A 144,179-nucleotide genomic window follows, 5' to 3' on the forward strand; every position below is an offset into this window, starting at 1 on the left:
AGTTGCCTGCACAAGTGGTGCATGTGTGCTCGATTTCAACGTTTAAGAGAAATTTGGATAGGTACATGGATGGTAGGGGTATGGAGGATATGGTCCCAGTGTGGAAGGTTGTCCCTGTGCAGGTCAATGTGAGTAGGCAGTTTAAATGGTTTGGTACATACTAGATGGGCTGAAAAGCCTGTTTCTGTGCTGTACTTTTCTCTGACTATTAGTTCAATGTTTGTAGTATTCCTTTAGTAATATTTCAAACATTCAAGTTTGCTTGTCTGTAGCCAATATCTTAGTTCAGATTCTGGTGCAAGCAATTTCTTAAAACAAGAAGGTTTATTTGCATAGATTAATGACATTAGGTTTAATATAGCAAAAGACTAGAATTAGATACAATGTAGTTTTATGAAAGATAAATGATTCTTTATAATTTAGATTTTTTATAATGTTTTATCCTGTGAGCTCAGTGGATGTGATGGTTTGGACTTCAGGAAAGGCCTTTATTAAGGTGCAGTGTAAAGGATTGTTAAATAAAATTACCACATGATATTGATTGGCAATTGAATAATGGACTATAAATGCCCTGATGCTATTACAGTTTGGGGTGTTGAAGTTCAGAGTTCAATCCTGACGTCCTCAGTAAGAGGTATATCCTCCCTCTGGAATGTGTGGGCTTCCTTCAGTGCTCTGGTTTCCCCTCCACAGTCCAAGGATGTACAGCTTAGTCAGTTAATTGGTTATTGTAAAATGTCCCATGAAGGGCCTATTCCACGCTTTATCTCTAAATAAAGCAGAAGGTCATGTTTAGGGATGCAAAGATTGTATTGTCTTCATTGCAAAAGGATTTGAGACCAGCAGCAAGGATGACTTGCTGCAGTTGTACAAGTGCTTGGTGAGACCCTGCCCAGATACGTTTGCAGTTATGGTCCCCTTATCCGAGGAAGAATGTTTTTGCCATGGAGGGAGTGTTATGAAGTTCTACAAGGTGGATTCCTGAGAGAGTGGGACTGATGTCGCAGAGTAATACAACACAAAATCAGGCCCTTCAACCCAACTCATCCATGCCTACCAAGGCTAGTCCCATTTGGCTTTATTCGACCCATATCTCTCTGAACCTGTTCACATACCTGTCAAACTCTCTTTTTTGATTCTCTCTGCATCTTTTCTCTTTTCATCTTAAACCTGTGCTGTCTGGTTTAAGACTCTCCTACCCTGGAAAAAAAACTATTACCCTATCTATGCATCTAATAATTTTATAAACCCACAAAGGTCATCCCCTCCCTATGCCCATTGATTGCTTGATTGATCTTAAGTTACCCTCAGTATCCTCCAGACTGACTGCAGAATGGTCACAGTTTGCTGTATTCAGCACGCTACAGTAAACTTTGGATTTGCTGAAGGAATGTGAAGAAATCAGATCTTGCTTACATTATCAATGCGATAGTGTAGAAGGTTCTCATACATTACACTGGGACTTTGACAGGGTGCAGAGCTGGGCTGAGAAGCGGCATATGGAGTTCAACTCAGTGAAGTGATTCACTTTGGAAGGTTCAATTTGAAGTCAGAATGTGGGGTTAACGGCAAAATTCTTCGGAGTGTGGAGGAAGAGCAAGATCTTGGGTTCAACATTTGTAGATCCCTCAAAGTTGCTGTGCAAGTGTTTGGGTGGTTAAGAAGGCATATGGTGTGTTGGCCTTCATTTGTCAGGGGATTGAGTACAAACCATGAGGTAATGTTGCAACTCTATTAAAACCTTGGTTAAACCACATTTGGAAAATTGCATTCAGTTGTGGTTGCCTCATTATAGAGGAGATTTACCAGGATGTTATCTGGATTAGAGAGCATGTCTTATGAAGATAGGTTGAATGAGTTAGACTTTCTCTTTGAAGCAGAGGATGAGAGAAAATTTGATAGAGGTGTACAAGATGATAAGAGGCATAGATTGACCATGGGTGTAGAGTAGACCATGGTTGGCATGGACTCAATGGGCCAAAGGGCCCATGCTTTATTTCCTATGACATTCATGTAGGATCTAGATGCGTACTTTAAGAACTGTAACATCCAGGGTGGTGAAACTGTAGAGAGACTACTTAGTGAGCAATGAACACAGTGTACTAAATTGGAAAATTGTGCAATTGAATTACTCTTCGCCTGGAAGGAGCGCTTGGATCCTGGTTATTGGAGAGAGAGAGAAGAGGAAGAAGGCCCATTCTACACTGGAAAAATCAAGTGTAATTTGGATAATGAGTTTGCAGAACATGTCTATTTAGTTTATTAAACTAGTCAATGTAAGTTTAAGGTGCACATAGAAGATAGAACATGGAGCATTACAGCACTGTACAGGCCCTTTGGCCCATGATGTTGTGCTGATCTTTGAACCTACTCTATGATCAATCTCACTCTTACCTCCTAAACAATCTTCTATTTTTCTATTATCCATGTGGCTACCTAAGAGGTTTGTTTTAAATGTCCCTAATGTACCTGCCTGAACCCCTCTGCCTGGCAGTGCTTTCTATAACCCACCACTCTCTGTACAGGACTTACCTTTGACAACCCCCTTTACTCCAATTACTTTTCTCTAATCAACTTAAAATTATACCCTTGTGTATTAGCTATTTCCACCCAGGAAAATGCCTTTGGCTATCCACTCTATCTATGCCTCTTCTCATTTTATACACCTTTATCAAGTCGCCTCTCATCCTCCCTCGCTTCAAAGAGAAAAACCTTAGGTTGCTTAACCTTTCTTCTTAAGGCATGCCCTCTAGTCCAGACAGCATCCTGATGAATCTGAACTGCACCTGCTCTAAAGCTTCTACGTACTTCTTGCCATCTTCTGCCTTCTCTGGGTAAGCCAATTCTGTATCCACACATCCAATTTTACCTGAATCCCATGCCTCCTGACTTTCTGAATAAGCTACAATGGGGAGCCTTGTCAGACGCCTTACTAACATCCATATGCTTCTCGTCCAGTGTTCTGCTTACATCAATGCGTTTTGTCACATCATCAAATAATTCAATCAGGCTCGTGAGACATGACCTGCCCCTCACAAAAGCATACTGACTATTCCTAATCAGATTATTCTTCTGGCTATATCCACCATCCTCTATATGAAAAGTTACCTCTCGTCTCTTTCAAATCTTTCTCCTCTCATCCTAAACGTATGCCCCCTAGATTTAGACTCCTATTTCCTAGGGAAAAGACTGCTACCATGAAACTCATCTATGCCCCTCATGATTCCTCAAACTTCTATGAGGTCACCCCTTAATCTCCTGTGCTCCAAGGAATTAAAATCCAGCCTGGTTTTTTGCTACTAATCAGGCACGTAGTCCAGGTAAGATTCTTGTAAATCTTTTCTGCAGGCTTTCCAGTTAACAAATGAATTGCCTCATACTGCACTGAGATCTATTTGCCTAGGGAAATCTATTTCTCTAACTTGGGTCGGCAACCTTTTTGCCTCTGTGGGCTGGATCACGAATTAATGAGCGGACGGTGGGCCAGATAAATGCCATAAAAATCTTGAAATGTGGCAATTATCCATTTAAATACATCTAGTTATGTATTTCCTCAAGTTAATAACGCATGCAAGAAAATGATTTGTGCTTAAGGTTGTCTACCCCTGCTCTAACTGATCAAGATCCCCTGTAATCTATAACTGTCTTTACTATAAGTAAGACCTCTTAATTTGTATCATCCCACAATTTGCTGATCAAGCCTCGTACTTTCTCATCCAAAATGTTTATATAGATAACAAATTTCAAGGGTTCCAACAATGACCCATGCAACACACCACTAGTCACTGGCCTCCATTCCAAGAAACAACACTCAACCACCACCACCATCTGCTTCCCAACTCTAAGCCAATTTTGTATTCATTTGCTCTCCCTGAATTCCAGGGACCAAACCTTGCAGACTAATCTATCACGTGGGACCTTAGTGAGGGTTTTGCTAAGATCCAAACAGATCACTTCTACTGCCTTAACCTCATCTATATCAAAACACTAAAAGGTTCATCATGATTTTCCACACACGAAGCTTTGCTGACTACTCCTGACTGTCTAACCTGTTACATACCCCGTAACTGGGTGTCTAACCAGCAGAGAAAGAAGAATTTGTTGGAGACTGGTGGTACCAAACTAAAGGTGTTTATTAATAAAAATAAGCAAAAACCGTATCAATAATGAAAATATACATATAAAACAAGTTAGCAGTAATAAACCTAAAAGTGTAGGAATAATAATAATCAATAATAAACAAGCTCTATTGATGTCTAGGGGTAAATGAATTGTCATAGAAAAGTATAAAGTTCAGTTCAGTTCATAAGTGCTGATGTAGTTATGGTTGTTGTATTGTAATCGTTGGGGAGAGAGAGAGGGAGAGCGAGCGAGATGTAACAGTTACAGTCAGGCAAACCTTCCTTTGCTTTCTTAATCCGTCGTATAGGTGTGGTCATTCAGTTATGACCTCTCCATCCTTCTGCTAGACCGTTCTTCTGTGGTGGACTTGTCACTCTGGCATGAGTGGACACACACACACACAAGTCCCCACCGGCCCTGCTTTTACACTGATTGCCTTACTGACCGACCTCCTGGTTCGGTCTCCGAAGCCCCCACCTTTCTTGTAGGTTCCAACACTCAATCAGTGTCCACTGGCATGTCTGAAGGGTGTCTCTCCAGACCTGTCTTTTTATCCCTACTCACGGGGACTCAGCTATCCATCACTCCTGAATGACTGTGTCCATCAAGTAAGGCCACTCCTTCAGTCCACTGAGGAATGTTTATGAGCAAACTATTGTCCTTGCAGCGAAACAGTAAATAATTCAAAAAAGGAGTCACAAAACGGTTAATTAGCAATTTCCCTCTCTCTCTTATCTATCGCCGATGTAATTGCTTATTTTTCCATCTCTCTTTCTCATGGTCAGCATAGCAACAGTAATAGTTCGTGTTTCTCAGGAGGGGAATGGTTAACTCTGTACCCCATTGTCCATCAGGTCTGTTCATCACTCATAACAATCCAAATACTGGAAGAGCTTCTCAGAGTTCCCACCACTAAGGTCAGGCTGACCAGCTTGATCTTGCTACACTTCTTAAATAATGGAACAACATGAGCCACCTTCCAATCTTCACAAGTGGCTAACAATGATGTTAACAATGATACAAGTATCTCCGTAATGGGCTCTGCAATTTCTCCTCTAGCCTCTCACAAATTCTGAGGATGCACTCAGACAGATTTATCCATGTCAATGCATTATAAGGTTGCAAATGCTTTCTCCCTGCTAATGTGAATGTTCTCCAGAATATCTCCACTTATTCCCCTTATCTCTTGAGCAACCATGATTTTCTCTTCATAAACATTGAGGAGAAAATTCAAAATCCCATCCACCTCCTGTGGTTCAAGACATAAGCAGCCCTGCTAGTCTCTAAGGGAACCTACTCTCTCTAGCTACCTTCTAACTCAACATAGCTACGGAACCTCTTAGGATTTACCCTTAACTTTATTTGCCAGATCCATCTCATAACTTCTTTTCCATTCTGATTTCCCTCTTAAATGTATCTTAACCTTTTATTGCCGTCAGTGTATTCACTCATCCCCAACCTCTTAAACACTATGCACTCTTCCTTTTTCTTGACCAGATCCTCAATATCTCTTGTCAAATAAGCTTCCCTGAACTTGCGAGTTTCCCTTCACCCTAACAGGTGTATGCTACTGCTGGTCTCTTGATATCACACTCTTAAACATCTCCCACTTATTATTCATTCCTTTCCCTTCAAACAGGCTCACCTAATTAACCTCTGCAAATCCTACCTAATTCCCCCAAAATTAGCCCTGCTCCAGTTTAGCATCCTAACCTGTGGACCTGCCCTGTCCTTTTCCATCACTATCTTAAAACTAGTAAAATTATGGTCACTGGAGCCAAAGTGCTCCCTGACTGCCAGTTCAGTTACTCCTCTCTTCTTAAAGAGTGGAGTGACATTTGTAATTTTCCAGTCCTCTGGAGCCAAATCTCTGTTTTTCTGGTTTCTAATCCATCTGCTAAAAGAAACAGTTTCTTATCTAGTCCTGACAATGTTCTCATAAGACACATCCCTATTCTTTCCAGTGTAACATGGCGACTAGAACTCTACACCATTCTCAAGCTGTGGTCTAACTAGTGTTTTGCTCAGTTCTATCATTAACCCCCTGCTGTGGTTAGTCAATGAAGTATTCTGCAAAGGATAAGTTGCTGGAGGTACTTGGTGTGTTAGGCAATACCTGAGGAGGCCAAAGGATGGTCAATGTTTTTTTTGATTGAGACCCTTCATGAGAACTGAGAGTGAACACGGGAAGGTATTCAGTATAAAGAGGTGAGAGTGTGGTATGGAGGCAGGAGCTGGCAAGTGATACATGGATCTAGATGAAGAGAGATTGATGGACAGATGAGGTCAGGTGGGGATGGAAGGATGGAGATAGTCACGGAGACTGGGGCGGGGAGATTATAGGTGGGTCCATCAATGGGGTGTAGACAATGGAACCTGTCAAGAAAGGAATGGGGTGAGTAGAATAAGGAAAAAGAGGGATGGTGGGAGATGGATAGCGGGGTAAAGGAAGAGAAGGATTGGAGACCATGTGGATATACTATGTGGGTGACAGGCCTCTTGTCTGGATCCACCTATCTGTAGGAGCCATTTATCTATTTTTTGTCTGTATTTTGCATTGCATATTTATTGTGGATAATGTGTCAAGTGGGTTGGGGCATAGAAATGAATAGATATAGTTATATATTCATGCTTTGCCTAAGTTCAATTTAGTCAGGTTGCAGTTGGAGGGATCCTGCTGATTTTTTTTTGTTGACTGCTCTTAGAACACTATTCTTAGAATGCTAGTGCTACCACTAGATCACTGTTATGTCGTTATTATATTACTTATTTTGTTATATTGCTAGTTCTAGTTTCATTAGTTTTGTCTTTGCTGGATTTGTAATAAGGGATCCAACGTACTTTTTTGAACTTTGTTATTGCGGATATCACGTCATATTGTGTCAATCCTCCATTCTTAGTCTGAGTGGTTTTGATTTGTTTTCAAGTAACTGCCACACTATTGTTTATAAACTTTCTCTCCCTCTTTATATTGGCTGCCTCCTCTTTCCATTCTCAGTCCTGATGCAGGATCATGACTTGAAACATTATCTATCCTCTGCCTCCATAGATGCTGCTCTGCCTGCTGAGTTCCTCCAGCAAACTGCTTTTTGCTCCACATTCCAACATATGCAATTCTGTATTGCTGATTTTGTATTGTATGCTTCTTTTCATCTTCTTGTTATTTTAAGGGTCTTTATTACAAAACTTCTAATCCTTGTAAATATGAACTACTACTGGAATATGAACATCCAGAATAAAATGTGGACAGCTGTTCAAAGATGCATGATCTTTTCACTGTCTGTCTGGTAGTACAGCAGGGATATACATTGTTATTTTCAGTTCAAATACTGCCCTCTTGGAGATGAATGGACGTGCTGCATTCAGGCAGCAGTGACGTGAGGATGGATGGAAAGGGTTAATGTGCCTGCTCACTGTTTGTATCACTGAGCTGCCAGAACTGCAGTCTGCATCTCATCCATGCACAGATGGCTCTGTGTATTTTACCACCCGACATCATCACCATCACATCTGAACAAAAGGCCAGATGATCTGCTTTCAAATAAAGGCGATGTTTCCTTGCATTCTGATGACTTCATTGTTTCCAGAGGTTACAAAAGCTGAAAGAGGATTGTTGATGTACTAAAAGGAGCAAGCTATGGAGGCAGATTACCTTTCCTTTGAAAATCCTCTCTACAGAGAACTGAAATATTTCTACAAGAAGGTGAAAGGCGCCTACATGGATTTAAAGGATGACCTAACTCCTTACAAAGATGATCGGTACTATAGGTAGGAAAGATATTTATATTTAACCATTCTCTTAAAATACCAAGCTGTTGTTTGAAGGTCAATAATCGAGCAGGTCTCTAAATCTGACATTGACATTTATGCCTCAAGGATGAGGTAACTGCAGTATTTTAAACACAAAGTAATCACAAGGCTAAAAAGAAAAAATGAAAATTGTGAATCACAAACAATTTATTAATTGGTGAGTATGTAATATAGATATTTATATATTAGAAGGTACTGAAATGGATGATTAACAAACCTTGGTAGAATCTTGGCAACTGAGGAATGTTGCTATTTCAAATCGTTAACTATATAAATTTCTTTGAGTTTTATACAGGGATGAAAGTATTTTGAAAATTTAATATTCTGTAAAGCAAACTACAGGAAGAAAATCAAAGTGGTTCTGTGAATTGGCCCATATTATTAAGTAAGGTTTTGAACCACTGGGAGTGGGGTGACACGAATTAAGAGTTGGGGTGAAAAAGGAAGGCTGGTTCCAATATACATCAGGAATAGCCAGATGAAAATATTTATAGGCAGGAGAATGGAATTGAGAGGGAAAATATATCAACCATGATTGAATGGTGGAGCAGACTTGATGGGCTGAATGGCCTAATTCTTCTCCTATGTCTTATGATGTTATGAATAATTTTTTTAACACGGCCACTGAGAGTCATAGTGTTATATAGCAATATGGGCTCAGTGCAGCACAGATACAGGCTCTGCAGCCCAACAAGACCATTCCAGCCATCTAGTTCCAATATCCCATGTTCAGCCCATCTCCCTCTAAACCGCACCTCTGCACGTACCTGTCCAAATGCTTCTTAAGTGAAATTATTGTACCTGCCTCAAGTACTTCCTCTGACAGCTCATTGCATATACTTACATCCCCTCTGAAAAAGCTGACCCACAGTCCCTTTCTTCATCTTTCTCCTCTCATCTTAAATCTATGTCCTTGAGTTTTGATCTCCCCTATCCTGGAGAAAGGATTCAGCTTATCTATGCCCTTCATGATTTTATACACATCAATAAAGTCACCCCTCATTCTCCAACAATTGAAGGAATAAAGATCTAACATAGCCAATCTGTCCCTTTAACTCAGGCTCTGTAGTCCTGGCAATATCCTCATAAATCTTTTTCCTGTTTAACCGTCTTTCCTATAACAGGGTAATCAAAGTTGTCACAGTACTCAAGTCCAGCGTCACCAATGACTTACACATTATGTATTAACTCCTATATTCAGTGCCTTATATACAGTGCCTTGATGAAGGACAGTATGCTAAATGCCTTTTTCATCAACTTATCTACCTGTTACACCATTTTCAATGCATTTATATTCCCAAGTCCCTCTGTGACTTTACACTCCCTTGTGCCCCACCATTTATGGTAAGGGTGCTATGTTGGCTTGACTTTCCAAAATGGGGAACAGGTCTTCACTGTGAAAAGAACTCTGGATTCACAAACTGTCCAGGGTGTTCAGCAGTTCCTCATGGACTGGGAACAATTTGGGTCCAAGGAACAGCGCTGGGTTCCTGAAAGGGACACCTTAGACCCGCTCTCATCCATGATTACCATCATCATCTCTCTGAGCAGCCAAGGCTTGCGGGAGTCGGCCATAGGGGTGAGGGTCCTGTTTCGACAAGCACCTGACCTCGCCAGCCTCTAGGGTATAGATGTTCCAGCTCTCCGTAATATGGATAGCTGGCTAGGCCTATTTAAAGATTCAGGCTCATGCCGCTAATTGGAGGCCATATTTTGGCACCAGGATTTTAATATTTGAAGAGCACATGAACTGAAGTTCGCAGCTTGATCATCAGCTCAGCTTTGGATTTTTGTTGGCATCTGGTTTAGAACCCTGTCTTTGTTTCTGTCTTCTATCGTGTCTCGATTCTAGTCTCTGATACTCCAGCACTTGGGACCAAACCATCCTCATCTAGATCTCTCATCACACCTGCAATTTCTCCTCTAGCTTCCCAAGTCCAAGTAGGCAATCAGTCAGAGTGTAGATGTAACTCCCTGGGTCGCCTCAGGCTCGCTCAGCTCGTTCTCGTCTAGGGGGAGCAGCCTTCGGCCCCGCCAAACTGGGTAATCAGCTGGTGTGGATGCTGTGTGATGTCCCCGCCTTGCCCAAAACCAGACAGTACACCATATGCGATTAAATGAGTACAATTTATAAAGGTTACTATAACTAAGTGATTAATAACGATACAGTATATATGAAGAGAAAATTAAAGAAAAGGCGCCAAACTTATCAAAGTCCAAACCACTTCGTGCACAACCGTTGGAGCTCAATTACTGAAGTCTTCTGGCCACCATTCGATCCCCTCCGAACTCCTCGACTCGCAGCTCAGGACCCTCTGAACTCCTCGACTCTCCAAACAGCTCAGGACCCTCCGAGTGGTCAACCAAGCACATCTAGCTTCATCCCCCCCTCCTCGGAGAATCTCCCGGCCTCGGACCCCCCTTTGGGGTCCGATCCTCGCCCAGCTTAGAGCATTGTGTCCTCTCTCTCGACCCCCTCGCGCCGATCTGCCCAAAAGCCCGTCAACAAAAGCTTACAGACTCAGAAGAAAGAACATTAATCCCCATTTGGTTTACAAAGGCATACCATTCTCGTTATCAGTAAATTAGCATTCCTGCTAGTTAACAAAAGGAAACCCTTTCCCAACAACAAAGGAAAAAAGAAACCCCCTTTACATAGAGATTTATCCAGCTTAATGCAGTGTAAGGCTGCAAATGTCTCCTCCCTTGTAATACAAATATTCTCCAAAACATTTCTACTTGTTTCCCTTACCATTTGAGCAAGCATGATTTTCTCCTCAGTAAATATCAAGGAGAACTATTTGTTAAAAACCCCACACTTCTCCTGTGGTCGAAGACATAGGCCGCCCTGTTAATTAAGGGGACTAATTATTGCCTTAGCTACTCTTTTACTCTTAATATATTCAGGGATCCTTTTGAGATTTTCCTTAAATTTACATGCTAGATCCATCTCATACTTTATGCTATCTTGTTTTCCCTCTTCAGAGTATTCTTAATCTTTTTATAGTCATCAAACCCAACCTTCTAAACCCAGTGTATGTTACCTTCTTTTTCTTGACTGGAGCTTCAATGTCTCTTGTCATTCAAGTTTCTCTAAACTTATGAGGGATACTTTTCACCTAACAAGAACACATTGTTCCTGGACTCTTGATGTCACACTTTTAAAAGCCTCCCACCTGCTACATCCAATTGCCTATTTGTTATTCACTTCTACTTACTCCTACATCATAGTTGCTCATTTCATCAGTGTTTTACTTCTGAATTGTCCTGGTGTGGTAATGGGCTCGATGAAACCCATCTACCATGAACCCATGTTAAGTATTTAGAGGCCTGACATAATGTGGAATTTGGAGGAGCTTGAAGTTATTGAAAAGAGAGAGATAATTATGATGAGGGACTCCATATGTACACTATTGGCACTTTGGTTTATAGTGAGTTATTATTCTTAAGAAACAAGCCGACACTAAAAGCAGATCCAGGAGGTCTATTGATGGGCATAGAATTTTGATTCAACGTCTTCTACTGACGTAAGCAATCAGAAAAACTGAGTATAGTTGCATATTCACTCACAAATGCTCTGTGAGTTTTCAACCAATCCCTTCTACGCTGTTTTGACTAGTCAATTGTTTAAGTTATGCTTGATCTGGCTCACTGCTCAGACACCTATTTTTTGGAGCCCTTCTAGTCATGTGGTGAACTGGCTGCCACAAGGTACATGGCCACCTTGACCTTGAGTGGCTGAACCAGAGCACCCAACACTACCCTGGCAGTGTTTTACACTGTTCAATACTGTCAAAGGAGTTTGAACAATTTGTAAATGTTTCTGATGGTAAACAATAATGGATCATATTCAGGCATTTCCTCTATGTCGATGGATTGAACACTAATAAAGGAAGGATTAATGAGCAATACAACTGGAAGTTCTCCCAGAGTTATCAAAAATGTGGGGAGAATGTTCCAGGACATCATCTTCCATGGATGGAATTAGGATGTAGCCCTAGTTGCCCTTAAACTCTGCAGTTCAATGCCAGTACATGCCATGACTGTGTCCTTTTACCCAGGAGAGCCAAAGTATATGCCTCCATTAAATAAGCACTATCACTGCATGCACTGATCTGCACCAAATAGTTTTCAGTAGAATGACAGTAGTGAGTTGCAGCTTGCTGAAGAGAATGATGATGGCGAGAAGAAGAATGAGCTCTTCAGTGAAAACACTCCAGCTTCTCCTCCTTTGCTCTGCCTTTCCCCTTTCTCGCCTTCAGGTGACTAAACCTTTCCTCTAATGCAGACAGTGGAGGGATATGGATCGTGCACAGGCAGGTGAGTTTAGTTTACTGTGCCACCCTGGTCAGCACAGACATTCTGGGCCAAAGCATCTGTTGCTAGACCTGTCTCTGTGGAACACGCTTTGGCAAGGTGTCCCATGAGACCAGAAGAGTGGATTATTTTGCAGATGATGGAATTGTTGGTCGGATCATAAGTCTGAAAATTTCAAGGCAGGTTCTGAAGTTAACATCTAAATTGGGAGAAGGCTGATTACAATAGCATAAGTATTATAATTATAATAGCATAAGTCAATTTCAAGTAGCTAGAGTCATAGAAAGCTACAGCATAGAAACAAGCCTTTCAGCCCATCTAACCTGTTCTGACCTCCCAGTTCCAAAAAATCTGCACCCAGACCACAGTCCTTCTTACCCCTCCCATCCATGTACCTATCCAAACTTGGTTGAAATCAAAATTGCATCCACCACTTATGCGGACAGTTCATTCCACATTCTCACCGCATGTTTCCCTTAAACATGTCACCTTTCACCTTTAACCCATGAACTCTAGTTCTAGTCTCACCTAACCTCAGTGGAAAAAACCTGCTTACATTTACCCTATCTATACCCCTCATAATTTTTTATACCTCAACCAAATCTCTATGGAACAAAGTTCTAACCTTGAGAATAAATGACGGCCGAGAAGTAGAAGTTTTTCAAAAAACAAGTTAATAAGAGTTCAGGTTTAGCAAGTTCCAGGAAGGAATAAAGGTAAAAATGGTATGATTATGGAATCTTGAATGACAAAGGATCTTAAAGGTTTGATAAGAATAAAAAGGAAGTATGACAGTTAGAGTAATTGGAATTAAGGGTGTCTTTAGCAATATAGAGGGTGAGCTCATATTTCAGAAAGAAATTGCTCTTTCATTATGTGCTGTGTCGTATAATGCAGGTGATCATATCTTTCCATGACCAGGATTGCTCTTGGCAAATTTTTCTACACTCATGGGTTGCCATTGCCTTCTTCTGGGTAGTATCTTTTCAAGATGGCGACCCCAGCCATTATCAATACTGTTCAGAGATGGTCTGCCTGGCGTCAGTGGTCACTTAACCAGGATGTGATATGCACCAGCTGCTCATATGACCATCCACACCTGCTTCCTGAAAGGGGGGGGGGGCTAAGCACCTTGGCCGAGGGTGACCTGCAGGCTAGTGGAGAGAAGGAGCGCCTTACACTTCCTTTGGTACAGACGTATCTCCACCTGCCTCCTGGAAAGGAGTAAGAATAGCGAAGAGAGGCAGGAAAAATATCTCTGGTAAATAAGACTAATGAGAATCCCAGGAATGGTATGTCAGGAACATGACAGAAAGAGTGAGACCCTTTCTGAACAAAGGTGTAATCCATATGTGAGGTCCTAAATGAATGCATTCACCAGGGAGAAGGATGCGGAAGATAGCAAGATCAGGTTGTTGTCTGTGAGCAATCTAGGACAGGTCAGTGTTAAGAACTGGGAAGTGTTAGATGTTGTAAGAATTATAAATCCTCAGGGCCAGATGAGATATCCCAAAATGCTACGGGATGCAAGGGTGAGTTAGACAGGGCTCTCTTAGTGATTTTTGCATATGTTGCAGAAGAGGGAGCTAATACTGTTTCTTTATTTAAGAAGAGCATCAGGGGTAAAATCAGGATAACTGCAAAGCAATGAGCCTTACATCAGTGATAGGGAAACAAGAACACAGAACATTACAGTATAAAGAGAAGTCCTCTAGCCCATGATGTGCACAACTAATTAAACGAATAAATAAATGCCTAACTAAACTAATGCTAACTAAAGATATTGGACAAAAATTCAAGGGAAAGGATTTATGTACCTCTGAAAGGGCTGATTTGAGGATAGGTGCAATGCCTTTGTGCAGGGAAATCCTGCCTGACTATTTTGATGGATTTTCTTTAAGGGGATAGGATGATAAAAGTTTTCTGTATGGATCTTATTAAGGTGCTGCATGGTAGGCTAGTATTGAATTTCTGACACTTAGTCCCATAATCCAACCTCACTGTTGCAGCAATCTTTTTCTGAGCCAGTCCGTTCGAGTTACGTTTCACTGGATTCCTCTCTGATTTTGTTGCTTCTGAGATTGGTTGATGTGAGAACTGCAGACCTTTCAACAGATGGAGCAGAGGAGCTACCTTACAGTACTGGCATTAATCCTTCAGGTGGTGTGTTTCTTCTGCCGCATATGCAGGGTTTCTGTATATGCTCTTTATGCATGGATTCAAAGTCCTCAATACCATCTCAAATGCTCCTTCTCCATTTTGAGCAGTCATGGCAAAGGATTCCCAGGTAGAGATGGACAGTTTCAGCCGAGAAACAATATGTCTCATAATTCATCTTGCCTCACACACCCAAGGATTGAGTTACTGCCAAATTTCAGCAATCCCATTAATGCATTCCTCCACTTATTTTCCTGTAACCTATCCTGTCTCACATTGAACCTCACATCTTGTAGAGTCTGGTGACCTCGGTCTCAGCTTCCAAAACCACATGCAATGAAATGAGTGACAGCTCTGGAATAGGGACTGGCAGAAAGCCTGGGAATGCACATATGTCCTCCAGCAGACCAGGCCCAAGTCATTCTATTCTTATAGAAACTTCTGAGAATCCAGTACACTCTGGATAGCATTTTCTCTCTCTCTCTGTGGTGCTGCCAGAACTGCTGAGTGTCTCCTGCAATACATATTTCATCTCCACCACTGTGCCTGCTCGGTGGCCCCCGCACACCCGAGGCACGATTGGCCACACATAAATACTGGAGAAAGACTGCATTCCAGAATCAGAATCAGGTTTAGTATCACTAAACCTAGTATCAGGTTTATATGTCATGAAATTTGTTAACTTTGCTGCAGCACTACAATGCAATACATGATAATAGAGAGCAAAAAGAAGTGAATTACAATTAGTATATATATTAAATAATTAAACTAAATAAATAGTGCAAATAAAAAATATAAATAAAAAATAGTGAGGTAGTTTTCATGGCTTCAATGTCCATTCAGAAATCGAATGGCACAGAGGAAGAAACTGTTCCTGAATTGTTGAGTGTGTGCCTTCAGGCTCCTGTGCCTCCTTTCTGATGGTAACAGTGAGAAAAGAGGAGGTGAGGAGGTTCTCTTTGAGGTACTGCTCCTTTAAGATGACCTGTGTGCTACGGACGCCAAAGCTCAGGCTAATTTTACAACTCTGCAGTTTACTTCGATCTTGTGCTGTGGTCCCCCTTCTCCAATACCAGGCCATTCCTGGAGCGGATGAAGCTTTTCGGCTTGTCCACAGTTCATTCCCTCTACAGATCCCCCAGCATCTTGTCTCTCTGCTCAGGACCCCAGCATCTGTAACCTGCCGAGCGTGTGACATACCTGAGGAGCGACGTCGTGCCGCGTCGTGACGTCACGCGCAGCTGGGGCGGGGCGGAGGAACCTGGAGACATGGAACTGTGAGTGTTGGGTCCCGGGGCTGAGGAGCCGGTGTGTCGGGGGTCGTAGGGCAGGGGGGCTGTGAGTGCTGAGGGCCTGGGCTGGTGGAGGGAGCGTGGGTTTGGCAACCGCAGTTTCACAGTGTGAGAGTCGCCGGCGAGTGGGCGGGTCATTAAACTACTAAGTAGGGCCAGTAAATTCCTGCTCTGCTGATCTGGACGCAGGCCGGCTCCAGTTGTAACATACAACACTGGATAGTTCAGCACAGAAATAGGCCCTTCAGTCCGCTATGTTTGTGCTGAACATTGTGCCTCACCATCACCCCTGGCAGTCCCTTCCAGACACCCACAACTGTCTGTGTTTAAAAAATAATCTGGTCTTGCACATCAGGTGTAATCTTCGTTTCCCCCTCACTTTAAATGCATGCCTCTAGAACTTGACATTTTTACCTTGGAAGTAGACTGTCAGTATTTCCTCTGCGTATACCTGTTAAAATTAAATCAACTTCTGACAGGTCCCCCTTAGCCTCTGATTTTCCACAGAAAACAACCGAAGTTTGTCAAAACTCTCTTCATAGCTCCTTTGCTCTAATACAGGCAGCATCTTGGTGAATATTTTTTAGCACTCTTTTCAAAGCCTCCATATCCTTCCTGTAAACAGGTGCACACGATACTCCCAAGTGTGGCTTAACCACAGTTTTATATTCTAGCGCGAGCTTGTGGTATAGTTACACGGGATAATTTATAATGACCATTTAAAATGGTAAGTCTTTGGGAGGAAACCAATGCGGTCACAGGGAGGACCTCCTTACAGGCAGCAGTGGGAATTGAACCCGGATTGCCTGTACTGTAAAGCATGGTGCTAACCACTACATCACTTGGTTCCTGCCACAAAGGCGTTAGCAGCAAACCAACTTAAAGTGATGTTATTTATCAGTGAACATCAATTCAGTCTCTCCCTGTCTGAATCAGGCCTACTGATGTCCATTATCTAAATCATTTATATACAGCATATAAAGAAGTGGTCCCAACACCGAGCCCTGCAGTACACCACTACTCACTAGCAGCCAACCAGAAAAGGATCCTCTTATCCCCACTCGCTGCCTCCTACCAATGAGCCAATGCTCTAACTGTGTTAGAAACTTTACTGTAATACCATGAGCTGTTAACTTGGTAAGCAGCCTCATGTGTGGCACCTTGTCAGAGGCTTTCTAAAAGTCCAAATATACAACATCCACTGCATCCCCTTTATCTATCCTACTTGTAATCTCCTGAAAGAATTCCAACAGGTTCGTCAGGCAGGATTTTCCCTAAAGGAGACCATGCTGACTTTGTACTATCTTTCAAATCTAGTCACCTTCCAAATGCTTTTACAAATTGTTTACTTCTGTCACTTCCTCTGGCACCTCATTCCAGTTAAACTCTGAACACCCTCTGAATGGGGTAGAAGCCTGCTCTTCAGGTCTCCTTTAAATTTCTTTTCCTCTCAACTCATATCTAGTTCCAAACTCCCCTGCCCTGTTTGTGGGGTGGGGGTGGTGGTGTAAAATTCTGACTCTCTCTGTTTCTTATAATGTTATAAACCTCTGAGGTCACTGCTCAGCCTCCTATGCTCCAGTATGAATAAACTCAACCTCTCCATTCCAGGCACAATCCTGGTAAATCTATTGCTGCCACATCCTTCCTGCAGTGTGCTGATCAGAACTCTACACAATGCTTCAAATAAAGAATAATTAACCCAGCCACCGATGGATAAGTTCAAACTGCTGTGCAGTCATTCCACATCCAAGGATGGTAGTTTATTAAACAGCTTATGGGAGAAGAAGCTCAAGGAACGTAGCTGCCCTTCTAATCTTTGTTGGAGAAGTGTACTAAAGACACAGTTTTACATCCGTTCACCCAGAAGTACTATGTGAATGATTCATCTTAGCTTCCTCCCAAATGTCAGTTCCAAAGCCAGTTTTCAGCCAATCTGAGTCATTCTTCATGGTATCAAACATTTTAGAGCACTGGATGTAGCAGAGGTCATGGGACCAGATATCACCATGGATCTGGTACACTGTGACTGCACTGAAACAACTTTGTTAAATATATAACATATTTCAATGTTGTGTGTTTATCTGAGAGTATTGAAAATTGCACAGGAATTCCTGTTATTAATTGCAAGAGAAGTCCATTTACCACTAAGTCTATTCTCCATTTATAAGGTGCTGGAAGCTGTAATTGGCAGTGCTATCTGGTGATATATGCTTATCATTATCAAAATGACCAATTTGAGTTTTGTCAGGATCACTTGGCCCCAGATCTCATTATACGCGGACTAATCAGAATTCAACTCAGTTTATGCAGGGTAGATCATGACTCTCAAATTTGATTGAGTTTTTTGAGGTAATCAAGTATGGGGAGTTTTCCTGACTGGAAAATAGTAACAGGTGGTGTACTACAGGAATTAGAGCTGGGAGCTTCACTTTTTTATGAAATATATAGTATAAATAAATTCCATGAGGTATGGATAATACCTTCTAAGGGTAGGGAAGTATAAAGCCAGAGAACGTAAATTAAAGGTAAGATGGGAAAGATTTAAAAGGGACATGAGAGGCAACTTTTTCTGTGCAGAGAATGGTGGGTAACTGGAATGACCAGCCAAAGGAAGTGGTAGAGTTGAGTTCAATTACAACACTCAGGACATTTAGACACGTACATGAATTGGAAAGGTTTAGACTTTTTAAATTTGAGATTTATGGAACAAAAGCAGCAAATGGGACAATAGTATCAGGCAACTTAGTCAGCATAAACGATTTCAGCTGAAGAGCCTGTTTTCCATGCCACGTAATTCTATATAACCTATTAGCTCATGTGAATGTGATCAAGGAGATGTTGTCAACAGATGGACAGCTTTCAATTGTTGAGCAGTTGAAAATGGAAAGTGTTGTGAAATTTTCATCAACACATAAATGCAAGAGATCCTGCAGATGCTGGAAATCCAGAGCAACACACACAAAGTGCTGGAGGAACTCAGCAGACCAGGCAGCGTCTGTGGAAAGGAATAAACAGTTAATGCTGATGAAGGTATCAACCCAAAATTTTGATCTTTATTCCTTTCCATAGATGCTGCCTGTCCTGCTGAGTTCCTCCAGCATTTTGTGTGTGGTCACCCTATGAATTATCATCTCCCACCTCTACTCAGTCTGTGCATTTCCATTAATATAAATCCTGTCCCTCAGAATCTTCAGCATCTTCCCTACCACTCATGTAGTGTTTGCTGGCCTGTAGTTTCTAGGCTTATTCCTTCTGTGTCTTTTTTTCTGAACAAAGGGACAACATTAGCTATTCCCCAGCGTTCTGGTATTTTACCATACAAAAATCTCCTTTAGAGTCCCAGCAATCTCTTTCCTTGCTTCTCTTAGTATCCTGGGGTAGATCCTCTCAATTCCTGGGTATTTATCCACTATAACGTGCTCCAACTTTTCTAACAGTTCTTCCATAATGGTATAGACAGGATCCAGAATATTGTGTACTCATGTCTTCATTCTCCAACCTTCACTTCCTTCTCCCTCGTGAATATCAAATGAGAAGTATTCATTTAGAATCTCACTCATCCTCTGGCTCTGCACATAGATTACCCTGAAGGGACTAGTCTTCCTTAGTTATCCTTTTGGTTCTAATGTACTTGTATCTCCTATGAATTTCCAAGCAGGAGGTGTTGGTAGCCTTGATGTGTATTAAGATCAGTTCATCCCCAGGTCCTGGCCAAGTGCACTCTTGGACCTAGTGGGAAGCTAGGAAAGAGATTGCAGAGGCCCTTGCAGAAATATTTGCTTCATCTGTAGCCACAGGTAAAGTTGTGGAAGACTGGAAGATGGTTAATGTTGTACTGTAACTTAAGGACAATCCAGAGAATTACAGACTGGTGAGTCTGACATCAGTGATGGCATTCAGATCTATCATCCCCATGAAACTCATCACTAAGCTCCACGACCTAGGCCTCATTACCTCCCAGTGCAACTGGATTCTCAGTTTCCTCACTTGCAGACCCCTGTCAGTATGAATTGGCAACAACATCTCCTTCACATTCAGACCCCTGCCCTACTCACGTTACACCTATGATTATGTGGTTAAGTACAGCTCCAGTGCCATATTTAAGTTTGCTGGTGGCACCACTGTTGTTTGTGGAATCAAAGGTGGTGCTGAATTGGTGTATAGGAGGGAGTTTGAAAATCTGGTTGAGTGGTGCCACAAAAACAACCTCTCACTCAGTATCAGCAAAAATAAAAGCTGAATATCAGCTACAGGAGGAAGAAGCCAGAGGTCCTTGAGCCAGTCCTCATGAAGGGAACTGAGGTGGTGAAGGTCAGTAGTTTTAAATTCCTTGGGGTAAGCCTAGCAGAGGATTTTTCCTGGGACCAGCATGTAAATACCATCACAAAGAAGGCAAGTTGGCACCTCTACTTTCTTTGTAGTTTCTGTAGATTCGGCATGTCACCTAAAACTTTGCCAAACTTCTATAGATGCGTGGTGGAGACTAACCTAACTGGTTACATCATGACCTGCTATGGAAACACCAATGCTGAGGGATAGGAAAGTCTACAGAAAGTGGTGGATACAGCCCAGTCCACTTAACACCATTGAGTGCATTTACATGGAGTGCTGCTGTGAGAAAGCCACATCCATCGTCAAAACCCCCTACCATCCAAGCCATTCCCTCTTCTCAATACTAACATTGGGCAGGAGTTACAGGAGCCTTGGGTCCCATACTGCTGGGTTCAAGAACAGTTATTACCCTACAGCCATCAGGCTAGGAAACAGCATGGATAACTCCATTCACTTCAACTCTGAACTGAATCTACAACCTTCAGATCAGTTCAAAGTCTGTACAATCCATGTTCTTAGTATTTTTACTTGCACATTGGTTGTTTGTTAGTCTTTGTCAATTTATAGTTTTTTCTGGTAAATTCTATTGTATTTTTTTCTCTAAATGTCTGTAAGACAATGAATTTCAGGGTAGTGTCTGGTAACATAATGCATTTTGATAATAAATTTACTTTGAACTTTCATTTCGTCTGCCTTACCAATTAAACCGCATATATTGAAATAAATGCAGTTTAAAACAGGATATTCTTTTCCGATTCTGATGGGGAAGTTATTGGGAGGGGATTGTGAAGAACAGGATCTTCTAGCATTTGGATAAACATGGGCTAATTGGGGATAATTTGCATGGTGTTGTGCTTGGGAAATAAAGTCTGACAATTTGTTCGTTTTCAAAGAAGTAACTAAGAGGATAGATGAGGGTATGGAGTTGGTTTTATCTCCTTGGTAGTTGGAAAAGCCTTTCACAATGTCCCACATGGTAGGCTGGTCTGGAAGGGGAGATCACATGGGCTATCTGGACAGCTAGCTAACTGGCTGTGCAGTTGGCTCAATGGTAGGACGTACAGGCCGAAGGTGGAAGTGTGTTTTTCAGACTGGAGTTCCAAAACTAGTGACGTGCCGCAGGGGTTGGAACTAGGACCTTTGTTGTTCTTTATTTATATAAACTATTTGAATGAGAGTGTGCATGGCATGGTTAGTAAGTTTGTGAATGAGAAGTGGTATAGATGATGAAAAAGTTATCAAAAATTACCTTAGGATCTTGGGCTGTTAGCTAAGTGGACTGAGGATTGGCAAGTGTCATTTATTCCAGATAAGGGCAAGGTGTTGTCTTTTGGGGAATTCAAACCAGAATAGGGGATGTGCACAGTGATGGATTCTGCTCTTGATGATGATGATAGATGCTTTAAATGCTCATTCTCCCTGATTTCACTGGGTCTCTTTCTGATGCTCTGGTTTACTAGTACATCCCAAATGATGTAGGTTAATTGGCTGTTATAAAATGAGTGGTAAAATTTGGGGCAATTGAAGGGAATGTGGGGAGAATAAAATGAGATTAGTGGGACTGCTTTGTCAGTCACCTCCAATTCATCTGCCTAAAGTAGGATTTCCAGGTTTCCAAACATTTTGATTCCAATTCCCATTCCCATTCCGACATGTTGGTCCATGGCTGCCTCTTATGCCAAGATGAGGTAATCCTCTGGGTGGAGGAACACCCCAACCTGATGGCATGAATGTCGATTTCTCCTGGTTAAAAAAAATTCCCCCCCTCTTCTATTCCCCATTTTGCCTATTACCTCCCCTTGAGTCCTCTCCCCTTTATCCTATGATACATTCTTCTTTCTTATCCGATCCATTCCTCTCCAGCCCTTTATCTTTCCCGCTCACCTGGTTTCACCTATCACCTTCTAGCTTTCCCTCTTCTCGTCCTTTCCAGTATGGAGAAGGCCTTGCCCTGAAAGGTTGACTGTTTATTCTTTTCCATAGATGCTGCCTGACCTGCTGAGTTCCTCCATCATTTTGTGTGTGTTGCTCTGGATTTCCAGCATCTGCAGACTTTCTCATGTTAGTGGAAGTGGTTACTTGAAAATCAGCATGCACATGATGGGCTAAAAGGTCTGCTTCCTGCACTGTGAAACTCTACGCTTGGTCCCTCTGCTTGAAATTAAATATTTGATTTGAATGCTACTGAGCATTTTAATGTAAACCTATGCATTAGCCACGTCAGATATTCATAACAATTCCATGAATCATAATGGGTGTGACCCTTTGCTGAACACATCACAGTGAACAATTTCATGTTGTATAAAGAAGAAATCATACATTATTCTTAGCTAAACAGTGCCTTTCAAATCACCTGCAAGCCATTTTAACCAAATCAGTGTGACATTCTGAGTGGTTGAAAGCATTCATACAAGGTAGGAATTTTACCTTGTAGAATAGGTAACTTGTGGAATGAGTATCTACAATCAAATTAAGGTAACCAGTGTTTCTGGGAAAGGCAGACATATGTGTATGATCCCTTTCTAAACCTAATTCTACACTGTTTTCTTACCCACTGGTTTGTCCTGTTTGTAATGGGTGACAAAATTCTCTTGGGAATGGTTGGAGAATTTTTTTACACACACACAATGCTGGAGGAACTCAGCAGGTCAGGCAGCATCTATGTCAAGGGTCGGCAACAAGCGGCTCCGGAGCCGCATGCGACTCTTTGATCTCTGTACTGCGGCTCCCCGTGGTTTGTTAGTTTTTGAAGTGTAATTCGAAATTTGAAGATTATGGTGATCTTGTACAATCTAAAAACGTTGTGGAGACCCCATTTCCTGGCACATCCGAACCGGCTCACAGTTAGCCACTGTTCCAGCTAAGGGAGATAGCCTACGGGGGTTTGTGAGTACGTGTCTTTTGGAGCATCCGTGCCCTTGGGGACGGGTTGAGGGAGGCTTTAAATCAAGGCAGTTTAGTTCGAATAAAGTTACCTTTGACTGCAGTGTCTTTATTTTAGCGCTGCGTGTAGCGCTACACCGCTACAACGTGTTTTTTATCGCTATTAATATACATCACCACTGCCAATGCCTGACACCCACCAGTGTGCGCTTTCTTTTAATTCTTCGATCCAAGGTAGGCTACCTATGGAGTAACCTTCAACCCAACGTCTTTTTTTCGGAGTTCAAAATGTTTTTGTTGTATGCAGAAATGTAATTTCGTTTTCTCTGCAGGAGTTCATCAATTTCATAAATGCAACACATTATAGTTTGTTTATACATAGCATAAAGGCAAAAAAAAACCGTTGTATGCAGTGTTATTTCATTTTAAATGTCAAACGGGTCTTGTGGCTCCCAGTGTTTTCTTTTCTGTGGGAAATGGGTCCATATTGGCTCTTTCAGTGGTAAACGTTGCCGACCCCTGATCTATGGAAAAGAGTACAGTCGATGTTTCGGGCCGAGACCCTTCAGCAGGACTGGGGAAAATAAAGTGAGGATTCAGCGTTAGAAGGTGGGGGAGGGGAGGAAGAAGCACAAGGTGAAACTGGGAGGAGGGAGGGGTGAAGTAAAGAGCTGGGAATATGATTGGTGAAAGAGATACAGAGCTGGATAAAGGGGAATCTAACAGGAGAGGACAGAAGGCCACTGGAGAAAGAAAAAAGGGGGAGGAGCACCAGAGGGAGGCGAAGGGCAGACAAGCAGGCAAGGTGAGAAGGGAAAGGGGATGGAGATTAGAGAAGGTGGGAGGGAGCATTACTGGAAGTTTGAGAAATCAATGTTCATGCCAACAGTTTGGAGGCAATCCAGAAGGAATATAAGGTGTTGCCTTATGGGAATAACATTGATTTCTCAGACTTCCAGTATTAGCCCCTCTTCTTTATTCCCTATCCCCTTTTCCCTCTCTCACCTCATCTCCTTGCCTGCCCACTGCCTCCCTCTGGTGCTCCTTCCCTTTTTCTTTGTCCAATGGCCTTCTGTCCTCTCTTATTATCCCCTTTCTCCAGCTCCGTATCTCTCTCAACAATCGACTTTCCAGCTCTTTACTTCCCCCCCACCCCAGTTTCACTGATCACCTTGAGTTTATTATTCACCTTCTCTGACTACTCATCTTTTTTCTTCAGTTCTGCTGAGGGACCTCGGTCCAAAAACATTTTCATAGATGCTGCCTGGCCTGCTGAGTTCCTCCAGCATTTTGTGTGTGTTGCTTGGATTTCCAGCATCTGCAGACTTTCTCTTGTTTGTGATTGGAGAAATTTGTTTCTAAGGTTGTTAAATTTCAGTCTAGATCTTCACTCTTTGGTGCTCATGGTGATTTTTTGGCCAGGGAGGTAGCAAAGTGGATGGGTGGTGGGATGGGGATACATTTCTACCAAAGGAGGTGTAAGGTGCTCCTTCCTTCCCTCCACTGGCCTGCAGGACACCCTTGCTCAGCCCCCCCGATCAGAGTCACGTGAAGCCTTTGAAGCAGGTGTTGGATGGTTGTTAGAGATGTTACAAATCCTGGTTATGCGCCAGGCAGACAGTCTTTAAAAAGTATTGATAATGGCTGGGGTCACCTGCCTTATAAAGACACTGCCCAGGTGAAGGCAAAAAACTACTTATGTAGAAAAGTTTGCCAAAAACAATCACGGCCACTAACTCATGATCATCAAATACATGGCTACAATGATGATGATGTCAGTGGCAAAGCTGAACTGTATTGCTGGCTGTGGATAGTCAATGACACTCATGTCAAGGACAGGGTCACGGTTGAGGTGATTGTTAAAGTGTTTTTGTCAGCAGGGACCGACTGCCTCTTTGCTGTTGAGATGTTCACTTGTATTTTCGGTTCTCAGTGGTGAAGGGCCTTGGGTGTTGTGCCTGTGTATGTGCGGCTGGGCCTCTTTCCCCACCTTCAGAGTTTAGAGGAATCAGGAACTCATGAAATCCTAACAGGAATTGAAAGACACAAAATGCACATATTCCCATTGACTGGAGAATCTAGGACAAGCAATCAGTCACAAGACATGGGGTTTGTCAGTTCGTGTGGATATCCTAAGTTTCTTCAGCGAGAGGGAGATGAACTTTTGGAATTCTCCACCATAGAAGACAGTGGAGACCATCCATCCACCTGAACCTACCCTTCGCCCCACTGTCTGCCCAACCCCATTATGATTCCCAAGTACTTACTGTGGCTGGGAATCACAAGGCTCATCATACACTACCGAACTTTCAGCCTTGTCATATTTGGCCCTAAGGTGGCCTTCGGTTCATGTAACTTAATGGTGGCCATCGGTAACCGTACCTATTTACAGGTCAGGATATTTTACAACTTAAATCCTCATAACATTGTTATGATAGCTTTACTATTGCAATTTATCTCTGTCTGGCATTACTGACCTTAGCCTCAGTAAATGAGAGATCAATAAAAAAAGTGCTGCAAGCCCTATTCTTACTTTCACTGGGTCCTGTTCATTTATTTGTTGGAAAGTTTAAAGAATACAGTGAACTTACAGAGAATGGATTTTTAATTGAACTCTGAAATAAAGTAGGTTCCAGCACCTCAGCTGACTGATGTTTATGCTGGACCTCGTAAGCATGGTGCATTTAGGGATGTGGAAGAAGCAAGAATTAAAGATGAGCTGAATCGCAATAGTTTGGATTCAAAAAAGAGAAATGTTTATTGATAGGGATGAAAGCAATATTTCTAGTTGCAACAAATTTTATCTTGAATTATGCATTCTTAAAGTTCAAGGGAATTGTTGAATTTACAAGCTTATAATTATACTCTTTCTTTCTTGAACAGAGATGCAATCCCTTTAATATGTTTTCCATGTTTGTAGTATCTAATGATATGGCTGCACCAATGCAATAAAAAATATGTTTGGACAAGTTTGTGCTAATTTTGAGATGAAGTCTTTCAGGCTTCTCATTTCATTGATAATTTTATTCTTATCTTTGTAGAATAGCACCAATGAGATTATATACTCTCTCCAAGAGACACTTTGTCCTGGTGTTCATGGCCTTCTTCATATGTTTTGGACTAATAGTTTTTATTGGAATAGCTGGTGAGTACAAAATGATGGAGCTTGATAATTGGTATTATTTATTGTAAGTTTAATTAAAAAAACAAATGTATAACCAGGTAGAAAGATTTTACACTTATTGCCAGTTTGCCTTCTAAAATATGTTTAGGAAGTGGGAGACATAGGTGCTGCATAGTCAAACATCAATCCTCAACTGACCAGAGTGAATAGTCTTAATTACATTGCACGGTATGCTGGCAGCTCCTCCTCTCTCTGGGGAGTATCAGTGAGTCATTAGATTTTTACAACATTCTAGCAGCTTCCATGTTTTGCTTTGGTGCCAAGCCATGAATTACCAGATTAATTTATCATCCACAATGAAGTTCACATGTAGTGTGTGTATTTTTTGTTGGAATTCAGAAAGAGTGAGACAGTGTTTGGAATATTGTGTTCAGTTTGGTCAACTTGTAAGAGAAAAGAAGCCATTAAGTTGGAAAGAGTGCAGAGGACATTAACAAGGATGTTGCTGGAACTCCAAGGGCGGTATTAGAGAGAGAAGTTGTGACTTTATTCAGTGGAATGTAGGGTGATAAGGGGTGACCTTATAGAGCAGTATACAACTGAGGGACATAGTCAGGGTAAATGCACAATCTTTTTTCCCAGGGTTGGGAAATCAAGAACCAGAGGGGATAGGTTTAAGGTGAGAGGGAAGATATTTAATAGAAACCCGAGTGGCAACATTTTCAGCTAGAGAGTGTTCAGTATATGGAATGAGCTGCCAGGGTAGTGATTGATCCAACATTTAAAAGGTACTTGGACAGGAAAGATTTAGATCAGAGAGTTCCCAACCTGGGATCCACGGAACTTGGTTAATGGTAGGGGTCCATGGCATAAAAAAAGATGGGAAACCCCTGGGTTACAGGGATATGGGCCAAACGTGATAGATGTGAATCTTGGTCAGTGTGGACCAGTCGGGTTAAAGGGCCTGTTTCTATGCTGTATATCTCTGGCACTAGAAGTAATCTTAGTAATAGACTACTTACAGACTTCCTTTCAAGTTTAAACATGGAACTTCTGAGCAAAAGAAGTGATCTTGTATATGGGACAGTGGTTGACCAGGTCAAAAAATTAGTTAACTGAAAATATAAACAGTTAATTATACATTAAGTGAATAAGACTGAATAAGATTAAAGACTGAAAACTGTGCTTCTTATAGAGTCATAGAGCACTGCAGCATGGAATTAGGCCCTTTTACCTACCTATTCATGCCAAACTATTATTCTACATAGTCCCATTGACCAACACATGGATCATAGCCCTCCATACCTCTTCCATGCATGTGCTTACCCAAATTTCTCTGAAATGTTGAAATTGAACCCACTTCCACACTCTCACCACCCTCTGAGTGAAGAAGTTTATTTATTTATTTAGGGATACAATGTGGAACATGCCCTTCTGGCCCACGTCTAGTCAAAGGACAATTTACAATGACCAATTAACCTACAAACCGGTATGTCTTTGGACTGTGGGAAGAGAGCCACACATTCATGGGGAGGACATTCACTCTGCCCTGAAATTCAGCTCTGAATTCTAACACCCCGATCTGTAATAGCATTGTGCTGATCACTATGTTACCATAGTTACTGCTCATGTTCCCTTAAATATTTCACCTTTCACCCTTAACCCACGGCCTCTAGTTCTGGTCTCACCCAACCTCAGTGGAAAAAGCCTGCTTGCAATTTCCTATCTTTACCCCTCATAATTTTGTATACTTCTGTCAAATCTCTCCTCATTCTCCTACGCCCCATGGAATAAAGTCCAAAACTAACTCAACCTTTCCCTAGAGCTCAGGTCCTCAAGTCCCAGTAACATCCGTGTAAATATCCTCTGTATTCTTTCAATCTTATTGATATCTTTCCTGTGAGTAGATGACTAAGACTGTACACAGTACTCCAAATTAGTCCTCACCAATGTCTTATCAAACTTCAACATAGCCTTCAAACTCCTGCAGTGTTTGCTCTGATTTGTGAAGGCTGAAGTGCCAAAAGCTCCTTTATGACCCTGTCTACCTGTGATGTCAATTTCAAGGGATTATGGATCTATATTTCCAGATCCCTCTGTTCTACCGCATTCCGTACTATCCTACCATTCACTGTATGGTTCCTACCCTGGTTTGTCCTCTCAAAGTGCAAGGCCTCACAGTTGTCAGCATTAAATTCCATCTGCTATTTTTCAGCCCATTTTTTCAGCTGGTCCACAGCCTGCTGCAGGCTTTCCTAGCTTTCCTCTCTATCCACTACACCCCTCCCCTCCCCACCACCACCTTGGTGTCTTCCATAAATTTGCTGTTCAAGTTTATCACATTATCATTTAAAGCATTAGTATAGATGACAAACAACAACAGATCCAGCACAGATTCCTGTGGCAGTCCACTAGTCACAGCCCTCCAGTCAGAGAGTGAACCATCTCCTACCAGTCTCTGGCTTCTCCTGTTAAGTTAATGTCTAAGCAACACACACAAAATGCTGGTGGAATGCAGCAGGCCAGGCAGCATCTATAGGGAGAAGCACTGTCGATGTTTCAGGCCGAGACCCTTCGTCAGGTCTAACTGAAAGAAAAGATAGTAAGAGATTTGAAAGTGGGAGGGGGAGGGGGAAATTCAAGGTGATAGGAGAAGACCTGAGGGGAAGCTGGAAAGTTGATTGACAAAAGGGATACAGAGCTGGAGAAGGGAGAGGCTCATGGGATGGGAGGCCTAGGGAGAAAGAAAGGGGGAGGGGAGCCCCAGAGGGAGATGGAGAACAGGCAAAGAGTGATTGCGAGAGGGGCAGAGAGAGAAAAAAAAGGGGGGGAGAATAAAAAAATAAATAAACAAGGGATGGGATAAGAAGGGGAGGAGGGGCATTAACGGAAGTTAGAGGAATCATTGTTCATGCCATCAGGTTGGAGGCTATCCAGACGGAATATAAGGTGTTATATATTTCGTCTGATAGGATGGTGTTTAACAACACCTTATATTCCGTCTGGGTAACAACAAGGAGATAGTTTGCATCACATTTATTCATTTCAACATGTACAACATGCTGGAGGAACTCAGCAGGTCGGGCAGCATCCGTGGAAACGAGCAGTCAATGTTTCAGGCTGAGACCCTTCGTGAGTCCTGATGAAGGGTCTCATCCCAAAACTTTGACTGGTGGTTTCCATGGATGCTGCCCGACCTGCTGAGTTCCTCCAGCGTGTTGTGCGTGTTGATTTGACCACAGCATCTGCAGTGTACTTTGTGTTTACATTTATTCATTTGTTCTGTGTGACAGAGTTCTTGAGGCTAATCCCATTTCTCAGCTATAATCAAAAGCAAAAATACTGCTGGGGTTGGAAATAAAATGAAAGCACTGGAAAAAATTGGTCAGGCAAGTTAGATTGGGCTGTATGATTATTATTTTCTTTGTAGCTTAACTTGTATTTCATATAACTACTTGTATACAGTATGTTTCATAGTGGTCACAGTACATATATGCAGTTGTTCAGTGTGTCCACTAGTGGTTACATTTGTATGATTCTGGAAACTTCTTTGGTGTCACATTATTTGAATAGGGGTTATCTGATTAGTTGACTCTTATCTACATATTTGAATGGAATGCTTCTTATCCATGGGATATAAGAAGGGTACATCATGTTGACCTGCCATTTTTTTAGTCTTTCTGGTCTTTGCTCTTAGCCACCAGACTTTTGTGACTGCGTTTTTGATTCTCTTTGTTTTAGTACTGCTTTATAAAATGATCATGAAGCAGCAAGTGTTGTGCCACTTCCTTGACTTCTGAAAGAACCTTAGATTAAAAAAACAGAATCCAACAAGCATCATTTGTGCAGATACCAGTAGGCTGTTTCAGGGTGAAGGCTTTTGGTCAGAACTGGGAAAATTTAGAAATGAAACAAGTTTTAAGTTGAGTGCGAGAAGTTGGTGAGAGAACAAAAGGAAGTTGTGTGAACAAGTGTAAAGCAAAGACACAAACGGTGGCATTAAATTGTGTGAAAAGGGCTACTGAAAAACAAAGTACATGTGTCTGGGGAGGGGTAATGAATGGAATGTGAACCTGAAGATCAGAGAAGTATAAAATTGTGAAAATGAGATAGAAGGCAAGAGCACATGTTTACTTCATATGTTGAGTTCGTTGAGGGGATGTGTCTTGGGCTTCATTTGAACATGTAGGAGTGAAGTGGGCATTAGTGACAAGCAATGGAAAGCTCAAGGTCACGTTTTGTTCTTGCCAGAGTGGAGGAGACCAGATCATGAGAACCAAGTGCAGAGGACTAAAACGGAGCAAGTACATGTGAATAGCTGTTCATCCAGGAGGGATGTTTGTGTCTCTGGATGGTGGGGAGAGAGGAGGTAAAAGGGCAGGATTACATCTCGTGGTTATCGAGGCGGTGTGAGGAAAAAAAATAGGGATTGACGGAGACAAAAGAGTGATTGCAGATGAAATAGTCACTTTGGATATGTCTAGTGGTAGCATTAGATTGAAGGCATTCTAAATTATTGAGACCAATGCATTGAATTTGAAGGCTGCTGGTATGACTGCTGAAGGCAGGCAGAGCCCCTCCAGCTTTGTGCTTGAATTTCTTTATTTGATTGTCATTATGCAGTCTTTTTATGGAAGAACAATTGTTCCAACTCATTTTGTTTCTACATGGAAGTTTTTTCCAAATCTTCCTGTAGTATCTCCCAAAGTTGAGACAGTGCATTATACAGAAAGTCAGAGCGAAAGGAATACATGGATTTTCCTCCTCCCTTTCTTCCTTACCTTATAGATATCGGTGAATTGTTTTTACAAACATTTTGTCTGATTACAGGTCCAGAAATTATTACACACACAGCATTACCACCAATTCCATCCACAAAGAAAGGTAATCTGGTAAGTGAATAACACTAAGTGTGAACTGCTTTTTCTGGAAATACTCAGCAAGTCAGAGCATATAGTTAACATTTCAGGTGTGTGAAATTTCTGGTTGAAATCTTAAAGTTATACAGGTAGTCCCCGAGTTACGAACGTCCGACTTACAGACAACTTGTACTTACGAACTGAGGAAGGAGAACGCTGTCCACCATTTTAAGTCGTTGTCGTTGACACTGTGTTGAGTGTTTAACTTTGTATTTGGCTTACACTTTTCTTAGTAAGATTCACCCAGAGCCCCCCCCCCCCCCCCCCGCCGTTCCAGTCAGCTGGTGGCGCAGTGAGATCAGTGCCGGGGTTCCCGAGTTCCATCCAGTGACAGACCGCTCCCGTGCTGGGTTGATGTCGATCCAGTGACTCCCGTACCATCTGTGCTGGGTTGATGTCGAGCTCGCAACTCGACCTCGTAAAAAAAAACATTGCCACCTCCAGTTTAAATTCCCATACAGAATATTGTGGAGGATCAAATACCCAAACCCAGCACAGCCCCCACTTGTCCTATTTAACCTGTCTCAGTGCGGTGGTAGAAGGAAACTGAAAGAAGCCCACAGGGTCACAGGGTGAACATACAGCAGCATACCCTCACAGACAGCAGCATTGATTGAACCTGGGTCCCTGGTACTAACCACTACACTACTGTGCTGCCCTGACCAATGCCTGAGCAGAACTCCCTCCACATCTTGCCTTTATTAGTGATACAGCGCAGAGTAGGGTGCTCAAATGAACATTTGATGTTTCAGGCTGAGTCCCTTCATCAGGACTGGAACGAAAGAGGGAAGAAACCAGAATAAAAGAGTGGGTGGAGGGGAGGAGCACAAGGTTGAATCCTAGTGAGACATGGGGGAAAGGGGAAAAGGGGATGATGTGAGAAGCAGGGAGGTAATAAAAGGAGGAGGTAAACAGCTGAAGGAGGAGTAAGCTGATAGAAGAGGATTGTAGTCCAGGGAATAAAGGGAAGGAGGTAGGGAACCAGAGGGATGAAGGTGTAGATGATAGGCAGATCATGAGAATGGGGAGGGGAAAGAGAAGAGGTAAAGGGGCTAAAGGGAAAAGGAAAGGCAAAGGGGTGGGAACAGAGGGGGGAGGTTACCGGAAGTTAGAAAAATCCATATTGGCGCTGTCAGGTTAGCGATTACCAAACAGGAGCATGAGTTGGAAATGAACATTGCGGCCCGAAGCATTGACTGTTTGTTTCCACAGATGCTGCCTGACCTGCTGAGTTCCTCCAGCTTGTTGTGCACGTTGCCTTGACTCCAGCATCTGCAGAGTATTTTGTGTTTAGGAGTATGAGTTGTTGCTCTTCCAGTATTTATCTATACTCTTTCCCCTTCCCTGCCCTACGCCTTTCTCTCTTATGTTGGTTTTGCTTGACCTCAGTTGTTAACTTTTCTAGTGCAGACAGCAGCTCCAGATACAAAACTTCAAAATCTGAATTCAATTCAGTTATGCATAATCAAAATTAGCCTGAATTATTGATGTCAGATTCTCAGATATGTGAGCTAAATTTTATTGATTTTATTGATCCCTGTCTTCAGTGGTTAAAACTTAACTTTTTATTCCCTCTGCCCAGTCTAGCCCACTGAAACTGCGAACACCAGGGTTATCCACATACAACCAGGAGCTATGGTTAACATGTCGGTTTGAACAAAGTACAGGTAAGAATACCTGAATAAAGAGCAAGCTGTTCTGCCCTACACTTTGTAAATTGTGCACATTCTTTATAACCTTCTGGCCCTGATCAACATCACAGACATAAGGTCAACTGAGAAGTAGAAAGTTGAATTACATCTATCTTAATACAAGAAGTCTCAGATAAAAACAGATGATCTTGGAATGTTGATCAGTACATGGGAATATAAAGTAGTTGCAATCACTGAAAGAAAGGCGGGACTGACAACTTAACATTCAGGGTATACAAGCTTAATATATGATAGTGGAGGAAGTAAAACAGAGAGCATTGCAATGTTGGCAAAGGACACCATTGCAGTAATGATGGAGGATGTCTCTGAAGCCTCTTCAAATGAGGAGTTTAATAAAAAGGAAATTGTGCTATGATTCTGCTATGGGTCTAGCAGCAGTCAGCAGGTGTTAGAGGGGCAGATACCTCAAATCTCAGAAGTCTAAGAGGAATAAGTTTATAGTCTTAGAGAATTTCAAATTCCCTTATATTAGCTGGGATCAAGTTGGTGTGCAAGAATTAGATGAGGCAATTTTATTTTTAAAGAGCTCCAGGAAAGCTGCCTGTGCATAGTTCAAGGGATGGGACAGTGCTAGAACTAATCTTTGGGAATGAAGTGGGCTGGTGGGTGAACTGCCAGTGGATGAGCACATTGGGCCCAGGGACAATATTCCTTAAGTTTCATGAAAAGGATACTCTGAATTTGGAGAAGTTCATTTTCAGTACAATCAGAATAGTACCTGACCAATGTAGACTGTGAGTAACTACTTACAGATAAATCTAAATTCAGTAAGTGGGAAAAGTAATATTGAGTTTGGAGGCAAATTTGTTCAACCACTGAGGATGAAGCATAATGAGATGAATCCTTGATATCAAGGAATTGATAAAGAAAAAATACAACAATCAAGTTTTTAAAGTACTTCCTCTATACATCCAACATTACCAGGACTGTAGGATGTATAGGGAGAGTACTTAAAAAAGAGATAAATTAAGAAGGCAAAGAAATGCTGCAAAACAGCACAGACAAACAATATTAAAGTAAATCCCAAGGCATTTATATGTATATTGAGGGTGAGAGGGTAACCAGGAAAGACCAGGGCCCATTAGGGACCAAAAGGGCACTCTAAGGACACAGGTGTGGTCTTAAATGAGTATTTCTCACTCATGTTCACAGTCTTGATTGGACATGGCATCAAAGGGTATGGGGAGAAGGCTGGGAACTGGGCTTGAGGAGGAGGGAAAAAAAGATCAGCCATGATTGAATGGTGGAGCAGACTCAATCAGCCAGATGGCCTAATTCTGCTCCTGTGTCTTATGGTGATATAGTCAAAGGCATTACTTTTGTGCAGGATGATGGGGATATTCAAAAGCATGTTAATATTTTGAAGGATATATACCTTTGGGAGGAGATGGTAAACAAAGAATTCGGTTTGAGGGTGGGGCAGCTGGTATACAAGTAGATGCAGTGTGCCGTGAGACTGTGAGGAAGGACAGCCAGATGATAGGACAAAATTTCAGTCGGGATGAATGGAAATGTAAATATGGGGGGAATATTGGAAAGGGTGATGAATTCAGGACTAAAGCTGTTATATTTGAATGCACTCTGCATATAAAATGGGGTAGATTATTTTGTTGTGCAGTTAGAGACTGACAGGTATGAAGTTGTGGGCATCAGTGAGTTGTGGCTGAAAGAAGATCATAGTTGTTGACTTAACAGTCAAAGATACAAGATATATCGAAAGGACAGGTAGGTAGGCAGAGGGGGTGGGGTGGCTCTGTTGGTTAAAAAAAGAAATTAATTATTTAGAAAAAGGTTATGTAGGATCAGAGATGTAGAATCCTAGTGGGAAGAGTTAAGAAAATGCAACCGTATAAAACATCTTGATTAGAGCTAAATATAAGCCTCTGAATAGTAGCCATAATATGGGGTATAAATTACAAGAGGAGCAGAGAAAAAGGCATGTAAAAAGTGTAATGTTATCTTGGTCATGGTGTATTTTAATATGCAGGTAGATTGGGAAAATCAGGTTGATGTTGGATCCCAAGGGAAGGAATTTGCATAATGCCTACAAGATAGCTTTTAGAGCAGCTTGTGGTTGAGCCTCTACTAGGGGAAAAAGCACTTTTGGTTTGAGTGTTCTGTAATGAACTGGATTTGATGAGGGAACTTAAGGTAAAGGAGCCCTATTGAGTCAGTGATCATAATATGATAGAATTCACCCTGCAGTTTGAGAGGGAGAAGCTAAAATCAGGTGTATCAATATTATAGTGGAGTTACAGAGGCATGAGAGTGGAGCTGGCTAAAGTTGATTGGACTAGCAGGGATGATGGCAGAAAAGCAATGGTTGGAGTTTCCGGGAGCAATTCAGAAGGTGCAGGATAGATACATCCCAAAAATGAAGAAGTAAAGGGAGAATGAGACAACTGTGGCTGACAAGGGAAGTCAAGGACAGCATAAAAGCAAAAGAGGGGACTCTGCATGGAGTACTATGTTCAGTTCCGGCCACTTCGTTACAGGAATGATGTGGATGCTATAGAGAGAGTGTAGAGGAGATTTACAAGGATGTTGTCTGGCTTGGAGAGCATGCCTTGTGAAAATAGGTTGAGTGAATGTGGCCTTTTCTCCTTGGAGTGACAGAAGATGAGATGTGAAGTGATAGAGATGTATAAGATGATGAGAGGTATTGATCATGTGGATAGTCAGAGGCTTTTTCCCAGGGCTGAAATGGCTAACACAAGGAGGCATAGTTTTAAGGTGCTTGGAAGTAGGTACATGGGTAAGTTTTTTACACACAGACTGGTAGGTGCATGGAATTCACTGCCAGTGAAGGTGGTAGAGGCGGATACAATAGAGTCTTTAAGAGATAGGTACATAGAGCTTAGAATAATAGAGGCTATGTGGTAGGGAGATTCTAGGCAGCTTCAAGAGTAGGTTACATGGTTGGCATAACATTGTGGGCGGAAGGCCTGTAATGTGCTGTAGATTTTCTATGAGAGGACATATAGCAAGTAGTGGGGAAGTAGAGGACCGGTAAGATTTTAAAAAACCAACAGAAGGCAACTAAGAAAGCCATAAAGAGAGAAAAGATGAAATATGAAGGTAAGCTAGCCAATAATATTAAAGAGGATACTGGTTATTGGACTGCTAGAAAACAACACTGGAGAGGTAGTAATGGGAACAAAAAATGGCAGACAAACTTAAATAAGTATTTTGTGTTAGTCTTCCCTGTGGAAGGCACCAGAAATTAGCGAGTGTTGGGGACAGAAGTGAGTGTAGTCTCTATTACAACAGGAAATGTGTTTGGGAAGCTGAAAGGTCTAAAAGCAGCTAAGTCATCTGGACCTGGGTTCTGAAAGAGGTAGCTTTCAAAATTACGAAAGTTAGTTCACCCTTTAAGAAGGGAGCGAGGCAGAAGAAAGGAAATTACAGGCCACTCAGCCTGATTTCAGTGGTTAGGAAGATGTTGGAGTTCATCATTAAGGATGAAGTTTTGGGGTACTTGGAGGCACATGATAAACTAGACAAAATTGGTTCGAATTCTTTGAGGAAGTAACAGGTAGGGTAGACAAAGGAGAGTCAGTGAATGTTGTTTACATGGATTTTCAGAAAGACTTTGATGAAGTCCCACACTTAAAACTGTTTTACAAGATAACAGCCATTGGTATTTCAGGAAAGACTCAAGCATGAATAGAAGATTGGCTGACTGGCAGGAGGCAAAGTATGAGAATAAAGGGAGCCTCTTCTGATTGGCTGCCAGTGACTAATGGGTACTCAGCAGGGGTCATTGGTGTTGGGACCACTTCTTTTCACTTTGTGTGTTCAATGATTTGGATGACGGAATTGATGGCTTTGTAGCCAAGTTTGTGGATGATCCAAAAATAGGTGGAGGGGCCAGTTGTGTTGAGGAAGCACTTCGCCTGCAGAAGGATTTAAAGCCTCAGAATAGATGGATACACAATTAGAACAGAGATGGGGCAGAATTTCTTTAGCCAGAGGTTAAAATACAGGTTAATAGGTTCTTGATTAGTCTGTACATCAAATGTTACAGGGATAGGGAGGAGAATGATGATTAATAAGTCTATCATGATGGAATGCCTCAATGGGCTGAATGGCCTAATTCAGCTCCTATGTCATATGATCTTATATTGGATGTTTTAGTAGATGTAAAGTTGGGTAAATCTATAGGGCTAATGAGTTCTGAATAGTGGGGGGCAGTGGTTGCTAGGGTTAAAATGTTTTTTAAATCTTTCCTGGGCACTTGCTGAGATGCCTGATGACTGACTAAAGGATGACAAATGTAGTAAATTTATTTAAGAAAAGTAGCAGGTGTAAACCTAGTAAATACTGACAAGTCAGTGTACTATCTGGTAGGAAAGGTACTGGAAAGTATCCTGAAGGGCAGGATTTATCTGCACTTGGAAAGACAGTACACTTTTGTTGTGGTAGATTCTCTGACTCACCTTGTTGATAATGGCATTATTTTTAAGTAGTCTGCATGAACTTTAACAAGGCCGATCCAAAAGTTGGAGCCCAGGGATCCAAAGCTTGTTGGCAAATTGGATTCAAAGTTAGCTTGTTACTAAGTTACAAGTAATGGCAGAGGGTTGATTCTGTGATTGGAAGCCTGTGACCAGTGGTGTACCTCTGTGACAGTGGTGGATCAATACTAGGAGCCTTACTGTTTGTTGTACTCAATAGATTCCGGTAATTGGGCCTTCAGTTAATCAGGGTAGCTGCTCATTTGGGACATCCTTTAATAAAAAGTAATTGAGGAAGTTGCCAGGATTCTCTTTGTTGATTTGGGACACTATGCCACCTAATTGGGGCAGGAGACTCTTGCCAAACAGGCTCTGACGAGCATCAGTCCTCGAAAGGTGGTAGAGGCAGGAGCTTATGAAGCATTGACTAAGTTTCCAAATGAGTGCTGGAATCGCCAAGGTTTGCAAGCCTACAGACCAAGAATTGGTTAGTGGGATTACTCTAAATGGGTTACTTGATTGTTGGGATGTATGCTGTGTATAACTTTATGACTCATGACTCCAAATCAGGAAAATGTTTACAGATTATGAGCTAGGTAATTTCTGCAGCAGTTATTCAATTTCATATTGTTCATCTCATGTATGCTGGTGTCATTAAATGCAGTTAAAAGCTATTACTTGCTCTAATTTGAGCCTGCGAATGACCAACTGTGATTTTAATGGTGATGCTTATTTTAGGTTGTACTGTGTACTTGGATAATTAATTTACCTGTAAATGTAGTAAATTATTCATCAGAGGAACTTTAGAGACTTCATGTGGCATTGTGTTAGCTTTGATTAATTTGAAACCACAGATTTGCAGTATCATCTTGGGAATAAAGTAAAAATATTCAGTGCCTATCAAATCTCAATTTTGATTTTCAGAAGTGGAATTCCGGAAAAATGTTTCCATGATGGTTGCAATAAATGGAGTCATACCAGACACCAGTGTGCCAAACATTAGGGTGCAACCTCATAACCATACTCGGTCTCTTCACTGTCCAAATGTAAGTTTCTGCCATAACTATGATGTATTGTGCTTTCAGTTAAACACTGATAATTAAACTGTAGTTCTATTTATATAAATGTAAAATTTAGTGATGACTGGTTCACCTTTGGATCTGGGTGCTGCAGCTGTTGAACGCAAGAACTTTTTTTTTCAGAAAATCCCATCTAGCTGTGATCTACAAATTTCTTACCAGGTCCACTTTTGAACCCTTTATTCTTGTGATTTTATCTCCTTCCAGTCTAATTACCCTGTGAGTGACTTACCCTTCCAAATTTAAAAATAATTTTTTTGTTTCATATATTGGAGAATTGCTTGATGTGATTGCTCTACTTTGAGCTACCTGATGGTGTGACAGGTAGTGCTGCTTCTTTAAAGGTCCAGGGCATCCAGATTTGATCCTGACCTCTTGTGTTCTCTGTATGGGACTTGTACGTTCTTTCTTTGACTGTGTAGGTTTTCTCTGTGTTCTGGTTTCTTCCCACATCACAAAAGACATGCTGCTGGGTTACTTGACTACTGGGTTAACATGACTTGAAGTTGGTCAATAGCAGAATGAACCAGAAGGGTTAATGGTTATATAGAGCAGAGGTATAGAGAAATTAGGTGAAGGTGCATCATATCAGTAAGGTTGCATCCCTTGGTACTGGCATGAATTAATGGCTGAAGTTCCTTCCAGTTTGTTAAAAATATGAATTAAGACCTGGCTCATATTTCACATTTGCCTGCCATCATATAGCATACATAAGGCAGAGATGAATTTCTGCAGTTAGCCATTTTTAAGAAAGCTGCTACATATTTTTGGGTGGCAGAGTGGGGATATCAAGTCAAGTCAAGTCACTTTTTATTGTCATTTGGACCATAAACTGCTGGTACAGTACACAGTAAAAATGAAACAATGTTCCTCCAGGAACCTCGTGCTACATGAAACAACACAAAACTACACTAAACTACAGACCTACACAGGACTACATGAAGTGCATAAAACAGTGCAGTGCAATACAATAGTTAATAAATAAATAATAAACAAGACAATAGGCACAGTCTCTACCAAAGGAGGTATAAGGTGTACTTTTCCTCTGCTAGTTTCTAGGTCATCTTAGGGTAAGGTTTTGAACCTCATTAGCCCCCTGATCATGGTCACATGAAGCCATGGGAGCAGCTAGTGTATATTCCAAGTCCTGGTTATGTGGCCCCTGATGCCAAGCAGACAATTGTGAAGAGTATCGATAATTGTTTCTGTAATTTCAATTATTGGGTTCACTACATATATTTTTGGTAATTCTCTTAATCATTTGACTGTTTTACTTTTTAAAATTTCTTTTCCCCCTTTGCTGCATTTTTTCCCTTTCTATGGCTTTTAATTGTCAATTTGGATTGGTGTTTACATTTTAATACATCCACTTCTGACAATTGTATACCATTCATGAATTAATGTAGTAGTTAGACATTCTTCATTTGGGTTCCTATAGCTGTAAGAAATCTCCTTTGCCTCCGAAAGTTTCCAAAATCATGAAAAACTCAAGAAGCATATTGGGAATCAGTATATAATAGCTGATCTTCCTTTTGCCAACTTATAGACTTCAGTCAAAGCTTTCAGTTCTGTCTATTGTGCAAAGGTATCAGGAGTCCTGCTTCCTGATGCCAGCACTTTAGTTTTAGAAACAGCGGCCCGAACGGCCACTTGAATTCCTCCATCAATTGCTGAGCAGCCATCGGTGTACAAAGTCAGATCTGGGTTCAGTAAACGCGGGTCTTTATAATAATTTGCATCTTCATAACGTGTTAGTATCTTGGCTTAGTAATGGTCATCATAGTCCTCCGTTTCCAATAAGATTTCAGCATATTCATTTCCAAATAGTCATTTCACATATAAGCCACATATAGTTCAATCAAAACAAGTAAAGGCTGTAGGAAAGGGCTTAGTTTTTTTTTGAAATCGACAATACGTCTAAAACATCTGAAATTGCTTATTAAAAACCTTGTCATCAGATCTGGGTCTCCTGACGTGAGGGAGAGGATTGAACTTGTTGTTGAGCTTGTTTCTGTTGTCCATCTTGTTTCCTATGCCAAAACCATCTAGCCCAATTTCCTCTTTTACCACAAGTGGCATTTAGTTGTAGGGCATTGGCCTTAGAGATGTGGCTCAGACTGAGATTGCTGGACTGCACTCAGTGAATTCCAATCCCTGCAGCAACTGTGGATGTTGACCAGTAAACAATGGTCTTTTTTGGAGCAGTTTGTGACATGGCTGCCAATTCTATTATTTCATCACTGTCACCTTCACTTGAGTCACTATAGAGTCTATGTCATGTTCACGCTGTAATTTTTGGGATCTTGGATAACGATTCTGTCTCAGAAGTCTGCCAATGTACAGGATGTTTCCCCAGGAGGGTTGTCACTGGCCCACTTTCCCCTCACGTTCCCCTGAAACTTTTCACCCTTAATCCATGATCTCTAGTTGTAGTTCCACCCAACCTGGGTGGAAAAAAACCTATTTGCATTTATCCTATCTAAACCCCTCATAATCTCTATCAAATCACCTCTTAATCTTCTACGTTCCAAGGAATAAAGTCCTAACCTATTCAATCTTAACATATAACTTGGGTCCTAAAAACTGGCAACATCCCTGTAAATTTTCTCTGTACTCTTTCAACCTTATTTCGATCTTTCCTGTAGGTTGGTGACCAAAACTGCGCACAATACTCCAAATTAGGCCCCATCAATGTCTATATAACTTCAACATAACATCCCATCTCCTGTACTCAATTTATGAAGGCCAGTGTTCCACAAGTTTCTTTACAACTCTATCAACCTGTGACGCCACTTTCAATTAATTATGGACCTGTATGTCCAGATCATTTTGTTCTACCGCACTCCTCAGTGCCCTGCCATTCACTATGTAAGACCTACCCTGGTTGGTCCTACCAAAGTACAACACCTCAAACTTGTCTGCATCAAATTCCATCTGCCATTTTTCAGCCCATTTTTCCAGCTGGTCCAGATCCCACTGAAGCCACAATAGTCTTCTATGATGTTCACTACACCCCCAATCTTAATGTCGTTTGCAAATTTGTTGATCCAATTAACCACATTATCATCCAAATTGTTGATATAAATGATAAACAACAATGAACTCGGCACTGATACCTGTGGAACTCCACTCATCATAGTCCTCCAGTCAGAGAGCCAACCATCTACTACCACTCTCTGGCTTCTCCCACAAAGCCATTGTCTGATCCAATTTACAACCTCAATGTCAAGTGACTGAACCTCCTTGAGCAATCTCCCATATGGGACCTTGTCAAATGCCTTGCTAAGGTCCATGAACACAGCATCCACTGTCTCCCCTTCATCAACTTTCCTGGTAACTTCCTCAAAACCTCTATAAAATCGGTAAAACACGACCTTCCATGCATGAAGCCATGCTGACCATCCTCAATCAGTCCATGCCTATCCAAATACTCATATATCCGGTCCCTTAGAATACCTTCGAATAACTTTCCCACTACTGATGTCAGGCTCACCAGCCTATAATTTCCTGGTTTATTTTTAGAGCCTTTCTTAAAAGGCAGAGCAATATTGTCTATCCTCCAATCTTCCCGCACCTCGCCTGTCGCTAAGGATGATTTAAACATCTCTGTTAGGGCCCCAGCAATTTCTGCACTTGCCTCCCGCGGTGTCTGAGGGAACACCTTGTCAAGCTCGGGGGATTTATCCACCCTAATTTGCCTCAAACAACTCATCCTCAGTAATATGAGCACTGGCTGCTTGCCTTTTGATTGGTTGTTCTTTACCAGAGAGGGAAGAGCCTGCTGCTGTGCCCAGATAGTGTTGCCCAAGTTTTTTCTGCGTTTTGGATGTGGACTTGGACTATAGACTCTTTTTTCAGTCTTATAGTTTTATATACTGTGTTTTTTCGCCAGATGATCTTGTTTTCTTTTGTGTGGGGAGGGGAATTTGGGTGTTGATGTGCCTGATCAGTTATTACTTGTTTTTCTTATGTGAGAAGGAGGATTCGGGGGTCAAGGTGTCTGATCCATTTTGGTTTTTTTGTGCAAGAGGAAGGATTTGAGGGGGGTTTGCTCAGTTTGTGTTTGAGTGGAGAGATTTGGGGCTGCCTGTATTGTTTATTTTTTATTTGCAGGGAGGTGGGATTTGGGGTTGATGATCTTTTCTTTCTTGGTTTCATGGCTGCCTGGAGAATTGAAGAATTTCAGAGTTGTATTCTTTGATAATAAATGAACCTTTGTATAGAGCCTTTGAAGTTGATGCTGTTTTGCCTTACTTCTAAGTAAATATAGATGCAAAAATTCATTTACGATCTCCCCCATCTCTCTTGGCTCCACACAAGGATTAATATTCTGATTTTCCAGAGGACCAATTTTGTCCCTTGCATCCTTTTGCACTGAACATATCTGTAAATCCCTTGGGATTCTCCTTCACCCTGTCTGCTAAGGCAACCTCATGCCTTAATTAAGCCCTCTTGGTTTCTTTCTTAAGTGCTCTCTTGCATTTCTTGTACTCCATAAGTGCCCCATTTCTTCCTGCTTACCTAGACCTATAATACAAATACACTTCCTTGTTCTTCTTAACCAGGGCCTCAATAGCTCTTGAAAATCAAGATTTCCTACACTTGTTATATTTACCTTTCATTCTGACGGCACATACAAACTTTGTACTCGCAAAATTTCATTTTTGAAGGCCTCCTACTCACCAAGTACACCTTTGCCGGAAAACAGCTGGTCACAAACCACACTTTCCAGATCTTTTATGATACCATCAAAATTGGTCTTTCTCCAGTTTAGAGTTTCAACCTGCAGACCTATCTTTTCGCATATTTACTTTGAAACTAATAGCATTGTGATAACCAGATGCAAAGTGTTCACCTACACAAACTTCTGTCATCTGCCCTGTCTTATTCCTTTATAGCAGATCATGTATTGTACACTCTCTTGTTGGTACTTCTATGCACTGATTAAGAAAACGTTTCTGAACATATTTGACAAACTCTATCCCATTGAGTCCTTTGATGTTATGAGAGTCCCAGTCAATATATGGAAAGTTAAAATCACCTACTATAACAACCTTAACATTTCTTGCAACAGGCTGCAATCTCTCTTTACAAATTTGTTTCTCCAAATCCCTTGGACTGTTGAATGATCTGTAATATAGCCTCATTAACATACTCACACCTTTCTTATCTCTCAATTTCACCCACAATGCCTCACTAGACGAATTCTCCAGTCTGTCCTTACTGAGCACTGCCTTGACATTTTCCTTGACTAGTAACACCACCCCTCCTCCTCTAATCCCTACTGCTTAGTTTTGTCCAAAACAACAGAAACCCAGAATACTGAGCTGCCAGTCCTGTCCCTCCTAGAACCAAGCCTCACTGATGGCTACAATATCATAAATCCAGGTGTTGATCCATGCCCTGAGCTCATCTGCCTTTCCTACGATACTTCTTGCATTGAAATATACGCAGCTCAGGACAATAGTTGCACTGTGCTCAACTTCTTGATTCCTGACTTTGTCAAAGGTCTTAATAATGTGTCTCTGTAACCTCTTCACTAACTGATCTGTCTCTGTGATTCTTATCCCTCTGCCACTCTAGTTTAACACCCCTGTACAGTACTGTGGGGCTCTGAAACTCCCATTGCTGTACTGGAAGAGGCTTTAAGCAATGCACCTTCCCAATCATTCTTGAATATTAAAATTAAAAATAAACGAATAAAGATCAGTAAGCACGACAGATAATTTTATAAATAGCAAGCTGGTCTTGTAACTTCTTTGGTAAGACAGTGAATTCAGGGAGTGAAATGTTTCAGAACTCACTCAATTCTAGCAGGCTGTGTGAAGGTTAGTATGATTCCCTTGTTCAAAATGTGGGAAGCGAAGGCAGGGAATTAGAGGCCAGATAATTCACACCACCAGGCTCAGGAACAGTTAGTACCACTCAACCATCAGGCTCTTGAACATTACTCAACTTCATTCAACTTCATTTCATCATTGAAATGTTCCCACAACCTATGGACTCACTTTCAAGGACTCTTTCTCTCATGTTCTTGATATTTATTGCTCATTTATTATTATTATTATTTATATTTGCACAGTTTGTTGTCTTTTGCACACTGATTGAAGGCCCAAGTTGATGTGGTTTTTCATTGATTCTATTATGGATTTATTGAGCATATCCGCATGAAAATAAATCTCAATGTTGTATCTGGTGACATACGTGTATTTTGATAATAAATTTACTTTGAACTTGAACATCTATTTTTGGCAAGATGATTTAGTAAAGCTGAATATAATCAAAGCTATTTAGGATGGTTTTATGCTAAGTAAATCTTGTCTGACAAATTTGAATGAATTCTTTAACAAATGTGATATTCAGATGTCTTAGAATTCTAAAAGGTATTTGACAAGGGGCCACATAAAAGGCTGGTAGATAAATGAAGTTAACAAGGTATTGGAGGAAGTGTGTTAGCATGGGTTGAAAACTGGCAGTCACGCAGAGTTGGGATTTGAACTATACCACCCTGCGGTCCACAACTTTTTTAAAATCCCCAACAGATAATGCTTATCAACACATGCAAAATGTTGGAAGAACTCAGCAGATCAGGCAACATCTATAGAAATGAATAGATATTCAATGTTCACAACCAAGAAAAAATTTGTAGATGCTGGAAATCCAAGCAACACACACAAAGTGCTAGAGGAACTCAGCAGGCCAGGCAGTATCTATCTACCTCTGGTGCTCCTCCCCCCTTTTCTTTCTTCTATGGCCTTCTGTTCTTTCCTATTGGACTTCCCCTTCTCCAGCCCTGTATCTCTTTCACCAACTTTCCAGTTCTTTACTTCATCCCTCCACTTTCAGGTTTCATTTGTCACTCTGTTCCCTCCCCCACCTTTTAAATCTATTCCTCATCTTTTTTCCCTTCAGTCTTACTGAAGTGTCTCGCCCCGAATGTCAGTTGTACCCTTTTCTATAGATGCTGCTTGGCTTGCTGAGATCCTCCAGTATTTTGTGTGTACGGTATTGCTTAAATATTCAATGTTTCAGACCAAAACTCTTCTTCCAGACTTGCAGTTCTAAAAAAGGGTCTCAGCCTGAAATGTTGACTGTTTGTTCATTTCTATAGATGCTGCCTGACCTGCTGAGTTCCTGCAGCATTTTGTGTGTGCTGCTTTGGGGTTTCAGCATTTGCAGACTTTCTCATGTAGATGATGCTTGTCTACTGTTCCCAGCATTTCAGATTTCCACCATTTCAGTTTTCTTAGTCATTCCATTACTGACAAAATTTGTATTTGTATGGATATAAATGTTTACAGCCCAAGCTTCATAAATACAAACATCTTTCGGTATTACATTTAAACATAAATATAGCCAGAAATTGTGACAGGATATGTACATCAAGTGTAATATGTCATGTGCACTGCCCTGAACCTCTTTGAATAATACAGTTGCATCAGTGTTTCAGTTTTTTTGTGAGAACATGACTAATTGGGGTTTTTATTTTATTTTAAAGCGGCTCTGTGATGAAATAATTGTTCTCCATCTTGGTTATCTGAACTACACGGAATATGTTTTTACTGTCACATTTTACAATCTAGTGAACACTGAGTTTTCAATAAAGGATGTGAATTTCACTGTAAGTATGCCATTTATAATTTTTTCAACAATGTTTCTAAAATTAAACCCTTGTCTTTTACAAATAGTTCATGCAAGTACATGTACAAAGATCCTTTAATTACAGTGGCTAAAGCTTTTAAAAAAATACTTTCTGCAGTGTGTCCTGCATATCCAGTTGGTAGTGTCGTTATTTGTGTATTCCATTCATTACACCAACTTTGAGTAATTCTCAAAAGAGATCAGTATTTGATTCAGAGATGTAACTTAGTCTCCAGAATCCCTGTCACTGTAAATTTTTGCTTTGGTGTAACCAATTTCCCCCTCGTTTTTACATACCATGTTTCATATATTGGTGTTGAAGGTCAAGACTGATACTGATTCTTGTGTTTGGTGAAGTGCCTTGTCCAATTCTTGTTGATTTCCAGTCAGATTGTACACTGGCAGCATCCACATGGTCTTAACATGCCTTTCCTGTTCCGACATGTCAGTCCATTGCCTCCTCTTGTGTCAAGATGTGGTCACCCTCAAGGTCACCTTATATTCCATCTGGATAGCCTCCAACCAATTGGCATGATTATCGATTTCTCCTTCAGGTTAAAAAAAGAATTCCCTTCCCTCCCCTCTTCTTTTGTTCCCACTCTTCTCACCTGCCTATCACCTCTCCCTGAGTCTCCTCCTCCTTCCCTTTCTCCTATGGTCCACTCTGCTTTCTTCCATTTCTTCAGATTTCTTCCATTCCAGCCCTTTACCTTTCCTACTCACCTGGCTTCACCTATCACCTTCTTGCTGTCCTCCTGCCCCACACCCTTCCTTTTTATTCTGGTGTCCCCCCCTTTCCTTCCCAGTCCTGTTGAAGAGTCACGGCCCAAAACATTGACTGTTTGTTCATTTCATCGATGTTGTCTGAACTAGCTGATTTCCTCCAGCACTTTGTGTGTGTGTGTTGCTTTGGATTTCCAGCACCTGCAGATGCTCTTGTGTTCATGCTATTTATATATTGTTCCCTTCCTATGCTTTGAACAAGTGCTTGTATGTAGTATAAGCAGCAATAGAGAAGGCAGTTTGTTCATTTTTTAATCGTGCATGTATACTACTTTTTATTAAGTGATTGGATTAGATGAAAGTGGATGTGTTATTTTTCTCTTCATCATATCATTTGGTCAACATAACGTTGTGTGAGCTTACCATACGTTTCCTTTATCATAGCAGTGACTTTATAGAGTCAAACAGCTTAGAATCAGGCCCTTTGGCCCAACTCAGCCACGCCGACTGAGTTACCCAGTAAAACAAGTCCCATCTGCCTGCATTTCACCCCTAGCTCTCTACATCTGTCCTTTCCTTGTACTTATTGAGATAGCTTTTAAATGATGCTAATGAGTCTGCCCGGACCACTATTTTTAGCAGCTCATTCCAAATGTACATCATCCTCTGTGTGAAAAAACTGCCCCTGATATTCCTCTTAAGTCTCTCGCCTCCCTCCCTGGAGAAATGATTATGTGCTTTTACCCTGTCTATACTCTTCATGATTTTATATGCCCCGATCAGGCCACCCTCAATCTCCTGTCTTCCAGGGAATAAGGTCCTAATCTATGCAACCTTTCCTTGTAAGTCAGGCCCCCACCTCCCCCAGGTCCAAGCAACATCCTGGTAGATCTTTCCTGCACTCTTTCTAGTTTAATATCAGGATGCCAAAAACTACACGTTACTCCAAGTGTGGCCTCACCAACATAACTTCCCAACTCCTGTACTCAGTGGCCTAACTAATGAATGCCAATGTGCCAAATCACAAACAAGAGAAAATTTGTAGATGCTGGAAATCCAAGCAACACACACAAAATGCTGGAGGAAGTCAGCAGGCCAGACAGCATCTATGGAAAAGAGCACAGACGATGTTTCGGGCTGAGACCCTTTGGTAGGACTGGAGAAAAAAAGATGAGTAGATTTAAAAGGTGGAGGAGTGGAAATGCAGGTGGTTGGTGAAACTGGGAGGGGAGGGATGAAGTAAAGAGCTGGGAAGTTGATTGGTGAAAGAGATACAGGGCTGGAGAAAGGGGAATCCAGAAGTAGAGAACGGAAGGCTGTGGAAGAAAGAAAAGAGGGAAGGAACAGGGGAGGAGCACCAGAGGAAGGCGTTGGGCAGGCAACGAGATAAGGTGAAGGAGAGTTGGAGGGACTATTACCGGAAGTTCGAAAAATCAATGTTCGTGCCATCAGGTTGGAGGCTACCCAGATGGAATACAAGGTGTTGTTCCTCCAACCTGAGTGTAGCCTCATCGTGAAAGTGGAGGAGGCCATGGACTGACATATCGGAATGGGAATGTAGTGGAATTAAAATGGGTGGCAGCTGTTTTCACAATCCTATCTAGTCATGCTGCTGCTTTCAGCAAGCAATGCCCACATAGCTCAGTCCCTCTGTTCCACAATACTCCTCATTCACTGTACAAGTCCTACCATGGTCTCATCTCATAAAAACACAATACCTCACATTTATCTGGATTGAGAACCAATTGCCAATCCTCAGCCCACATACCTTGGCTCAAAGACATCTTCTATCCTGCTGTTATCTACCACACTGCATTTTATTCTTCACTTTGTTATTGTTTCACCTTGTTCAGTATTGCACAAAGTACTTAAGCACATTTTTATGGCTAGGGCACCTAAGACTTTTGCACAATAATGTACTACCTAGAAGAGCCGAATGGCCTACTCCTGCACCTATTGTCTATTGTTGTCTACCTCAATGTACTGCTGCAATGAAATAAACTGTTTGGATGGAATGCAAGACAAGTTTCTTACTGTACCTCAGCAATCGTGAGAATAAAATAAGTATCAATTTAGTTGATTAATTACCCTATAATTTTTCACAATCTTCTATGTTATCTGTAATGCCACTTATTTTAGTATCATTTACATTTATCCATGGCTTGAAAATTAATATCTGTATCATTTATGTACCAGCATTCGGTATTGTGGCAAGCAAGTTTGTAGGTTCCTGCAATTGTTTAGACACAGTCATATAGCCCACTATGTCCGTACCAGCAATTACTTACCTACTTACAGTAATTCCATTACCAAGCACTAAGTCACACTAAGCACCATGTTATGAGCGTGCCTTCCTTCGTAACCTCAGGTAGTGTGTTACATATTACAGCCACTCCCTACCTGAAATCTTTTTCCTCATCAGCTTCCTCTGCTCCAGAGAAAATAAACCTATAACATCAAATTATTCAGCATGTGAAATTTTCTAGGAAACATCCTAGTGAGTCTTCTCTGTACCCTCTCCTTGGCAATCTCATCTTTCCTATAGTGGGGTGACCAGAAATCCACACAATACTCCAGAAGTGGCCAAACTAATATTTATAAAGCAGTAACATAACCTCTCTGCATTTGTATTTTGTGTTAAGTATTTTGTATGCCACCTTCGCCACCTTAGCTACCTATTTCTGCCACCTTCAAGGTCCTTCAGTAAATTCTCCCTAGGGCCATGCTGTTTGTTGTGTGTGCATCACCTCAGACATAACATGATTAAGTTATGTTTTCCATTGTTCTATCCACTTCAGTTAACTGATCAAGGTATCCCGTGGTCCAAGGCAATCCTCCTAACTATCAATAATATCACTACCTTTTGTATCATGTGCAAACTTACTATTATAATCCCTACATTCATTTTCAAATCATTAGTCAATATCACAAATGATAAGTGTCACCATACCAATTCCTGTGGTACACCACTGGTCACAGGTGTATAATCACAAAAAGAACAATCCTCCACCATCAGCCTTTGCCTTCTTTTACCAAGCTAATGTTGGATCCAGTCCAGGTAAACTGTTCCTCCTCTGTCCCTTTCTCTCTCCTCATGATCTATCCAGTTCCTCCTACACCACACTCACGGCCCCAATATAATTTTTTCTATCCTTTCTTCCCCCTCCTTCACCCACTCCATCTGCCAATCACTCACACGTTGTCCCGACTGAGTTCTCTCTGTTCCCATCTGACCTCCCCACCTCTGCCTTCCTTTCCCATCAGAAGCATATGCAGCCATTTTTCCCTCCATCTATCACCTTGAAAAATCTGTTGTTTATTCCACTCTTCTCTCCGTCACTTGCATATCACCTCTTCTCAACCGGAGCCATCTATCACCTTCCAGCTCTTGCCCTACCTCCTCCCCTTACCTCTTTATACTGGCTCTCTTCCCTCTACTGTTAAGTCCAGATGAAAGATTTTGACCTGAAATGTCCACTGTCCATTTCCCTTCACAGATGTTGCTGACCTGTTCCTCCTCCTGCTTTTTGTGTGTTGCTCCAGGTTCCAGCATCTGCAGTCTCTTTCATTTGGATCCATTTTCCCAAATTGACTTGGATCCCTTGAACCTTAACCTTTTGGATGAACCTACCACGTGAGATCTTGTCAGGGAGTTTACTGAATTCCATGTAGGGCACCTTTTTTACGCCATGGACCCCTATCGTTAACCGAGGGGTTCGTGGACCCCAGGTTGGGAATCCCTGATGTTGGGTTTATCGTTACATTTTGATCCATCTAAGTACAATCAAATGTGCTCTTTTAATAAAACCATGCTATTTTGCCTTTCCAAAAGTTAAGTTAATTACGCTCCTCGGGATTTTTCCAGTAGCTTCTTGTTGAGGACAGCAAGCCTGGAATTACTAGCCTTCTTGTACCACATACAGTTGCAAGAAAAAGTTTGTGAACCCTTTGCATTTACCTGGTTTTCTGTATTAATTACTCATATAATGTGGTCTGATCTTCATCTAAGTCACAATAATAGACAAACACAATCTGCCCAAACTAATAACACACAAACAATTGTACTTCTTTTCATCAATACTGAGTTGACAGTTTTAAACAATCACAGTCTAGGTTCAAACAAGTATGTGAACCTCTGCAAAAGCTACTTGGAGTCAGGTGTTCCAATCAATGAGATGAGATTGGAGGTGTGGGTTCTAGAGGTTCCCTCCCCATATATAAAAAAATACACACACAGTCAGATTATTGACCCAGCCTGCTCTCCCCAAGAAAGATCTGTTTATGTGCACCATGCCTCAATGAAAGCTACTTTCGCAGGACCTTAGAAGAAAGGAAGTCAGAGATGGCATAGCATTAAAAGAAAAGGAAGTATGACAGAGCTAAGGTGAGTGGGAGGACAGATGATTGGGAAATTTTTAAGGAACAACAGAACTTAACTAAAAAGGCAATACGGGGAGAGAAAATGAGGTACGAATGCAAGCTAGCCAGGAATATAAAGGAGGATAGCAAAAGCTTTTTTAGGTATGTGAAGAGTAAGAAGATAGTTAAGAACAATGTTGGGCCCTTGAAGAATGAATTGGGTGAAATTGTTATGGGAAACAGAGAAATGGCAGAAGAATTTAATAAGTACTTTAGATCTGTCTTCACTAAGGAAGACACAAGCAATCTCCCAGATGTATGGATGGGCCAAGGACATAGGGTAACAGAGAAAATGAAACAGATTGACATTAGGAAGGAAACAGTGATGAGTAGACTGATGGGACTGAAGGCTGACAAATCCCCAGGTCCAGATGGTCTGCACCCTAGGGTACTAAAGGAGGTGGCCCTGGAAATTGCGGATGCATTGGTAATCATTTTCCAATGTTCCTTAGATTCAGGATCAGTTCCCGAGGATTGGAGAATGGCTAATGTTATCCCACTTTTTAAGAAAGGAGGGAGGGAAAAAACAGAGAACTATCGACCTGTCAGCCTAACATCAGTAGTGGGGAAGATGCTAGAGTCCATTATTAAAGATGAAATAGTGGCATATCTAGATAGCAGTGATAGGATTGGGCCGAGCCAGCATGGATTTACCAAGGGTAAATCATGCTTGACTAATCTATTGGAGTTTTTCGAGGATGTAACCAAGAAGTTAGACAAGGGAGATCCAGTGGATGTAGTGTACCTCGATTTTCAGAAGGCATTTGATAAGGTCCCACATAGGAGATTGGTGGGTAAAATCAAAGCTTGTGGCATCGGGGGGAAGACATTGACATGGATAGAAAAGTGGTTGGCAGATAGAAAGCAAAGGGTAGCGGTGAATGGGTGTTTCTCGGATTGGCAGGTGGTGACTAGTGGGGTGCCACAGGGCTTGGTATTGGGACCACAGCTGTTTACGATTTACGTCAATGATTTAGATGAAGGCATTGAGAATAACATCAGCAAGTTTGCTGATGATACTAAGCTGGGTGGCAGTGTGACATGTGATGAGGAAGTTAGGAGAATTCAGGGTGACTTGGATAGGCTGGGTGAGTGGGCAGATACTTGGCAGATGACGTTTAATGTGAATAAGTGTGAGGTTATCCATTTTGGGAGTAAGAACAGGAAGGCAGATTATTATCTGAACGGTGTAAAGTTAGGTAAGGGAGAAATACAAAGAGATCTAGGAGTCCTTGTTCATCAGTCACTGAAGGTGAATGAGCAAGTGCAGCAGGCAGTGAAGAAGGCCAATGGAATGTTGGCCTTTATTACACAGGGAATTGAGTACAAGAGCAAGGAAATCCTCTTGCATTTGTACAGGGCCCTGGTGAGACCACACCTGGAGTATTGTGTACAGTTTTGGTCTCCAGGGTTAAGGAAGGACATCCTGGCTGTAGAGGAAGTGCAGCGTAGATTCACAAGGTTAATTTCTTACGCAGAGAGGTTAGAGAGACTGGGCTTGTACACGCTGGAATTAAGGAGATTGAGAGGGGATCTGATTGAAACATATAAGATTATTAAGGAATTGGACAAGATAGAGGCAGGAAATATGTTCCAGATGCTGGGAGAGTCCAGTACCAGAGGGCATGGTTTGAGAATAAGGGGTAGGTCATTTAGGACAGAGTTAAGGAAAAACTTCTTCTCCCAGAGAGTTGTGGGGGTCTGGAATGCACTGCCTTGGAAGGCAGTGGAGGCCAATTCTCTGGAGGCTTTCAAGAAGGAGCTAGATAGGTATCTTATGGATAGGGGAATCAAGGGATATGGGGACAAGGCAGGAACCGGGTATTGATAGTAGATGATCAGCCATGATCTCAAAATGGCAGTGCAGGCTTGAAGGGCCGAATGGTCTACTTCTGCACCTATTGTCTATAAGAATTATAGAGATGCATGAAGCTCGAATAGGCTACAAAAGCATTTCTAAAGACCTGAACATTCATCAGTTCACAGTAAGAGAAATTGTTTACAAATAGAAGAACTTCAGTACTGTTGCTATTCTCCCTAGGAGTGGGCATCCTGCAAAGATCACACCAAGAGCACAACGTGCAGTGCTGAAAGAGGTGGAAGCAAACACAAGGGTAACAGCAAAAGACCTGCAGAAATCTTTAGAACTTATTAAAGTCTCTGTTCATGAGTCCACTGTAGGAGAACACTGAACAAGAATGGTGTTCATGGGAGGACACCACAGAGGAAACCATTGCTCTCCAAAAGAAACATTGCTGTACTTTTCAAGTTTACAGAAGACCACCTGGATGTTCCACAACACTCTGGGGCAATGTTCTATGGACAGATGAGACAAAAGTTGAACCTTCTGTTAGAAATGCACACCGCTGTGTTTGGAGGAAAAAGGGAACTGCACACCAACACCAAAACCTCATCTCATCTGTGAAGCGTGGCAGAAGGAGCATCATGGTTTGGGGCTGCTTTACTGCCTCAGGGCCTTGACAGCTTGCAATCGTTGAGGGTACAATGAATTCAAAATTGTACCAAGACATTTGACAGGAGAATGTCGGGGTAGCAGTCTGTCATCTGAAGCTTAGAAGTTAGATGATACAACAAGACAATGATCCAAAACACACGAGTGGTTTAAAAAGAAAGTTTGTGTTGTGGAATAACCAAGTCAAAGTCCAGACTTTAACCTAATTACGATAGTGTGGCATGACCTGAAGAGGGCTGTTCATGCGAAGTATCTCAGAAATATTGATGAACTGAAACAGCTCTGTATGGAGGAATGGCCTAAAATTTCTCCTTGCCATTGTGCAAGTCTGATCAGCAGCATCAGGAAACATTTGGTGGAGGCTATTGATGCTAAAGGAGGTTCTACCAGGGTTCACATACTTTGTCTAGCCTGGACTGTGAATGTTTAAACAATGTATTCAATAGAGACATGAAAGTACAATTGTTTGTGTGTTATCAGTTTAGGCAGATTGTGCTTGTCTGTGATTGTGACTTGGATGACGATCAGACCACATAGGACTTAATGCAGAAAACCAGGTAACTGCAAAGGGTTCACAAACTTTTTCTTCCAACTGTATGTTGCCTCCTGCAACGTCTGGGAGGGCTCCATTGATCTCATTCCTCATCTCCCAGTGAAGCCTGCAATAAATCTAATAAAACACCTGGCAATTATTCACCCTTCAGCCCACCAACACACACTTAATTCCTTTTTTAATGCTAATGTGTTCAAGAATTTTATTGCCCACTCGAATTAATTCTCCAGGTACAATGATGTTCTTTTTGGTAAATACAAATGAGAAGTATTTATTTAACAACTCCATGTCCGTTTACTTGTTGCTATTTTGTCCCCTTTGAGGCCCTACTCTTTCCCTGGTTATACTTTGTCCTTACTTTGCTTACTAAAAACCTTTTGTAATTTCCATATATTCTTATTTTTTCTTTAAATCTCTTTTTTTTAGAATATCTTTGTCTCCTCTCCTCCCCATTCTTTATGTCCGTCATATATCTTTGCATTTTCTTTATCCTGTTCTCAATTGATTCACTTGACAACCAGGATTTCTAGGATCTGATGTCATTTCCTTTCACCCTTATGGGAACACATTTACCATGAACTCTTCACACAAAATACTGGTAGAACACAGCAGGCCAGGCAGCATCGATAGGGAGAAGCGCTGTCGACGTTTCGGGCCAAGACCCTTCGTCAGGACTAACCAAAAGGAAAGATAGTTAGAGATTTGAAAGTAGTGGGGGGAGAGGGAAATGCAAAATGATAGGAGAAGACCGGAGGGGGTGGGATGAAGCTAAGAACTGGAAAAGTGATTGACGAAAGTGATACAGAGCTGGAGAAGGGAAAGGATCATAGGAAGGGAGGCCTCAGGAGAAAGAAAGGGGGGGGGAAGCACCAGAGGGAGATGGAGAACAGGCAAACAACTAAATATGTCAGGGATGGGGTAAGAAGTGGAGGAGGGGCATTAACAGAAGTTAGAGAAGTCAATGTTCATGCCATCAGGTTGGAGGCTACCCAGTCGGTATATAAGGTGTTGTTCCTCCAACCTGAGTTTGGATTCATTTTGACAATAGAGGAGGCCATGGATAGACATATCAGAATGGGAATGGGACGTGGAATTAAAATGTGTGGACACTGGGAGATCCTGCTTTTTCTGGCCGACTGAGCGTAGGTGTTCAGCGAAACGGTCTCCCAGTCTGCGTCGGGTCTCACCAATATATAGAAGGCCTCACCGGGAGCACCAGACGCAGTATACCACACTAGCTGACTCTCAGGTGAAGTGTCGCCTCACCTGGAAGGACTGTCTGGGGCCCTGAATGGTGGTGAGGTAGGAAGTGTAAGGGCAGGTGTAGCACTTGTTCCGTTTACAAGGATAAGTGCCAGGAGGGAGATCGGTGGGAAGGGATGAACGAGTGGACAAGGGAGTCGCGTAGGGAGCGATCCCTGCAGAAAGCAGAAAGGGGGGGAGGGGAAGGAAAAATGTGTTTGGTAGTGGGATCCCATTGGAGGTGGCAGAAGTTACGGAGAATTATACGTTGGACCTGGAGGCTGGTGGGGTGGTAGGTAAGGACAAGGGGAACCCTATCCCGAGTGGGGTGGCAGGTGGATGGGGTGAGGGCAGATGTGTGGGAAATGGGAGAGATGCATTTGAGAGCAGAGTTGATGGTGGACGAAGGGAAACCCCTTCATCCAGGACGAAGGAGATACCTTCCTTTTTTAAACAAAGGGGCTTCCCAGTCTGGGGTTCACTGGCCCTTTGCTTAATGGTATTGGTCCGTGACATGAAAAAGGTTGAGAACCCCTTTTCTATACCCTGGAAAGTTGACTTGTCAAGCCTGTCTTACCTCCAACTATGGCAGAGATAGTTAGGGTATAATCTTGTTCCCGTAAGTGTAAGCTATGAAGTAGGTAGCTTAATAATCTTTTGGGTTGAATTTTAATCACATACTGATTTGAATCTGGAATGTGCTGTGTGAGGAGGTGGCAGAGGAAAGTGCTTGTCACATTTAAGAAACACCTAAATAAACATTTAAATTGTCAAGTGGTAAAAGACTATATCTATTGCCAGTAAATGGGACTACTGTAGGTAAGTACAAGGTCAGGCATGGAGATAATGAACCATGATAACTGGCTCTTTATCCTCCCTTTCTTAGCGTGTCCTGCAGCAGCTTGGAGATATTTTTGACCCTGGCCCAAAGGAAACCCATGCCTTCCAGCAGTCTTTACTTGAAGCCACAGAAATTCCTGTCTACTCTCCTCATAAGCAAATCCCCTATCTCGCTCCCCTACTGTAATATCTACATTTCCATCTTTGAAGGCATAAACCGTGTTTGATATTGAAATAAATTGAATGCTACTGTGGAGACTGTTTGCCTTGCTTATTTAAAGCTGGTGTTATTCTTCTGTTTACAGCTGAAGATGTATAATGCCTCATTTTCACAAGTGGAGATCTGGTTCCGGTTTATCTTTGTAGTTTTCACCTTCATGGTCACAGTAAGTACAATATGTGCCGGGAGCAATTAGTATTTTGAAGGTTGACTATATTTTGAATAATACTGGAACCATAGAACATTACAGCACAGAAACAGGCCTTTTGGATACTACTTGCATACCTTCACGGTTTTAGAAATGGGAAGGCTTTAGAATTATTTAGCACAGGTGCAACTGGCCTGTCTGCATTGAATACCTATCTATTGGCAAAATGATCAAGTGTGTTTTTTTTCGGGGAGGAGGGAATCAAGTGTATGGTTTCCAAGTTAGGCCATTACGCAAAAATATGTGGGAGGTCTTCACATTATGTTGTAATGAGGATGTGATGGTCCTGCCACAGGATATCGATCAGAAGTCAGCATGGTTTTGTGCCGAGGATCTAGTTGTGCAACTGCATGAGTTTTGAATTAGAGCAGTACAACAGAGCAGTGGGCCTTTCAGCCCACAGTGTGGTGCTGAACTAATTAAATTAAACTAATCCCTTCTGCTGACACAGTTCATGTACCTCCATTTTCTGCACATTCACGTGCCAATTCAGGAGCCTCTTAAACAACTCTTTCATATTTGCCTGCACCATTTATCCCTGTCAATGGATTGTAGGCACTCGCCACCCTCTGTGTAGAAAACAAAATCTGCTCCACATGTCTCCTTTGAACTTGGCTCATCTCATCTTAAATGAAAGTATTGGACATTTTGACTATGATAATAAGATATCTATGTCTCTCATAATCTTATAATCTTCTAACAGGTTTCCGTAAGACATAGGAGCAGAATTAGGCCATTTGGCACACTAAGTCTGCTTCGACATTTAATCATGGCTGATCCTTTTTTTTAAACCCTCCTGAGCCCCACTTCCCAGCCTTCTTCCCATAACCTTTGTCCTGTGTCCAATCAAGAACCTACCAAACTCTGCCTTAAATACCCCAGTGATCTGGCCTCCACAGCTGCCTGTGATAATAAATTCCATAAATTCGCCACCTTTTGGCTAAAGAAAATTTCTTCACATCTGGACACCTTTTTATCCTGAGGCTGCTCCCTAGACTCCCCCACCATGGGAAACATCCTTTCCACATTTACTCTGTCTAGGTCTTTCAACATTTGAAATGTTTCAGTGATTTCCCCCCCCCCCCCCCCCCCCCACCACCACCATCCTTCTGAATTCCAGCGAGTACAGACCCAGGGCCATCAAACGTTCTTAGTAAGGTAACCCTTTCATTCCTGGAATCATCCTTGTGTACCTCTTCTGGACCCTCTTCAATGCCAGCACATCTTTTCTAAGATGAGGGGTCCAAAACTGTTCACAATACTCAAGGAGAGGCCTCACCATAGCCTTGTAAAGCCTCAGCATCACATCCTTGCTCTTGTATTCTAGACCTTTTGAAATGAATGCTAACATTATTTTTGCTTTCCTCACCACCAATTCTACCTGCAAGTTAACCTTTAGGGTATTCTGCACAAGGACTCCCAAGTCCATTTGCACTTGGATTTTCTCCCTGTTTAGAAAATAGTCTGCACATTTACTTCTTCCACCAAAGTGTATGACCATGCATTTTCCAACATTGTATTTCATTTGCCACTCTCTTGCCCATTCTCCTAAACTGTCTGAAGTCCTTCTGCAGCTCACCTGTTTCCTTAACAGTACTTGTCCCTCCACCAATCTTCGTATCATCTGCAAACTTGACAAGAAAGCCATCTATTCCATCATCTAAATCATTAATATACAGCATTAAAAGAAGCACCATTAGTCATTGGCAGCCAACCAGAAAAGGATCCTTTTATTCCTACTCGCAGCCTTCTACCAATCAACTAATGCTCTAACCATGCCAGTAACTTTCCTATAATAGTTTTAATTTGATAAACAGCCTCACGTGTGGCACCTTGTCAAAGGCTTTCTGAAAGTCCAATATACAACAACTGCATCCCCTTTATCTATTCTATGTGTAATCTCCTCAAAGAATTCCAACAGGTTCTTCAGGCCAGATATTCCCTTCAGGAAACCATGCTGACTTTGTCCTCTCTTGTCCTGTGTCACCAAGTACTCCATAACCTCATCCTTAACAATTGACTCCAACATCTTCCCAACCACTGAGTCAGGTTGACGGGTCTATAATTTCCTTTCTGCTGCCTTCCTCCTTTCTTAAAGAGTAGAGTGACCTTTGTAATTTTCCAGTCCTTTGGCACCATGCCAGAGTCCAATGATGTTTGAATGATCATTATCAGTGCCTCCACAATCTCTACCGCTACCTCTTTCAGAACCCTTGGGTGTGGTTCATCTGGTCCGGGTGACTCATGTACCCATTAGGTCTTTCAGCTTTTTGGGCACCTTCTCCCTTGTAATAGTAACTGCACTCAATTCTCTTCCCTCACACCCTTCAACATCTGATATACTGCTAGTGTCTTCCACAGTGAAGACTGCAAAATATTCATTTAGTTCATCTGCCATCTCCTTGTCACCTGTTATTATTTCTCCAGACTCATTTTCTGGCACTCTCATATCTTGTTTACTTTTTACATATTTGAGCAAGTTTTTACTACCCACTTTGATGTTGTCTGCTAGCTTACTTTCATATTTCATCTTTTCCTTCCTAATGATTCTTTTAGTTGTAGGTTTTTAAAAGCTTCCCAATTCTGTCTTCCCACTAATTTTTGCTTTGTTGTATGCCCTCTCTTTTGCTTTTACGTGAGCTTTGACTTGCCTTGTTGTACTGCTCTGCCATTGGAGTATTTCTTTGTTTTTGAAATACATCGATCTTGCACCTTCCTCATTTTTCCCAGAAACTCATGCCATTGCTGCCCTGCTGTCATCCTTGCCAGCATCTCCTCCCAACTTACTTTGACCAACTCCTATCACACCACTGTAATTTCCTCTACTTCACTGAAACACTGCTACGTTCGAATTTGCTTTCTCCCTGTCAAATTTCAAGTTGAACTCAATCATATTGTGATCACTGCTTCCTAAAGGCTCTTTTACTTTAAGCTTCCTAATCACCTCTGGTTCATTCCATAACACCCAATCCAGTATAGCTGATCCTCTAGTAGGCTTAACGTCAAACTACACTGAAAAGCCACCTCATAGGCATTCAACAAACTCAATTTCTTGGGATGCATTTCCAACCTGATTTTTCAATCGACCTGCATGTTGAAATTTCTCGTGATTATCATAGCATTGCCCTTTTGACATACCTTTTCTATTACTTGTTGCAATCTGTGGTCCACATCGCAGCTACTGTTGGGGAATCTGTATTTAACTGTCATCGGGGAACTTTTACCTTTGCAGTTTCTTAACTCAGCCCACAGGGATTCAACATCTTCTGATCCTATGTCACATCTTTCTACTGATTTGATGCCATTCTTTACCAACAGAGCCACGCCATCTCGTCTGCCAACCTTCCTACCCCTCCCAAGCAACGTGTAACCTTGGATATTCAGCTCCCAACTACAGCCATCCTTCAGCCATGATTCAGTGATGGCTGCATCATACCCAACAATCTGTAAAAGTGCAACAAGATCATCCAGCTTATTTCATATACCCCGTTCATTGAGATGTCACACTTTTTGAGTGCTGCATTTACTACCTTCCTTGATTCTGCATCCGTAATTCACTGATACTCACCCTGCTGGCTGCAATTATGTCCTATCATCAGCCTGCCCTTCCTGACTGTCTGACTGCACACTATCTTTGTCTTTTTACCATCCACCCTATCCTGAGCCCCTTCACTCCGATTCCCACCCCCTTGCCAAATTAATTTAAACCCTCCCCAACAGCTCTAACAAACCTGCCTGTGAGAATATTGGCTCCCTCCAGGATCAGATGCAACCTGTCACTTTTGAACAGGTCATTCCTCCCCCAGAACATATCCCAATGATTCAAGAAACTGAAGCCCTGCCCCCTGCACCAGCTTCTCAGCCACGCATTAATTTGCCAAATTTTCTACCCACACTGGTGCGTGGCCCAGACAGCCATCTGGAAATTACTGCCTGGGAGGACATGCTTCTCAGCTTTCTACCCAGCTCTCTAAATTCTCTTTTCAGGACCTCTTTTCCTTCCTATGTCATTGGTACCAATGTGTACCAAGACATCTGGCTGCTATCCCTCCCTCTCTAAAATGTTGTAGACGTGATCCGAGTTGTCCCTGACTCTGGCACCTGGCAGGCAACATGCCATCTGGGTGTCCCATTCAAGCGCCCATCCAGGTATCCCGTTCACAGATCCCCTGATGCTTCAAAGAAAATGATCCAAGTTTGTCAAACCACACAAAAACCACAAAAACTGCTTCAATAAAGTCAGTATCTTGGTAAATCTCCTCTCCACCCTGTCTAAAGCCTGCACATCCTTCCTATAATTTGGCAATCAGATATGAAAGCAATAGTCCAGATGCAGCCTAACCAGAGTTATATAAAGCTGCAACATAATCTTTGACTTTTGCACTCAGTGCCTCGACAAATAAAGGCAAGTATGCCATATGTGTCCATAACAGCATAAAAATATGGTAGCAGAATCAGGCCATTCAGTCCATCAAATCTGCTCTGCCATTCTATCATGGCTGATTTATCATCCCTCTCAACCTCCTCCTCCTGCCTTCTCCCTGTAACCTTTGACACTTTTTCTAATCAAAAACTTATCAACCTCCTCTTTAAATATACCCAATGATTTGGCCTCCATAGGCACCTGTGGCAACAAATTCCAAAGAATCACTAACCTCTGGCAAAAGAAATTCCTCCTCATCTCTGTTCTAAATGGATGTCCCTTTATTCTGAGGCTGTGACCCCTGGTCCTAGACTCTTCCACCATAGGAAACATCATCTTCACATCCAATCTGTCTAGGTCGTTCAGTATTCTACTGGTTTCAAATATATCCCCATTTATTCTAATAAAATCCAGTGATGACAGGCTCAGAGTTATCAAATGCTCCTCATACATTATTCTTTCATTCCTGGAATCATTTTTGTGAACCTCCTCTGGACTCTCTCCAAAGCCAACACATCTTTTCTTAGATAAAGGGCCCAAACCTGCTCACAATACTGCAAGTACTGTCTGACCAATGCCATATAAAGCCTCAGTATTATATCTTTGCTTTTATATTCTAGGCTGTTATTGTATTTTCCTTCCTCACCGCCAACTTAATCTGCAAGTTAATCTTTAGGGAATTCTGTACGAGGGCTACAAAGACCCTTTATACTTTGTTTTCTTAATTTGCTCCCCATTTAGAAAATAATCTACATCATTATTCCTTCTACCAAAGTACATGACCATAAGCTGCTCTAAATTGTATTCCATCTGTCACTTCTTTGCCCAAACTCCTAATCTGTCTAAGTCCTTCTACAGGCTTACTACCTTTTCAACCCTTACCTGCCCCTCCACCTAACACACAGAAAGTACTAAGTGAACTGAGCAGGTCAGGCAGCTTCTATGGAGAGAAATAAAGAGCTGACGTTTCAGGGCCAATGCCCTTCATCAGGGTCTTTACCATCCTTCAGGCAGTTTAGAGAGCTATTAACTTGGACCCCAAGATCGCCCTATACATCAACAGTGTTACAGGTCCTAGACCTTTACGTTCAATCTCCTAAGGTGCAACACCTCAAACTTGTCAGGATTAAGGTCTATCTGCCATTTCTCTGCCCATATCTACAACAGATATCTGCCCATTGCATACTGGTTGGTTGGTAAGTTGATGGAGAAGATCCTGAGAGGCAGGATTTATGAACATTTAGAGAGGCATAATATGATTAGGAATACTCAGCATGACTTTTTCAAAGGCAGGTTGTGCCTTACGAGCCTGATTGAGGTCTTTGAGGATGTGACTAAACACTTTGATGAAGGTAGAACAGTAGATGTAGTGTATATGCAATTCAGCAAGGCATTTGATAAGGTACCCCATGCAAGGTTTATTGAGAAAATAAGGAGGCATGGGATCCAAGCGGACCTTGTTTTGTAGATCCAGAATTGGCTTGCCCACAGAAGGCAAAGAATGATTGTAGATGGATTATATTCTGCATGGAAGACGGTGACCAGTGGTGTGCCTCAGGGATCTGTTCTGGGACTCCTTCTCTTCGTGATTTTTATAAGTGACCTGGATGAGGAAGTGGAAGAATGGGCTAGTAAATTTACTGATGACACAAAGGTTGGGGGTGTTGTGGATAGTTTGGAGGGCTGTCAGAAGTTACAGCGGGACATTGATAGGATGCAAAACTGGGCTGAGAAGTTGGCAGATGGAGTTCAACCCAGATAAGTGTGAGGTGGTTCATTTTGGTAGGTCAAATATGATGGCAGCGTATAGAGTTAATGGTAAGACTCTTGGCAGTGTGGAGGATCAGAGGGATCTTGGGGTCTGAGTGCATAGGACAGTCAAAGCAGCTGTGCAGGTTGACTGTGTGGTTAAGAAAACACAGAGTGCATTGACCTTCATCAGTGGGATTGAGTTTAAGAGCCGGGAGGTAATGTTGAGCTTTGTAGGACCCTGGTCAGACCCCATTTGGAGCTCTGTGCTCAGTTCTGGTCACCTCACTACAGGAAGGATGTGGAAACTATAGAAAGGGTGCAGAGGAGATTTACAAGGATATTGCCTGGATTAGGGAACATGCCCTATGAGGAAAGGTTGAGGGAACTTGGTCTTTTCTCCTTGGAACGACGGAGGATGACAGGTGACCTGATAGAGGTGTATAAGATGATGAGAGGCATTGATTGTGTGGATAGTCAGAGGCTTTTTTTCCAGAGCTGAAATGGCTAGCACAAGAGGGCACAGTTTTAAGGTGCTTGAAAGTAGGTACAGAGGGGATGTCAGGGGCAAGTCTTTTACACAGAGGCTGGTGAGTGTGTGGAATGGGCTGCCGGCAACAGTGGTGGAGGTGGATTCGATAGGGTCTTTTAAGAAACTCCTGGATAGGTACATAGAGCTTACAAAAATAGAGGGCTTTAGTTAACCCTAGGTAATTTCTAAAATAGGTGCATGTTTGGCACAGCATTGTGGGCTGAAGGACCTGTATTGTGCTGTAGGTTTTCTATGTTTCTACCTATACTTCGGCAATCTTCTACAGTATTCACAAGCCTTTGTATTGTCTGCAATCTTTCTAAGTTCCACATATCACAACATTCTGCCTTCAGTGGGCAAGCCAATTCTTAATTGAGTTGGCCAACTTACTCTAGATCTCATTCTTCTTAGTCTTCTGACTGAGCTTCCCAAGAGGAACCATGTTGAATCACTTTCTAAAATCCATACTGACAATGTCCGCAGTTGGACCTTCATCAATTACCTTCAAAATCTCCTCAAAATACTCAATCAAGTTTGTAAGAAATTACTTACCACACACAAAGCCATGCTGATGGTCACTAATTAGTTCATGGTTTACCAAATACTCATAAATTCTATCCTTAATGGACCACTCATTTAGCTTCCCTGCTACTGACATGACTCATCAGTCTGTAGTTTCCAAGATTATCCTTTTTTCCCTTTTTGAACAAAGAAATACCATTAGCTACTCATCACTCCTCCAGGACCTCACTTATAGCTAGAGAGGACACAAATATCTTGGTCAATATCCCAGCAATCTCATGACTTGCCTCTTCTATAACCTGTGGGATATAACCACCTTAATGTTCTTCAAGAGACCAAGCAGTACCTCTTTCTTCTTCTCAACATGCTCTAGCTTATTAGTGCACTCCACATTTATCTCACTATGCTCCACGTCCTTCTGCTCGGTGAATCCCTACATGAATACCTATGCAGTGTGCACATTTAGGACTAATGTATTTCCGCTGCCTCAAAGCAAGTGTTTTTTATTCCTGGTCCTACCCACTCTCCAGTAATCCTCTCTCTCAACGTGTATAGAGAATACCTCAGAGTTCTCTTTAATCCTACTTGCCATAGACTTTTCATGGCCCCTCCTGGCTTTCCCAACTCCATTGTTAAATTTTTGACTAGCTTCTTTATAATCCTCATGACTCCAGTGGATGTTAGCTTCTTGTATATGTTTCACCTTTCTGACTAAATTTACCACCCCCTTTGACATTCCAGGTTCCGTTACCTTACTGATTCTCCAATGGTAGATGTTTCAAATAGTCTCTGACAACCAAGTTAGCTCCTGGCTATCGCTACTAAGCCTTGTGGAACCATTTCTACTGATGGGAAGGGGCAAAGGAGATTTACTATTGTCTTAAAACCAGTTGCTTTGAGCAGATAGGGCTCTTCAGTCATGGTAGGTAGTTCATCTAGGACAAGGAACTTCAACTTCTGCTGCCTGGCAGCTTTACCGATTTATGGGGAAACCTGAGGAAACATCCAGACTTAGGGATGTGTTGCTTTACAGTTAGTGATAATGTCAACTGAAGTGTTTTCATTCCTGAGATGGCCATCTCTGAAGAGCTTTATGTTCATTTCGCAGTGCCTGTTCGCTCACTCTTTGAGGAAGTTTTCAATGCGAGATTGGGCGATTGAACAGAAATGGATGTCCATCTTATTGCCGTTGTTACTGCTTTATAATGGTATGTATCATTGATGAACATTGGAAACTGAGGAATCCATGCCTGCAGTCAATCCCATTTGGAGATTACGAATCCCAATTTATGGTCTGCTCTGAAAATCTCAGGAATTCCATTTTATGTATAGCATGTTCCATTGGGGGATCTCCAGCCAGACTGGAGGAATGTTTCACTAGGTGATTGGGAATCCTTGCCCGCAGACTGCCTCACAGGGAGCTCATGCTGTGACCTACGCATGGTCCCATAAGGAAATAAAGAAAGAACTTGTGTGTGCGATCTCGTGGAGGAGTTAGGAAACAGAGAAAGAGACTGTTTTTCTTTATTTATTTTAAATTGTTCCCTGTGCATTGCTGCAGTTCACAGTTTGTTTTACGTGAAAGTGAAGGATGGAATGAACCTTACACATCCTGAAATAATTTATTAACCTTGATCTATAACTCTAGTGCTTCTGGCCTTTCCTCATGCACATTCACCCAGAATTTGAGAAGCATCTGTGGCTAAAATAGGGCACAATTTGTGTGACTGTTAATGACAGCGTGATATTTTGCTGTACAAGTTGTGATAGCATCAACAAATAGAGTCTTGATGCTGTACTGTATGGAGAAAGAACCTTTGGCTCATATTTGTCCATTCCAGCCAAAGTGTACGTTCAAATCATTTATACTGAAAACAAATTCCAGAGAACATTGCAGCACAGTGCAGGTTCTCGGAGCCAACCTTTTAACCGACTCTAAAATCAAACTAACCTTTCTGTCCTAACGTGATCCTCCATTTTTCTAACATCCATGTGCATATCTAAGAGTTTTGTAAATGCCCTTGAAGTATCTGCCTCTACTACTGAACCTGGCAGGACGTCCCATGTACCCACCATTCTCTGTGTAAAGAACTTACCTCTGACATTCCCCGTTTACTCCAATTACTATAAAATTATGCCCCCTTGTATTAGCCATTTCCACCTTGGGAAAAGTCACTGGCTATCAACTCTATCTCTGCCTTTTATCATCTTGTGCAGTTTCCCTCTCATCTTCCTTCACTGCAAAAGAAAAAGCCCTAGCTCGCTCAACCTATCTTTATAAGACATGCAGCCAGACAATATCCTGGTAAATCTCCTCTGCACCTTCTCCCAAGCTTCAATATCCTTCTTATAATGAGGCAACCAGAACTGAACACAATATTGCAAGTGTGGTCTAGTCAGGGTTTTATTGAGCTGCACTGTTACATCATAGCTCTTGAACATAATCCCCTGAGTAATGAAGGGCCAACACACCACTATTAACTTGCATGGCAACTTTGAGGGATCAATGGATGTGGACCCCAAGATCCCTCTGTTTCTGCACACTGTCAGGAATCCTGCGATTGACCCTGTATTCTGCCTTCATATTCAACCATCCAAAATGAATAACTTCACACAAGATACACAACATGTGTACAAGATAATGAGAGGCATTAATCGTGTGGGTAGTCAGAGGCTTTTTCCCAGGGCTGAAATGGCTAGCACGAGAGGGTACAGTTTTAAGGTGCTTGGAGGTAGGTACAGAGGAGATAGACAATAGGTGCAGAAGTAGACCATTCGGCCCCTCGAGTCTGCACCGCCATTCTGAGATCATGGCTGATCATTCACTATCAATACTCAGTCCCTGCCTTGTCCCCATATCCCTTGATTCCCCTATCCATCAGATATCTATCTAGCTCCTTCTTGAAAGCATCCAGAGAATTGGCTTCCACCATCTTCCGAGGCAGTGCATTCCACACCTCCACAACTCTCTGGGAGAAGAAGCTCTTCCTCAACTCTGTTTTAAATAACTGACCTCTTATTCTCAATCCATGCCCTCTGGTACTGGACTCTCCCAACATCTGGAACATATTTCCTGCCTCAATCCTATCAAATCCTTTAATTATCTTAAACGTTTCAATCAGATCCCCTCTCAATCTCCTCAATTCCAGCGTGTACAAGCCCAATCTCTCCAATCTCTCTGCGTAAGACAGCCCTGCCATCCCAGGAATGAACCTAGTGAATCTACGCTGCACTTCCTCAATTGCCAGAATGTCCTTCCTTAAACCTAGAGACCAAAACTGTACACAATATTCCAGGTGTGGTCTCACCAGGGCCCTGTACAAATGCAAAAGGACATCCTTGCTCTTGTACTCAATTCCCCTTGTAACAAAGGCCAACATTCCATTTGCCCTCTTCACTGCCTGTTGCACTTGCTCATTCACCTTCATTGACTGGTGAACTAGGACTCCTAGGTCTCTTTGCATTTCTCCCTTACCTAACTCTACACCGTTCAGACAATACTCTGCCCTCTTGTTCCTGCTTCCAAAGTGGATAACTGTCAGTTAAGTTTTTTTACACAGATAGTGGTGAGTGTGTGGAATGGGCTGCCATCAATGGTGGTGGAGGTAGATACAATAGGGTCTTTTAAGAGACTCCTGGATGGGTACACGGAGCTCAGAAAAACAGAGGGCTATGGGTAAGCCTAGGTAGTTCTGAGCTAAGGACATGTTCGGCACAGCTTTGTGGGCCAAAGAATCTGTATTGTGCCATAGGTTTTCTGTGTTTCTATGTTTACTTGGACATGAGAATATTAGCAGATGCTGGAAATCCAAGCAACACCCACAAAATGCTGCAGGAACTCAGCAGGCCAGGCAGTAGCTATGGAAGAGGGCCCTGATAAAGGATCTCAGCCCAAAACGCTGACTGTTTACTCTTTTTTATTGATGTTGCCTCCAGCGTTTTGTGTGTATCACTTCACACTTCTTCAGGTTGAACTTCATTTGCCTTCTCTCAGCCCAGCCCTGCATCCTGCCGATGTCCCATTGCAATCTACAACAATCCTCCACCCTGTCCACAGCTCCACCAACCTTCATGTCAACTGCAGACTTACTAACCCGCCCTTCCAGTTCCTCATCCAAGTCATTTCTGTAAAATAACAAAGCAGGGGTTCCAGAACACACTTGTCACTGCCCTCCATGGTCCATGTAGTAGATACCCTCCATCTACTACACCCTCTGGCTTCTATGGGCAAGCCAATTCTGAATCCACACAGTCAGGTTTCCCTGGATCCCATGACTGTTGATCTTCTGAATGAGCTTACCACGGAAAACCTTAACAAATACTTTACTAAAATCTATGTACACCACAACCACTGCTCTACTTTTATCAGCTGCCCGCAACTGAGCCGAGCCAAGCCACCACCTTTTTGTTGACCAGAGTTCCAATATCCCTTGACATCCAGATTTACCAACTCCCTACAGCCTCGCGCTTTACTTCAACAGGAACACAGTTTTGCTTCCATTCCTGTGAAAGATTTTCAGTGAAGCATTTTCATTCCTGAGCTGGTAATTTCTGAAGAACTTTATGTTGATCCAACAGTCTTTAAGCTCAGTCTTTGAGAAAGTTTTTAATGAGAGATTGGGTAATTCAGTAGAGAGACTTATCTGTTCATTTATGGGTATGTATTTTATAAAGTAAGGAGTGAGGAATATACTGCGAACCATTTGAACTTATTGAAAGCTGAACAATCTTGAAACCTCAAAATAGCAAACTGGGACTTTGCTTTAGAAAGAATATTTTGTTGTAGGTGTTTAGGTTTTCTAAAATATTGGACGGTGATATTATTTTGTTTTATTTTCAGACCCATTCTTCCCACTGTCATTTCTTATAAACAGTTGGTTTCCAGGAATGCTGGATGATCTTTTCCAAGCGATCTTCCTCTGTGCTTTGCTGCTGTTTTGGCTCTGTGTTTACCATGGATTCCGTGTGCAGGTACACTGGAACTTAGCAGAATGACTTTATCAACCTTTACCCTACCAGCCCTTTGTGTTACCCTACCTCCCACCTCCACTTCATGCTCAGTACCACTCCATTCCCCCTTTCATCAGTGCAGCCTGTTGATTTTATTGATTTATGATGTCTAATCATCGTTGCATACTTTTGTTTTTCTTTCAGGGAGAGAGGAAGTTCTTAACATTTTATTTGCCTAAACTATTAATTGTTGGTCTCCTCTGGCTGGCTGCTGTGACACTGGGAATATGGCAGACGTGAGTAAGGGCATCACTTTAAACATTTGTCTTTTATGTAGCACTTAACTGAAAACTTTTTGTTTCCGATTCCCAGCATCCACAATTTTTTGTTTTTTTTTAAAAACTGGGAATTATTGAAGTTTAACTGTCGCCTGTATCATTTGGGGAATATTTTGTGGGTCTTGAAGAGCAACAATCAGTAATTATATCTTTGATAAATGAAGTCTTGCATTCATTTAGTACATTTATAGCTTCAGATTTAATATGGCTTTGAAGTCATTGATGAAAATTTTAGTATCTTGTCAATATTTACATACAAGGTTGAGCAAACAAAAGATGATCTTTGCATTGTTGTTGCAGGTTGGGGCTTCTGTATATAGTATTAAGGTAGGGCTGTTTTGTCCACCCACATTATTACTTAGCTATAGCACAATACAACAGCTTTTATGACTTCAACAATGCAAGGTATTTCAGAATGTTATGTGGGAGTATTATCAAATGAGCTTAATGCATGTTTTGAACAGAAGTGAACAGTTATGTCATCACCCAACCTGACAGTCTCCAGTGTACCTGAATGTACACTCACTGTCGCAGACGTGAGATCGATCTTCTAGAGGGTGAACCTACAGAAAGCATCAGGCTGTGTCCTTAGAACCCATGCAGATCAGGTAGCAGTGGTATTTGCAGACATTTTTAAACTCTCTCTGCTTTAGGCTGCAATTCCCTCCTGCTTTATGAAGACCACTATAATCCCGGTGCCCAAGAAAACAAGGTAGCATGTGTTAATGATTATCACCCAGTAGCTTTGCTATCTCCCAGCATGAAGCTCTTTGGGAGGCTAGTCATGGCATGCATCAACTCCAGCTGTCTAGACAACTGCAACCCTCAGCAATTTGCCCACTGCCGAGAAAGGTCTACAGCAGATGACATCCCAAGAGCATCTGGACTGTAAAAACACCGACATCAAACTACTGTTAATGGACTACAGTTATGTCCTCAATATTATTCTTCCAAGCAAACACTTCACCAAGCTCCATTTCCTGGGAGTCAATGTCGCACTTTCTAACTGGGTCCTTGACTTTCTCACCAACAGCTACAATCTATCAGGATAGACAGCAACACCTCCACCACAATAATTCTAAACACTGGTGCTCCACAAGATTGTGTCCTCAGCCCCCTACTCTACTCTCTGTAAACTCATGACCGCATGGCCAGATTCTGCTCTAACTCCACCTACAAGTTTGCAGATGATACCGATGTAGTGAGCTGAATCTCAAATAAAGATGAGGCCATAGTACAAGAAGGAGATAGAGAGCTTAGTGGCATACTGTTGTGGTAACAACCTTCCCTTCAAAGTCAGCAAAACAAAAGAGCTCCACTAATTTATCCCCTGCTGAAGTAAGACTTGCTATCTTTAATTCCTAGGTTTATCACTACTCATCTTCTTACAAAAGGAATAACATTTGTCACCCTCCATTCATCTGATACTAATCCTATGGCTAGTCAGTACATAAAGATCATCACCAAATGCACAGCAATCTCTTCCCTTGCTTCTCGTAGCAACCAGGGGTATATCCTGCCCGACCCCAGGGACTTATCAGTCCTAACGTTTTTCAGAAGTTCCAGCACATTCTCTTTCTTAATGTCGACTCTTTTATGCTGTCTTCGTAAAAATCATAGTCCCTCTCACTGATGAATTCTGAAGCAAAGTATTCATTAAGACCATTCCCTACCTTTTCCAAATCCAGGCATGTTTCCTCTTCTATTCCTGATTGGTCCTAGCCTCACTCTAGTCATCCTCCTGTTCTTCACGTATGTGCAGAGCACCTATATGTTTTCCGTAGTCTAACTTGGCAAGGCTTTGTCATGTCCCTTTCTAGCTGTCCTAAATCCATTCTCCAGCTCCTACCTGGCTACCTTGTAGCTCTCTGGAGCCTGTCTGGTCCTTGCTTAAGTAAGCTTCTTTCTCCTTCTTGACTTGTTTCACATCTCTTGTCAACCATGGTTCCTATACCCTCCCGTCCTTCCCTTGTCTCAGTGGGACAAATTTATACAGAACATCCTGCAAGTGCTCCCCGAACAATGTCCACATTTCCACTGTGCATTTCCTGGAGTCCATGTCTTCCTAGTTTACACTCCCAAGTTCCTGCCTAGCAGCATCATAATTCCTCCTCCCCCAATTAATCACTTTCCCATACCATCTGTTCTATCCCTCTCCAAGCTATCATAAAGGTTAGTGACTTGTGGTCACTGTCTCTGAAATGCTCATCCACCAAGAGATCTGACACTTGACCTGGTTCATTGCCTAATACCAGATCCGGAATTGCCTCTCCTCTAGTCAGGCAGTTCTACATATTGGGTGAGGCATGCTTTCTGGACGCACCTAACAAATTCCACCCCATCTCAACCTTTTGCACTGAGCAAGTGCCAATCAATAGGGAGGTTGAAGACCTCCATGACAACAACCATGTTAAATCTGCTTACCAATCTGTCCCTCAATGTCTCTCTTGTTATTGGGGACTGTATAGAATGCTGCCAACAGAGTGATTATTCCCTTCCTGTTTTTGATACTTGAGGTCCTGTTTTTCAGCTTCCTACCCAGCTCCCTGTATTCTCCCTTCAGGACCTCATCCCTTTTCTTACCCATGTCATTCATACCAGTAGATATCACAAATCTGGCTGTTCATTCTGTCCTTTAGAATGCTGTGTAATTGATCCAGATGTCCCTGACCCTGGCATCTGCGAGACAACGTACCGTACCATCTGGGCATCTCTTTCACAACTACAGAATCTCCTGTTTGCTCCTCTAACTATGGAGTCCCCTAGTACTACTGCACCCATCTTCTTCCCCTTCCCCTTTGAGCCACAGGGTCACACTTAGTGCCAGACACCCAGTCACTGTAGCTTGTCCCCACCAACAGTATCCAAAACCATATATCTTTTATTGAGGGGAATGGCCACAGGAGTACTCTGCACTTTCTGCCTATTCCCTTTTGCTCTCCTGACAGTCACCCAGTTACCTGTCTTCTGCACCTATCTTATCTATCAGCTCCTCACATTTGAGCTGGTGGTCATTCAGCTGCAACTCCAGCCGCCATCTCTTTGTACAGAATCCTCTTGAGCCAAAGCCTCAATTTCTCCACTCTAACACTGGCCCCTCCAACTTTGGTCACTCTGCTTAAGCCTACCTTCTTTTATAGGGCTATGTTCGGTGTTTAAGAAATCACAGTATCTTAAACCATCCTATCTACTTGTGTTACCACTTTTGGTGAACCATGGTCTTGGACCCCAAGATCCACCTGGTCATGCTGTAAAAAGTCCTGCCATACTCTTCACCCCAAAAAGTACAACACCTCGCACTTTCTTGGATTTAATTCCCTTTGCCATTACTCTGCCCATGTCTAAAACAAATCTTTGTTCTGCTATATCCTTTTCAGTCCACTACACTGTTCACAACTATTAATCTTTGGAGATAGGTGGGTTATTTTTCAGTTCAATGGTCCAATGTTTCCATTTAATATCAGAGAATGTACAATGCCTATAAAAAGTATTCACCCCCCTTTGAAGTTTTCATGTTTTACAACATTAAATCACAGTGACTTGGCTTTTTTGACACTGATCAACAGGAAAGATTTTTTTGTGTTCAAAGTGAAGACAAATTGGTCTAAATTTATTACAATTATTAAACACAAAATAATTGATTGCATAAATACTCAGCCCTTCAAGTCAGTATTTAGTAGATGCACCTTTGGCAGCAATTACAGGCTTGAGTCTGGGTGGATTGGTCTCTATCAGCTTTGAACATCTGGACACTGCAATTTTTCCCCATTCTTCTTTACAAAACTGCTCAATTTCTGTCAGATTGCATGGGGATCTTTTCAAGTCCTGCTGTAAATTCTCAGTTGGATTGAGGTGTATGCAGACTTGGCCTCTCTAAGACATTAACTTTGTTGTTTTTAAGCCATTCCTGTGTAGCTTTGGCTTTATGCTTGGTGTCATTGTCTTGCTGGAAAACAATTCTTCTCCCAAGTTACAGTTCTCTTGCAGACTGCATCAGGTTTTCTTCCAGGATTCCCCTGTATTTTTGCTGCTTTCATTGTACTATCTTCACATAACGTTTAGTCTGATGGCCAAAAAGCTCTATTTTGGTTTAATCAGACCATAGAACTTTCTTCCACCTGGCTTGTGGGTTTCCCACATGCCGTCTGGCAAATTCTAGCCTAGATTTCATCGAAGTTTTTTTCAACAGTGGCTTTCTCTTTGCGACTCTTCTATAAAGCTGTGACTGGTGAACCACCCAGGCAACAGTTTTTGTATGCACACTCTCTCCCATCTCAGCCACCGAAGCTTGTATTTCCTCCAGAGCTGTCATAGGTCTCTTGGTGACTGCCCTCATTACTCCCCTTCTTGCATGGTAACTCAGTTTTTGAGGACAGCCTGCTCTAGACAGATTTCCAGCTGCGCCATACTCTTTCCATTTTTCAATGACTGATTTAACTGTACTCCACGGAAGATTCAGTGACTTGGAAACTTTCTTGTATCCATCTTCTGACTTGTGCTTTTCAATAACCTTCTTGCGAATTTGCTTGGGGTGTTCTTTTGCCTTCCTGGTGTAGTTTTTGCCAGGATACTGACTCACCAGCAGTTGGACCTTCCAGACACAGGAATCAATTTACTACAATCAATTGAAACACCTTAACTGCACACAGGTCTCCATTTAACTAATTATGTGACTTCTAAAACCAAACGGCTACTCCAGTGATGATTTTGTTTGTCATATTAAAGGAATGGATAGTTATGCAATCAATTATTTTGTGTTTTATATTTGTAATTAAATTGTGTCACTTTGTAGAGTTCTGTTTTCACTTCAAAACAGAAGTGTCTTTTTCTGTTGATCAGTGTCAAAATTGCCAAATTAAATCCACTGTGATTCAGTGTTGTAGAACAATAAAACATAAAAAATTCCAAGAGGGGTGAATACTTTTTCTAGGCACTGTATACAGTATACAACCAGAAATTCTTGCTCTTCACAGACATCCACGAAACAGAAGAAAAACCCCAAAGAATGAATGACAGAAAAACATCAGAACCCCAAAGCTTCCCTCCCTCTTTCCAAGTCATCAATGCTCACCGTCCCTTTCCCCACACTTATTCTAACAGAACACAGCAACCTCCCCTTCATCCACCATGCAATCAATAGCAAAGCTCCCAAGACTCCATCAAAAACCACTGTTCATTCCAACAGTTTGGCATCCCTCTCCCTCTCCCCCTAATGTGGGAGAGATCTCACTCCTACACGAGAGGGGAAGCCAACATCTTGCTGTTTCTACGTTACCATTTGCAGAGTTGCTTTAGAGATTGCCTGACTTAAGAATCAGCAATAAACTCACTCTCATCATAGAGAGAGAGTAATCGCTGGAATGCAGAGGCCTCTGCCAGCTGCTGTTCGGATCTCGCATGGTGCTTTAGTTGGTGACATGGGTGAGGAATCACAGTGAGAGGCATACAGTAGAAAGCTAGAGAGAAAATGGAATTGTAGACCAACACACACAAAATGCTGGAGGGATTCAGCAGGTCAGGATGCATGTATGGAAATTAATAATAAGTAAATGTTTTGGGCCAAGACCCTTCATCAGGACTGGAAAGGAAGTGAAAAGAAACCGGATTAAGAAAATGAAGGTGAGGGAGAGGAAGGGGTATTATCTAGAAGGTGATAGTTGATGCCAGGTGGGTGGGGGAGAGAGGATGAAGTAAGAATCTAGGAGATGATAGGTGGAAAAGGTAAAGGGCTGGAGAAGAAGGAATTTGTTAGGCATGGACAGTAGACCATGGGAAGAGGGGCACCAGGGGGAGGTGATAGGCAGGTCAGGAGGAGAAGAGGGAATCCAGAATGAAAAATTGAGAAGAAGGGATGAAAGGGGAAAAATTAGTAGTTGCAGAAATTGATGTTCATGCCATCAGGTTGGAGGCAGAAGATGAAATGTTGCTCCTCCTACCTGAGAGTGGCCTCATCATAGCAGTAGAGGAGGCCACAGGGCAACATGTCAGAATGAGGATAAGGAATTGTAGACCAGATACTCTGACACTGGTTGTGGGGAAAATGGTGGAGTCCATTATCAATGATGGAGAAGGCAGACAGGATTGGACTGAGTCAACATGCACATGTAAAACAGAAATTACATTTGACAAATCTACTGTTCCTTTTTGTGGATGTAACGAGCAGAATAGATAAGGGAGAACTACTGGTTGTGATGTATTTGGACTTCCAGAAAACTTTCAATAAGATACAATGAAAGAGATTGCCATGATAAAACACAGCAGGTGAATGAAGATGACAAAGACACATTTGCAAAGTGTTTGGAGGTTAGAGTGGTGAAGGTCTGGAAAATACTGCACAGCTTTGGCTCTCACCTCAAACAGGGTCCAGTAGCACTGAGGGTACTCCAAAGGAGATTCTCCAGGTTAATTCCTGGGATGAGAGGGTTCTCCTGTCAAGAGAGTTACAGATTCATACAGCATGGAAACAGGCCTTTTTGTCCATCTCATCTATGCCAACTGTGTTTGGCCCATAGCCCTCTAAACCTTTCCGATCCAGATGTCTTTTCAGTGTTGCTGATGTGCCCCCTTCAAGCATTATTTCTGGTAGCTCATTCCAAATGCACACTACCCTTCAGGTGAAGAAGCTGCTCCTGAAATTCCTCTTAAATCTCTTTCCTCCGCTCTTAGCCCTACACCCTAACAGCATTAATGGCAGTGATGTTTCACTTCCCAACAAGCACAATGCCTTTTTAAGCATGTTTTCAAAGGGAGGATAACACTACACTTGTTTAAATGTGTATAGCATCCAGTGACGCTGTGACCTTTGATGCAAAGGCCAATGTCAGCACATATTTCGAGAGGGCGAATCCTTGTAAGGTGTCAGATGTTAGCGATGTACCTGGCTGGGTACTGAAAACCTGTACAGATCAGTTGACTGAAGTGTTCAAAGATATCTTCAACCTTTCACTGCTGTGGTTGATGTTCCCACCTGTTTCTAAAGGGCAGCAAACAAATGTGGGGTGAGTTGCTTCAAAGGCTATCTCCTGGTCAGACTCTCATCTACTGTCATGAAGTGCCTTGAAAGATTGGTAAATGCTACAATTAATTCCTGCATGAGCAAGGACCTGAACCTGCAATTCACCTACCACCGCAGCAAGTCTACAGCAGATGCAAGATCTGTTTTGGAGCACATAGACAATTGCAAAGCATACATCAATTACAGTTCAGTATTAAATGCCCCAATTAACAAGTTTAAAAACCTGCGTGTTTTTTTTTAATCTTCTACTACAACTAGATTCTTGAATTCCTTATCGGGGACCATAGTCAGTGCAGATTGGTAATAACATCTCCTTGCTGATTATTAACACAGGTGTACCTCAAGGATGTGTGCTTAGCCCACTGTTCTAGTCTCTTTACACTCATAACAGAGCGGCTAAGCACAGTTCAAACATCATTTATAAATTCTCCAATTACACCATTGTGTAATAATAATAAACCTGATTCTGATTGTTGGTAAAATCTTAAATGGCAATGAGGAAGCATAGATCAGCTGGATGAGTGGTGGTGCAACAACAGCCTTGCACTGAACGTCAGCAAGACCAAGGAATTAATTGTGGACTTCAGGAAGGAGAAGATTGGAAAACATACATCAGTGGTGGATAGGGAGAGCAGCTTCTAGTTCATGAGTGTAAACAACTTGGGTATCAATCTTGGGTCAGATATGTTGATGCCATTATGAGGAAAGCACACCAGCAGCTCTACTTCATTTGGAGTTTGAGAAGATTCAGCATATCATTGAAGACTTACAAATTTCTACAATGCATGGTGGAGAGCATTCACAGTTGTAAGGTATAGAGACTCCAGAGGCTGCTGACTCAGCCAGCTCCATCATGGATGCATCTGTCCGCACCATCAAGGTCAACAATAAGGCAGAATCCAATACCAAGGAGCTTCTCCATCTGGGACATGCCCTTTTCCAGTTGCTACCATCAAGAGGGAGTACAAAAGCCTGAAAATTAACCCTCAATTCATAAGTAGCTTCCACTCTCTACCATCAGATGTCTGAATGGTCCATGAACACAACTTCATTATTCCTTTTTTTAATCAAATATTTATTTTAGTATTTTGTGGTTATTTTATGTCTTTGCACTGTGCTACCACAGAACAACAGATTTGATATCATCTACAGTACAGTGCAAAAGTCTTAGGCACCCTAGCTATGGTATATATATGTGCTTAAGACTTTTCAACAGTCCTGTATTTGTCAGCATGGCATGGAGAGCGAGTTTGTAAATCTGGCGGGACCAAAAGATGTTGGGAATGGCGAGAGTGGGGCACCACAGGAGCGGAATGGGACAGGTGACAGAGAAGGAGTGCCGGGGCGGTGAGAGGTGCTTGAGACACCGGGCAAGGTTATCTGATTCCAAACAATAGGGTAATTGATCATTACAGAATGTCACTCTGGTGCTTCCTGCTCACTTCCTCTTTTCCCAACCATGATTGCTCTCTTCCTGTGTCCTTCCCAATCTCAGTCAATCACTCTCATGTGTCATGAAATGTGTTTTTCTGGTGGTAGCAGTACAGTGCAATACATAAAATTCTTACAGTGGTGTGCCAAAGTCTTATGCACCCTAGAAATATATAAGTGCCTAAGAATTCTGCACAGTGCTGATTCTGACTGTTTGAAGACTGTGCTTTTACCTTGCATATGTCCATCATGATTGCTTGTACCTCATATCATCCCTCACTTCCTACATTCCAGAGAGGAAGTCCTAGTCTACATATCTCCTTGATAGATGTGAGGTATTGTACTATACATTCCAGAGAGTAAAATCCTAGTCTACACATCTTGATAAATGCAAGGTATTGTACTATAAGGGTCCAACTAGACCAACTTGTACTGAGAATGGTAGAGTTCTGATTAAACATTCTCGAACAGTGCGTGCAGGTCACTAAAAGTGGCATCACAGGTACACTGGGTGGTGGTGAAGGTATTTGGCATGCTGGCTTTCATCAGTCCGAGTGTTAAATGTAGCAGTTAGGAAATTATGTTGCATTTATATATGATGTTGGTGAGGCCATACATGGAGTATTGTGTACAGTTTTGGTCACAATATTATCGAAAATATTAAACTAATGGGGTGGTGCTTGACTTACAAGGAGTGATTGCATAGACCAAGACATTATTTAGTTGTGTTTGTAGTCCTTGAAATTTAGAAGAATGAGCAGTGACCTTATTCAAGCATATATGATCATGGGATTAGAAAGGATAGATGTTGAGACATTTTTAAAAGTAGGGAAGTCGTGGACAAAGGGACATAGATATTAAATAAAGGGCTGGTCATTTCAGAATGAGGTAGGTAGAAACTTCTCTGAGGGTGGTGAATTTTTAGAATTCTCTGTACTAATAGGTGGTGAATCTCTGTCGCTCTATGCCCCAGAAGGTTGTAAAAGCCACATCATTAGATGTATTTAAAATGGAAGTAGATAAATAATTGAAAGGATGAGGATTTGTGGGTTGTTAGGAATGGGCAGTCAAGAGGAGTTAAGATCAGTTATGTTTGCAGATGGTTCGTAGCCTACTCCAGCTCCTATTTTCTTCGTGTTGTTGCATTATAAAGGTAAGCATTCCATCAGTCTTCTTCAATATTGTTTTCATCTGTGTTGTCATTTTCAGGGAGCTGTGAACTTGGACTTAAGGTGTCTCTGTTAATCAGCACTCCTCATTGCCATACTGTTTACTGCAGGTGCCACACCCTGATCTGGCTTCCCAAACTGCAGATCCAAGTGGACTAAAGCTTGACTGAGAGAAGGTACTAGGAAGGCTGACTGCACTTTTAGGGGATAAGTTACCTGGTTGCTGAGGGAAGTGAGAGAAAAAAATGGAAGAAATTGTGGAGGTCCTGCCCATAATCTATTAAATAGCTAAAGATTCATGGGCACTATTATGGATGTGATTTTTTTACATAACCACCTTGTGTTGAAATGTACACAGAACAGAATAAACAGTTCAGAGTTGGGCTTCCAAGGAACACTGTAGATCAACAAGATTCTGCTGAGGGTGGCAGTAGGCTTATCTAAAAAAAAAGGTATCACCCTGATGAAGTTACAGATTTTACAGATCGAAGTACATGTGTGTTTAATGCCAAAATTAACATAGTAGCCCCAACTGATCCCACAACTAACAGATCAAATTAAAGCTTTACACTGCTATCATATCTAGTAGTGAGTGATGAACAACTGTGAGGAGGAGGCAGAGGCTCCATGGTAATTGCTGTCCTCGAGGATGACAAAAGGACAAATGAGAAACCTTAGGCAGAACGTTAGCCGGAACAGCAGACCACAGGCCAAGGGGTACTGATAGTATACTGGGTGGAATATTGAAGGCAACTCCAGAGCGTGACACATCTCTCTGGAAAAACTGTTTTGGTGAGCTCCATCACAGTAAATGGACAAATTCAGTCTGGCAAATCACTGCCCCACCCCATCTACTCTTAATCATCAACTGATAGCAAGTGTCATTAAGAGAAGTGGATTGTTTTCTGCTCCTGGAAGATTGAATTTTTGGAAGCTTGATCACCCTACAAAGAATTTCCATGTAGATTTTGTTTTAACATTTGGAGCTTCCCTGTGAAACATACATCAATTTTCTCATTAACATGAAGCCTTCCTGCACCGCATGTATTCGGATAAAGTGTTAGATACTTGCATTGTAGTGGTTCAATGTAAGGGGAAAGGATTCAGAGTCCAAACGATTTGAGTCCAGGAGTACACAGCACTTATGGCTTGAACTGTACATGAAGGACCATACCTCATGCTAGTCTCATATGCAGTTTCTCTGCCTGTCCACCTGCTAATGTCCCACAACACTGAACTTGTGCTGTCACAGACCTTTTCACTGTAAATGTAACTGATGAAATACGTCAATTTTTAAATCAATTCAAATTAATTTATTAACACTAATAAATTTAACTAAAATTTTCATTTTAATAAAATATTTTTAAAAAATTACTTGTGTTTGCTTGCCTTTTTACTGAAAGTTGGTGACCCCACTTGGGTGAATTGGGCCATGCCAAACACACCTGCTGTTGTAAAACTGAGGGGGGCAAGTGTAAAGGGTTTCCAATGCATTAGCTCAGTGCTACCAGGAACTACTCATGGGATCTCTGCTGATTCCAGAGTTGGATGGGCTGGGGTCCACTGTATTGGGTACTTGCATGCTGCAGTGCATTGGTGCAAGTATCCTGAGAATGCATTTCAGCTGGTTGGTAGTTCTCTCTGGAGCCTCCACTGTCAGGTAACTCGGAGTAAATTAATGCAGCCTTATCTTTACAACTTGACTTAATTATTTTCCACAGTTGCTGCTCTCCCTTTCAATTTTAACCTTTCTTTGGATCCTTTTCAGAGTTAATGAGTTACGTGACCCAACATACCAATATCGAGTGGACACAAGCAACTTCCAGGTGAGAAGTTCTTAACTCATGAAAGTTAAATAGATTAGTATAAGCACCTTGTGTTGGATTGTGTCATCCAGCAAAATAATTCATAGGAATGTGCTAAGCTTTAGTAAACGTGAGAATTGTTATACTTCCCTGCAATAACAGAATTTACAAATTTAAAAGCACCACCACATTGCACATACTGAAATGGTCTTCATATTTTAACAATCTGTTTCCTAACACAGTTAAAAAAAAAATATAATAGCATGTGGAGTTTGTTGCAATTGTGAGTATTAATATTGCTTGGGACTGAAACCTGTAGCCATATTTTAAAATATTTATCATGGACAAGCCTACATTGCAGTAATAACATTTCAGTACTATTGTAAATATATTGTTTGATAAAGCATTTTTTGTTGTTTACGGAATTAATAATGGGTTATATGTAAAAGTGCATCAATGGCATCCTTCATTATGCCACCACGTCATATTTGAGTGCCTCACTAAAATAAAACTAAATGGACCTATTTCCCAGCTCCTATGTTTTTCTTTCACTGATTTCTGGAGTTACAAATCATTGGTGACGTGGAAGTTTTAAAATGGATCAGAATCAGGTTTATTATCACCAGCATGTGATGTGAAATTTGTTAACTTAGCAGCAGCAGTTCAATGCAATACATAATCTAGCACAGAGAAAAAAAATAAAAATAATAATAAGCAAACAAGTAAATCAACTACATATATTGAATAGATTAACAAAAAATGTGCAAAAACAGAAATACTGTATATTAATACAAAAGCGAGGTAGTGTCCAAAGATTCAATGTCTATTTAGGAATCGGATGGCAAAGGGGCAGAAGCTGTTACTGAATCGTTGAGTGTGTGCCTTCAGGCTTCTGTATCTCCTACCTGATGGTAACAGTGAGAAAAAGACACGCCCTGGATGCTGGAGGTTCTTAATAATAGATGTTGCCTTTATGAGACACCGCTCCCTAAAGATCTCCTGAAGATGACTATCTACCCATCGAAGTGCAGCAAATTTTTTTTTCCTCACAAAGAGGAGAAAGACATTTGAGTTTAAAAAAAAGGTGCAGCAAATATTTCTTTGCAAAGTGGTCAAGTTAAAGCAACAGGCAGAAAGTGGATGAAATTCACAGGTTCAAAAGCACAGAGTACCAGATGATCATAATGATACATTTTTAAAAAGCAGAAATGGATGTCTACATTGGAAAGATTGACACATTTGATTGCACAACTGATAAAATTAATAATAAAAGTAATATATACTGAACAAACTGAGCAGTATTTTGAAGCAAATTAAATAGCCAGTGACAAGGAAGTGCCAGTTTTGCTGAGTGTAATAGGTGGAAAAGCACTGTTTGCTTAGAAGTTCCAACCAAACCAACCAGAATAAACTTTGCTGATATTGTGAAAGTAATGCAGTAGACTCAAAACCATTATTGATTGCAGAATTCATATGCAAAATTAAAATGAAGGGGAGTCCAGATCTGCATACGTGACTGAATTGAAGAAATTGAGCATTGTCAGTTCAGTAATGGATTTAATAATGCACTTAGAGATAATTTCATTTGTGAAATCTTACAAGAAAGCATTCAAAAATAGCTCCTAAATGAAGCACAACTCACATTTAAAAGAATGGTTGAAATCACTATCAATAGGAACAGCAGCCAGAAATGCAATTGAGTTGCAGTCAAGAATGAAAGTGAACGTGAACAAAATTGCAATGTCTGAACAGAAAACTGCCTGGCCAAAACAAGTTATGTTACCATTGTGGCAGGGACTCACATATACCAGGCCAATGCAAGTTTAAAGGCAAAACTTGCAGAAAATGCAACACATACAAAGAGGATGTCAGGCAGACAAAAATAAATGGATTGCACTGGGAGGAGATTATGATAAAAAGTTTCAAAAGAGCACAACTCTGCATTTTGTTGACAAAAAAAATCTGATAGTGATGAGAGTGACACAGTACTGGGTAGACTTGAGATTCGTTATATGAAAATTAACAGGAGGCAAGCAATATGGCCTATACCAGGAGTGAACAGAAAATTAATTAAAATGGAATTGGACAATGGCTCAGCTGTTTCAGTCGTACCACAAAATGAATTTGAATGGCATTTCAAAGATACTGAACTGAAGTATTCAGATATCTAACTAAGAACTTAAGCTGGAGAAAAAATAACTCCTATGGGAAAGACATTTGTAGCAGTGAAATAGAAGAACCATCAAGCCAGATTGGGCTTTTATCTGTTAAAGATAGGAGGGCTAGCATTGTGGGGTTGTGATTGGCTGAGACAGCTATAACTATCATGACAAATTTCATGACGCATGCTGGTGATAATAAACCTGATTCTGATTCTAAACTTGATTGCAGAATTGCAGATCCATCTACCATTTTCATACCACATCCCTTGCAATAGAGTCAAGGCAAGTTAAGAAAGGGACTGGATGATGCCACAACAGTGTTCAAGGATGTCATTGGAAAACTCAAACATATCAAGGGTAAAATAGTGTTAAATGAAAATGCCATGCCCAAGTTTTACAAAGCCCATGCAGTTTTTTATGCCATTTGTGATAAAGTAGCTAGTGAGTTAGATCACATGGAGGCTGAATGAATACTTTCCAAGGTTGAGAGGAGCCAATGGGTAATGCCAGTGGTCTCAGTGGCTAAGAAGAATAGGTCTGTCAGATCTGTGGTAATTTTAAGGTCACCATCAACACAGTACCCTCTGCCCAGGGTTGAGGATATCTTTGCAAACTTCTTTAGAAGGAAACGCTTCAGCAAAGTCAACTTAGCTGAAGCTCACTTACCGATGGAGATGGAAGATGAGTTCAAAATGTTTCTCACCATAAATACTCACCAAGGGCTTTATTGCTATAATTAGGCTTATTTTTGGAGAAGTATCTGCACTTGCATTCTGGCAAAAATCTATGGACCAGGTGCTGCAAAGCTACCCAGGCACTCAGTATTACCTGGATGACTTTATTGGTACTGGTAAGGGTGACAAGGGATATCTCCAAAATCTCAAGACAGTGTTAAAAAGATTAGAAGATTATGTGTTCAGAGCATGATGCACCAGTGTGAATTCTTTAAACTAAGCATTGCTTACTGTGGTCACATCATTGATGCACAAGGATAACACAAGTGTGCTGAGAAAAAGACTTAAGGCTAAAGGACACGTCACAGTTGTCCTTTTTAGGATTTGTGAACTATAATAACAGGTTCCTGCCAAACCTGTCTACTGTGCTCCACCCCTTGAACTCATTACTGCAGATAAGGAAGAAATGGCAATGGACAAAACAGTGTGAAGTGGTTTTCCAAAGGACAAAGGAAATGGTGACACCAGACATTGTACTCACACATTATGATTCATATCGTCCAGTGAAGCTTGTCTGCAACACTTCACCTTATGGCACAGGTGTAGTCATATCAACTGTTTATACGTGATGGAAGTGAATGTCCCATAGCCTTTGCGTCACATTCCCTTATTGCTGCAGAGAAAAATTACACATAGCTTGACAGAGAGGCCTTGAGTTTTGCTTAGGATGTAAAATGTTTCACCCAGTATCAGTATGGGAGAGAGGTTACCCTCGCTACTGACCAACAACCACCAGTGTCCATTTTCAATCCACAGAAGATGTTCCACTAACACCAGCGGCATGAATAGAGAGTTGGGCTCTGTTTCTTGGAGGACACAATTACAAGGTCGAATTCAGTAAGATGATTAATCATGGAAATGCTGATGGTTTGTCCTATTTACCATTGGAAAGAAAAATAGCTGAAAAATTTGCAAAAGAGGACATTCCGTTCAGCGTGTTCACTCTAATGCAAATTGAAGTTCTCCCTATTATTGGCAGAGATGATCCAAACAGAAAGCAGGAAAGAACCCACAGTGTCTCAAAATGGCTGGAATATGAATTATAAATTCCAGCTCCCCCATTTTTACCAGGACTGAGATGAACTTGCCCTTGATGGTTGCGTTATGTGGGCATTGAGAGTTGTACTGTCCAAGCTGAGAGCTAAAGTGTTGGAGGAAGTACATTCTGGTCATTTAGGTGTGGAAAAATGAAAACGTTAGCTTGAAGCTTTGACTGGTGGCCTGGGACAGATCAACAGATTGACCAACTTGCCATGCACTGTTTGGGGTGCCAACATGCCCAGAAGATGCCAAAATCCCTTGGAATGGCCTGCATTGCCCTGGCAGAGGATTCATGTGGATTGCAAATTTCTTGGTAGTAGTGATATAGCTACAAAGTGGCCAGAAGTGTTCCCAACAGCCTCGCACACTGTTGATGTGTTGAGAAGCCTCTTCTCAATGACTGGTGTTCCAGGACACCTAGTTAGTGATAATGGACCAGAGTTTGTAGCAGAACAGTTTCAGTCATTCCTGAAAATGAATGGAATTAAATATGACATCAGCACCGTACTACCCAGCTATAAATGGCTTGGCGAAAAGGTTTGTCCAGAATCTAAAGAACATACTGTGAGCTATGTCAGCAGAACACACTGCATGTACACTGAACCAGAAGCTTGCCAAATTCCTCCTTGCCCGTCACAGTTCAGCACACTCCATGACGAACAACTTACCAGCTATTTGCTGTTCCTAGGTCGTCTCATGCTCACACTTGGATCACCTTACACCCAATCTCTGAAGGAGTTTGCAGGACAAAAAGCTGAGACAAACTGAGGCTCCTCAAACAAGGAGGTTTGATGTTTCACTTCTGGACAAGCAATCCTGTCGAGGGACCACAGAGTTGGTTAAGGAAAGGTTAAGGGCAGAACTGGACCACTGTCCTACACAGTGGAGATTGCTTCTAATGTCATCTGGAGAAGACACATCGATCAGTTGGGAAGAGAAGAGTCAATTGAAAGGTGTCTGGAACTGTCAGAACCACTTATTGTAATCCTGGAGTCAACCCCTACAACCACCTCAGATAAGGCCCCAAGACCTGAGATTGTTTCACAGCCTTAAGTCTCTCCTGCCAAGCAGAGTAACCCTTATTCTGTCAGGAAAAACAGTATGTTATCCCACAAGAGTAAGAGATCTCCATGGTGATTAAATCTCTAGGCCTGAAAGGGACAATTTAAAATTTACTGTGCTGTGAATGTCTATACAGTAGTTGTATTATATAGTATACTATGTATATAAGATGGCTAGAGAGCAATACATTACATATTTGACTTAAAATACACTCCCAGTTAGGAGTTTACAACAGGGAGGAATGTAGTGTATTTATTATTTCAGTAATATTTGAGTAATATTGTCAATATATTGTTTGATTAAGTATTCTTTGTTGTTTACATAATTCCTTATGTTTTAGATGTGAAAGTACATGAATGCCGTATGTCATTATACCACCACATCATATTTGAGCACCTCACTAAAGGAAAAATAAGTTGGACAGTACCACACAGGAACAGGCCTTTGACTTACCATGTCACTTGCTTCTGATTGATTAAATTGTAATAAATGTTGCTGTAGTCCCTTTGTGGCTCGGTTACCTTTCTCCTCTATCTGGATTTCATGTCTAACCTTGGCTAAGCTGCATTTCCAGAATTACTGTACAATGAAGCGGTACAACCATTTTGAAAAGTGCAGAAAGAAGGCAGATTTAGAAGAAGGCTCTCAGCACAAATCATTGATTACACATTTCCATCCATTGATGCTGCCTTACCCACTGAGTTCCTCCAATGATGAGTTCAAATTAACTCTGTAATATGGTGACAGAACCATTGGTTATCAGAAGCATTGCAAACATCCTGTTGTCAATAATCAGTGCTATAAAATGCTACTTTTTTTTCTACTATCATGCCATTTTAGTATTCTTTTGTAAGTGAAACCTCCTTACACTGGGCGTCTCTGGAAAACTGGGTGTGCACCAAATCCATGAGGATGTCTCACCCACCCAGCCCCTGTGTGAATGCTGTGTGAGTTACTGCCCTGGCAAGAATTACCAGATCATACACTGCATACAATTAAAAGGAAGTATATTTAAGACTTAAATTAAGCAAACAGTTATTAAGTGAAAGAAAGGAAAAATACAAAAAGGGCCCTTTACTCTTAAGCAGTGAAATGTGCACTGAAATGGGAGTTCATCTTGAACTTGTCTGTCACTCACACATCAGACCCTCAGTCTGCGTGAAAGCACACACCACCTTCCGAACGTTGCCCGTGATCCATCTTGAACAAACGGGTTTCCCACGGGAGTACTGCTTTTTCCTTCTTGAAGCCATTCATCTGCATCAAGCAACTCGTGCAACAGGGATGGTGTCCTCAGCCATCTCTTCCCCGTCTTCTTCCAGCTCCCGCCAACCAAGACCTTCAGCCCCATGCTGTTCAGAACCTTCTCCCAATTCCACCATCCTGATTGGCTGAAAGCACATTCTAAGGAGAATAACAAGCCTGTTATCATAGCTCAAACCCAGCAAGCTGGAAGCAGAACAGATTGCTCTTACAGAACTGCTGAAATTAAATACCTACAGCATAGCAGTAAAAAGTCTTAACCCAGGCATTGCATAAGGATTCCTTCTTTCATTGTTAACGTTTTTCCTTTTTTTTTCCCCTCTGGTAGGGAATGAAGATTTTCTTTTTCTCAGTGGGTTCCCTGTATGTACTCTATCTGGTTTTCCTGATTCTGAGGGCTTGCTCGGAACTGAAAAATATGCCATACTTCGGTGAGTGAAATTTATTGTTGCATGAATCTGACTGGGATTCGACCCATTTGCATGTGTACCATGGAGCTCAGTTGTGCACAAACGAGTCATTTGGCAGCCAACTTTCAAACATACAATATGCTTGACAGGGTTCATAGAATCATAGAGGCATAGAGCACTACAACTCTGAAACAGGCCCTTTGGCCCATCTAGCTGGGCTGAATGGTAATCTGCCTTCCATACCCCTCCCATCAGTGTATCTTCCAAACTTCCCTTAGATGTTGCAATAAAGCCCACATCCATCACTTCCACTGGCAGCTCGTTCCACACACACACAACACTCTGAGCGAAGAAATTCCCTTTCAGGATCCCCTTAAATATTTAATTTTTCACCCTTAAAGCACAGCCTCTAGTTGTTGTCTCACACAACCTCAGTGGGGGGGAAAAAACCTGCTTGCACTTACCTTATCAATACTCCACATAATTTTATATACCTCGATCAAATCTCCCCTCATTCTCTGGTGTTCCAGGGAATAAGATCTTAACTTATTCAATTGTTGTTCCTTTTTGCGCCTTGTGGTTATTGTTTTCCGAGGCTTGATGCTTAATCCAGCATGGATGGAAAGCATCCCAGCCGGATTCGAACCTGGGACCATTTGCCTCGAAGTCCAGTGCTGATGGCACTATACCACCAGCCTGCTAACCTCTTCAATCTTTCCCTATAATTCAGTTCTCAAGACCTGGCAACATCCTTGTAAATTTTCTCTGTACTCTTTCAATCTTACTGATATCTTTCCTGTTGATAGGTGACCAGAACTGAACACAATAATAGTCCTCACCAATGTCATTAACAAGTTCAACATAAAATCAAAACTCCTGTTCTCAAAACTAAGACTATAAGGATTATAAAGACATAAAGAGCAGAATTAGGCCATTCAGCCCATTGAGTCTGCTCCACAGTTCCATCATAGCTTAATTATTATCCCTCTTAACCCCATTATCCTGCCTTCTCCTCATATCCTTTGATGGCCTGACCAGTCATGAACCAATCAACCCCCACTTTAAATATACCCAATGACTTGGCCTCCACAACCATCTGTGGCAATGAATTCCACAGATTCACTACACTATAGCTAAAGAAATTCCTCATCTCCATTCTAAATGGGTGTCCTTTTTTCTGAGGCTGTGCCCTCTGGTCCTAGACTCCCCCCACTATAGGAAATACCCTCTCCACATCTATTCTATCTCGGCCTTTAGTATTCAATAGGTTTCAATGAGATCTCCCTCTTTCTTCTAAACTCCAGCAGTTACAGGCCCAGAGCCATCAAATGTTAACCCTTTCATTCCCAGAATCACTCTCATGAACATCCAATGGACCTTCTCCAATGCCAGCACATCCTTTCTTATATAAGGAGCCCAAACTGCTCACAGTACTTCAAGTGCTATATGACCAATGTCTAATAAAGCCTTAGCATTACATCCTTGTTTGTATATTCAAGTCCTCTTGAAATGAATACTAATAACATATTTGCCATCCTTTTCACCGACTCAACCTGTAAGTTAACCTTGAGGAAATCTTGCACAAGGACCCCCAAGTTTCTTTGCACCTGATTTTTGAATTACCTCTTTGTTTAGAAAATAGTTTACTTGTTTATTTCTTCTACCAAAGTGCATGAACATACACATCCCTACACTGTATTCCATCAGCCCCTTCTCTGCCCATTCTCCCAATCAGTCTTAAGTCCTTCGGCAGATTCCCTACTTCCTTAAAAAAAGTTGCCCGTAGACCTATCTTTGTATTGTTCGCAAACCTGGCCACAAAGTCATCAATTCCATTATCCAATTCATTGACATATAGCATGAAAAGAAGTGGTCTTAATACTGACCCCTGTAGAATACCACTAGTCACAGACAGCCAACCAGAAAAGGCCCCCTTTATTCCCACTCTTTGCCTTCTGCCAGTCAGCAAATTTCTATCCATGCTATATCTTTCATGTAGTACCATGGTCTGTTAATCTTGTTAAGCAGCCTCATGTGCGGCACCTTGTCAAAGGCCTTCTGGAAGACGAAGCATCCACTTACTCTGTCTATCCTGTTTGTTATTTCCTTAAAGAATTCCAACAGATTTGTCAGGCAAGATTTCCCCTTAAGGAAATCATGCTTACCTTAGCCTACTTCATAATATGTCTCCAAGTACCTCAAAACCTCATTTTTAATAATGGACTTCAACATCTTCCCAACCACTGAAGTCAGGCTGACTGGCCTATAATTGCCCTTTTTCTGCCTCCATCCCTTCTAAAAGCATGGAGTGACATTGCAATTGTATAGTCCTCTGGAACTGTTCCAGAACATAGTGATTCTTGAAAGATCATTACTAATGCCCCCACAATCTCTTCAGCCACCTCTTTCAGAACCCTGGGGTGTACACCATCTGGTCCAGGTGACTTATCTACCTTCAGACCTTTCAGCTTCCAAAGCACCTTCTCCATTATAATAGCAACTGCTCTCACTTCTGCTCCCTGAGACCTGAACTTATTGTTGGTGTCTAACACCAACACAAAATTGTTGGTGACTAACACAAAATACTTATTCAGTTTGTCCACTATTTTTTGTCCCACATTAGTACCTCTCCAACATCATTTTCCAGCAATCCAAAATCCACTTTTGCCTCTCTTATGTTCTTGATATATCTGAAAAATCTTTTGGTATCTTCTTTTATATTATTAGCTAGCTTACATTCATTTTTCATCTTTTGTCTCTGTGATTTATTTAGTTGCCTTCTGTTGATTTTTAAAGGCATCCTAATCCTTTAACTTCCCTCTAATTGTTGCTATATTATATTTCTTTTTTGCTTTTATGTTGACTTTGACTTCCCTTGTCAGCCATGGCTGCCTCATCTTTCCTTTAGAATACTTGTTCTTTGGAAATGTATCTACCCTGCACCTTCAGAATTGATCCCAAAACTCCAGGAATTGTTGTTCTGCTGTCATCCCTACTCGTGTTCCTTTCCAATCAACTTTGGCCAGACCTTTTTATGAAGGCCAGTGTGCTAAGTGCTCTCTTTATGAACTATATACCTGTGATACCACTTTCAAACAATTATGGATCTGTGGCGACCCATTTCCTGGCACATCCGAACCGACTCACAATTAGATAGCCTACGGGGGTTTGTGAGCACAGAGCTTTGGAGCCTCTGCGCCATGGGGGGCAGGTTGAGGGAGGCTTAAAAGTGAGGCTGAAGATTTCGAATAAAGTTTTTTCCTTCGACTGCAGTTACCGACTCCGTGTCGTAATTTTAGCGCTGCGTGTAGCACACCGCCACAATTGGTGACCCCGACAGTCCAAACGATTTTTGGACCAGCAATGACCGACGCCGCCTCTGTTCATGCGGTTTCGTTGAAACTGCCGGGTTTCTGGACACAGCGCCCGAACCTATGGTTCCAGCAAGCCGAAGCCCAATTCCACATTCGCCAGATCACCTCAGAAGACACTACTACGTGGTGAGCTCCCTCGACCAGGACGCAGCGGCCCAGGTCGCGGAGTTCATACAGTCGCCCCCGGCAGACGGCAAGTACACAGAATTCAAAGCCCTGCTCCTCAGGACTTTTGGACTCTCACGGCGCGAGTGGGCTGCCCGTTTACTGCACCTGGATGGCTTGGGCGACAGACCTCCATCGGCTTTAATGAATGAGATGTTGTCTCTCGCCGACGGACACACACCCTGCCTCATGTTTGAGCAGGCATTCCTGGAGCAGCTGCCCGAGGACATACGCCTGCTGCTGTCCGACGCGGATTTCAGTGACCCCCGGAAGGTGGCAGCCCGGGCGAACTTGCTGTGGATCGCCAAAAAGGTGAGCGGGGCATCCATCGCACAGATCTCCCAGCCACGCTCCCGGCAGCAAACCAGTCCAGGCCCGGCCGCAGAGCCCGCCAACCCCCGGCCCAATAAACACTGGTGCTTCTACCACCAGCGGTGGGGCGCAGAAGCCCGCCGTTGTCGCCCGCCCTGCAAGTTCCCGGGAAACGCCAGGGCCAGCCGCCGCTGATGGCTACGGCGGCTGGCCATCGGGATAGTCTCCTGTATGTGTGGGATAGAAGGTCGGGACGCCGGTTTTTGGTTGATACTGGGGCTGAGATCAGCGTTTTACCTCCGATGAGTTACGACACCCGCAGCAGGGCACCGGGTCCCCCCCTGAGGGCCGTGAATGGCAGCACAGTAAGGACCTATGGCACCCGTCAGGTGCAGCTACAGTTCGGCTCCAGCCAGTTCACGTGGGACTTCACACTGGCCGCCGTAGCCCAACCGCTTCTGGGTGCGGATTTTTTGCGGGCTCACAGCCTACGGGTCGACCTGCCCAGGAAGAGACTGGTCCACGCCGAGACCTTTCAGATGTTCTCCCTGGGTGCAGCCCAGTTGCCAGCCCCTCACCTCAGCTTCATCACGCTGTCCGACAACGACTTCACCAGGGTCCTGGCAGATTTCCCATCGGTTCTGGCACCGCAGTTCACAGCGGCCATGCCCAGGCACAGCGTACAGCACCACATCCCGACCCAGGGACCGCCCCTCCACGCCCGCGCTCGGCGGCTTCCCCCGGACAAGCCGACTGGCGAAGGAGGAGTTCCAGAGGATGGAGGAATTGGAGATCATCTGGCGGTCCGACAGCCCATGGGCCTCCCCCCTGCACATGGTGCCCAAAGCGACGGGGGGCTGGAGACCGTGCGGCGACTACCGCAGGCTGAACGAGGCTACCACACCGGACCGCTACCCTGTGCCGCACATTCAGGACTTTGCAGCAAACCTGCACGGCGCACGGATCTTCTCCAAGGTAGACCTCGTCCGAGGGTACCATCAAATCCCGATGCATCCTGACGACGTCCCCAAAACGGCTCTCATCACCCCGTTTGGCCTTTTCGAGTTCCTCCGCATGCCATTCGGCCTGAAGAATGCCGCACAGACGTTCCAGCGGTTAATGGACGCGGTGGGACGGGACCTGGACTTCGCGTTCATCTATTTGGATGACATCCTCATAGCCAGCAGCAGTCATCAGGAGCATCTGTCCCACCTCCGTCAACTCTGCGCCCGACTGAGTGAGTACGGTCTTACAATCAACCCCGCCAAATGCCAGTTCGGACTCGATACCATTGACTTCCTGGGCCACAGGATTACTAAAGACGGGGCATCCCCTCTGTCCGCTAAGGTAGATGCGGTCCGCCTCTTTCCCTGACCCACCACGATCAAAGGCCTTCAGGAATTCGTAGGTATGGTCAATTTCTACCGCCGCTTCCGCCCTTCAGCTGCCCGGATCATGCGCCCTGATGTCGGGTCCGAGCAAGGACATTACCTGGGACGAGGAGTCCGCCGCCGCTTTCGTTCAAGCGAAGGAAGCTTTGGCGAACGCCGCAATGCTAGTACATCCCAGAATGGACGCCCCTACCGCCCTACAGTGGACGCATCAAACACGGCAGTCAGTGGGGTGCTGGAGCAACTCATCGCAGGTCGCTGGCAACCCCTGGCGTTTTTCAGCAAACACCTGCGACCACCCGAGCTCAAATACAGTGCTTTCGACCGGGAACTGTTGGCGCTCTACCTGGCAATCCGGCATTTCAGGTACTTCCTAGAAGGTCGGCCCTTCACCGCGTTCACGGACCACAAACCGCTTACCTTTGCGTTTACGAAAGCGTCTGACCCCTGGTCGTCCCGCCAGCAACGCCACCTGTCCTACATCTCTGAATACACGACGGATGTCCGGCACGTCTTGGGTAAGGACTCTGTCGTGGCGGATGCGCTCTCTCGCCCTACCGTTCATGCCCTTTCCCAAGGGTTAGACTTTGAGGCACTGGCAGAGGCACAGCAGGCGGATGAGGAGATTCCGAGTTACAGAACCGCAGACTCCGGTTTGCAGCTCCAGGACCTCCCCGTGGGCCCGGGTGAGAGGACCCTACTCTGTGACGTCACCACCGGCCAGCGTCGTCCCGACAGCCTGGCGGCACCGTGTTTTCGACTCCATTCATAACTTGGCGTATCCCTCCACCCGGACAACTGTCCGGATGGTTTCCAGCAGGTTCGTTTGGCACGGACTCCACAAACAGGTCAGTGAATGGGCCAAAACGTGCATGCACTGCCAGACGGCCAAGGTGCAGCGGCACACCAAAGCCCCACCGCAGCAGTTCCATCCCGCCCACCAGCGTTTCGACCACATTCATGTGGATATTGTGGGCCCCCTGCCAGTGTCGCGCGGAGTGCGGCACCTCCTGACTATTGTGGACCGGTTCACAAGATGGCCAGAGGCGGTCCCGCTCACCGACACCACCTCCGAATCTTGCGCCCGAGCCCTGATCGCCACCTGGATATCTCGCTTTGGTGTACCAGCCCACATTACCTCTGACAGAGGCGCCCAGTTCACCTCCAGCCTGTGGTCAGCTATGGCCAGCCTTTTGGGGACTCAGCTGCACCACACCACTGCCTACCGTCCACAGTCGAACGGGCTAGTGGAGCGTTTCCACCGTCACCTGAAGTCGGCCCTCATGGCCCGCCTGCGAGGAGCCAACTGGGCGGACGAGCTTCCCTGGGTCCTACTCGGCATCCGCACAGCGCCCAAGGACGACCTGCACGCCTCGTCGGCCGAGTTGGTATATGGCGTGCCCCTGGTCGTCCCCGGGGAGTTCCTACCAGCCCCAAGGGGGCAAGAGGAAGATCCCGCAGCAGTCCTGGGCAGACTACGCGAGAAGCTCGGTAACCTGGCCCCCATACCCACTTCACAGCACGGGCGGCACCCGACCTGCGTACCCACAGACCTACAGAACTGTAAGTTTGTGTTTGTACGAAGAGGCGGGCATCGGCCGCCGCTGTAGCGGCCATACGAGGGGCCGTTTATGGTGCTCTGGAACAACGGGTCCACGTTCGTGCTGGACATTGGGGGGAAAGAGGAGGTTTTCACGGTGGACCGCCTCAAACCGGCCCATGTGGACCTGGCGCAACCGGCCGAGTTTCCGGCACCTCGGCGCAGAGGCCGACCTCCCAAGCAGGTTCTGGCCCAGACTGTGGACATTGGGGGGTGTATCGCCGGTTCTGGGGGGGGGGGGGGGGGGGGTTATGTGGCGACCCATTTCCTGGCACATCCGAACCGACTCACAATTAGATAGCCTACGGGGGTTTGCGAGCACAGAGCTTTGGAGTCTCTGTGCCATGGGGGGCAGGTTGAGGGAGGCTTAAAAGTGAGGCTGAAGATTTCGAATAAAGTTTTTTCCTTCGACTGCAGTTACCGACTCCGTGTCGTAATTTTAGCGCTGCGTGCAGCACACCGCTACAGATCTATATTATCTCTGTTCTACAATCTCTGTGCTCTACCATTCATTGTGTCAGTCCTATCCTGGTTTGTCCTCCCAAAATGCTGTATATCACACTTGGCTGCATTACATTCCATCTGCCAACTTTTAGCCCATTTTTCCAGTAGTTCCTGAGCACTTTACATCAGAACTTAAGAAATAGGAGCAGGAGGAGGCCATCTGGCCCTTTGGCTCTGCTCCAGCATTCAATAAGATCATGGCTGATCTGGCCATGGACTCATCTCCACCCACCAGCCTTTTCCCATTACCTTTAATTCCCCTACTATGCAAAAATCTATCGAACCTTGTCTTACGTTTATTTATTGAGGTAGCCTTCACTGCTTCATTAGGCAGAGAATTCCACAGATTCGCCACCCTCTGGGAAAAGCAATTCCTCCTCATCACCATCCTAAATCTACTCCCCAGAATCTTGAGGCTGTGTCCCCTAGATCTAGTCTCATCTACCAAATTTTGCAAATTTTGATAGCCTTCCTTGTTTTCCACTGTGCCACCAGTCATGGTGTCATCCAAAAATTTGCTGATCCACTTTACCACATTATCATTCAGATCATTGTGTTACGAACCCCGTAACTGGGTATCTTACCAGCAAAGATAGGAGTATCCGTTGAAGTCTGATGATATTATTTTTAACAGTATTTATTAGTAAAAATACACAAAAATAATATCATTGCAAGTATACAGATAATATACATCATCAGCACTAAACCTAAAAGTGCGGGTATAATAATAATCAATAAGAAATAAGCTCTATCGTTGTCTAGGGGATAATGAATTGTCTGATGAAAATATAAAGTTCAGTTCAGTTCATGTAGGATGCAGTAGTTGTTGATTGCTGTGTTGCAATTGTTGGAGAGAGAGAGTAACAGAGAAAGCAGTAACACCTATTGACTTGCCGACTTTCCTTTTACGATCTTGATCCGTCGATGCGTTGTTGTTGTGGCCATTCACGTATGACCCCTCTGTCCTTTAGTTAGACCGTTCCATGGAGGACTCGTCACCCAGGCAAGGGTGGACACACACACAAGCCCCCACCGGTCTCGTAGAGTCTCTCCTGGTGCGTCTGAAGGGTGTTTCCCCAGACCCTACGTTTATCCCCACTCCCGGGGTCTCAGGTGTTAATCAGGTTGGGATGATGCAACCCATCAACCAGACCACTCTGGTTGCCCCCTGAGGGGTTTCAATGAATAGAACAGTACTCAATACACAATCCTTCTCCAAGAGACAATAGCAGTAATCAGTGGTTCTGTTCCACTTTTGTTAGGAGGAGACATTCCACTTTTGTGTATCTCTGCGTTGTGTTTCTCGCATTACTGACATGAGCTGTTTATCTCTCTCATTTCCCTAGTATCAGACCCGAAATAATAGCGATTTTGCGATCCTCAAAGGGGGGGGGGGAACTACTTTGCACCCTTCTGCCCATCAGAGTTGCTCCTCATTCGTAACAATTGATATAGATAACACACAGTAATGGACCCAACAGTGATCCCTGCACCACACGGATTTCAGGTCTCTACTTAGAAAGGCAAGCATCTACCACCACTCTCTGGTTTCTACTAAGACGATGTTGAATCCAATTTATTACCTCATCCTGTAAACCAAGCGACCAAACCTTCTAGACCATCCTCCCAAGTAGGACTTCGTCAAAGGCCTTGACAATCCCTTCTTAGGTTCTGCCTATCCAAGTGCTCATATACAGCATCCTGTTCCTTAGAATGCTTTTCAGTAATTTACTCACTACTGACATCAGGCTCACCGGCCTAAATTTCATGGCTTATTCTTAGAGCCTTTCTTGAACAACAGAACATTAGCTCTGCTCCAGTCCTGTGGCACCTCGCACATGGTAAGAATGTTCTAAATATCTCTACCAAGGGGTCCTGTTACTTCTGCACTTGCCTCCCATGAAGTCTGAGGGTACATCTCAGAGGAGTAAGGTCCTCGTGACTTACCCATCCTAATTTGCCTCAAATAAGCAAGCACCTCCTCTCCCATAATCTATATTACAGCCCATAACCTCACTACTGTTTTGCCATAGTTCTCTTTACATTGTGTACATCTTAGAAAATACAGATGCAAAAAGTCCATTTAAGATCGCTTTCCTCTCTTTCAGCTCCATGCATTGATGACCACACTGATCTTGAAGTGGACCAATTTTGTCCTTTGCTCTTATTCTATCTGTAGAATCTCTTGGGATTCTTCTTCACCTTGTCTGCCAGAGCAACCTTGTGTTTTCTTTCAGCCCTCCTAATTTCCCTCTTAAGAGTTCTCTTGTGCTTTTTATACTCCGCAAGTGCTTTATTTGTTCCTTGTTGCCTGTAGCTCTGTACCTGATATGCACCTCCTCCTGCTCCTTAACCAGGGCCTCAGTACCCTCGAAATTAAAGTCACCTAAGCCTGTTATCTTTGCCTTTTATTCTGACAGGAACACGCAACCTCTTGCTATCTCAGTATTTTACTTTTGAAGGTTTCCGACTTAACCAAGCGTCGCTTTACCAGTAAGCAACCTGTCCCAGTCCACACCTGCCAGATCCTTTCTGATGCCATCTAAACTGACATTTCTCCAATGTAGAATCTAGTCCTATCATTCTTCATAATTAACTTGAAACTAATGGAAGTATGATTACTGGATCCAAGGTATTCCTCTACTCACACTTATGTCAACAGTTGAATTCTCTGCTACTCCTCTTCCAGGAATATCAGCCCTGAAATTCTCTGCTTAACAACAGCATTTCTGTCTGTTCTTTCCATCAAAGATATCCCTTTAACATTATGCATTTCTGGCACCACCTATTGTACTGTTTAAATTTCCCTTTCATCTCCTTCCCAGTTCACAGAAATGTTGTCTGCTTTTCTTTCCACAGATGCTGTATGATCTGCTAAGAATTTCCCATGATTTCTTAATTTATTTCATATTTTCAACAAATGCATTTTCACAGATTCTTATTCCTACATTCCTCAGTCCTCGCTTTTGTTTCTGCAGTGTCAGTCCTGAGCAAGCTGGGCAGAACGCAGAACCTGGCTGCCAGTGGGAGAGGCTATTGACTTCATAGTTGCAGAAATATATCTAGAGCACAGATATTAAGGTGCAGTCACCAGGAAACTGGACGTAGTGCCTTTTAGGCAGGATGTTTACCATTCCAACATTACAGTTGTCCTAATGTTCAGTGAAGGGTGGGCATGAAGTCATTCAGCAACTTCAGCATACTGTACTTCAATTCCATTTAAGTAAAGAAAATATATATGAAAGTTAATCTTATTGCTTGTGAACTTGATTGAAGGTCTTTGTATCCCCACTAGTAACTGGGAAGGTCCCAGAGTGCTGAAGAGTAAATATGAATAATTCAGGAAATGATAGGCTGATGAGCCTCATGAGATTGGTAGGGAAGCCTTGGGAGACTATTTTTAGGGATAGGATTCACATGAAAGACATGGCCTGATAAGGGACAAGCTTTGTGTGGGGCAGGTCATGTCTTACTAACTTGCTTGCATTTTTTGAGGATGTGATGAAAGTGATTAATGAGGGCTGAGCAAGTGGATGCCATCTACATGGATTTTAGTAAGGCATTTACTAGGGCCCTTCATGGTGGGCTGAGCAAGTGGATGCCATCTACATGGATTTTAGTAAGGCATTTACTAGGGCCCTTCATGGTGGGCTGAGCAAGTGGATGCCATCTACATGGATTTTAGTAAGGCATTCACTAGGGCCCTTCATGGTGGGCTGAGTAAGTGGATGCCATCTACATGGATTTTAGTAAGGCATTCACTAGGGCCCTTCATGGTGGGCTGATCCGGATGCATGGAATCTGCGGTGAGTTGGTGGTTTGGATTCAGATTTGGCTGGCCTTTAGAAGATGTGATTCTGGCTGGAGGTACATGACCAGTGGTGTTGTGCAGAGATCAGTGCTGTTGTGTGATATTTAAATTACTTAGATGAAAACATAGATGGATTGGTTAGTAAGCGTGTAAATGACACAAGGATTGGTGGGGACAGTGAAGTATAGCAACATACAAATTTGGGCAGAGAAATCGCAAATGGAGTTTAATCTAAGCCAGTGTGTGGTATAAGGGGTTAGGGTTAGGGTTAATTACAATTAATGTACCCTTAAGGCAAGCTCTATCTGCAATTAATGGCAGAATCCTTAACGGCAGTGAAGTGCAGAGGGATTTTATGGTCCAAGTCCTTAGCTCTCAGAAGTGGCCATGCAAGTAGATAGAGGAGAGCTTGCCTTCATTGACTGTGGCATTGAGAATATAAGAGTCAGGAAGTTATTTTGCAGCTGCATAAAACTTTGGTTAGGCTGCACTTTGAAGTATTATGTGCAGGTCTGACTGCCCATTACATGAAGGATGTGCAGAAGAGGTTTATCAGGATGCCACCTAGATTAGAGGGTGTAAAGAGAGATTGGACAAACTTGTATTATTTTCTCTAGAGCATTAGAGGCTGAGGGAGACAATAGAAATTTACAAAATTATAAGAGGCATTGGTTGGATAGACAGTCAGATCTTTTTCTCAGGATAAAAATGCCATGTACGAGAGAACATGCTTTTTAGGTGAGGGTGGGATTTAAGGAGATGTGCAAGGCAAGTTTTTTTTACACAGAGTGGTAGGTTCGTTGAATAGGTTCCTGCAGAGTGGTGGATACAGAGATAATAAGGATGTTAAAGAAGCTGTTAGATACATGAATATGCAGGGTGAAGGGATATGGATCAAGTACAAGCAAAAGAGAACCAGTGCTTTGTTATGTTTGACAAAGACATTGTGAGTTGAAGAGTTTATTTCTGTGCCGTATTCTTTTATGTTCTTTTATCTATGTTAGTTATTGAATCAGTTCTACTTCATCCATTCCAATGGTGTACAGATCTCGTGCTTGTACATGTTGTGTTTCTATTTTTGTTTCAGATCTCCGACTGAAATTTTTGACTGGGTTAACATTTATTGTGTTGATAATTAGGTAAGTGGCAACTCCCATCTATATCTCTGTCAAATAACAATGCAACAAGTGAAATGTTCATGTCTGACTTGCTCACACAAGTGTGCTAGCCATCACCTTGACTTAAAGATTTTTGTTTATATCTATAACTGGCGGCAGTTTAAGACTTCTCCTAAGCTTTGCCCAGCTGAACAAGATATATAACTTTGATTCCTTCTTAAGCTTATTTAAGGTTTAGGAAGCAAGGATCAGACAGGGTGCTGGAAAGTTACAAGGTAGCCAGGAAGGAGCTGAAAAATGGATTTAGGAGAGCTGGCAGGGGACATGAGAAGGCTTTGGTGAGTGAGATTTTAAAAAACCTCATCGTGTTCTATACGTATGTGAAGAACAAGAGGAAGACTAGAGTGAGATCAGTAGAAGAGGAAGTCAGAGGAGGAAGGGGTGCTCCTTAATGAATACTTTGCTTCAGTATACACCAGTGAGAGGGATCTTGACATTTATGGGGACACTGTAAAACGGGGTGAAATGCTAGAACATATCAACGTTAAGAAAGAGAATGCGCTGAAATATTACAAAAATGTGATATTTTTACAACAGATCAAGTTTTGATATAGTTTTGTATTCTTTTTCAGCATTATCATATTGTATCTGAGGTTTGGAGCAAACATCCTGCAAGATAACTTTGTGGCAGAGCTTTCAACGCATTATCAGAACTATATCCTTTCATTGTACTACATCTTTATCTCCAATAACATTGGACAAAAGGAAATGTGCTTTGTTCTACTTGCATTAGAGCCAGTATAAATTCTGGCAGGTAATTTTCAGGAGAAGTACAATGGGAAGGGGACGTATCGATAATCAGAAGTCTGAAGTATATGAAAGTAAGTGAAAGATGAAATTGTTCGGAAGTGTGGAGACTGGGAAGTTGTTCAGAAAAGTCTAGAAAGGCTTTCATAGTGCAAGATTATGGATCTTATGCCAGATTACTTCAAGCAAATGGGTTACTGTCAGAGAATAATGTATACATAGGAAATTCTGTGCATTTGGTTGTCTTCCTTTACAAGTGTTACCAGCTGAGTTTCTATCCTTCTATGGCCTACTGAACTTCTACCTGTATACACTGGCATATGTGTATTCCCCCTCGAAGAATGCTGTGTATGGTATGTGTAATTTAAAACAATGTTCGGGTAGCCTTTGTATGAACATCACAATGCTAAGTTTCCAAATGAAACACAAAGCCACCCTTCTGTAGTTGAATGAATAGAACTTAGTCAGCATGCTAATAGGATCTTGGGGTTTTACCGCTTGGTACAGGTCCTTTGGCCCAACTTGTCTATGATGAGCTTAATTCCATCTGCCAGAATTTGGCCCATATCCATCTGAAGCTTCCCATCCACGTACTTTTTTAAATGTGTCTTAGGTATTTTAAATGCCCCTGTATCTGCTAATTTTTCTGGCAGTTAGTTCCACATACCCTCCACTCTGTGTGGAAAAAGCTACCCCACAGTACCACTTTTAAATATTTTCCTTCTTGCCTTAAACCTGTAGTACTTAAATCTTTGGTTCCCCTTGTTTTAGAACAACCTCCCCGCCCACCCTGTGAAAAAGACTGTAACCATCCACTTATCTGTGCCTCTTATAATTTTATGATCCTCTACAAGGTCACCCCTCAGCCTCCTTCACTCTTGGATAACAAGTCCCAGCCTACTCAGTCTCTCCCTGTAGTTCAAGCTCTCTGGTCCTGACAACATCATTGTGAATCCTTTCTGCATCCTTACCAGCTAATCACATCCTTCCTATAGCTAGGTGACCAGAACTGCATAGAACCATAAGTAATGATTTGAGTGATTTGATTTTATTTGGGAGTGGTTATTCTTTGGCCACATACAAAGAAAGCTTGTTTTTTTACAAAAACGTTGTTAGAAGGTGCATCAGTGACATTTGGGTGACTTTAGAGTATGTTCTCTGTTCCAAGTTATATGAAACTAGCAGCCTACAGCAAGCCCCATCAGCAGCAGCAATCTGTACTGTGAGTGTTTTCAGAGTCACACCGCATGGAAACAGATTCTTTGGCTCAACCTGTCCGTGCCCAGCAAGATACTAATATAAAATAGCCACATTTGCTTATGTTCAGTCTGTATCCTTCTAAACCTTTCCTATCCATATCCCTAGGCCTGAGTCGACGTAGTAGTATGTAGGCATTGTAAATGTTGTCATTGTACCATCTCAACCCATCTTTCACCTCTCAGTTTGAACATAACTCTATTTTCTGATTCCCTTTCTCTTGGGGGAAGAATAGGCTCTATCTATCTATCTATCTATCTACTCAGAGCTACAACACGGAACAGGCCACTCCGGTCCAATGAGCCTCACCACCCAGCAACGTACCTAGTTCGTACTAGCTTAATCACAATGACCAATTCACCTACTAACCAGTTTGTCCTTGGAATATTGGAGAAAACCTGATGGAAACCCACATAGCTCACGGAGAAAGTACAAACTCCTTACAGATGTTTCCGGAAATTTTAGAATGCCCTGAACTGTAATAGTGTTGCACTAACCACATAGATAGGATGAGTACTGTGTATTCACCCTATCTAAATCCCTTGTGATTTTGTACACATCTATAATGTCACCCCTAAGTCCCCTAAGGAATAAAGTCTCCTACATGCCTGTCCAACATTTCTCTAGTTCAGTCCTCAAGTTCTGGCAACGTTTCTGTAAATCTTCTTGGAACTTTTTCCTATAACAGGTTGACCAAGCCTGTACAGTCTACCTGTGATGCTGCTTTCAGCAAACTGTATTGCAAGGTCTCTGTTCCACAAGACTTCCCAGGGCCGTACCATTCACCGTATCAGTTCTATACTGCTTTGGATTCCAAAAATGCAACACTTACCTACACTGAATGTCATTTGCCCACTTACCAAACAAAGCAAACCCCTTACCCTGTGATTTTTGATAAATTTCTTCACTAATTACAGTACCACTTATTTTAGTATCATCTGCAGACTCACTAACCAAGTGTTATATACTCTTGTCCAAATTGTCTGTACGAACAGCAAACATATTGAAGGCAAAAGGCTAACCATGGAAAGGGTAGGGCCCATTAGTGACATGTAGCAATCTGTCTGAAGCCAGAGAACATGGGTGAGGTTATGGTCACACAGCACAGAATCAGGTCTCACCCTCACACCAATCATTATACCCATTTACTACAGATGACAAACACGGACCCAGCAATGATCCCTGCGGCACTCTGCTTGCCATAGGCCTTTAATCAGGGAGGCAACCCTCTACTACCACTGTCTAGCTTTTTCCACAAAGCCAATGTCTAATCCAATTTACTACCTCATCTTGAAAGCCGAGAGACCAACTTGATCAACCTTTCATGCGGAACCTTCTCAGATACCACATAAACAACATCTACTGCCTTACCTTCATCTGTTTTCCTGGTAAATTCCTCAAAATACTCTTTAGAGATAGACATAATTTGCCATGATGAAGCCATGTTGAATATCCTTAATCAGTTTATGACTATCTAAATACTTGTACATCTGGTCCCTCGGAATACCTTCCAATAACTTTCCCACTGCTGATGTCAGGCTCATGGGCGTATAATTTTGCTTTATTTTTAGAGTCTATCTTGAACAACAGAAAATCCTCTGGTAACTCAACTGTCACTAAGGATGATTTAAATAACCTTATTTAAAGGATTATTTATTTAAATAAAGTTCTCAGGGAAATGTACGGCTGAAATATGGCAGATGTTCAGGGGATATTTGCATGGCGTTCTGCATAGGTACGTTCCAATGAGACAGGGAAAGGATGGTAGGGTACAGGAAACCTGGTGTTCTAAGGCTGATGAAAATCTAGTCAAGAAGAAGAGAAAACCTTATGAAAAGTTCAAAAAAACTGGGTAATGACAGAGATCTAGAAGATTATAAGGCTAGCAGGAAGGAGCTTAAGAATGAAATTAGGAGAGCCAGAAGGGGCCATGAGAAGGCTTCAGTGGGCAGGATTAAGGAAAACCCCAAGGCATTTTACAAGTATGTGAAGAGCAAGAGGATAAGATGTGTGAGAATAAGACCAATCAAGTGTGACAGTGGAAAAGTGTGTATGGAACCGGAGGAGATAGCAGAGGTACTTAATGTATACTTTACTTCAATATTCACTACAGAAAAGGACCTTGGCAATTGTAGGGATGACTTAGAGCAGACTGAAAAATTTAAGCATACAGATATTAAGTAAACATAGAAACATAGAAAATAGGTGCAGGAGTAGGCCATTCGGCCCTTTGAGCCTACACCGCCATTCAGTATGATCATGGCTGATCATCCAACTCAGAACCCTGTACCTGCTTTCTCTCCTTAGCCCCTGATCCCTTTAGCCACAAGGGCCATATCTAACTTCCTCTTAAGTATAGCCAATGAACCGGCCTCAGCTGTTTCCTGTGGCAGAGAATTCCACAGATTCACCACTCTCTGTGTGAAGAAGTTTTTCCTCATCTCGGTCCTAAAAAGCTTCCCCTTTATCCTTAAACTGTGACCCCTCGTTCCGGACTTCCCCAACATCGGAAACAATCTTCCTGCATCTAGCCTGTCCAATCCCTTTAGAATTTTATACGTTTCAATAAGATCCCCCCTCAATCTTATAAATTCCAGTGAGTATAAGCCTAGTCGATCTGGTCTTTCTTCATATGGAAGTCCTGCCATCCCAAGAATCAATCTGGTGAACCTTCTTTGTACTCCCTCTATGGCAAGAATGTCTTTCCTCAGATTAGGGGACCAAAACTGCACACGATATTCTAGGTGCAGTCTCACCAAGGCCTTGTACAGCTGCAAGTAAGAGGATGTGCTGAAGCTTTTCGAAAGCATCAAGTTGGTTAAGTAACTGGGACTGGATGAGGTGTACCTTAGGCTACTGTGGGAGGCGAAGGAGGAGATTGCTGAGCCTCTGGCAATGATTTTTGCATCATCAATGGGGACGGGAAAGGTTCTGGAGTATTGGAGGGCTGCAGATGTTCCTTTATTCAAGAAAGGGAGTAGGGATAGCCCAGGAAATGATAGACCAGTGAGTCTTACTTCAGTGGTTGGTAAGTTGATGGAAAAAATCCGGAGAGGCAGGATTTATGAACATTTGGAGAGGCACAATATGATTAGGAATAGTCAGCATGGCTTTGTCAAGGGCAGGTCGTGCCTTATGAGCCTGATTGAATTTTTGTGAGGATGTGACTATAGACATTGATGAAGATAGAGCAACGGATGTAGTGTACATGGATTTTAGCAAGGCATTTGATAAAGTACCCCATGCAAGGCTTACTGAGAAAGTAAGAAGGCATGGGATCCAAGGGGACATTACTTTGTGAATCGAGAACTGGCTTGCCCACAGAAGGCAAAGAGTGGTTGTAGATCGGTCATATTGTGCATGGAGATCAGTGACCAGTGGAGTGCCTCAGGGATCTGTTCTGGGACACCCTTCGCTTCGTGATTTTTATAAATGTCCTGGATGAGGAAGTGGAGGAATGGGTTAGGAAATTTGCTGATGACGCAAAGGTCAGGGGCATTGTGGTTAGTGTGGAGGGCTATCGGAGGTTACAGTGGTATATCGATGGGATGCAAGATTGGACTGAGAAGTGGCAGATGGAGGTCAACCCAGATAAGTATGAGGTTGTTCATTTTAGTAGGTCAAATATGGCAGAATATAGTACTAGTGGTAAGTCTCTTGGTGGTGTGGAGGATGAGAGGGATCTTGGGGTCCGTGTCCATAGGACACTCAAAGCTGCTATGCAGGTTGACTCTGTGGTTAAGAAGGCATATGATATATTAACCTTCATCAACCATAGGATTGAGTTTAGGAGCTGAGAGGTAATGTTGCAGCTATATAGGACCCTGGTCAAACCCCACTTGGAGTACTGTGCTCAGTTCTGGTCAACTTACTACAGGAAGGATGTGGAAACCATATAAAGGGTGCAGAGGAGATTTACAAGGATGTTGCCTGGATTGGGATCATGCCCTATGAGAATAGGTTGTGTGAACTCAGCTTTTTCTCCTTGGAGCAACGGAGGATGAGAGGTGACTTGATAGAGGTGTATAAGATGATGAAAGGCATTGATTGTGTGGATAGTCAGAGGGTTTTTCCCAGGGCTGAAATGGCTCACACGAGAGGGCATGGCTTTAAGGTGCTTGGAAGTAGGTACAGAGGAGAAGTCAGGGATAAGTGTTCTATGCAGAGAGTGGTGAGTGCGTGGAATGGGCTGCTGGCAACGGTGGTGGAGTGGATACGATAGGGTCTTTTAAGAGACTCCAGGATAGGTACATGGAGGTCAGAAAAATAGAGGGCTATGGGTAACCCTAGGTAATTTCTAAAGTAAGTACATGTTCAGCACAACATTCTGGGCTGAAGGGCCTGTAGGTTTTCTATGTTTCTTTGTTTCTAAATATCTCTGCTAGGGCCTCAGCAATTTCTGCACTTGCCTCCTGCAGGGTCCAAGGGAACACCTTGTCAGGTCCCCAGGATTTGTCCACCCTAATTTGCCTCAAGACAGCAAACAACTCCTCCTCTAATCTCTACAGGGTCCATGAAGTTGTTGGCACTATGCCTCACTTTTATAGACTGTGTCTGTTTCCCGAGTAAATACAGATGCAAAAAAATTATTTGAGATCTCTCCTTTCTGTTTTGGCTCCACACATGGAGTAGCATTCTGATCTTCCAGAGGTCCAATTTTATCCCTTGCGATCCTTTTGCTATTAACGTATCTGTAGAATCCCTTAGGATTCTCCTTCACCTTGTTTGCTAGGTCAACCTCTTGCTTTCTTTTAGCCCTCCTGTTTCTCATGTGTTCTTTTGCATTACCTACACTCCATAAGCACCCCATTTGTTCGTACCTGCCTATACCTGCTGTGCTTCTGCTTTTTTTTATTAACCAGGATTTCAATAGCTCTTGAAAACGCAGGTTCCTTACGCCAGGTATCTGTACTTTTTATTCTGACAGGCGTACACTCATAATTTTGCTTTTGACGGCATTCCACTTACCAAGTGCACTTCTGTCAGAAAACAGCCTGTCCCAGTACACACTTGCCAGATCCTTTCTGATACCATCACAATTGGCCGTCCTCCAATTTAGAATCTCAACCTGCGGTCACACTTACCTTTTAGCATACTTATTTTGAAACTAATGACATTGTGGTCACTAACCGCAAGTTGTTCTCCAGCACAAACCTATTACCTGCCCTGTCTCATTTTCTATTATCAGATCAAATATTGCGCACTCTTTGACAACTTTCCTGAACAGATTTGACAACTCTCTCTCACCTAGCCCTTTTACAGCATACTGAATCTCATATTCCCAGCCCTCATCTCATCTGCCTTTCCTGCATTGAATATACGCTGCTCGGGACATTAGTTGCACCATGCTCAATCTTTTGACTCCTGACCATGTCTGAGGACTAAACAGCATCTGCCTGCACAGCTTATCCACATTATTCTGGCACTGTGGTTCCCATCCCTTGCAACTCTAGTTTAAACCCTCCCCCATGCAGCACTCGCAAACCTTCCCGCTAGGATATACGTTCCCTTCCAGTTCAGGTGCAAACCATCTGTTCAGTACAGGTCCCACCTTCCCTGGAAAAGAGCCCGATGATTCAAAAATCTTATGCCCTTCCTCATACACCAACTCCTTAGCCAGGTTTTAAACTGTATAATTTCTGGACTCACCAGCACATGACATGGGTAGCAATCCTGAGATCACAATCCTGAAGGTCCTGGCCTTTAACTTAGTACTTAACTCCCTGAACTCACTTTGCAGAATATCGTCACTTTTCCTACCAATGTCATTGGTACCTACATGGACTAATGTAGGTGTCACTTTGGGGGAAGGATGTGATTGTCCTGGAGATTCATCAGAATGCTGCCTGGGAGGAGCGTTTCAGTAATGAGAAGAGATTGGGTAGTCTGGGTGTGGTTTCCGTGGAGCAGAAGAGGCTGAGGGTCTTGACAGAGATGTACAAAATAATGGGAGGCATAGGGTGTAGTAAGAAACCTTGCCCAATTGAAAAGAGAATTTAAAATGAGTGGATACAAGGCAAGTGCTAAAAGGTTTAGAGAGGATCTGAGGAAGAATCTTCTCATCTAGAAGGTGGTTAAAGTCTGGAATGCACTGCTTTACTGTGTGGCACAGGCAAGGTGACAAAAGATATGGAAAATAAGGATAACTGAGGATTGATATTGCTATAACAATTGCAGTGTATGTAAGGTGGGGAATCAAGAGTCTAATCATAGAGCAGAATTGAAGAGAGGACGAGAGTGAATACTAAAATCAGTCAAAAAGGATTACTGTGTTAATGGGATTATATTATAGACCACCCAATAGTCAGTAGGACATAGAGGAGCAAATTTGTAGAGAGTTGGCAGACAGTTGTGAGAAACATAAGGTTGTGATAGTAGATGATTTTAAGTTTCCACATTTTGACTGGGACTCTCATTCTGTAATAGGGCTGGATGGGGTAAAGTTTGTCTAATGTGTTCAGGAAAGTTTCCTTAATCAATATATAGAAGTCCCAACTAGAGAGAGTGCAATAGTGGATATGCAAATAGGAAATGAAACAGGAGAGGTGACAAGTTTATGTAGGTGAGCACTTTGATTCTTGTGATCACCATGGCATTAGTTTCAAGATAATTATGGACAAAGATAGGTCTGGTCATTGGCTTGAGATTCTAATTTGGAGAAAGGCCAATTTTGATGGTATTTAAAATGATCTAACAAGTGTGGATTGGGACAGGTTGTTTTCTGGCCAAGGTTTGCTTGGTACGTGGGAGGCCTTCAAAAGTGAAATTTTGAGAGTACAGTTTGTGTGTTCCTGCCAGAATAAAAGACAATGATAGCAAATTTAGGGTGTCTTGGTTTTCAAGAAATACTGAGGCCCTATAAAAGGAGGTGCATATTAGAAACAAGCAGCATGTAACAAATGAGATACTTGAGGAGTATAAGAAGTGCAAGTGAGCACTGAAGAAAGAAATGAGGAGAGCTTAAAATAGGGGGGAGTTGCTCTCCATAGAATCCTAATGGCTTCTACAGATAAATGAAGAGCTAAATGATACCAAGGGATAAAATTGGTCCTCTTGAAGATCAGAGTGGTAATCTATGCATGGAGCCAAAAGAGATGGAAGAGATCTTAACTGGATCTTTTGCATCTGTATTTGCTTGGGAGACAGAAACAGAGTCGATAGACCTGAGGCAAACAGCAGTGAGGTCATGGACTGTATACAAGTTACAGAGGATGAGGTGTTTGCTGACTTGTAACCTTGTGGGAGGCTGGTGCAGAAACTGCAGCTGTCCTAATAGAGATATTTAAAACATCCTTAGCAATGGATGGAGTTCTGGAGGATTGGGGAATTGCTGATGTTGTTCGATTTTTTAATAAAGACTCTTAAGAATAAGCTGCAAAATTATAGGGTGGTCAGTCATGGGTAAGTCATTGGAAGGTATTTTAAGGGACCGGATATAGAAGTGTGTGGCTAGACGTGGACTGATTAGGGATAGTCAACATGGCTTTGTGCATGGGTAGATAGTCTCTAACCAACCTTATAGAGTTGTTCAAGGAAGCTACCAGGAAAGTCAATGATGGCAAGGCAGTGGATGTTGTCTACATGGACTTTAGCAAGGCATTTGACAAGGTCCACATGGGAGGTTGGTTGAGAAGGTTTAGTTGCTTAGCGTTCAAAATGGATTAGATATTGCATTCACAGGAGAAGCCAGAGAGTGGTAGTAGATGGTTACCTCTCTGACTGGAGGCCTGTGACTAGTGGAGTGCCACAAGGATCAGTGCTGGGTCATATAACCATATAACAATTACAGCACGGAAACAGGCCATTTTGGCCCTTCTAGTCTATGCCGAACTTTGTTTGTCGTCTGTATAAATGATGGTGATAATGTGGTAAACTGGATCTGCAAATTTGTGGATGACACCACAACTAGGGATGCAGTGGACAGTAAGGAAGGCTATCAAAGATTGCAGCAGGAGCTGGACCACCTGAAAAAATGGACTGAAAAATGTCAGATGGAATTTAATGTAGACAAGAGTGAGAAGTTGCATTTTGGGTGGACAAACCAGGGTAGGGCTTACACGGTGAGTGGTCGGGAGCTGAGAAGTGTGGTAGAACAGAAGGATCTGGGAGTACAGATCCAAAATTCTATGGAAGGACATCACAGGTAGATAGAGTGATAAAGAATGTTTCTGGTACATCGGCCTTCATAAATCAAAAGTATTGAGCACCGGAATTGTGATATTATTTTGAATTTCTACAAGAAATTGGTGAGGCTTAATTTGGAGTACTGTAGGCAGTTCTGGTCACCTACATACAGGAAGTATATCAATAAGATTGGAAGATTGCAGAGAAAATTTACAAGGATGTTGCCAGGATTTGAGGATCTGCATTAACGCGAAAGATTGAATAGCTTAGGACTTTATTCCCCAGAGAGTAGGAGAAAAAGGAGAAATTTGATAGAGGTATACAAAATTATGAGGGACATAGATAGGGAAATGCATCAGGTTTTTCCCACTGATGTTGGGGGGAGATCAGAATTAGAGATCATGAAAGGTGTAAAGCTTAAGGGGAACGTGAGGGGAACTTTTTCACTTAGAGGGTGGTGAGAGTGTGGAATGAGCTGTTAGTGGAAGTAATGAATGCAGATTCAATTTCAACATTTAAGAGAAGTTTGGATAGGTACGTGGATGGGAGGGGTATGGAGGGCTATGATGCAGCTGCAGGTCGATGGGCGTAGGCAGATTAATAGTCCGGCATGGACTAGATGTGTTGAAGGAAATATTTCTGTGCTCTGACTCTATGAAATTGGCACCACAATACTGTAGTGATTTGTGTAACTATTATAATACCAGCGACTCAGGTTAAATTTGTGCCACTTTCTGTAGGGAGTTTATAAGTTCTCCCTGTGACCGTGCGGGCTTCCTGCAGGTGTCCTGGTTTCCTCCCAAATTCCTAAGGCGTACAGGTTAGTGGTTAATTGATCACGTAAGTGTAAATGGGTAGTGCGGGCTCGTTGAGCTGAAGGACCTGTTACCATGCTGTATCTCTAAATAAATAACATAAAACCACATTCCCCTGGTTCCAGAATGGATTATGGAGTGTCAGTGGATGCATGTGTTTTCATCTTAAATTCCTTGGGCTCTAGAAGATTGAATAAAGGGAATCTCACCTTGTTCGTGGAGGATTGATTGAATAGCTTGTAAAACCTTTTGCTTATCCAACTTGGAGTATCTCATTCAGTCATTTTCTAATAGCATTGCTGAGAAATTTATCTTCTTCTTCCTTAGAATCCCAGCTAAAGGATAACCCAGCCTTTTCCATGTTAAATGATTCTGATGATGATGTGATTTATGGGTGAGTTAAGTACTATTCATGGTTTAAGGTCATAACTAGTTTAAATATTGCACTTTATTTTTAAATTAAATTTATTTTGCTGTTGTGTTCCAAGAAAATCTCATCTTGGAACAATTGTTTTTATTACGGTAGCTCCCTCCTAAATCCATGGTAGGAAAGTTGATAATTTCCAATTCGGCCTCTTTGGAAAAGTACTTAAAAGTTGTGCAGTTGCATTCTTGTCTTGCCTTTTATTTTGCCACTTTTCTTATGATATCCCTGAGCAGTGCCCCAGCTTGTAGGGTAAGTAAGTGAATGCCTGCAAGTGTGTCACTTGATCTGAGGTAATGATTAATATAAAGGTTCACAACTGTGGAGTCCATAGCTGTAGGTTACACATGACCATGACCGGTGATGAAATTGTGAGTATGTATGTATTTACTATGTGCAAGGGGCGAGGGTGGAGTGTGCTTGGGAGAATGACAGTGGATGGTTGGGATGATGGTCTGTATCATTCATGGTGTTAAATAAGTCAGCCTTTGACAAGAGGGATCAGAAGTTTATATGGGGCTTTTGCTGCAGTTTTAACAATTAATGCCAAGGGTTTAAAACCATGGTATGGATTTGGATCAGAAGGTTGGATTTTCCTAAGATCCAGCTTAGTGGTCAAAATTGGTTTATCAGTCCTCAATTGGAGAATGCGTCTGGCATGTAATCTCTGCATCGAAACATAGAAAACCTACAACACAATACAGGGCCTTCAGCCCACAAAGCTGTGCCGAACATGTCTCTACCTTAGAACTACCTAGGCTTTACCCATAGCCCTCTATATTTCGAAGCTCCATGTAGCCATCCAGGAGTCCCTTAAAGGAGCCTATCATACCCACCTCCACCACCGCCACCAGCAGCCCATTCCACCCACTCACCACTCTCTGCATAAAAAACTTAACCCTGACATCTTCTCTGTACCGACTCCCAAGCACCTTAAAACTATGCCCTCTCATGCTAGCCATTTCAGACGTGGGAAAAAGCCTCTGACTATCTACATGATCAATGCCTGTCATTATCTTGTACATGTTTATCAGGTCACCTCTCATCCTCAGTCGCTCCAAGGAGAAAAGGCCGAGTTCACTCAACCTATTCTCATAAGGCATGCTCTCCAATCCAGGCAACACCCTTGTAAATCTCCTTTGCACCCTTTCTATGGTTTCCATGTCCTTCCTGTAGTGAGGTGACCAGAACTGAGCACAGTACTCCAAGTGGGGTTGACCAGGGTCCTATATAGCTGCAACATTACCTCTTGGCTCTTAAACTCAATCCTACGATTGATGAAGGCCAATGCACCTTTTGCCTTCTTAACCATAGAGTCAACCTGCGCGGCAGTTTTGAGTGTCCAATGGACCCGGATCCCCAAATCCCTCTGATCCTCCACACTGCCAAGAGTCTTACCATTAATGCTATATTCTGCCATCATATTTGACCTACCAAAATTGAACCACCTCACACTTATCTGCCACTTCTCAGCCCAGTTTTGCATCCTATCGATGTCCCGCTGTAATCTCTGACAGCCCTCCACACTATCTGCAACACCTCCAACCTTTGTGTCATCAGCAAATTTTCTAACCCATCCCTCCACTTCTTCATCCAGGTCATTTATAAAAATCACAAAGAGAAGGGGTCCCAGAACAGATCCCTGAGGCATACCACTGGTCACTGACCTCTGTGCAGAATATGACCCATCTACAACTACTCTTTGCCTTCTGTAAGCAGGCCAGTTCTGGATCCACAAAGCAATATCCCCTCGGATCCCATGCGTCCTTACTTTCTCAATAAGCCTTGCATCAAAAGCCTTGCTGAAATCCATATACACTACATCTACTACTCTTCCGTCATCAATGTGGTTAGTCACATCCTCAAAAAATTAAATCAGGCTCATAAGGCATGACCAGCCTTTGACAAAGCCATGCTGACTATTCCTAATCATATAATGCCTCTCCAAATGCTCATAAGTCCTGCCTCTCAGGATCTTTTCCACCAACTTACCAACCACTGAAGTAAGACTCACTGGTCTATCATTTCCTGGGGTTTTCCCTACTCCCTTTCTTGAATAAGGGAACAACATCTGCAACTCTCCAATCCTCTGGAACCTTTCCCATCTTCTGATGATACAAAAATCATTGTCAGAGGCTCAGCAATCCCCTCCCACGGTTCCCATGGTAGCCTGAGGTACATCCCATCCAGACTCAGTGTCTTATCCAACTTGATGCTTTCCAAAGCTCTAGCACATCTTCTTCCTTAATATCTACACACTCAAGCTTTTCAGTCCACTGCAAGTCATCCCTACAATCGCCAAGTTCCTTTTCCATAGTGAATACTGAAGCAAAGTACTCATTAGGTACCCCCACTATTTCCTCCAGATCCGTACATGCTTTCCCACTGTCACACTTGATAGGTCCTATTCTTTCATGTTCATGTTCCTATTCCTCTTGCTCTTCACATACTTGTAGAATGCCTTGGGGTCTTCCTTAATCCTGTCAGCCAAGGCCTTCTCATGGCCTCTTCCTAAACTCCTTCCTGCTAGCCTTATAATCTTCTAGATTCCTATCATTACCTAGTTTTTTGAACCTTTCATAAGCTCTTCTTTTCTTTTACAACAGCCTTTATACACCACCATCCCTACCCTTTATACCCTACCATCCTTTCCATGTCTCATTGGAATGTACCTACTCAAACCCACGCAAGTATCCCTTGAACATTTGCCATATTTCTTCCATACGTTTCCCTGATAACATCTGATTCCAATTTATGCTTCCAATTTCCTACCTGATAGACTCATATTTCCCCTTACTCCAATTAAATGTTTCCCTAAATTGTCTGTTCCTATCCCTCTCTAATGCTATTGTGATTACTATCTCCAAAATACTCTCCCACTGAGAGACCTGACACCTGACCAGGTTCATTTCCCAATACCAGATCAAATACAGCCTCTCCTCTTGTAGGTTTATCTACATATTGTGTCAAGAAACCTTCCTGAACACACCAAACAAACTCTATCCCATCTAAATCCCTCACTCTAGGGAGATGCTAGTCAATATTTGGGAAATTGAAATCTCCCACCACAACAACCCTGTTATTATTACTCCTTTCAGAATCTGTCTCCCTATCTGCTCCTCAATGTTCCTGTTAGTATTGGGTGGTCTATATTAAAACAACACCCAGTAGAGTTATTGGCCCCTTCCTATTCCTAACTTCCATCCACAGAGACTCCGTAGACAACCCCTCCATGACTTCCCCCTTTTCTGCAGCCGTGACACTATCTCTGATGAACAGTGCCACGCCCCCACCTCTTTTGCCTTCCTCCCTATCCTTTCTGAAACATCTAAAGTAGTTGTCGCCAACCCGTTGATCGCAATCGACTTTCCTGTAGTCTGTTTTCAGGGCCTCCACCCTTTTCCTACCTATGTTGTTGGTACCCATATGTAGCACGACCTCTGGCTGTTCTCCTTCCCACTTCAAGATATCGTGGACCCGATCAGAAACATCCCAGACCATGGCAACTGGGAGGCAAACTACCATCCACGTTTCTTTCCTGTGTCTACAGTATCGCCTATCTGACCCCCTAACTACAGAGTCCCCTATCACTGCTGCCATCCTCTTCCTTTCCCTACCCTTCTGAGCCACAGGGCCAGACTCTGTGCCAGAGGCGTGGCCACTGTTGCTTCCCCCAGGTAGGTTGCCCCCCCCCAACAGTACTCAAGCAGGAATACTTATTGTTAAGGGGAGTAGCCACTGGGTACTCTCTATTACCTGCTTCTTGCCCTTCCCTCTCCTGACTGTTACCAACAGCATGTGGCTGGGATCAGTTGAGTGCAAACTGTGTATGACAAATATGCCACTGCATCTCTCTTTGCAGGTGTAGCTTGAGATCTGAATTACTAAAATAATGCTTGTTGGTATTTCAAAAGTTTGGTTGAAATGGTGAAAACTATACTGTTAAATCTAATTTAATTGTTTGAGAACTTTTATAAGTTGTATTTTTGTTCAGTGACATTTGAATTTTCTTTATTAGGAGTGATTATGAAGAGATGCCTTTACAAAATGGCCGTGCCAATAAGTCAAAGTACCAGGATGAGTCCGATAGTGATTGAAGTACTTCTTCAGAGGGTTAATTGTTTTCCCTTGTTAATTTCTGAAAATGGATGGTGAAGCCAAATTTTCTTTCAACTCTTTTCCATGTCAGCATCCTCTAGCTGAATTGTCCCACTGGTAACTTAACCTGTAAATATTTAACCATCTCATTCTCTGATCACCTCATCTGGTTGTCCTGCCCTTAACGGTACCTTCTGATTGTGAGCAGAGGGAGGAGCAGATTACCGTGCTGAAGACGAGCATTTCCTGTTCTTTGTGGATAAAGGGAGTGTGCAGTTTTATCTGAAACTAAATCATGCAGCTTCTCAAGGTGTTTCTACCTAATGAACAATTATAATGCCATGAATGTTCTGTTGTGAGCTCACTTTTAGACTAGATGCCATATACAGCGCGTTCAAAACCCTGAATGGAGTAATGTGTAACTTTTTAAAGCAGAACTTTGGATGCTGCTTGTGAATGCATTTGATGCTGTTTTAAAATTCAAAATGTCTGAGAAATGAATCAAGCTGTGGACCAGAGATTGAAATTCCAAGTCCAACTGTTAGTAGTATTATAACATTACTTTATAACGTTAAAACTATTTTCTAAACAAAATAAAGGATTGGAATTTCAAGCTCATGCTTTTATTTGTGTTACTTTTAAAATATGATACAATGTTAAATACTTTTGACAAGTAATATTTACTACTTCAATTTGAGAGCCAGTGTCAGAGAGAAGAAAAAAAACAGTTAATTTGCTCTGACGATACCACTACACATTATTGTTTACAGGTGCTTATTCTAGAACAGTTAGCTGACTATACATGAACACCTCTGGAAGTTTCTCTCATTGTGATAGCATATTTAATCCAATGTTCAGATTTATTATTGCCACAATAAATCTGAAGTCCTGCCTGAAGTAAGGAAAATGGCCATTTGTAAATAATCTCTCCTCCTGTTGCTAGTTCTCTTTGTCCTAATCATATACTATTTTTCCATACTTTTATCTCCTGGAAGTACTTAAACGTTGATTGAAAATCAGTGTTTTTCATGTTCGGTTGTTTCTATCTTAAATAAACTATTAGCAAAGCAGAAAAATCTATTTTAGAAACACTAAAAAGAATTCCAAGTGGATGAACAGCTAAATTGTTCCTTGCTGCTACAAGTTATATGGAGAATAGGGCAGAATGTCTCATCTAGGATAATTGATGTTGGGCAGGAATAGAATGGAATTTGCAACTCCATTGAGGTAGTATAACAAGGTGTTTGTCCAGGGAAATTGTAACGTACACTCAGGAAGACTTAAGGTCCAGTTCTGATGTGGGTTTCCTGTACTTTGATTTAAAATTTCAATTGTTGAAAAATGAGATGGGTAAAGTGGGGTGGGGACTAACACAAGAGACCTAAGATCTGGTTGTGGTATTCAATTTGAGGTTGTTTGACCGACACCCATTTCCCTGAGGCACGGCAAACCAACTCTCCCATACCGACTCGCCTTTCCTAGAAGATTTGTTTTATGTTTGATATGGAAAATGCAATGTTACTTTTCATCAGGATATTTGATCTTTAAGGCAGCAATAAAATCAAATGTTTTAATTGGGGTAATATTAACTTGATTGGGCATTAGTAATACACCCTGCCTCAAACTATATCCCACCAATTACTGGAAGTGATCCTGATTTCCCTACCTGTCATCATCTTGTACATCGTCAGTTTATGTTCTAACAATCAGACATCTCAGGTTCCTCATCTAAGTTGATCCCAGGAGAAAACAAGCAAGTTGTCTTTACCTGTCTGAACCAAGCAAGCTGTCTCTAGCTTTTTAAACTTTAAAAGTTGTCTTTAGTATTTTAACTGTTCAAAGACGAGAGAGAGTGAAGTTTTAGTGCACAGCAGGATGCGAGTGACTGCTCAGGTGGGCAGGGAAGTGGCAGATGGGGCTAAATTGTGAGGATATGCATTTAGTGATATACATGGTATAGGTAGTGAGGGGTGGGAGGCTAGCACTTACCAATGGATCCTTAAAGGTAGAGGACTGGTATGGAAGGAAGTTGAAAAAGCACATGGGATGCCTTCATTTATTAGGCATAACAGAGAATAAAATGTGAGAGAGATAGGTAGATGCTTTTCTTTGAAACAGAGAAGGATGAGGAGAGTTTCATTCATCCAGTATTAAATGTGACCTTGAGCTCACTGACCATCCAGAGCTCCATTAGATTGACACCATTATTCTCCCCACATGCAATCAACTGCACCCCCCCCCCCCCCCCACCCACTGACCTGCACACCACATGCAATTTACAGTGGCTAATTAATCATCTGAGCCACATGTTGGATTTGGGAGGAAATCAGGACCCCACACACATAGGACTGGGTCAAACCTAGGTCACTGCGGCAATGACTGTGCTACTCTGCTAACTTCACCAACCTGCTGTTTAACTGAGGTGTATAAAAATATGCATGGTCTCCGAAGAATAGTGGTTTAGAGGGATGGTGGTATATTACAGGGTCCAGAACCAACCTGCAGGAAAACAGACCCACTGCTGAAAGGTGAGATTGGGCTGAGGTGTTTTAACTTAGCCAACACAGCACAATGGGCAGATGGCTTCCTCCTGTGTTGTCTAATTTTTGTGACTCACCAGGAAGAAGATATATAAGAACATAGGAGATAGGAGCAGGAGTAGGCCAATCGGACCCTCAAGCCTGCTCCGCCATTCAACAAGATCATGGCTGATCCAATCTTAACTCTAGTTTTCACCGAATCCCACAAGGCAACAGTGCCAACCAACAGGGCACCATGCTGCCCATTTTATTTTATTATTCATCCCGCCCAAACCCATGTGATCACCCGGGAGAAAAAGAAACGATTTGCCAATTGAGGAGAAAAATCTGGAAAATTCCTCTCCGACCCATCCAGACTATCGAAAACTGGCCCAGGAGATCACATGGCTGATCTAAACCTAGCCTCATGTCCACTTACCTGCTCGCTCACCGTATCCCCTAATGCCATTTTTATCCAGGAAAATGTCTATCTCCGTTTTGAATTTATTGAGTGTAGTAGCTTCCACAGTTCTCTGGGGCAGTAAATTCCACAGCCCCACTACCCTCTGAGTGAAGAAATTTCTCCTCATCTCAGTCCTGGAACGGCATCCCCTTATTTTAAGATTATGCCCCCTAGTCCTAGTTTCACCCATCATTGGGAACATTCTCCCCGCATCCACCGGATCACAATCTTATATGTTTCAATAAGATCGCCTCTCATTCTTCGGAACTCCAATGAGTAGAGTCCCAATCTACTCAACCTCTCATCATACATCAACCCACCCATCCCCGGAATTAACCTAGTGAACCTTCTCTGCACTGCCTCAAGAACCAGTATGTCCTTTCTTAAATATGGACACCAGAACTGCACGCAGTACTCCAGGTGTGGTCTCACCAATACCCGGTACAACTGCAGTAAGACCTCCCTGTTCTTACACTCCATCCCCCTCGCAATAAAAGCCAGCATTCCATTGGCCTTCTTGACCACCTGCTGCACTTGCATACTAACTTTTTGTGTTTCCTGCACCAGGACCCCCAGATTCCTTTGCACAGAAGCACTTTCCAGTTTCTCTCCATTTAGATAATAACTTGCTCTATTATTTTTCCTGCCAAAGTGCAAGACCTCACACTTGTCAGTATTATATTTCATCTGCCAAATGTCTGCCCAATCACTCAGCCTATCTATGTCCCCCTGCAGGGTTTCAATGTCCTCATTACACTCCCTCCCATCTTTGTGCCATCAGCAAACTTCGATATGTTGCACTTAGTCCCTTTCTCCAAATCAATAATATAGATTGTAAAGAGTTGGGGTCCCAACACTGACCCCTGCGGAACACCACTAGTCACCAACTGCCAGTCTGAGAATAAACCATTTATCCTAACTCTCTGTTTTCTGTTAGAAAGCCAATCCTCCACCCATGCCAGAATATTATCCCCAATCCCATGATTTTTTACTTTAAGTAATAATCTTTGGTGTGGCACCGTGTCAAATGCCTTTTGGAAGTCCAAATACACCACATCCACTGGTTCCCCTTTATCTACCCTATATGTTATGTCCTCAAAGAACTCCAACAAATTTGTCAAACATGACTTCCCTTTTGTAAAAGATCTTTGGAAGGTCTGTTGTTATTGTGTGTGTAGGTCACCATTTAAATGCAACCTTAGCCAGATTTTATGGAATGGGCTGCAGAATTTTCCATTGCCCCTTCAGCCTAAATTATTTTAAAAATGCGTATGTAAAAATAATGCCAAATTTGAAGCCTTTCCTCCACAAATCAATCAATTCATCCAGCTAATAAAGGACTGAAACATTCACCACATTTAAATGGTACTCTGATAGCCCATCACTGAGGAGACACAGTGTTCCCTCTTCTAAGTCAATTCTTGGCACCATACTCCAGGAGAGAGATCAGAGGGTTCAGAGGTTTGCTCAAATGATTTTGGAGGTAAGGGCTTTTGTTCTGTGGATAGGTTGGACAAGCTGAGGGTGTTCTCCTTGGAACAGAGGAGAGAGCCGAGGATCTAATAAAGATGTTTAAAATTATGAAAGGTCAACACTCAGTGAGACTGGTGCGTAAATAGAAACATCCCTTTGGAGGAAGGTTCAAGAACTGAGGACACAGAATGAAGAGAATTGGTGAAAGAACCAGAAGATATATCAGGAATGTTTTTTGAGCATTGGTGATTGAGAACGCACTGCCAAAGAGGGTAATGGGGCAGAGTCGATTGTAGAGTCCAAAGAAATCTCTGAGTATCCTACAGGATAGAATTTAGGGAGATGATGGGAAAGTGATGCCAGCTCTTTCTAAAATTAGTAACATTTCTAAATGATGCAGAACTCCTCCGATTATACTTTAATGGCTATAAGGTGATGGTTAACTGAGGTGAGGGTGCTGCCATTTGGTGAATTGTAGTTTAAGTTGAAATGGTACAATGAAAATCAATATAATCATTGACAAAGTACAGGTCTACGTAGAGAGGGTCAATTCTGATTGAGACAGGAGTAACAATAACAATATCCTGGGAGCCTGTTAAACGTGCTGAGTCCTCCATTCACAATGACAGTCCTGGGTATTCATCTTGCCCCTGAGTCACTTTGTAGTGACAGCCATAAGTTTTTTTATGTGATCATTTTAAAATTAAAAATGGAACATTTTTCACAGTCCACAGAACATTTGATAATGCCCAACTAGAATTTTTTAAAAGCTCTCCATAGATTTTAGTGCTGTTTTCAACAAATTAATTCTGCTTTACTGTTTAATCTCATTGTTGCATGGTTGAAAAATTACTGAAGTTGATATTTATAATGTATCATAATACCAATGTACATCAGCTGGATCTGTAAGTATTTTGATGTCAATGTACAAATCTGTGGAGATGCCCTAACTAGAATAAAATAACTCATTTTAAAACTAAGCATGATTTTGTTGATTTAATGGTCAGTTATGAAAAATTGTTATGAATTAAATGAAATTATAAATGATTTTTGTACTTTTGTTTTTGCAGTATTAACTGATGATGACTGAGTTCTTGCAATGATCAAACCAGACATGTTCTGCTGCATTCTACTATGCTGAGCATCGGCGGTGTGAACCATAAATTAGGAAGCAGTTTTAGGCGTCTCTGAAGAAAAGAGGGGAGGCTGTGGAGAGAGTAGGCCTCCTGAGAGATCAGTAGGCTGCCAATGTGTTGAGCTGCAGGAGAGATGGATGAGATTTTTAATGAATATTTTTTTCCACAGTGTTTTCTGAGGAGAAAATCATGGCTCCTCAAGAGATGAGGGAAACAAATGGAGATTTTTGGAAGACATTTGTATCAGCAAGGAGATACTTGCAGCCTTACACAGCATATTAAGGTGGAGAACTCCCCAATTCTGACTGATTGTATCCTAGGACTTTGTGGGAGACTAGAGAAGAAATTGTGAAGTCCATTATCATTAGCCATTAGCGAAGACTGCAAAGTGACTAATTTTACTGTCTTATTTATGAACAGTAGCAAGGACAAGCCAGGGAACTACAGCCCAGTCAGCCTGACAACAGTAATGGGAAAGTTACTGGAGGAGATTTTAAACCACAGGATCTACTAGCATGTGGACAGGGAGTCTGATTTCTAGAAACTTTTAAATGTACAGTGGCATGCAAAAGTTTGGGCACCTTGGTCAAAATTTCTGTTACTGTGAATAACTAAGTGAGTAAAAGATGACCTGATTTCTAAAGGGCATTAAGTTAAAGATGACACATTTCTTTAATATTTTAAGCAAGATTACTTTTTTATTTCCATCTTTTACAGTTTCAAAATAACAAAAATGGAGAAGGGCCCGAAGCAAAAGTTTGGGTGCCCTGCACAGTGTACTTAGTAACACCCCCTTTGGCAAGTATCACAGCTTATAAACGCTTTCTGTAGCCAGCTAAGAGTCTTTCAATTCTTGTTTGGGGGATTTTCGCCCATTCTTCCTTGCAAAAGGCTTCTAGTTCTGTGAGATTCTTGGACCGTCTTCTTTTGAGGTCTATCCACAGATTTTCGTTGATGTTTAGGTCGGGGGACTGTGAGGGCCATGGCAAAACCTTCAGCTTGCACCTCTTGATGTAGTCCATTGTGGATTTTGAGGTGTGTTTAGGATCATTATCCTGTTGTAGAAGCCATCCTCTTTTCATCTTCAAATTTTTTACAGATAGTGTGATGTTTGCTTCCAGAATTTGCTGGTATTTAATTTAATTAATTCTTCCCTCTACCAGTGAAATGTTCCCCGTGCCACTGGCTGCAAAACAAGCACAAAACATGATCGATCCACCCCTTGCTTGACAGTTGGAGAGGTGTTCTTTTCATGAAATTCTGCACCCTTTTTTCTCCAAACATACCTTTGCTCATTGTGACCAGAAAGTTCCATTTTAACTTAATCAGACCACAGGACTTATTTCCAAAATGCATGTCTTGTTTAGATGTTCCTTTGTAAACTTCTGACACTGAATTTTGTGGTGAGGAGGCAGGAAAGGTTTTCTTCTGATGACTCTTCCATGAAGGTCATATTTGTGCAGGTGTCACTGCACAGTAGAACAGTGCACCACCACTCCAGAGTCTGCTAAATCTTCCTGAAGGTCTTTTGCAGTCAAACGGGGGTTTTGATTTGCCTTTCTAGCAATCCTATGAGCAGTTCTCTCGGAAAGTTTTCTTGGTCTTCCAGATCTCAACTTGACCTCTACCGTTCCTCTTAACTGTCATTTCTTAATTACATTATGAACTGAGGACAGGGCTACCTGACAACACTTTGCCATCTTCTTATAGCCTTCTCCTGCTTTGTGGGCATCATTTATTTTAATTTTCAGAGTGCTAGGCAGCTGCTTAGAGGAGCCCACGGCTGCTGATTGTGGGACAAGGTTTGAGGAGTCAGGGTATTTATAAAACTTTGAAATTTACGTCACCTGGCCTTTCCAAACGATGACTGTGAACAAGCCATAGCCCTAACAAGCTAATTAAGGTCTAGACCTTGGTAAAAGTTATCTGAGAGCTCAAATCTCTTAGGGTGCCCAAACTTTTGCATAGTGCTCCTTTCCTTTTTCTACAAAATTGTACAAAACAAAAATAATACACTAATCTTGCTTAAAATGTTGAAAATAATGTTTCATCTTCAACTTTATGACTTTTGGAGATCAGTTCATCTTCTACTCACTTAACTATTCACAGTAACAGAAATTTTGATCAGGGGTTTCCAGACTTTTGCATGCCACTGTAGATCATCTGAACGCTTGCTACAATCTGCAGCCTGCAATTTCCTTTAAAGGAATGTACTTTTGAATCTTCTACCAAATTAATGATTTAATAATCTTCTGAAGGACTCTGCAGGCTTGACTCTCAGGAATGCAAGTATAGCACCTTTGAGCAAACAAAGGTACATTGCCGACACCGGATGAGAGGGAGGAGAAGAGGACTTCAAGTCAGATTAAGGCATTAAGGTTGAAAACTTCCTCTACTCAGCATCTTGTTATTAAATGTACAGTCACTGGAGAACAAGATAGAGAACCCAAGGACAAGATTGTTGTATCAGAGGGAAATGAGGGATGGGTGCTTTCTCTGTTCCATGGAGGCATGATTCAATCTGGAAATGCTGGATACGGTGCTGCAGAGGGTTTCTCAGTCACGGGATGGACCGATTCAGAAAAGGCATGAGGTGGGTCTGTGTTTCATGATAAACTCTTCATGGATGTAGTGATCTTGTCATATGCACTCTTGTTCACCTGACTTGGAACATGTAATGATTAAGTGCCAATGGTTGTACTGACCAAGAGAGTTCTTCTCTGTGATCCTGACCACAGTTTACATACTGCCAAAGGCAGATGTTAAGCAAGCACTGGATGTATTGAGTGCCGTAATTAGCAAACAAGAAACAACCTATCCTGATGCCTTTCAAATTAAAGAAGTCCTGGCTTGCTAGAAGAAATCTGTCCAATTATCATGAATATATTTCCTGCAGCACCAGGGCCCTACACACTAGACCACTGTTATACTATGGTTCCATCCCCAGACTGCATTTCAGGAAATCTGATAAACTGGCTATCCTCCTCCTACCTATATATAGGCAGAGGCTAAGGCTAAGGCTCCAGAGGTAAGAACAACAGTGAGGTGGTGATGAGAGGCAGAGGAGTGGTTACATGATTGCTTCGAGTCAATGGATTGGGCTGTGTTCAAGACTATCAGAATGATCTTGTTCCTTAGATTCAGGATCAGTTCCTGAGGATTGGAGAATGGCTAATGTTATCCCACTTTTCAAGAAAGGAGGGAGGGAGAAAACAGAGAACTATCATCCTGTCAACCTAACATCAGTAGTGGGGAAGATGCCAGAGTCCATTATTAAAGATGAAATAGTGGCATATCTAGATAGCAGTGATAGGATTGGGTTGAGCCAGCATGGATTTACCAAGGGCAAATCAAGCTTGACTAATCTATTGGAGTTTTTCGAGGATGTAACCAGGAAGTTAGACAAGGGAGATCCAGTGGATGTAGCGTACCTCGATTTTCAGAAGGCATTTGATAAGGTCCCACATAGGAGATTGGTGGGTAAAATCAGGCATTGGGGGGGGGGGGAAGATATTGACATGGATAGAAAAGTGGTTGGCAGATAGAAAGCAAAGGGTAATGGTGAATGGGTGTTTCTCGGACTGGCAGGTGGTGACTAGTGGGGTGCCACAAGGCTCGGTATTGGGACTACAGCTGTTTACGATTTACATCAATGATTTAGATGAAGGCATTGAGAATAACATTAGCAAGTTTGCTGATGATACTAAGCTGGGTGTCAGTGTGACATGTGATGAGGATATTAGGAGAATTCAGGGTGACTTGGATAGGCTGGGTGAGTGGGCAGATACTTGGCAGATGACTTTTAATGTGAATAAGTGTGAGGTTATCCACTTTGGGAGTAAGAACAGGTAGGCAGATTATTATCTGAACAGTGTAGAGTTAAGTAAGGGAGAAATACAAAGAGATCTAGGAGTCCTTGTTCATCAGTCACTGAAGGTGAATGAGCAAGTGCAGCAGGCAGTGAAGAAGGCTAATGGAATGTTGGCCTTTATTACACAGGGAATTGAGTACAAGAGCAAGGAAATCCTCTTGCATTTGTACAGAGCCCTGGTGAGCCCACACCTGGAGTATTGTGTAAAGTTTTGGTCTCCAGGGTTAAGGAAGGACATCCTGGCTGTAGAGGAAGTGCAGCATAGATTCACATTACGCAGAGAGGTTAGAGAGACTGGGCTTGTACACACTGAAATTAAGGAGATTGAGAGGGGATCTGATTGAAACATATAAGATTATTAAGGGATTGGACAAGATAGAGGCAGGAAATATGTTCCAGATGCTGGGAGAGTCCAGTACCAGAGGGCATGGTTTGAGTATAAGGGGTAGGTCATTTAGGACAGAGTTAAGGAAAAACTTCTTCTCCCAGAGAGTTGTGGGGGTCTGGAATGCACTGCCTCGGAAGGCAGTGGAGGCCAATTCTCTGAATGCTTTCAAGAAGGAGCTAGATAGGTACCTTATGGATAGGGGAATCAAGGGATATGGGGACAAGGCAGGAACCAGGTATTGATAGTAGATGATCAGCCATGATCTCAGAATGGTGGTGCAGGGTCAAAGGGCCGAACGATCTACTTCTGCACCTATTGTCTATTGAAGATGCTATGGTTGTCACGGACTCATCAACAAGTGTGTCCCCACAGAATCATTTGGTCTTCCCCAACCAAGAGATCTGCAGTCTGCTGAGAGCCAGATTAGTGGCATTCCATTCAGATACAAGAGGTCCTGGTACGACCTCCAGAAAGCCATCTCACATGCAAAGTGCAAATTCCTGACCTAACTAGAATTACAGAAGGATGCTGGATAGCTGTGGCAGGTCTGAATTCTATCACTTCCTACAAAGTAAAAAAAAAATGGCATATGTCACAACAAGGTTTCACTCCCAGATGAGCTCAATGCCTTTTATGCTCACTTTGGCTGATAAAACATGGAGGCACCTTCACAAGCTCCAACACCCCTGTGATTTGTCTCTGAGGCCAACGTGAGCATCCTTAAGGAGGATGAACCCACGGAAAGCATCTAGTCTAGATGGTGTACCAGGCCGAGACCTATGCTAGCTGGAGTGCTTTCTGATATCTAACTTGTTGCTTTGATTGTCTAAGGTACCCACAGACTTCAATCATACCAGTGCCCTAGAAGATGGCGGTAAACTCCCTCAATTTCTATCGTACAATAGCACTTAGATCCACTGTGATCAGGTGCTCTGAGAGGTTAATGATGTAACATATCAACTCCTGCCTGATCCACTCCAGTTTGTCTATCATCATAACAAGTCAACAGCAGGTGCCATTTCATTAGCTCTTCACTCAACCCTGGAACATCTATACAATAAAGATTTATACATCAACATGCTCTTCATTGCTTACAGCTCTGAATTCAACACTACCATCCCCTCAAAACTAATCAATAAGCTCTAAGGCCTTATCCTCAATACATCCTTGTGCAACTGGATCCTCGATTTCCTCACTTGCAGGCTCTCATCAGTTCGGATTGGAAGCATCATCTCCTCCACAATCATCATCAGAACAGTTGCACCACAAGGCTGTGTGCTTAGCCCCCTACTCAACTCACTTTACACTTATGACTGTGAGGCTAAGTACAGACTCATTGCCGTATTTAAGTTTGCTGATGAGACCACTGTTGACTGAATCAAAGGTGGTGATGAATCAATGTATAGGAGGGTGATTGGCAATCTGACTGGTACAACAGCAACACCAAAGAGATGATTATTGACTACAGGAGGAGGAAGCTGGAGGTCCATGAGCCAGTCCTCATCAGGGAATCAGAAGCGGTGATGTTTAGTAATTTTAAATTCCTTGGTGTTGCCATTTTCATAGTTTCTGTCCAGGATCCAGTTTGCAGGTGCCTTTACAAAGAAGGCAAGGTAACACATCTACTTTTTTTTTAGAACCTTGCAAAGATTCAGTATATCATCTAAAACTTTGACAAAATTCCATAAATGCACGGTGACCCCGTCCTCAATACAGACCGTCACAAGTAAATCTCTCCCCACCATTGAACGCACCTACAAGAAGTGCTCTTGCAGGAAAGCAGCATTCACCACCTGGGCCATGCTCTCCTGGATGCTGCCATCAGGAAGGAGCTTCGGGTCCCACACCAGGAGGTTTGGAAACAATTATCAACCATCAGACTCCTGAACCAACGTGGGTAGCTTCACTCACCTCAACACTGAACTGATTCCACAGCCTATGATTTCACTGTCAAGGACGACAGCTCATGTTCTCAATATTTGTTATTAATTAATTATTAATATTATTTATTTAGCGATACAGAGCAAAATATCATTCCAATCACAGGACAACTTAAAGTGGCCAAATGCCAACCAACTGGTATTTCTTAGGACTGTGAGAACCCAGAGGAAACTCACGCAGTCATGGGGGGAGAATGTACAAGCTCCTTAGTTTTGGTGCCAGAATTTCTACCATGCTGCTCTGCTTTTTTTGTGTATTTAACCAACTTGTTGATTTTCGCACTCTGGTTGTTTGCCCATCTTTGTTGTGTGGAGTTTTTCACTAATTCTATTGTTTCTTTGTATTTGCTGTGAATGCTTGCGAGGTGACATATACATACTTTAATAATAAATTTACTTTGAACTTTGGAGGTGTTAGTGTGTGGAAAGTTGTGCTTGATGAATATTTAAAAGTTTTGATGAGTTAAGCAGAAGTAGGTGAGGGTGGGTTTGTGGATGCTTGTCTGTTTAGACTTCAACAAGGCCTTTAATAAGGAAATGCTCCGTAGACTGATCTGGAGGTTAGGTCCTCTGGAATCCAGGGTGATCGAGTTAAATGGATTCAAAATTGGTTTAGAGGTTAGAAGCAGAGGATGGTAAGCATAGAAACATAGAAAACCTACAGCACAATACAGGGTCTTCGGCCCACAATGCAATGCCGAACATGCCCCTACCTTAGAACTACCTAGGCTTACCCGTAGCCCTCTATTTTTCTAAGCTCCATGTACCCATCCAGGAGTCTCTTAAAAGACCCTATCATTTCCACCTCCACCACCGCGGACGACAGCTTATTCCATGCTCTCGCCACTCTCTGTGTAAAAAAACTTACCCCTGACGTCTCCTCTGTACGTACTTCCAAGCACCTTAAAACTATGCCCTCTCATGTTAGCCATTTCAGCCCTGGGAAAAAGCCTCTGACTATCCACACAATGAATGCCTCTCATTATCTTATACATCTCTATCAGGTCACCTCTCATCCTCCGTCACTCCAAGGAGAAAAGGCCGTGTTTAGTCAACCTTTTCTCATAAGGCATGCTCTCCAATCCAGGCAACATCCTTGTAAATCTCCTCTGCACCCTTTCTATGTTTTTTACATCCTTCCTGTAGTGAGGCGACCAGAACTGAGGCCAGTTCTCCAAGTTGAGTCTGACCAGGGTCCTATATAGCTGCAACATTACCTCTCGACTCTTAAACTCAATCCCACAGTTGATGAAGGCCAACACACTGTACACCTTCTTAACCACAGAGTCAACCTGCATAGCAGCTTTGACTGTCCTATGGACTTTGACCTCAAGATCAATCTGATCCTCCACACTGCCAAGAGTCTTACCATTAATGCTATATTCTGCCATCATATTTGACCTACTAAAATGAGCCTCCTCACACTTAACTGGGTTGAACCCCATTCCTCCACTTCCTCATCCAGGTCAATTATAAAAAGCACAGGAGCAGGGGTCCCAGAACAGATCTCTGAGGCACACCATTAGTCACCGACCTCCATGCAGAATATGACCCGTCTACAACCACTCATTGCCTTCTGTGTTCTGGATCCACCAAGCAATGTCCCCTTGGATCCCATGCCTCCTTACTTTCTCAATAAGCCTTGCATGGGGTACCTTATTGAATGCCTTGCTGAAGTCCATATACACTACATCTACAGCTCTAGCTTCATCAATGTGTTTATTCATGTCCTCAAAAAATTCAATCAGTCTCGTAAGGTACGACCTGCCTTTGAAAAAGCCATGCTGACTATTCCTAATCACATTGAGCCTCTCCAAATGTTCATAAATAACCTGCCTCTCAGGATCTTTTCCATCAACTTACCAACCACTGAAGTAAGACACACTGGTCTCTAATTTCCTGGGGTATCTCTACTTCCTTTCTTGAATAAGGGAACAACACCCGCAACCCTCCAATCATCTGGAACTTCTCCAGTCCTCATTGATGATGCAAAAATCATTGCCAGAGGCTCAGCAATCTCCTCCCTTGCTCCCACAGTAGCCTTGGCTACATCCTGTCCAGTCCTGGTGACTTATCCAACCTGATGCTTTCCAAAGCTCCAGCACATCCTCTTCCTTAATATCTACATGCTCAAGCATTTCAGTCCACTGAAAGTCATCCCTATAATTGCTAAGATCTTTTTCTGTAGTAAACACTGAAGCAAAATATTCATTAAGTACCTCTGCCATCTCCTCCGGTTCCATACACATTTTTCCACTGTCACACTTGATTGGTCCTATTCTCTCGTGTCTTATCCTCTTGCTCTTCACATACTTGTAGAATGCCTTGGGGTTTTCCTTAATTCTGTTCACTAAGGCCATCTCATGGCCCCTTCTGGCTCTCCTAATTTTATTCTTAAGCTCCTTCCTGCTAGCCTTATAATCTTCTAGATCTCTATCATTACCTAGTTTTTTTTTTAAACTTTCATAAGGTTTTCTCATCTTCTTGACTGGATTTACAACAGCCTTTGTATATCACAGTTCCTGTACCCTACCATCCTTTCCCTATCTCATTGGAACATACCTATGCAGAACCCCACACAAGTACCCCTGAACATTTGCCACATTTCTTCTGTACGTTTCCCTGTGAACATCTGTTTGCAATTTATGCTTCCAAGTTCCTGCCTGATAGCCTCATATTTCCTCTTACTCCAATTAAACACTTTCCTAACTTGTCTGTTCCTAACCCTCTCCAATGCTATGGTAAAGGATATAGAATTGTGATCATTATCTCCAAAATGCTCTCCCACTGAGAGACCTGACACCTGACCAGGTTCATTTCCCAATACCAGATCAAGTACAGCCCTCTCCTCTTCTAGGCTTATCTCCATATTGCGACAAGAATCCTTCCTGAACCCACCTAACAAACTCTACCCCATCTAAATCCCACACTCTAGGAAGATGCCAATCAGTACTTGAGAAATTAAACTCCATCACCACAACAACCCTGTTATTATTACACCTTTCCAGGATTTGTCTCCTTACCTGCTCCTCAATTTCCCTGTTACTACTGGGTGGTCTAAAAAAAACACCCAGTAGAGTTATTCACCCCGTTACGTACCCCGTAATGGGTTAAAAAGAACCAGCAGAAATGGACACAACTGGAGTCTGAGTGTTTCCATTATAAACACTATTTTATTGGTAACTACATGATAAAGTAATATAAAACAAGATACGGCAAAACAGGTTAGCAGAGTTTATGCATATATAAATGAGTAAATAAAGTTCCCAAGCTTCTCCAAGCTCAAGTTATTAGATGATATAGTCTTACAGTGGTATGGTAAGTAATCAGGTCAGTTCTGGAATTTGAATTGGGTAGAGTTGGAGAGAGAGAGATTTTGTTTTCCTAGTGCCGATGCCGCCGAATCTTCCACATTGTCCTCCTGCACCCGAAACTTAAAGTCACTGACTTGTGACCACAAAAGGAGGATACCATTTTCACGTGGTACCGCTATCAACCCAGGGAAGGGTTAAACACACTGATAGCTTTCCACCAGTCATCCTTTTGTCCTCACTGTGAGCAAAAAAACCCACCTTTGTCGTGGGCACACAAAGCTCAACCAGTGTCTTCCTTGGTATCTGGCATGTCTGATTACAAAGTCAACTGACCTAGTATATATTCCACAACTGCTGAACACTAGATGTCCATCATATAGTTCCGCCTTTCAGTTTCAAAGCAACAGACTTTCTGTTGCTCTCTCTTCCTGAAATAGCACACATGCTGTCCGCTCCCTCTCTTTAAAGGAAGAGTCCACTTAGAATCATCCTACAGGTCTCATCACAACTCCCTCCTTTTAAGAAAAATTTGGATGAAGCAGCAAAATCTTTGTCTTAACTATCGATTATGCAGCATAAAGCAATACATGTGTAATTATCAGGTAACAGGAAAGCAATGCAGGCAGTCCCTGGGTTACGTATGAGTTCCGTTCCTGAGTCCGTCTTTAAGTCGGATTTATACAGAAGTCAAAACAAGTACATCTGGTATTATTTAGCGTCAGTTAGTCAAACGTTTGTCTTAGTATATAGTATATATTTTACCTTTCTATGCATATAAAATACTTAAGAAACGTATGTATTCCAATAATTAAACCACTGTATTGCTTAGTAATAATTGTAGCTTTCATTGGGGCAGGGCCTTTCACATGCTCCATTATTCTCACTTTATCCATTATCCTTTAAAATTGTTCCGATTGTTGACCGACTGTAGCCTAATGCTTTTCCATGATCGATGACATTTCACCTCTTTCTTTCCAAACGCTTTATTATTTCCACTTTATTTTCGATCGCGATTGCTTCCCATCAATGGAACAGAAACACTGCGGGCGGTGGGTCCCGAGCTGCGTCAACTCCCGAGGTCCGCTGAGTCCTAAGGACTACTGCACTGAGACAGGTTAAATGGGACAAGTGGGGGCTGTGCTGGGTTTGGGTATTTGATCCTTCACAATATTCCGCATGGGAATTTAAACTGGAGCTGGCAGTGTTTTTTTTACGAGGTCGAGTTGCGAGCTTGACATCAACCTGGCATGGATGGTACGGGAGTCACTGAATCGACATCAACCTGGCACGGGAGCAGTCTGTCACTAAATCGAACTCGGGAACCTCTGTTCTCTAGCCTGGTGCTGATCTGACTGCGCCACCAGCCGAGCAGAACAGAGGGGCGGGGTCAGAGTGAATAAGAATATTTTAAGCCAAATACAAAGTTAAACATTTAACACAGTGTCAACGGCAACAACATAAAATGGCGGACAGCATCGCGATCCGACTTAAAATGGCGGATGATGTTCTCCTTCCTCGGTTCATAAGTACAAGTTGTCCATAAGTCGGACGTACCTAACTCGGGGACTACCTGTACAATCTCAGACTTGACATCTAGACGAACAGTCTGCTATAATAATGTCAGTACCTTTCATATGTTTTATTTCCATGTCATACTCTAGCAAAATCAGACTTTAGTTAAGTAACCTTCGATTCTTATCCTTCATTTTTCTCAGAAACACTAATGGATTATGGTCGGTGTAAACCACGTGGTTTCTGAGCAGGACATATGTAGACATCAAAATGTTGCAATGCTAAAATGAGTGCTAGCAGCTCTTTTCCAACAGTAGAGTAATTCTTCTGATGCACATTAAATTTCTTTGAGAAATAAGCCACTGGATATTCAATTTCATCATCATCCTTTTGCAACAATACTGCCTCGGCAGCTTCATCACTAGCGTCTACTGCGATTGAAAATGGTTTAGTGAAATCAGGTGCTTTGAGCACAGGGTGATGATACAGAATGGTTTTTAGGTGGTCAAATGCCTCTTGGCAAAGGTCAGTCCACACAAATCTTTCACTCTTTCCCAGGAGTTTCATTAAGGGGAGAGCGATGTCTGCAAAATTCTTACAAAATTTATGGCAATACCCAACCACTCCTAAAAACCTGAACGCTTTCTTGCCTGTCGGAATGGAAAACTCAGCAATAGCCTGAACTTTGGCCTGCACAGGAGCCAGTGCCTACTACATAGCCAAGATACGTGCCAGTGGCGTGGCCAAATTCACTTTTAGTAAGGTTTACAGTGAGACTTGCCTTGGACAGCCTTTCAAACAGCTTCTCTACTGCTGAGATACGCTCTTCCCAGGTGTCATTGCATACAACCAAGTCATCAATATAAGCCCTTGTATTTTCTAAACCTTGAATCACTGAATTTGGAACGTCCCTGGAGCATCCTGAAGGGTAAAACATTGTACTCATACAGTCCAGATGGTGTCACAAATGCAGATATTTCCTTAGCCCTGTCTGTCAAAGGAACATACCAGTATCCTTTTAACAGGTTAATCTTTGTAAGGTATTCAGCCTTCCCCACTCTATCAATACAGTCATCCACTCTTGGGATAGAATAAGCATCTGTCTTGGTTATTGCATTAACTTTCCTGTAGTCAGTACAGAATCAAATGCTCCTGTCCGGCTTAGGGACAATCACACAAGGTGACACCCAGTCTGAGGTAGATGGCCTAATAATGCCGCTGTTAGCACTTATTCAATTTCTTGTTCAACCTTGGAATGTTCTCGAAGTAAAGTTACTACACTGGTCAGATTGGATCTCTTTAGGTAGACCTCCCAGTGTGAAAAATTTAATAAGTGCTTTTACCACAGTCTTGGCCCTGATGTTTCTGAGAGGTATCGCTTCAGGGAACCTAGACACAGCACACATGATTGTTAACAGATATTCATAGCCAGCTGCAGTCTTTGGCAATGGGCCAACACATTCCACTTGGCCCTGGAAAAAGGTTCACCAAAAGCAGTTATTAGTTTAAGTGGTGCTACTTGAATCACCTGGTTAGGTTTTCCCACAACCTGACAGGTATGGCAAGTCTTGCAAAAATTCACAACATCCTTTCTTAAATTAGGTCAGTGGAATTCCTTCATAATCCTGTTCACTGTCTTTCTCACTCCAAAGTGTCCTTCTAAAGGTATACTTTCAGCCATGTTTAAAATCTCAGCCCTGTGAACTTTCAGGACCACAACTTGATGTTCAATGGCCCACTCCTCACTTGCAGGAACAGTAGGTGATCTCCACTTCCTCATTAACACCCCATTCTTAAGATAATATCCCACTGACTCTCTCTGAACCTCCTCTTCTGTGAGAGCTGTCTCCTTTAACACAGCAATTTCAGAATATCAACTTTGTTCTGCTATAAATTCATCCCTGGACAAGGACAAACCTTTCTCATCCCCCTTACTACCCAAATCCTGATGTAACATGGAAGGTAGAAAAGTCTCTGACAAATTCTTGTAAGTTGAACCCCTGTCTTTGTTATATGCGTCAGCAGCCTTTTTAGACAAGCTTCTGGTCACTGCGCATCCAGGGTACACATCAGTATCCATGCGTGGGTTGTCAGCAACAGTCTTGCTCATTAGCTGCACTGCTGAATAAACATCCCCACCTGCAAGGTCATTACCCAGCAAGACATCAACATTGCCTGTTGACAACTCAGATTGTAACCCAATCTTAACAGGCCCTGATACCAATTTGCATTTCAAAATTACCTTATGCAAAGGCACAGACTCAGCCCCCTTTCCAATTCCCTTAATAATATTGACTTTGTCGGTTTTCATCTCATCACTGAAGTCCAAATCACTATCCAATATTAGTGACTGAAAAGCCCTAGTATCTCTCCAGACTCTCACTGGAACCGGGGTTGACCTCTCTTCCACAGACACGAACCCCTCTGAGATAAGCTGCTCAAATCTCTCTTGCACTCGGTCAGACCCTTTCTTTCTCCATGGTGTCTCAACTGACTAAACACAACCAGTTGGGATTGTCTCCTTTTCCTTTCCTTTTTCCCTTTTCATAGCAAAACAATTCACCACCATATGACCAGGCTTCTTACAATAGTGACAGGTGAAACTGGAAAACTTCCCTTTTGACAGCTTTCCTTCCTCCTTACTCTTGTCTCTAGTTCCCAACTTACTCTCTGGTTTAACCTGGGGTGGGGGGGGGGTATCTTTGTTATCCCTGCTACTCCTTTGGTAGTTGCTACTTGGGAAAAACTTTACCTTGTGATTAAAGCATACTTATCTGCTAACTTAGCAGACTCTGACAGGATCTCAGCCTCTTTTTCATTTAAGTATGTCTTGATGTTGTCAGGGACAGTTTTTAAATTCTTCAATCAGCATCAACTCTCTTAAATTGTTAATGTCCTCATCCGCCCCTTTTGAGATACACCAACCATCAAAGTACACCCGTTTTTCATGGGTAAACTCCACATAAATTTGGCTCCCAGACTTCCTCAAATCTCTGAACTTTTGTCTATATGCCTCCGGAACCAACTCATGAACCTTAAGCACTGCATCTTTCACTGCATCATAATTCTTGGACTGTTCAAGGGTCAGGGCAGAATACGCCTGCTGAGCCTTCCCCTTCAACAAACTTTGTACCACGACAGCCCACTCATCCCTCGGCCATTTCTGAGTCTGGGCCACCTTTCAAAGTGTAGGAAATACTGGTCATCCTCAGCTTTATCAAATGGTGGTACTAACTTAATTTCTTGGCTGATATTAAATGGCACCACCAACACATCATCACAATCTGGTGCTGGACCTCCTTGCTGTATCCTCTCTATCCTATTCAGCTCGAACTGCCTCCGCCTTTCTGCTTTGTCCCTCTGCTTGTCTGCCTCCCTAGCCTCATGTATCCTCTGCTTTTCTGAATCATCAGTCTCGAGCTGTTTTAACTGGAACTCATGTTCATACTTCAGTTTTGCTGCCTGAAGCTGTACCTCAGCCTCAGTAAACACTTTACCTTCAGCAAACATTTTCAACACGTCCACTTCGAATTTCCCCTCAGCTACATAATGCTGTGCTATTAACAGCTGTATCTGAGTCTTCTTCATTCGAGTAGTCACCTTAACTTTTAACTTACGAGCAATTCCCAACAGCACATCCCTTTTAGCATCATCCAGCGTCTCAGGGGTTGGTTCTTCCACAAACTTATAGAAACATAGAAAATAGGTGCAGGAGTAGGCCCTTCGGCCCTTCGAGCCTGCACCACCATTCAGTATGATCATGGTTGATCACCCAATTCAAAACCCTGTACCTGCTTTCTCTCCATACCCTCAATCCCTTTAGTCACAAGGGCCAACTTTTCATTAACTTCAAACTAAATTTCTGCTGATAATCCACTCACACACATCGAAAGGAAATTTCCCCAATAAAATCAGCTATTCAATCCAGTCCCCAACAAGTTTTAGAATAACTCCCACCCATTTGTTCATATCCCAGACGAGCCCCCAATTTTGTTACGAACCCGGTAACGGGTTAAAAAGACCCAGCAGAAATGGACACACCTGGAGTCTGAGTCTTCCGTTATAAACACTATTTTATTAGTAACTATGTGATAAAGTAATATAAAACAAGATAAGGCAAAAAGTTCCTTTTTTAGATAAAGTTCCCAAGCTTCTCCCAGCTCAGGTCATTAGGTGATACAGTATTACAGTGGTACGGTAAGTAATCAATTCAGTTCTGGAATTTGAATTGGGCAGAGTTGGGGGGGGGGCGAGAAGAGAGAGAGTGAGAGAGAGGGAGAGAGAGGTTTTGTCTTCCTAGTGCTGATACCGCCGAATCTTCCACATTGTCCTCCTGCTCCCAAAAATTAAAGTCACCAACTTGTGACCACAAAGAGGTGGATACAATTTAGGTAAGAGGTGGATGGGAAGGTTTAAGGGGTTATCAGCCAAATGCAGTCTGCATAGGATGACATTCTACAGGGCTACAGTGTGTCACATAATTCATGTTTTCTCTTGCTCGACAATCTTTTGCAACACTTACAAATGTACTTGAAGGGTTTGCCCAGTCTGGTGAGTTGACGTAGACTGAGTTCCATCACACTGTTTGTCCAGTGGTTTACTCTGCTTGCCTGATACCCATTTTCACCAATTACAATCTCTATTGACTAGAAGAAGTAGTGTATAGCATTTAACAATTTCAACAGCTGATTACCTCGTCAATTTCAATGCACCTGAATCACCTTTAATGCCTTACCTCTGTAATGATACCTGTTACTTCATCAACAATAAATGCAGTCTGAAAAAGGAAAAGCATTTATGGGTATCTTTGAAAACTTTCGATGCGGATTTGCACTCACATGCATCCATCCACACTTTAAAATTTGTGAGGATGCCTGGAAGCAGACTGCAAACTTTTAATCATTTAAACATTATGTGGAAACTCAAAATGGTCCACAACCTGTACTTATGAAGAATGCAGACGAACCAAGCAGGTCAGGCAGTGTCTAAAGAAATGAAGATGGAAAATGGACGTTTCAAGCCAAGACTCTTTTTCAGGACTGGAAAAGAAGGAGAAATGCCAGAATAACCGGGGGGGGGGGGGGGGGGAGAGAGCTGGGAAAAGAGGAATAACTGGAGGATGAGTGGTGAATCTAAGTGGATTTGAAAGGTAAAAGTCGGAGGAGGAAGAAATCTGATAGGAGAGAAGAGTGGATGGTAGGAGAAAGGGAAAGAGGGGAGGTGATAGGTAGGTGAGAAGAGGTACGAGGGAGGGAACTTATTTACTGGAAGGATAAATCAATGTTCGTGGCATCAGGTTGAAGTCCATAGACTGACATGAATGGAAAAGGGAATTGAAATACAATGCTGTAAAGTGTATGAAATAAATTTTGAAAAACTGTATGGTCATGCACTTTGGTGGCAGAAATAAACAGGCAGTTTATATTTAGATAGGGAGAGAATTCACAATGCAGAGATGCAAAGGGACTTGGGAATCCTTGTGCAGGATACCCTAAAGTTTAACCTCCAGGTTGAGTTGGTGATGAAGAAGGCAAATACAATGTTGGCATTCATTTCCAGAGGTATAGAATATAAGCTGTTAGTACTCGTGACACATGACAGTGGTACCCTTGTCACGTGACTGGGGTTGAAGCTTTACTGGACTTGAGGTAATGGTCTTGTGATGGCGGAGTGACGTCGTTTTCCCGCCAGTAGAGATCATGTGACAGTTTTTTTTTCACAGGTTATAAAAGGTAGACCCCACCCTGTGAGGAGGGGCAGTTCGTGGCTGGATTTGCCAAGTTGACTTCATGCCACTGCGTGTTTTAAGTGATGACGCAGTTTAGTTGAAGGATGAAGTTTTTATCTAATGCCTAAAGTTTAAAAGGTCATTGCCAGCAGGTTCTTTATGATTCTGCTAGTTCGAGACAGTGGAGAGTGAAGATCGAAGTTCGGGAGTTAAAGATCGAGGAGAATCACTTTCTACGGTGAAACGGGTTTCGACCTTTCTTTGATCCTTATTTGGAAGGATTTCGTTGACTATCTTCACGTTAATCCCTGGGTTTAACCAGAAAGGATTGAAGATAGTGAGGAAATAAAAGTTAGTGCCTTTAAGCCATTCCGTTTCATAAATTCTTCGTGGGAAGTTCGACGTCGGGGATCGAAGCAAGCAACGTGAAAGAGAATTTAAATCGTCTTATAAAGTCTCTCCTTTTTAAATGGACTGTGAGCATATCGATTTTTGGCAATACCACTTTAAAGAACTGTTTTTAGCAATACCACTTTAAAGAACTGTTTTTGCAATATCGCTTTAAGAACTGTTTGAGCTGCCGCACAGCAGCTGTTTCCGGTTACGTTAGTGTTTGTTTACTTTTGGGGGGTTTGTTTTCTGTGTTTAATAAACGTGTTGTTTGTTATAAAAAAACCCTTGCCGAACTCATATTTATTGTTGCCTGTAACAAAGCACAAGGATGTGATGTTGAGGCTCTATAAGGCACTCGTGAGACTACACTTGGAGTATTGTGTGCACTTTTCAGCTCCTTATTTTAGAAAGGATATTCTGACATTGGAGAGGGTTCAGAGAAGATTCACGAGAATGATTACAGGAATGAAAGGGTTACCTATTGAGGAACGGCTGGCAGCTCTTGGGCTGTATTCCCTGGAGTTCAAGAGAAGTGGGGGGGGGGGGGAATCTTACAGAACCATTCAAACTGTTAAAAGGCCTGAACAGATTAGATATGGCAAAGTTATTTCCCATGGTTGGGGAGTCTACGACCAGAAGGCACGACTTCAGGATTGAAGGACATCCATTTAGAACAGAGAACTACTTTTGTCAGAGGGTGGTAAATCTGTGGAAATTGTTACCAAGTCTTTCTGTGTATTTAAGGCAAAGATATATAGGTTTTTGATTAATCAGGGCATTAAAGGGTATGGGGTGAAGGCAGGGAAGTGGGGATGCCTGGAAGAATTGGATCAGCCCATGATTGAATGGCTGAGCAGACTCGATGGGCCAAATGGCCTACTTCTACTTCTCTAGCTTATTGTCTTATGTAATTAAAATAATTGGCCATTAGGAAGTTCCGCTTTCGGCAGATGGAGCGGAGGGGCTCGACGAAGCAGACCCCCCAATTGTGAGGAGCCGCAGACACAATAGCTGACCCCCAGCACATTGACGGGTGAGATGATGCCTCACCTGGGAGGACTGTTTGGCTCTGAGTGGGCACTTCAGCCTCCAGATTGCAAACTGCTCTGGGGTGTACAGGGTGGAGTGATTTCCACGTTACAAGACACCCATGCCAGCACAGTTCAGTCTGTCAGCAACCCCATCCCTCACTGCATTCTGCCCTCTATAACGACTCGCTGTTCCGCCCCCCCTCATCCCGCACTACTCCCCACTTTCATAGGGGTCCATTTTCCTAACCGCCTCCTCCTCCGCTCGAATGAGTCTCCTCCCACTGGGCAGGCTGACGCTGCATCGCAGGGGGCAGGCCTGTCTCTCAGACGTCATCGGGGAGCAGTGGACCCTCAGACATCATCAGAAGTGGGGTACATCGTGGGATGATGGGGCGGGTTGTGAATTCCGAAGATTGTGTTAAGCCTGAGTGTCTGTTGGTTCATCAATAGGTTAAGGAAATTATTATGGCTTGTTAACCATTTTTACTGATGGATCAAAAGTTAACAACTGGGAATATTGGTGTTGGAAAACATCACTCTGTGGTGTGTAGACTTTGTCAGCACTTTGAAACAGCTGGACACATTCTTTTACTGTGCGAGCCATCTAAGGTTGAAAGAAAGCATGCAGGCTGCACTACGAGCTTGGGGGTTGACAATTTTCATTTTAAAACATTATAAACTTATGGAAGTGACTTTAATTCACAATATTGTCTGTCATTTACAATCTATAGGGCTCTCTGGGGTAATTTAGTTTTCATTTGATAAAGAAACTGGCAGGGGTTTTCTTTCCCAACTCTCTCCACCACACTCCAGTCCAGTAGGTGGCAGTGATGCACCTTTTAGTTGGACTACCAACTGCCATTCAAAGTCAGAAGGAGGAGGGCAGGGCAGTTGTCATGGGACCATGGGGTGGGTGTTACATCAGAGGAGGTAGGGCTGTTTGCTGATGTCTCTGATGGCAAAGCATGATGTTGTGGGAGTGTACGGTTCTGCTGTTGCCGGTTTACACTCTCGTTAACTTGCTTGCTTAGAACATGGAAGAGCAACAGGCTCTTTAGCCAATGATGTTGTGCCAAACTAATTGAGCTAATGACACCTAATCCTTTCTGCCTGCACGTAGGTACATATGGCTCCACTCTCTGTGTATTCATGCACTTGTCCAAGAGTGTCAAACATCTCTATCTGCCTCTAGAACTACTCCTTCAGTGCATTCCAGATACCCATGACATTCTATGGAAAAAAACCTTACCCAACATATTTCCTTTGAAATTACTCCCTCATATACATCCCCTTTATAAATGGGACATTTCAATCCTTGGAGTTGTTTGACCTTGGGTTCTAACATTTTTCTGTCATTCATTCTTTGGGATTTTTTCCTTCTGTTTCATGGATGTCTGTGAAGAGCAAGAATTTCAGGTTGTAAATGGAATGTAAATTGAAATGTAAATGGAATGTAAATTGAAAAAGAAACGGCTGTCCATTATTCCTCTGGCTCTCAAATATTTGTAAACTTCTATCAGGCCTCCCCTCAGCCACCACAGCTCCAGACACAAACAATCCTAGTTTGTCTAACTTCTTTTTGAGTATTGTACACAGTTTTAATCACCTTGTCATAAGAAAAATGTTATTAAACTAGAAAGACTACAGAAAAGATTTGCCAGGATGTTGCCTGGTCTTGGGGACCTGGGTTACCAGGAGGTATTGCATAGACTAAGATCTGAATCAGGTTTAATATCACTGACATAGGTCATGAATTTTGTTGTCTTTGCAGCAGCAGTACAATGCAAAAGAGAATACAAAAAACTGAATTACAGTTGATATATATATACATACACCCACACACATACTGTATATAAAATATTTCAATTAAATAGGTACTGCAAAATGAGACATAAAAAATGTATTGAAGAATTATTCATGGATTCAATTTCCATTCTGAAATCGGATGGCAGGGGGAAGAAGCTGTTCCTGATTCACTGAGTATGTGCCTTCAGGTTCTGTACCTCCTTCCTGATGGTAGCAATGAGAACAAGGCCTGACCTGTATGATGGGTGTCCTTAACGGTGGATGCCAGCTCTTTGAGGCATTGCTCCTTGACAATGTCCTGGAAACTACAGAGGCTGGTGCCCATGATGGGGTTGACTGTTTACAACTCTCTGCAGCTTATTTCAATCCTATGCAGTAGTTTCCACCCCCCCCCCCCACCCCCACCAGAGAGTGATGTAGCCAGTTAGAATGCTCTCCATGGAACATCTGTAGATATTTTTGAGACTCTTTGGTGATATACTAAATCTCCTCAAACTCCTAATGAAATGTAGCTGCTGTCAGGCCTTCTTTGTAGCTCTATCAATATGTCAGCTCCACGTTAGATTCTCAGAGATATTGACAGCCAGGAACTCCTGGGGACTGGTGAGTTTTCCCTTGTCTTACCCTTTCTGAAGTTCACAATCAGTTCTTTGGTCTTACTGACGTTGAGTTCAAGATTTTATTCCTTGGAATGTAGGAGATTGAGGAGTGACCTGATAGGGATAAGATCATGAAGGGCATAGAGAGGGTGAGTGCACATGGATATTTTCAGAAGGAGGGGGTGCTAAAAACAAGAGAGCATTGGTTTAATATCTGAGGTGACAGATTTAAAAGGGGCATCAGGGACAGCTGCCTCACACAATGGGTGATATGTATTTGGAAGGAGCAGCCAAAAAGAATTGTTGAGTGGGGCTCATTCGCAACATTGTAAAGCCATCTAGATATGGAATAGGAGAGGTTTTGAGGCCAAATGTGGGCAGATGGAACTAGTTTCCTTGCTGTACCAGTTCCCTTATAGCACATGGTCTTTAATCCAAACAGCATCTTCAACAGCATCTGTTCATCAATACTGTTTAGCGTCCTGCCATTTGTTCTATCCCTTTACATTCAATCTGCCAATGTGCAACATTTCACACTTGGTTGGATTAAACTTCATCTGCCATTCGTCTGCCCCAATCTGCAACTCATCCATTTCCTGCTGTATTTTTTTGGCAAACTTTTATGCTATTCACAAAGCCAACAATCTGTGAGCTTACCAACTCACCCGTGCGTGCTTTCACCCAAGTCTGTGATATCACAAATGGCAGAGATCCCAGTACAGGTCCCTGTGGAATAACACTCATTGTGGATCTTCAGCCAAAATAAGTCACACCAGTTGTCACTGTCTGTCTTCTACGGACAAGCCAATTCCTAATCCGAATCACCAAGTCATTCTGGATCACCCGCACTTTGGCATTTTGTGGATAGAAGGAATAAGCTTGATAAGTTGTGCACATGTGGTTGTATTCACAATAATTGATCTTTCAATCCTGCCTTCACCGGTGTGTTACAAAAAGCCCCACTTCTCTGTTTTTTGCCCATCTTCCACAAGTTATTTAGTTTCCATAGTTCCTTATGACACTGAGATCTCTGCTGGCATACAGAGCAATGCCTTTTCTTACTAATTTTCACCCTAACCTATTTCCCCACAATTTGATCCAATCCCCTCAGATTCTACACTCACCTGTACTCCAGTTGTAGTTTACAGTGGCTAACTAACTTACGAAGTGCAAGAAAACATTTGAGAGTATTCTTCGATTGAGAATAGAAGTCCTGGTTGATTTATCCTTCCCAATTTTGCACTTTCTAGTGATTAGCTGTACTCTGCAACACCGAATGTCTGAATTGACAGAAATATCTGATGAAAGGCAGTTGGACAAGCTGGGCTTGTAACCAATGATGTGTACGAATGGTTAGTAAATTAAAAGATCCAATAGGACCATTTGACAATTAAGCAGAATTAGGCCATTTGGCCCCTCAAGTCTGCTCTGCCATTTGAACATGCTGATCCATTTCTCTCTCAACCTCATCCCTCTGCTTTCTCAGTAAAACTGTTCACTCGTTGGCTTATCAAGAATCTATCAACCTCAGCCTTAAATATACTCAATGGCTATTTGCAATTTTCTAGTCCAGTAGATCTATGCTAGAATCTAGTGAGTCTTGAAAGATCAATTCTAATGCCTCAGCAATCTCTTCAGATACCTCTTTCAGAATCCTGGGGTGGAAGTCCATCTGATCCAGGTGACATAAGTACCTTCAGAACTTGCAGCTTCTAAAGGATCTTCAACTTAGTGATAGCAAGTGTACTCACTTCTGCCCCTGACACTCTCGAACATCTGCCACACCACAGTAAAGTCTGACGCAAAGTACTTTTACAGTTTATCTACCTTCCTTGTCCCCCATTGGTATCCTTTTTATTATTATTGGCTAGCTTACCCTCATATTTCATCATTTCATTCTTTATGGCTTTTTCAGTTGCCTTCTTTTAGTTAAAAAAAAAATTCCCAATCCTCTATCTTCCCACTTTTACTCAATTTTTATACCCTCTCTTTTGCTTTTATGTTGACTTTTAATTCCCTTATCAACTCTGGTTGTGTTTTCCTGCTTTTAAAATACTTCTTTTTTGGGGCATACCGATCCTGTGCCTTCTGAATTGCTTCCAAAAACCCCAGCCATTGCTGCTCTGCCATCATTCCTGCTAGTGTTCCCTTCCAGTCAACTTTGGCCAGTTCCTCTCTCATGCCTCTGTATTTCCTTCAGGTCCTGAGATTTCCTGACAGGCTTCATGCGGAGTGTATAATTGTGGGATAGTGTCGAATTGATAAATGAAAGGGCACTCATTTAAGACAGTTATTTCTCTGAGGGACAGGAGTCCAAGTGTAATGGAAGTAAATTCAACATCTCTTCCTCCAGAAGCTACCTGACCTCCTGAGTGCTTCCAGCAGTTTCTGATTTTGTATCCGATTTCAGAAGTAGATTGATCTTCGAGTAGGTTAAAAGGTTGGCACAACATTGAGGCTGAAGAGTCTGTACAGGACTGTACTGTGCTGTTCTTGTTCCATGTTTTACTTCTACCATGTGTGTGTTTTTTACATTTTCACAGCCTCTGTCTATCCTGGCTTCCAGCCTTTCAGTGCATTCAGTAAAAGGATTCTGGGATTCACTCCATGAAATCCATCTTTCCCAATCCCCCCACTATCTAAACATGGCATCCGTTTTTATTGTTCTCTGTGTGTGAAGGTTCCCATGGTGATGGCATCTTACAAAAGGTGGTAACAATGAAATATTAACCACATTGCTGCAGGTGTCATATATTTTGAGAAAAAAACTTGACCAATGCAGCATCTATTGGGAAAAGTGGCAGGAAGAGACCTGCTAAAGGGAATGGAACATTTTAAGGTCCTTCTGCAAGAACATGCATCACCCTTGATGAAATTAATTAATACGTCGAGCAGTTATGCTGTCTGTTTACTGGGAAAGAAGACTTTTTTTAGTTACCCATGACCAGAATAATCTGCAGAGTTACGATATGTCTGGGGATTATTACCCAGAATGCAGAGAGCGAAGAAGCAATGGTATCCTCCGGGTACGTAGTGTGAGCTGGCGTTCTACAGAAGAACACGTGGCCCTAGAA

The 144,179-nt window shown here is 42.4% G+C and overlaps 1 protein-coding gene across 3 annotated transcripts; it reads left to right on the plus strand.

The window, feature by feature from the left end:
- Window positions 1-7,401: 7,401 nt before the first annotated feature.
- tmem181 (transmembrane protein 181) lies at window positions 7,402-119,695 on the plus strand. Of its 3 annotated transcripts, XM_059986553.1 has the most exons (18): window positions 15,660-15,683; window positions 22,017-22,145; window positions 25,958-26,061; window positions 30,871-30,932; window positions 32,542-32,626; window positions 38,053-38,174; window positions 45,706-45,828; window positions 56,404-56,484; window positions 64,861-64,960; window positions 68,593-68,723; window positions 68,907-68,998; window positions 80,424-80,481; window positions 87,051-87,153; window positions 99,377-99,428; window positions 100,040-100,122; window positions 100,478-100,567; window positions 110,738-110,804; window positions 114,853-119,695. In XM_059986553.1, exons 3-18 carry the CDS (start codon window positions 25,968-25,970, stop codon window positions 114,929-114,931), a joined length of 1,422 nt encoding a protein of 473 aa, XP_059842536.1. In that variant the 5' UTR covers window positions 15,660-15,683; window positions 22,017-22,145; window positions 25,958-25,967; the 3' UTR covers window positions 114,932-119,695. The 3 variants fall into 3 exon arrangements, with proteins under 3 accessions (XP_059842534.1, XP_059842535.1, XP_059842536.1); XM_059986551.1 differs by lacking the exons at window positions 15,660-15,683; window positions 22,017-22,145 and adding an exon at window positions 7,402-7,890; XM_059986552.1 differs by lacking the exon at window positions 22,017-22,145 and having other exon boundaries at window positions 15,656-15,683.
- The last annotated feature ends 24,484 nt before the right edge of the window (window positions 119,696-144,179 follow it).

This window comes from Hypanus sabinus, chromosome 12 (genome assembly GCF_030144855.1).
Source record: "Hypanus sabinus isolate sHypSab1 chromosome 12, sHypSab1.hap1, whole genome shotgun sequence".
NCBI classification, from domain to species: Eukaryota; Metazoa; Chordata; class Chondrichthyes; order Myliobatiformes; family Dasyatidae; genus Hypanus; species Hypanus sabinus.

What these genes read in the sequence shown, in the direction of transcription:
- tmem181 (XM_059986551.1), top strand. Translation starts at nt 7,760, where the DNA reads ATGGAGGCAGATTACCTTTCCTTTGAAAATCCTCTCTACAGAGAACTG. An exon ending in AAAGATGATCGGTACTATAG is followed by an intron (nt 7,891 to 25,957) that starts GTAGGAAAGATA and finishes TTATCTTTGTAG; the next exon opens with AATAGCACCAATGAGATTAT. An exon ending in TTTTCACCTTCATGGTCACA is followed by an intron (nt 56,485 to 64,860) that starts GTAAGTACAATA and finishes TTCATTTCGCAG; the next exon opens with TGCCTGTTCGCTCACTCTTT.